Source organism: Choloepus didactylus, chromosome 5 (assembly GCF_015220235.1).
Source record: "Choloepus didactylus isolate mChoDid1 chromosome 5, mChoDid1.pri, whole genome shotgun sequence".
In the NCBI taxonomy this organism is placed as follows: domain Eukaryota; kingdom Metazoa; phylum Chordata; class Mammalia; order Pilosa; family Megalonychidae; genus Choloepus; species Choloepus didactylus.
The window spans coordinates 167,421,393-167,565,571 of NC_051311.1; the positions used below are offsets into that span (position 1 = coordinate 167,421,393).

At 38.9% G+C, this 144,179-nt stretch overlaps 1 protein-coding gene and 1 long non-coding RNA gene across 8 annotated transcripts; one reads left to right on the forward strand and one right to left on the reverse strand.

Annotated features, from left to right (window-relative positions):
* Positions 1-19,480: 19,480 nt before the first annotated feature.
* LOC119534701 lies at positions 19,481-49,747 on the reverse strand. Its single transcript, XR_005217097.1, has 3 exons — positions 49,363-49,747; positions 22,057-22,324; positions 19,481-20,114 (listed from the first exon to the last, which is right to left on the reverse strand). It is a non-coding gene; the product is annotated as an uncharacterized LOC119534701 (long non-coding RNA).
* On the forward strand, positions 49,535-97,836 carry LOC119534687 (zinc finger protein 596-like). 7 transcript variants are annotated; one of them, XM_037837324.1, is made up of 6 exons: positions 49,623-49,651; positions 49,876-49,942; positions 92,161-92,287; positions 94,124-94,219; positions 94,700-94,782; positions 95,225-97,836. In XM_037837324.1, exons 2-6 carry the CDS (start codon positions 49,940-49,942, stop codon positions 96,254-96,256), a joined length of 1,341 nt encoding a protein of 446 aa, XP_037693252.1. In that variant the 5' UTR covers positions 49,623-49,651; positions 49,876-49,939; the 3' UTR covers positions 96,257-97,836. The 7 variants fall into 7 exon arrangements, with proteins under 7 accessions (XP_037693249.1, XP_037693250.1, XP_037693252.1 ...); XM_037837321.1 differs by lacking the exon at positions 49,876-49,942 and having other exon boundaries at positions 49,535-49,655; XM_037837322.1 differs by lacking the exon at positions 49,876-49,942 and having other exon boundaries at positions 49,598-49,651.
* Positions 97,837-144,179: the final 46,343 nt, after the last annotated feature.

The following is a 144,179-nucleotide window of genomic DNA, read 5'->3' on the forward strand; positions in this document are numbered from 1 at the left end:
TATTCAAAGCAAATTCTCTGATCACAATGGAATACAACTAGAAGTCAATAACCATCAAAGACCTAGAACATTCATAAATATCTGGGTTAAACAACACGCTTCTAAGCAAGCAGTGGGTCAAAGAAGAAATTACAAGGGAAATGTCTAAATACCTACAGACAAATGAAAATGAGAACACAACATATCAAAACTTATGGGATGCAGTAAAGGCAGTATTGAGGGGGAATTTATAGCTCTCATTAAAAAGGAAGAACTAAAATCAAAGAACTAATGGAACAATTGGAGAAGCTAGAAAATGAACAGCAAACTGATCCTAAACCAAGTAGAAGAAAAGAAATAACAAGGATTAAAGCAGAAATAAATGATATGGAGAACAAAAAAAAATAGAGATAATAAATAAAATCAAAAGTTGGATCTTTGAGAATACCAACAAAATTGAGAAACCCTTGGGCAGACTGACAGAGTGAGAAAGAGAAGACCCAAATAAGCAAAAAGAAAAAAAAGAGAGAGGTGGGACATTATGGTGGATCCCAAAGAAATAAAAAAAATCATAAGAGGATACTATGAACAACTGTTTGCTAACAAACTAGATAATTTAGAGGAAATGGATAATTTCTTGGAAACAGATAAAGAACACAGACTGACCAGAGATGAAATAGAAGACCTCAACAAACCAATCATAAGCAAAGAGATCCAATCAGTCATCAAAAAGCTTCCTACAAATAAAAGCCCAGGGCCAGATGGCTTCACAGCGGAATTCTATGAAACTTTTTAAAAAGAACTGACACCAATCCTACTTAAACACTTCCAAAAAAACTGATGAAAATGGGACAATATACAACTCATTTTATGAAGCCAACATCACTCTAATACCAAAACCAGATAAAGATGCCATAAGAAAGGAAAACTAGAGGCCACTCTCCCTTATGAATATAGATGCAAAAATTCCCAACAATATTCTTGCAAACTGAATCCACATACACATTTAAAAAATCATACATGATGACCAAGTGGGGTTCATTCCAGGCATGCAAGGATGGTTCAACATAAGAAAATCAATGTAATCAACACATTAACAAATCAAAAGGGGAAAATCAAATGATCATCTCAATAGATGCCAAAAAAAAGCATTCAACAAAATTCAGTATTCTTTTTTGATGAAAACACTTCAAAAGGTAAAATTGAAAGAAACTTCCACAATATGATAAAACCCACAGCCAGCATAGTACTCAATGGTGAGAAACTGAAAGCCTTCACTCTAAGATCAGGAATGAGACAAGGATGCTCAACATTGTGCTGGAAGTTCTAGCCAGAGCAATCTGGCAAGACAAAGAAATAAAAGGCATCCAAAATGGAAAGGAAGAAGTAAAATTGTCATTATTTGCAGATGATATGACCTTATTTTTGGAAAACCCTGAGAAATCAACAGATATTGCAAACCAATGTTCATAGCAGCATTGCTCACAATTACCAACAGATGGAAACAATCCAAATGTCCTTCAACAGACGAGTGGATAAAAATGTGGTATACACACATGATGGAATACTATGCAACAATAAGAAGGAATGAGGTCATGAAATATATGACAGCATGGATGAATACTGACGACATAATGCTGAGTGAAACAAGCCAGACACAATGGGAGAGATATTGTATGTTACTAATAAGGTGAACTCTGTGAAAAATGTAAAATAAGTGTCTTATAATGTAGAGCATAGGGGACCTAGTGATAGTCAGAACCTAGTGAAGGTGGAACAATAATATGTACAGATGTAATAGAGGGTGGTCTTAATGGTGTGGAAATGCTCAGGAGTGACTGTGGTCTGTTAATGTGATAAGTATTGGTGATGCACTGAAGGTGAACATGTTCATAAATGGTTGTTTAAAAGCAAGTAACCCACTTGCACCAAGAATAGCACCACAAACCTAAATAAGTGTTAGAATGGTATACTTATAAGGTATGACATTGCTGCAGAAGGTTAACAACAGAATGGTATGGAAAAACTATCCATTATATATTAATGACTATCCTCAGTAGGAACATCTTACCAACTCTACACTAATACTAGGGATGAATAATTAGCAGCTGATAAGAATTCTGGGAGGTATTATGTTAGGGTAATTGTTTAAAGTTGAGAGTGATAGTGATTGTACAACTAAGTGAAGATAATGTAAGAAAATGAGTGTTTATCTTGGGATAGAATATATATTAAGTCAAGTTAGGAACACACTACTTAATAAATCAAGCCCTTGACTTGAGATTTGCTCTTGTGAAACTTAAAGTTGTAAATAGGAGACTAAGCACTCCTATAAATTATGCTTAAGAGGCACCTCCAGGCAACCTCTTTGTTGCTCAGATGTGGCCTTGCTCTCTTTAAGCCCAAGTTGGCAATAAATTCATTAACCTCACCACTTCACCCCCTGACAAGGGACATGACTCCCAGGGGAATGAACATCCCTAGCAACATGGTATATGATTCCCAGGAATGAGCCTGGCCCTGGCAAAGGGGGATAGAAAATCCCTACTTGACCAAAGGGAGGATGGGAAGAAACACAAGCTGAGGTCACAGAGTCTGAGAGATCCCAAATAGAGTTGAGACGCTATCCTGGAAGTTTCTGTTATGCAGGCTCCAGCTATACATCCCAATTGGCCACAGCAGGCTATGCCTTTACCAAAAGTAGTCTCCATACCTAGGTCCCTACCTGATATTCTATAAAAGATGCACTCAGTAAGTTTTATCTTTCAGAAACTTCAATCCACCAGTGTTCCTATACCAGACAAGTCCTAAAAGCCAGAGGCAATAGCCTCTTTAAGATCAACTATCAGAGACGGCCCCCTTCCCCATACTGTCAACACCCCCTTTTAATATGAACAAGTTAGAGTGCTCACTGCCTAGACACCCTTGAAGATGGAGAAAGAGATTAAGTGAGAGAAAGGAGTAGCAACAAACAAGATAAGATTGAACAAAGGTTTATGAATACTGAAACTTTATATATTTTTGGATGCTCACATGATGGAATGGCTGGCAGGAGGTAAATGACATGGTGGAATTGTAGCCTATTGCATCCCTTGGGATTTGCTCTATAGCTGCTCATTGAATTGTGCCTTGAAGGTCTTCACCTTTCTGTATATACCTTGCATTGCATAATAAGGAAAGAACTGAAATTGTGGAATGGTAACCCATAACAAGTTTTGAAATTTCCTGTATGACTGCTTGTTGAGTTGTAAATCAAGAGATGACACCTTTCTGTATGTTTTATTTTACAATAATGGCAATGGCTGAAGTTGTGGAACTGTGACCCATGACATTCTTTGAGATTTCATCTCTAACTACTTGTGAAACCATACATTCAAAGTTATCACTGTTATGTACATTTGTTAAGGCTCACAATAAAAAATGGAAAAAATAACGTATTAATTCAGGTTCAATTGTGACAAATGTACCACACTAATGCAAGATGCTAATAGGGGAAACTGTGGGGAGAGAGAAGTATATAGAATCTCTATACTTTCTGCTCAATTTTTCTGTAAACCTAAAACTCTAAAAAAAAAATAAAGTCTATTATTTAAAAAAATATTATTGGGAGGCGGGGCAAGATGGCAGACTGGTGAGCTGTATGTTTTAGTTACTCCTCCAGGAAAGTAGGTAAAAAGCCAGGAACTGCGTGGACTGGACACCACAGAGCAATCTGTCTTTGGGCATACTTCATACAACACTCATGAAAACGTGGAACTGCTGAGATCAGCGAAATCTGTAAGTTTTTGCGGCCAGGGGACCCGCGCCCCTCCCTGCCAGGCTCAGTCCCGGGGGAGGAGGGGCTGTCAGCTCCAGGAAGGAGAAGGGAGAATTGCAGTGGCTGCTCTCATCGGAAACTCATTCTACTGATTCAAACTCCAACCATAGATAGACTAAGGCCAGACACCAGAGACTCTGAGAGCAGCCAGCCCAGCAGAGAGGAGACGGGCATAGAAGGAAAACAACACGAGAAGCTCCAAAGTAAAAGCAGAGGATTTTTGGAGTTCTGGTGAACACAGAAAGGGGAAGGGCGGAGATCAGGCCTTGAGGCGCATATGCAAATCCCGAAGCAAGGCTGATCTCTCTGCCCAGGGCACCTTTCCTTAATGGCCCTGGTTGCTTTGTCTATTAGCATTTCAATAACCCATTAGATCTCTGAGGAGGGCCGTTTTTTTTTTTTTTTTTTAAATCCTTTTTGCTTTTTCTAAAACAATTACTCTAAGAAGCTCAATACAGAAAGCTTCAAACAATTGAAATTTGGGCACGTCAAGTCAAGAGCAGAACTAAGAGAGCTCTGAGACAAAAGGCAATAATCCAGTGGCTGAGAAAATTCACTAAACAACACAACTTCCCAAGAAAAGGGGGGTGTCCGCTCACAGCCACCATCCTGGTGGACAGGAAACACTCCTGCCCATCGCCAGCCCCATAGCCCAGAGCTGCCCCAGACAACCCAGTGTGACGGAAGTGCTTCAAATAACAGGCACACACCACAAAACTGGGCGTGGACATTAGCCTTCCCTGCAACCTCAGCTGAATGTCCCAGAGCTGGGAAGGGGGAGCAGTGTGAATTAACAGAGCCCCATTCAGCCATCATTTGAGCAGACTGGGAGCCTCCCAACACAGCCCAGCAGCCCAGAACTGCCCTGGGGGGACGGCACTCACCTGTGACATAGCACAGTCATCCCTCAACAGAGGACCCGGGGTGCACAGCCTGGAAGAGGGGCCCACTTGCAAGTCTCAGGAGCCATACGCCAATACCAAAGACTTGTGGGTCAGTGGCAGAGACAAACTGTGGCAGGACTGAACTGAAGGATTAGACTATTGCAGTAGCTTTAAAACTCTAGGATCATCAGGGAGATTTGATTGTTAGGGCCACCCCCCCTCCCCGACTGCCCAGAAACACGCCCCACATACAGGGCAGGCAACACCAACTACACACGCAAGCTTGGGACACCAATTGGGCCCCACAAGACTCACTCCCCCACTCACCAAAAAGGCTAAGCAGGGGAGATCTGGCTTGTGGAGAACAGGTGGCTCGTGGACGCCACCTGCTGGTTAGTTAGAGAAAGTGTACTCCACGAAGCTGTAGATCTGATAAATTAGAGATAAGGACTTCAACTGGTCTACAAACCCTAAAAGAACCCTATCAAGGACAGCAAATGCCACGAGGCCAAAAACAACAGAAAATTATAAAGCATATGAAAAAACCAGACGATATGGATAACCCAAGCCCAAGCACCCAAATCAAAAGACCAGAAGAGACACACCTAGAGCAGCTACTCAAAGAACTAAAGATGAACAATGAGACCCTAGTACGGGATATGAAGGAAATCAAGAAGACCCTAGAAGAGCATAAAGAAGACATTGCAAGACTAAATAAAAAATGGATGATCTTATGGAAATTAAAGAAACTGTTGACCAAATTAAAAAGATTCTGGACACTCATAGTACAAGACTAGAGGAAGTTGAACAACGAATCAGTGACCTGGAAGATGACAGAATGGAAAATGAAAGCATAAAAGAAAGAATGGGGAAAAAAATTGAAAAACTCGAAATGGACCTCAGGGATATGATAGATAATATGAAACGTCCGAATATAAGACTCATTGGTGTCCCAGAAGGGGAAGAAAGGGTAAAGGTCTACGAAGAGTATTCAAAGAAATTGTTGGGGAAAACTTCCCAAATCTTCTAAACAACATAAATACACAAATCATAAATGCTCAGCGAACTCCAAATAGAATAAATCCAAAAAAACCCACTCCGAGACATATACTGATCACACTGTCAAACATAGAAGAGAAGGAGCAAGTTCTGAAAGCAGCAAGAGAAAAGCAATTCACCACATACAAAGGAAACAGCATAAGACTAAGTACTGACTACTCAGCAGCCACCATGGAGGCGAGAAGGCAATGGCACGATATATTTAAAATTCTGAGAGAGAGGAATTTCCAGCCAAGAATACTTTATCCAGCAAAGCTCTCCTTCAAATTTGAGGGAGAGCTTAAATTTTTCACAGACAAAGAAATGCTGAGAGAATTTGCTAACAAGAGACCTGCCCTACTGGAGATACTAAAGGGAGCCCTACAGACAGAGAAACAAAGACAGGACAGAGAGACTTGGAGAAAGGTTCAGTACTAAAGAGATTCGGTATGGGTACAATAAAGGATATTAATAGAGAGAGGGAAAAATATGGCAAACATAATCCAAAGGATAAGATGGCCGATTCAAGAAATGCCTTCACGGTTTTAACGTTGAATGTAAATGGATTAAACTCCCCAATTAAAAGATATAGATTCGCAGAATGGATCAAAAAAAATGAACCATCAATATGTTGCATACAAGAGACTCATCTTAGACACAGGGACACAAAGAAATTGAAAGTGAAAGGATGGAAAAAAATATTTCATGCAAGCTACAGCCAAAAGAAAGCAGGTGTAGCAATATTAATCTCAGATAAAATAGACTTCAAATGCAGGGATGTTTTGAGAGACAAAGAAGGCCACTACATACTAATAAAAGGGGCAATTCAGCAAGAAGAAATAACAATCGTAAATGTCTACGCACCCAATCAAGGTGCCACAAAATACATGAGAGAAACATTGGCAAAACTAAAGGAAGCAATTGATGTTTCCACAATAATTGTGGGAGACTTCAACACATCACTCTCTCCTATAGATAGATCAACCAGACAGAAGACCAATAAGGAAATTGAAAACCTAAACAATCTGATAAATGAATTAGATTTAACAGACATCTACAGGACATTACATCCCAAATCACCAGGATACACATACTTTTCTAGTGCTCACGGAACTTTCTCCAGAATAGATCATATGGTGGGACATAAAACAAGCCTCAATAAATTTAAAAAGATTGAAATTATTCAAAGCACATTCTCTGACCACAATGGAATACAATTAGAAGTCAATAACCATCAGAGACTTAGAAAATTCACAAATACCTGGAGGTTAAACAACACACTCCTAAACAATCAGTGGGTTAAAGAAGAAATAGCAAGAGAAATTGCTAAATATATAGAGACGAATGAAAATGAGAACACAACATACCAAAACCTATGGGATGCAGCAAAAGCAGTGCTAAGGGGGAAATTTATAGCACTAAACGCATATATTAAAAAGGAAGAAAGAGCCAAAATCAAAGAACTAATGGATCAACTGAAGAAGCTAGAAAATGAACAGCAAACCAATCCTAAACCAAGTAGAAGAAAAGAAATAACAAGGATTAAAGCAGAAATAAATGACATAGAGAACAAAAAAACAATAGAGAGGATAAATATCACCAAAAGTTGGTTCTTTGAGAAGATCAACAAGATTGACAAGCCCCTAGCTAGACTGACAAAATCAAAAAGAGAGAAGACCCATATAAACAAAATAATGAATGAAAAAGGTGACATAACTGCAGATCCTGAAGAAATTAAAAAAATTATAAGAGGATATTATGAACAACTGTATGGCAACAAACTGGATAATGTAGAAGAAATGGACAATTTCCTGGAAACATATGAACAACCTAGACTGACCAGAGAAGAAATAGAAGACCTCAACCAACCCATCACAAGCAAAGAGATCCAATCAGTCATCAAAAATCTTCCCACAAATAAATGCCCAGGGCCAGATGGCTTCACAGGGGAATTCTACCAAACTTTCCAGAAAGAACTGACACCAATCTTACTCAAACTCTTTCAAAACATTGAAAAAAATGGAACACTACCTAACTCATTTTATGAAGCTAACATCAATCTAATACCAAAACCAGGCAAAGATGCTACAAAAAAGGAAAACTACCGGCCAATCTCCCTAATGAATATAGATGCAAAAATCCTCAACAAAATACTTGCAAATCGAATCCAAAGACACATTAAAAAAATCATACACCATGACCAAGTGGGGTTCATTCCAGGCATGCAAGGATGGTTCAACATCAGAAAAACAATCAATGTATTACAACACATTAAAAACTCGAAAGGGAAAAATCAATTGATCATCTCAATAGATGCTGAAAAAGCATTTGACAAAATCCAACATCCCTTTTTGATAAAAACACTTCAAAAGGTAGGAATTGAAGGAAACTTCCTCAACATGATAAAGAGCATATATGAAAAACCCACAGCCAGCATAGTACTCAATGGTGAGAGACTGAAAGCCTTCCCTCTAAGATCAGGAACAAGACAAGGATGCCCGCTGTCACCACTGTTATTCAACATTGTGCTGGAAGTGCTAGCCAGGGCAATCCGGCAAGACAAAGAAATAAAAGGCATCCAAATTGGAAAAGAAGAAGTAAAACTGTCATTGTTTGCAGATGATATGATCTTATATCTAGAAAACCCTGAGAAATCAACGATACACCTACTAGAGCTAATAAACAAATTTAGCAAAGTAGCGGGATACAAGATTAATGCACATAAGTCAGTAATGTTTCTATATGCTAGAAATGAACAAACTGAAGAGACACTCAAGAAAAAGATACCATTTTCAATAGCAACTAAAAAAATCAAGTACCTAGGAATCAACTTAACCAAAGATGTAAAAGACCTATACAAAGAAAACTACATAACTCTACTAAAAGAAATAGAAGGGGACCTTAAAAGATGGAAAAATATTCCATGTTCATGGATAGGAAGGCTAAATGTCATTAAGATGTCAATTCTACCGAAACTCATCTACAGATTCAATGCAATCCCAATCAAAATTCCAACAACCTACTTTGCAGACTTGGAAAAGCTAGTTATCAAATTTATTTGGAAAGGGAAGATGCCTCGAATTGCTAAAGACACTCTAAAAAAGAAAAACGAAGTGGGAGGACTTACACTCCCTGACTTTGAAGCTTATTATAAAGCCACAGTTGCCAAGACAGCATGGTACTGGCACAAAGATAGACATATAGATCAATGGAATCGAATTGAGAATTCAGAGATAGACCCTCAGATCTATGGCCGACTGATCTTTGATAAGGCCCCCAAAGTCACCGAACTGAGCCATAATGGTCTTTTCAACAAATGGGGCTGGGAGAGTTGGATATCCATATCCAAAAGAATGAAAGAGGACCCCTACCTCACCCCCTACACAAAAATTAACTCAAAATGGACCAAAGATCTCAATATAAAAGAAAGTACCATAAAACTCCTAGAAGATAATGTAGGAAAACATCTTCAAGACCTTGTATTAGGAGGCCACTTCCTAGACTTTACACCCAAAGCACAAGCAACAAAAGAGAAAATAGATAAATGGGAACTCCTCAAGCTTAGAAGTTTCTGCACCTCAAAGGAATTTCTCAAAAAGGTAAAGAGGCAGCCAACTCAATGGGAAAAAATTTTTGGAAACCATGTATCTGACAAAAGACTGATATCTTGCATATACAAAGAAATCCTACAACTCAATGACAATAGTACAGACAGCCCAATTATAAAATGGGCAAAAGATATGAAAAGACAGTTCTCTGAAGAGGAAATACAAATGACCAAGAAACACATGAAAAAATGTTCAGCTTCACTAGCTATTAGAGAGATGCAAATTAAGACCACAATGAGATACCATCTAACACCGGTTAGAATGGCTGCCATTAAACAAACAGGAAACTACAAATGCTGGAGGGGATGTGGAGAAATTGGAACTCTTATTCATTGTTGGTGGGACTGTATAATGGTTCAGCCACTCTGGAAGTCAGTCTGGCAGTTCCTTAGAAAACTAGATATAGAGCTACCATTCGATCCAGCGATTGCACTCCTCGGTATATACCCGGAAGATCGGAAAGCAGTGACACGAACAGATATCTGCACGCCAATGTTCATAGCAGCATTATTCACAATTGCCAAGAGATGGAAACAACCCAAATGTCCTTCAACAGATGAGTGGATAAATAAAATGTGGTATATACACACGATGGAATACTACGCGGCAGTAAGAAGGAACGATCTGGTGAAACATATGACAACATGGATGAACCTTGAAGACATAATGCTGAGCGAAATAAGCCAGGCACAAAAAGAGAAATATTATATGCTACCACTAATGTGAACTTTGAAAAATGTAAAACAAATGGTTTATAATGAAGAATGTAGGGGAACTAGCAGTAGAGAGCAATTAAGGAAGGGGGAACAATAATCCAGGAAGAACAGATAAGCTATTTAACGTTCTGGGGATGCCCAGAAATGACTATGGTCTGTTAATTTCTGATGGTTGTAGTAGGAACAAGTTCACTGAAATGTTGCTATATTATGTAACTTTCTTGGGGTAAAGTAGGAACATGTTGGAAGTTAAGCAGTTATCTTAGGTTAGTTGTCTTTTTCTTACTCCCTTGCTATGGTCTCTTTGAAATGCTCTTTTATTGTATGTTTGTTTTCTTTTTAACTTTTTTTTTCATACAGGTGATTTGAAAAAAGAAGGGAAAGTTAAAAAAAAAAAAAAATAAAAAAAGAAAAAAGACAAACAAGGTAAAAAAAAAAAAAAAAAAAAAAAGATGTAGTGCCCCCTTGAGGAGCCTGTGGAGAATGCAGGGGTATTCGCCTACCCCACCTCCATGGTTGCTAACATGACCACAGACATAGGGGACTGGTGGTTTGATGGGTTGAGCCCTCTACCATAAGTTTTACCCTTGGGAAGACGGTTGCTGCAAAGGAGAGGCTAGGCCTCCCTGTATTTGTGCCTAAGAGTCTCCTCCTGAATGCCTCTTTGTTGCTCAGATGTGGCCCTCTCTCTCTGGCTAAGCCAACTTGAAAGGTGAAATCACTGCCCTCCCCCCTACGTGGGATCAGACACCCAGGGAAGTGAATCTCCCTGGCAACGTGGAATATGACTCCCAGGGAGGAATGTAGACCTGGCACCGTGGGACGGAGAACATCTTCTTGACCAAAAGGGGGATGTGAAAGGAAATGAAATAAGCTTCAGTGGCAGAGAGATTCCAAAAGGAGCCGAGAGGTCACTCTGGTGGGCACTCTTATGCACACTTTAGACAACCCTTTTTAGGTTCTAAAGAATTGGGGTAGCTGGTGGTGGATACCTGAAACTATCAAACTATAACCCAGAACCCATGAATCTCGAAGACAGTTGTATAAAAATGTAGCTTATGAGGGGTGACAATGGGATTGGGAAAGCCATAAGGACCAAACACCACTTTGTCTAGTTTATGGATGGATGTGTAGAAAAGTAGGGGAAGGAAACAAACAGACAAAGGTACCCAGTGTTCTTTTTTACTTCAATTGCTCTTTTTCACTCTAATTATTATTCTTGTTATTTTTGTGTGTGTGCTAATGAAGGTGTCAGGGATTGATTTAGGTGATGAATGTACAACTATGTAATGGTACTGTAAACAATCGAAAGTACAATTTGTTTTGTATGACTGCGTGGTATGTGAATATATCTCAATAAAATGATGATTAAAAAAAAAATATTATTGACTGTTTCCATTGAAGCCAAGAAAATAAAATTAGAATAAATTTTATTTTTGGAGTAAATAACATTTACAATTAAGATAATAAAGTGAAATTTAATAGATTTAACCTTTCCACTTTTTAGTTTGAAATACCCAACAAAATTATAGGACAATTACAAAACTAATACAGAATCCATAGGGAGAACTCCTACAATCACCTCCAGATACCCACATCCATTTTTAACACATTTCTCATATCTCTCTCCATCTATCTGTATGTCTATTTATCAATCCATCTTCTGAATACTTGAATGTAGGTTGTATACTTCATTCTCTGGCAACACTTAATACTGTGATGCACATTTCCTAAGGACTAAGATACTCATTTATGTAACTACCTTAAGTGTAGTTAACCAAGTTCAAGAATTGTAGCATTGGTATAAAGCTTATAGTCTATATTCCAATGTTTTCATATGTCCCAATATTATTCCTTTGAGCCTTTTCTCTTCCAGTGCTACATTCCATCCAGGATCACATATTGCATTTCATTATCATTGTCTATTTGCTCTTCCTGTTTTTGAATTTAATTGTGGGAATATATACACAACATAAACCTTCCCATCTCAACCACTCCCTAGCATACCATTGAATGGGATTAATCACATTTGCAACATTGTGACATCCTCACCACCTTCCACTACTACAACTTTCCAATCCCCCCCCAAAAAAACCCTATGCAATTATGCCTTAATTCCCCAACCCCTTGTCTCAAGCCCCTGGCAATGTGTACTACTGTCCCTAGGAGCTTGCATATTCTCCAGTATTTTCTTTGTGGTTACAATGGGGCTTAAATGTAATATCCTATATCCGTAACAATCTTGTTTACTTTGATACCAACTCCAATAATATAAATAAACTGCATTCCTGTAAACTCACACTTCTTTCCACCTTTAGTAGGTCTTGTCACAAATTACATACTTATACATTTTGAGTCCCAAACCACTGGGTTATCATTACATTTTATGTATCTGCCCTTTAGATACTGTAGGAAGTAAAAAGTGGACTGCAGGGTACAATAGTTTCATTTGTGCAAACAAATGCACAAATGGAGGGCATTCTTATGCACTATATGGATATCCCTTTGTAGTTTTAGTGTATTGGAATTGCTAGAAGGAAATACGTGAAACTGTTAAACTGCAACCCAGTAGCCTTTAATCTTGAAGATGATTTCATAGCTATGTAGCTCAAGTGGTTTGACTGTTAATTGTGAAAACCTTGTGGCTCATGCTCCCTTTTTCCAGTGTATGATGACTGGAAAAATAGGAACATGAAATCTAAATGAAAGATGGGGTGGGATAGGGGATGGAAAGCTTTGGATATTCTTTTTTACTTTTATTTTTATTCTTATTTTCATTCTTTTGGGAGTGAGGAAAACATGCAGAAATTGGGGTGGTGAATGCACAATTATATGATGGTACTTTGAACAGTTGTTTGTACACCATGGATGACTGGTATGTGAATATATCTCAATAAAATGGAATTTTAAAAAGAACAGAATAGGAGTCTTTGGTGCATAGCCCATCTCTGGCACAGATTGATAATGCTGGTTGAAACTCAATCTTTTGGCCATACAGAAAAGGGTCTCTGCACAAAGGTCATGAGAAAGTACATCAAGAAAGTTTGTGCACATTACACCTTCCAAGTCTTGTGATGTGCTTTGCTCCTGGAATTGTGCCCTCTTTGTTCTTTTCCTTTATAAACTTCTGTAGAGCCCAGCTTAAGTTGCAGAGTACTGCCTGGGCCAGCCACCCTCCTGGAATATGTCTCCAGTTTATAAGAATCCTTCTCACAATAAATGATTATATGAACTGCCCATGTCTTCTGAAGGAATTCTTTGGACTTCTCAGCAAAGGTGCCAGTACCTTGGGAACTGATGTGGTAGCACTGCAGTTACAGCATGACATGAAGTTACAAACCAAAAATACAATAGTACCCGGAGTTATATTTACCCATGTCATTACTCTCCCCACAGAAGGTAGATGTGACTTTGATCTGTTTTCTACTATCCTTGATTTTTAACCTGCAAACTCTCTTTAGCATCTTTTTAAGGGCCTGTCTGGTGGTGATAAACTCCCTCAACTTTTGCTTATCTGGTAATGCCTTAATCCCCCCTCATTTCTGAAAGAGTTTTTCCAGATAAAGGATTCTTGCCTGGCAGTTTTTTTGCTTTCAGCATTTTAAACATGTCATTCATTGTCTTCTATCCTCCATAGTTTCCAGTGAGAAACCCACATTTACTGTTTTTGAGTCTTGCTTCTCTTTGACAGTTTCTTCCTTTCTGTGGCTTTCAGAATTCTCTATATGTGATATTTGACAGTTTGACTGTAATAGCCTATGATGTCAGTCTATTTGTGATTATCTGTTTGAAGGTTTTTCAGCATCTTGGAGGTGTATATTCATGTCCATCATTACATTTGGGATGTTTCCAACCATTACTTCTTTGAATATTCTCTCAGTCCCTATTTTCTTTCTTCTCTTTCTGGGGCTCCCACAGTGTCTATACTGGTAAGTTTGATGGGGTCTCACAGGTTCCTCAGGCTCTATTCTTCATTCTTTCTTCTTTCTGCTCCTGAAGTTCTCTGACTCTTCTGCCAGCTCCAATCTGCTGAACACCTGTAGGGAATTTGTAATTTCTCTGTGGACTGCAGATACATTTGGATCTTTTTCATAATTTCCTTTTATTGATATTCTCTGTGTTCATCTACCATTTTCCTGATTTCCTTAGATTTGTCCATGTTTTCTTTTAGTTCTTTGAGCATATTTGCTTTGAATTTTTGGCAGTTATTAACAATGCTGCTTAACATTCATGCAAAGGCTTCTGTGCCAACATAAGTTTTCAACTCATTTGTGTAAATACCCAGGAGGAACACTGCTGGATAGCATGGTAAACCTGTGTTTAGCTTTGTAAGAAACTGCCCAGACGTCTCCCAAAGGGCCTGTAATAATGTGCTTTCCCACCAGCAGTGAATGAGAGTTCTTGTTGCTCTACATCTGTACCTGCATCTGGTATTGTCAGTGAGACTGGTTATACCCACTCTAATATGTGTCAGTTGCATCCAGGATTTCTTTATGAGGTGGAGAAAATGTACCAAAATAGACTGTTGTGATAATTGAAGGTATGTAAGAATATACTAAAACTCACTGAATTGTACACTTTACACAGGGTTTCTATGGTATGAGAATTGTATCTCCATAAAACTGTTTAAAAAAAAATGCTTCTAAGATAAAGAGAGGAAAATGTTTTATTTCTATAAAAGAGAAAGAAGTGCTAGAGATGTTATAGATAAACTGGAACTCTCATGCGTTGCTGGTGGGAATGTAAATGGGTGTTGACACTGTGGAGAGCAGTTTGGTGACTGCTGAAAAGTTAAATTTAGAATTGCTATGTGACCAGAAAATCCACTCCTAGGTAAATACACCTCAATGAAGTGAAAACCAACATTCAAACAAATACATTACACGAATGTTCATTGCACCAGTATTCATATATGTACCCATGGTGTAAACAACACCACTGTTTACCAGTGGATAAACTGATAAACCAAGGGTAGCATATCCATTAAAAGGAACACAGGCATTCCTCAGAGATAAATTATTGACTTGATTCCAGAAGACTAAAATAAAGCAAATATCACAATAGTGAATCACAAGAACTTTTTGGTTTCACAGTGCATATACAAAAGTTATGCGTACACTATACTTTATTATGTGAATAGCATTATGAAAAAAAGTGGTATGCATAAACAAATTAAGAAATATTTTGTTGCTAAAAAATGCTAAGTATTTTCTGAGACTTCAGCAAGTTTTAATCTTTTTGCTGGTGGCAGGTGTTACCTTGATGTTGACAGCTGCTGACTGATCAGAATGGTGGTTGCTGAAGTTGGGGTGGCTGTGAAAATTTCTTAAAATAAGACAACGGTGAAAGTTTGCTGCCATCAATTGACTCTTCCTTTTATGAAAGATTTCTCTGTAGCATGTGATGCTGTTTGATAGCATTTTACCCACAGAATTCCTATCAAAACTGGAGTCAATCATCTCAAACCCCACTGTTGCTTTATCAATTATGTTGATGTAGTATTCTAAACCCTTTGTTGTCATTTCAACAATGTACACATCTTCACCAGAAGATTCCATCTCAAGGAAAGTTTCTTTGCTCATCCATACAACTCCTTATCCATTAAAATTTTATCATGAGATTACAGCAATTCAGTCACATCTTCAGGCTCCACTTCAAATTCTAGTCCTCTTGCTGTTTCCACATCTACAGTTACTTCCTCCTCTAAAATCTTGAACTCCTCAGTCATCCTTGAGGGTTGGAATCAACTTCTTCCAAACTCCTGCTGATGCTGATATTTTGATCTCCTCCCATGAATCATGAATGTTCTTAATGGAATCTAGAATGGTGACTCCTTTCTAGAAGGTTCTTAACTTACTTTGCCCATATCCATCAGAGGGATCACCATCTATGGCATCTAGAGCCTTACAAAAATTATTTCTTCAATAATAAGATTCAAAGTTGAAATTGCACTTTCACACATGGGCTGTACAGTGGATATTGTGTTAGCAGGCATGAAACAACATTCATCTCATACATCTCCTCTTGGGTGACCAGATGCATTGTCAATAAACGGTAATATTTTGAAATAAATCTTTTTTCTCAGCAATAGGTATCACCTGTGAGCTTAAAATAAAGAGTAAATCATGGGTAAACAGACGTGCTGTCATGCAGGCTTTGTTGTTCCATTTATAGAGCACAGGCAGAATAGATTTAACATAATTCTTAAGGGACCTATGATTTTCCTAATGGTAATTGAACACTGGCTTCAACTTAATCACCAGCTGAATTAGCCTCTAGCAAGAGAGCCTGTCTTTGAAGCCAGGCTTTGACTACTTCTCTCTAGCTATGAAAGCCCTAGATGGCATCTTCTTCCAATAGAAGGCTGTTTTATTTACATTAAAAATCTTGTTTTATATAGCAACCTTCATCAATTATCTCAGCTAGGTCTTCTGGATAAGTTGCTGCAGTATCTACAGCAGCATTTCCTGCTTAATGTTACACTTTTATATTACGGAGACAGCTTCTTTCCTTAAGCCTCCCAAACCACTCTGTTAGCTTCAAACTTTTCTTCAGCAACTTCCTCACCTTTATCAAGCTTCATAGAATTGGAGAGTTAGGAACTGGTCTGGATTAGGCTTTGGCCTAAGGGAGTATTGTGGCTTGTTTGATCTATCCAGACCTGTCAAACTTTCTCCATGTCAGCAACAATACTCTTTTGCTTTCTTATCATTCATGTGTTCAGTGGAGGAGCACTTTTAATTTTCTTTAGGACTTTTTCCTTTACATTGACAGCTTGGCTGTTTTGGGTAAGAGGCATAGCTTTTCTGCCTATCTTGGCAGTCAATATGCCTCCCTCACTAAGCTTAACTATTTTTAGCTTTTCATTTAAAATGAGAGATGTACAATTTTTACTTTCACTTGAACACCTAGAGGCCACTGTAGGGTTATTGGCCTAATTCCACTATTCTTGTGTCTCATGGGATAGGGGAGCCTGAGGAGAGGGGGAGAGACAGGGGAATGGTCCTTCAATTGAGCAGTCAAAATAGACACATTTATTAAGCACCATTTTATATGGGGATGTTTAATGATGCCCCAAAACAATTACATAAGTAACATCAAAGATCACTGATCACATCACCATGACAGATATAGTAATGAAAAGGTTTGAAATATCGTGAGAATTACCAAAATGTGTCACAAAGACCCAAAGTGAGCACATTTTGTTGGGAAAATAGCAGCAGTAGACTTGCTTCATGCAAGGTTGCCACAGACTTTCAATTTGTAAAAAAACATTATCTGTGAAGTGCAATAAAATGGACAATGAGTTACACCTATATTATGAAGGCACAAAAAGCCATGAAATACAAAATACATAATACAATGGGGAGGTACTTGAAAGTGTTACGGTTAGTAAAAGAAGTCTTATACAATAGGTTGCATATTGTATGATTCTGTTTATATGAAATAGTCCACAGAGGTAATTCCATAGATATAAATAAGCAGATTAGTGGTTGCCCAAGTCTGCGGAAAGGGAGTTTGGTGCCTGAATGCCCAGTGGACAGGTTAACTTTTGGGGTAATGAAAGTATTTTGGATCGAGATAGAAATGATTACTGTATAACATTGTGACTGTACTAAATGTCATTGAATTCTACACTGCAGAATGGATAATTGTATGTTTTATCATTTTACTTTAACAAAAAAATTAAAAAAATTTCCTTTCAAGTAGTAAGTATAAAACATATTTATATTTGACATAAGTACATTTTTCATGAACCATTGATGCTGGTTAATGGGGAAGTTTGTTGTATTGGGGAAACTGAATTTTTACATTTAAACAAATTGCTGGTAGACAGTATATTGTGTTTATCAATTATATGGAGGTGACATTATAGAAATGACAACTGTGCAGGTACTATATGCATTTTTATAGAATATAAGGATTCTGATTTACAACAATCAGAAGGAAATCAATATAAAGTCCCCAATGCATTTCATTTGATTCTCTGGTTATTCTGGCAAGTATTCATGTAGCTTCCTAACACCTCTTTTTACTTTCCAATGAAACATGGTTTAATAAAGAGATAAGTGTTCCATGAGTTAAGTTACCTATTGCTGCTATAACAATTTACCACAAACTTGGTGGATTTCAACAACATGAATTTATTCTGTTAAGAGTTCTCCAGCCCAGAAATCCAAAATCAGCTTCACTCGTCTGAATTGGTTGTGTCAGCAGAGATGTACCCCTCTGCAGGCTCTAAGGGAGAAGATGTTTCCCTGCCTTTTCAGTCTTTAGAGCTGTATTCTTTTCAGCTCCTGGAGCTGATGGCATTCTTTGGCTCTAGGTTCCTTCCTCTATCTTCAGCCAACAACATAACATCTTAAAATTGTCTCTGCTATGGTTGTGACATCACCTTTTGTCTTCTTGTATTTAAATCTATGTCTGACTTCCTCAATAAGGACACCTGTATGGCATTTAAAGTCTACTGGTATAACCCATGATATCTTCATGTCAAGGTCCTTAACTTAATCACATCCGCAAAGACCTTTTTCCTACACTAGATAAACTTCAGAGGTTCCAGGGGCTAAGATTTTGATATCTTTTGGGGTCAGGGGACCATTATTCAGTCCACCACATTCAAAGCACACTCCATTGTGTGGAAACTGGCAGCCAGTTCTGTGTGTCTTACTATCCTGGCTGCCTTGATAAAATCCAAACAATGGGTTGGCCTAAACAACAGGAATTTCTTGGCTCATGGTTTCAATGGCTAGAGGCCTGCTTCCTCCCAGGGTCAGTGAAGTGCTTGCTCAGCAAATATCTTTGGGTCCTTGACATTTCTGCCACATGGCAATGTACTTTCCTTTCTATTTTGAGTTCCAGTGACTTATTCTAGATGCACCACATGGCTTTCTCTTTTATAAGTCCTCCAGTAATAAGATTAAGACACATCATGGTTCAGCTGGTCACAACTTGATTAAAAATAACATCTTCAAAGTGTCTTATTTACAATGGGCTCCCCCCACAAAAGTGGGATTAAGACTAAGAATGTACTTTTTTCCTACAGTACATAATTTAACCTACCGCAATATATACATTTTGGTTTTTGAAGATAAGTAGATCAAGGCAAGGAGACTCAGCTGTAGGCCTGGTTCTGCTGCTGGTTTAGCACTTGGGCCTGTGGAAAATTAAACCATTAAATCTCTCTGTGTATCTGTTTCTTCACCTGACAGGGAAGGAAGAGGATAAGATCACCAGTTTTATACTTTGTTTTAAAAATAAGATCATGTCATACTCCCTTTATCTAGTGTACAGATAGATGAGTAGAAGAATGGGGACAAAAACTAAATGAAAAATAGGGTGGGATGGGGGGATAATTTGAGTGTTCTTTGTTACTTTTATTTTTTATTCTTATTCTGATTCTTTCTGATGTAAGGAAAATGTTCAAAAATAGATTGGGGTGATGAATGCATAACTACAGGATGGTATGTGAACAGTTTATTGTACACCATGGATGACTATGATATGTGAATACATCTCAATAAAACTGAATTTAATTAAAAAAAAAATAAGATCATGGCCTTAAACAATTGAAACCCCATATGAAAACCTGATAATGGCAAAGGAGCTGTGATTATCTTCCTGGGTCCAATTTAATTAGAGCTAGGGTTGGAAACTCAGCTCAGTGGGGACAGAAGAGCGGGTGGGCAGGACTGCTGACTGGCCCTGATTTGCACTTCCACCTTCAGACTCATTGCTGTCAGGTGGGTGTAGAGATTCCAGCTCACGCAGGTCCTCACTGACCACACGGGTGGCAGGAAAGTGGGTGTGCTTACTATTCCCACCTGGAATCATGTTGCTGAGCCCCATGGATGCTGAGTGGAGTGGAGGCTCAGCTCTGCACTCACCCTCCTGGCCCTCCAAGGGCAGGGGAATTTGGGCCCCACCTAGTTCTTCAGGGCAGGGATGGAAGATCAGCACCCACTCAGCCTCTCAGACACTATCACAGCAGATGGTTCTGCCAGGTGGAGAATGGAAGATGAGCTCTTTTTCTGTGTCTGCTGCAGCTGGGTTTGGAGGCTCCTGGATTACCCTGCTGGGAAAAATGGTAGGTATTAAGAAGAGAAAACCAGAGAACTCACCAGTGTGTGGGTCCGCAATCTCCTAGCCATCCTACATTGTTTCCAGCTTTCAGCAACTTTGTATGCTTGCAAGTTGGGTTATTTCCAAAGTTTCAGTTACAAGAGAATCTAGAGGAATTGCCTCTTGGCTGAACCAGAAGTCTGTTCTCAGAAGGGAAACAGGGTTTCCCACATGGCCTAGAATTATTGCTTGACCCAAACAAGTCATGCTGACTCTGATGACCCTTGTTTTCTCCCACATTTCTGCGATTCAGAGTCTCAGAATGAATAAGAAACAAATAGCCTGTTTTCTCACCAAAAGCTTGGATTTGGACAAGATATACACAAATGTCAAGTAAACGGAATATGATCAGAAATGTCATGAACATAGGCCCTAGAACTAGGTAAGAGACATGTTGTGGTCCACTTGGGCAGGCAGGTGCATCAACAGGTGCATATAGTGTTGAGGAGGAAGTCAGTCCAAGAATCTTGTGGGTCCCTCATCAGGAAAATTCCCCAGAATCCCTGGTCAGGATTGAACATCACACCTTTTATTGCTTATTTTTGCATCACTAAGCCGTAAATTCTGTGAAGTTGAGCACTTTGTATATTATACCAGTTAATCCCCAGAAAAATCCAGGTTCTGGAACATTGGAGACCTTCAATAAATATTAGCAACTAACATGCTATTTTACATAATAAAATAAGCTCATTTATAATGAAGATACTTCTCCTATATGGCACATGTATGTTACTGATTCTTGAATATTTTGAGTCATATTCTCCTTGTAGATTACATGGATGCTGTTGACATTCCTCCTAGTTATGAACATATGCAAACAAAAACAGATAAACTAGAGCCACCTCAGGTGCTATGTAAACCCCTTGAATTCTCCAGCTCAATCTATCAGCATTTTACGGACCTCAACTTTATAATGAATTTTGAGGGCAGGAAAGGAAAAACAATTGCTGTGAAGAGGGGCCACAACTTATCCTGCAGCTCCTGCCTTTTTCCTAGCCAGCCTCCAGAAGGTTTAACTTCCAAGCTGGGCATTCTCCATGGGGAGCTATTTGTTTCTTCCAGGTTCTCTATATTAGTACCATTTAATCCAGAGGAAGAGTGAGGATTTGTGGAGAAACTTAAGAAATGTATCACCAAAGGTCAGTGTCACCAGAATTCTTGAATTAGTATAAATACCCCTGGCTATTCCAGGACATTTTGAAAATATAACCCCCTCACATCTACAAGGATCTTCCACCTCATCACCTAGATAGCTCTATATTTTGTGGCTACAGGTGTTTTTTGGATGATGAGTATCTACTTACCATTTGCTTAAGTTTCTTTCCATTGGCCCATCCAACTAGGATTGGTAACCAGACATGCCTTCCTCCTCCCTCAATTTCAGGCTCTTTGAAAGCTGCCCATAAGTACCCCATCTCTGTGGCTTCCAAACTTACCTCTCTTCCTGGCCTCAGAGGAACCTAGAATTTCCTTGTCTTCAGAGTTCTGTTGCTAATCTACACAGTCTTGCCCCAGTCACCCTAATCTAGTATTCTCTTCCTTGGTCCATTTCCTCCACACAGGCCTCTTTCTTTTGTGCTGTTTTTAAGACAGATGCAGGTTGCTCCACTTAATGGCCCTTATACTTTATTCTTTCCTCTTTTCTCATATGATTTTTCCTTAGACATCCACATGATTCTCTTCCTCCCTACGTTGAGGTCTCTAATAAAATATACCATCATCAAACAGGTCTATAGCACCTGTGTAAAGTAGCACCATCTCTATATCCTTCCCCTGCTTTTCTTGAGTATGCTTATCCCCATCCAGATTATATCTCTGATTGTCCTCATCACTACATTTTAAGTTCCATAGGGACAGGAATTTTGTGTTTTCCTCATTGCTGCATCCCATACCTGAAACATAGTAGGACTATCCAGAATGAATGAAAGCTGTGTGCAGAAATTCCACTTTCCCTTTTCTAAGCTGAGAACCAATGTTTCCAATGCATTATTCATTTTCACCACCAGGTGGCGAGGATGGACTGTTTCATCTGCTGAAGCCTGAGAGAACAAGGGAGTGTTGCCATGTACGCTTAGTTTTTCATAGGTTCTGGTCTTAAGATGTGGGCTTCTTTTTCTTAGATGACACCCAGAATCTCCTTTAAATTATTTCTTCTTATTCCTGAAAGAGAAAAAATGGCACTTTACCAAACACATTTTCAGTATATTATTTCACTTAATTTTAACAACCCCCAAATGGGGGAGTATTATCCCCATTTGGCTAAGTGAAAACAGACTCAGGGAGTAAGTCCCCAAAGTTTCACAGAAGTAAGTGGTGGAGCCTAGATAAGGGTAGTGGTTTGGCTGTAAACTCTTGCCCCTCCAGCAGACTTCTTTGATTTTATCCAAGTTAACTGCTCCCTTGAGGCTTTAAGAGAACTGCAAATCTGGAGTTAATTTGCATTTCAGAGATCTCCAGACTGTCTGTCTGCTTCTCTTTTCCAAAGATGTTCCTTTTTATAAATAAGGAAACCCTCTAGGGAATTTTCTTTTCCATATTCTCCCTTGGATCTTTGTCCACATTTAGCACCATTTAAAAAACAACTCATTGTCTTGTATGTCCCAGGTCTGTCTTCCTCTTTGCTGGTTTCTAATGTTTTAATATCCTCCTTTACCTTGGCCATTGCTTCCTTTTTCTTGGTATACTTTGCACTCTTCTGTTGAAACCTGGATATTTTGATATTTTAATCTGTTATTACTGGAATTAGAGTCTGTGAGGACCCAGGGCTTGGGTCCCCACCCGATCCTCCATCACTGACATACACACAGTTGCCTACATGATCAGGCAAGAGGCCCCTCCCTCCAGGGAGGTAAGCACTAAACTTCCCTCTCCTAATCACTGGTAGTAACCAAATTATTACTGGACCAAGCCGTGGATTCTTTTGCCTGATGTACTCAAATGACCAATTCCTGAGACACCAGGGTTTCGAAGAGCAAGAGTTTTATTGCTAGGTGTGAAGTAGGAAAACAGATGGCCTATCATATCAAAAGATGGGCAAGTTTTAAAATAATGAGTACAGTGGCCCCAGGCAATGACTTAATTATTGAACATGCACAGATTGATTACATTTAGTCACAGAATATATGAAGAAAATGGCAGCCTTAATATGATAGGCGTGGTTTTTAGTATTATAATGAGGTATAGGTGACTTGTAGGTTCAACTCTAAGCTGCTGCACATGTCATGCAGGTCCATTTTGGTTAGATCCAGCTTTAGTTATCGAGGTAACTTTGGACTTGGGGTGGGTTAGTTCTGGGCTGACCCATGGCCCTTCATTAATAAACATCAGGGGCTGTCTTTAGTGATCATAAGACTTTAAGATTGAAAAATTGGTTAAATGTGTACAAATGAAGTTTAGTCACAAGGTTTTTACAATCACAAGGGCACAAGAGAAAGGCTATCCAACATTATCAGAGATCAAGACAGCTGGATTACGGTTCAGGTTTCAGGTATTTCCCTGTCTACTGTAATATACAGAAAGTAAAAAGGAATATCTATATAATGATTCAGTAATCATAATCAGTCCTTAAACCCTAACTTCTTGGTTACAAAATCTCATTAGATACTGTTGTAACCAAATCTTGTGAGAGACTCCATTGTCACAAACCTCTATAAAGGATCCCCCTTGGCACTGCTCTCACTGTGCAGAATGGTGACTTCACTGTTCCGGAACCACTGCAATCAGGAAGATTCATCTGCTATGTGTAAGTTCCTAATTAAACCTGGGTAACTGTGCCACGTGAGTTTTTGGTTTGGGGGCTAATCTGAATGACTGCTGTAATGGTCATGAGTACTAGGAAAGCAGGCAGACCAGGGCAAATACTGAGATGACCTGAAACATCCATGTGGGGAGGGGTGGCAGCCCTCCGGGATGAGTGGGGGCCACTTAGGGAGTACAGCAATGCCCAGAACTCTCTGGCTGGATTGCTAGTTCTCCTGCAGCAGGCCTGCAGGAATTAGGATTTCATAATAAAAGGGAGACCCATCAGGCTGCCACAGCTGTTGCATGGCCTCTGTCAGGAGCTGTGCCAATGCAAAGCAGAAAGTGAAAGCTGAGGTTCACCACCTAGAAGAGGAAATTAAGTTAGAAAGAGACATGTGGATAGCCCAAGCAGATTTGAAGGATGCATTAAATGAGGCTGTGCCATGTGGATGAAAGTTTAGGAAAACAGCATGCCAATATGCTAGAGTAAGAAGGCACAATCTGCCCAAAAGACAAGTCAGGTGTATTGTGACTTCCCCTGACTGGGATCACAAAGTGTGGCACCCTGCTGATTTTTCTTCAGACGATGAGCCTCCATCTGCCTGGGAACCCAAAACTGAGGAAAGTAAGCATGTGTGTCCTCTGGTCCAACAAAAGATCAAAATGGAGCAGACACAACACCTTGATCCCCAGGCAGAGGGTACCCATATAAGCCCTTTATCATATTGAGGAAGGTTCCCTCAATTCCTACCTTTCTAGTGTTTTTTGGTTTGTTTTTTATCAATAAGGGATGATGAATTTTGTCAAACGCTTTTTCAGCATCTACTGAGATGATCATCTGGTTTTTCCCTTTCAATTTGTTAATGTGTTGTATTATACTAATTGATTTTCTTATGTTGAACCACCCTTGTATGCCAGGAATGAACCCCACTTGGTTTTCACAGTCACTCCACGTAAGATATATGGTTATACACCATCTTCAAGAATCAAGGCTACCGGGTTGCAGTTTGACAGCTTCAAGTATTTCCCTCTAGCCATTCCAACACACTAAAAACTAAAAAGGGTATCTATATAGCTTATAAGAAATACCCTCCAGAGCGCAGTGTGGTGGTTCCGTGGCAAGCTAAGTATGGGTTGCTATATGATCCTGCAACCCTGTTATAAGTTGTATACTGGGAGAAACTGAGAATGGGGACATGAGTGGTTATTTGCACACTGGTGTTTGTGGTGGCAGTACTCACGATTTTCAATGGATGGAGGTGGCCTAAGGGTTCATCAACTGATAAACTGAATGATGAATTGTGGTGTATACATATAATGGAATACTGAGCAGAAGCAAGAAATAAAGTTGGGGTATGCAACTAGATGAATGGACCTTGAGGATAGGTTGAATGAAATAAGCCAGAAATGAAATGACAAATATTATAACACCTCACTAATATGGAATAACAATAATGGGAAACTCAGAATTGAACTTAGGAGCATGGGTTATCAGGGGAAGGCTTACTGTACAGGTTCCTAGATTGTAAGCTCTTACAGAAGTCACATATATTTATGAGTTGTAATAGTTATTTCTAAATTTTGAGATGCTGAGCTGTTTGTGTGTGACCTGGTCAGTCCCTGAGCTTCGAGCATCTGTGCAGCACCTGGGCCCTGGAGCCAGAGTTTGGGGGCTGTAAGTGTTGGCACTGCACCATGTCGCAACCATTAAAGAGGCTGAAAAGATCAAACTTCAATTGGGGATATGAATGAAATGGACTTGGTTGTGACTGCTTCCCATCAGACGAGGATGATATTAACTGTGTTTTAAAGCTTTGGCTTCTCTGTGGGACCAGAGGAAGAGATGTATATTTGGTGCAAAATCTATATTTTCTGTAGCACACTATATAATTTAACTTATGGTCAGTTTAATCAAACACCATAAGTACATGGAACCTTGAATACGGAATGAGATTTGTTGGTTTCTACAGGTTATTGTGAAGCCCTAATACATTCCAGAGTAATTTGGGCAGAGAAGAAAAAGTATAGGCAATGCCCCCTTGAGGGACTGGGGGAAAATGCGGAAATATTAAACTTCTCCAGCTGCAGAATTCCTGATATTCTCACAAGCATTGGGGACTTCCTGTTTAGTAGGTGAAGCCCTCAATCTGGGGCTTGCCCTTCTGAAGCTTGCTATTGCAAGGGAGAGGTTAAGCCTACTTAAAATTGTGCCTGAGAGTCACCCCAGAGAACCTCTTATGTTGCTCATATGTAGCCTCTCCCTCTAAGCGAACTCGACAGGTAAACTCACTGCCCTCCCCTATACATGGGACATGACTCCCAGGAGTGTAAATCTCCTTGGTAACGTGGGTAACTGGCATCATGGGTTCGAGAAAGTCTTCTTGACCAAAAGGGGGAAGAGAAATGAAACAAAATAAAGTTTCAGTGGCTGAGAGATTTCAAATGGAGTTGAGAGGTAATTCTGGAGGTGACTCTTGTGCATTATACAGATATCCCTTTTTAGTTTTTAGTTTATTAGAACAGCTAGAAGGAAATATCTGAAACTGCTGAACTGCAATTTAGTATCCTTGATTCTTGAAGATGATCGTACAGCTATATAGCTTATATGGTGTGAATGTATAATTGTGAAAATCTTATGGCCCACACTCCCTTTACTCAGTGTATGGACAAATGAATAGAAAAATGTAAATGAATAATAGGTGGGGAAGAGGGGTATGGGATATTTTAGGTTTTTTACTTTTATTTTTATTCTTATTTCTTTTTGGGGGTAATGAAAATCTTCAAAAATTGATTATGGTGATGAATGCACAACCATATGATGATACTGTAAGCAATTGTACACTTTGCATGGTATGTGAACATATTTCAATAAAATTGCATTTAAAAATGCATTGTTTGCCCCCAGAATTTCTACTTCTAGGAAAAAAACATGTGCCAAGATATATGTGAAATATGTTCAATGCAGAATTATTTGTCACGATAAAAATAATAGGAAAGTGGAATGAATACAGAGAGAGAAAGAGAGGGAGCGCCATAGAAGCAAGAAGCTGAAATCAATAAAACCCCAAAGAGAAGGAAACCCTGAAGAGAAGGGAGAGACCAGCAGATGCTGCCATGCACTTTGCCGTGTCACAGAGGAGTCAAGGATCGCTGGCAGCCAGTCTTCAGGAAGAAAGCATCACCTTGATGATGCCTTGATTTGGACATTTTCCCAGCCTCAAAATTAAAAAAGTTACCAACTCCTATTTTAAAGCTGGAATGCTGTGAAGCAGAATGTTTCCCAGAGTGACATCCCTGAAACCATTCCTGCAGGATGCTCAATGGAGAAGAGGGTTCCCTGGTCAAATAAAGGCCCTGTCAAGTCCTAAACATAGCACCTCTTGATGGACTTCACTTTGGAAAATACTAAAGGTGTGGTACCAGATATGCCCAAGTTCTTCGCTGGAGCCAAGACCTCTGACTTGACTGCTACCCATACAACTTTGTAAATCACCACCCTCCAGCACAACCCTCTTTCAAGAATAGCACCTCACTACCTCCCATTCCACTGTGTCTGGAAGAACAGGGCTGCAAACCCTGGCTCATGGCTTTAGGAAGCTGGTTGACCTCCACCGACTGGCCCCTGAGTGACCTCATTAGATGAAGCAGTGACAACCTCTCACCAGCTTTGCTACCATCTCTCTCTGCTTTTCTTAGAGATGAGCAGAAAAATGTTGGAGTCAAAGATTGTGCTTAAAGTGTCAGCTCCAGAAGAGCCAGTCTCCCTGGAGCTAGCAGAGACTAAATTCGGTGAAAATGTATGTGCTCCCTCTCCAGGACACAGAATGGAGCAGATGGCCCATTAGCTGGAAAGGAGTTTCATTAGCACCAGCTAAAACAACTACAAAGCAGCATCTCTGGTTAGAACCATCTGCAGCTTCCAGAGGGACTTAGTTGCTGGAGCCAGATTTAAAACAGTTTCCTGTCTTATGTTTGTCATCCCTGGGTTGGTAAGGTGGAAAGTGAAAGCCACCTTGTCCTGGCTTTGTATTTGAATTGTGTTCCATGTTTATTTTCATCTGCTCCTAGTAGAACATTCTCTTTACTATGCCTTTATCATAGATAAGACCTTTTTCCCCATCCCTTAAGCCTACTATGATTAGAGTTTTCATCTTGTGAGTTGCTTAGTTCATTGAGAAAGGTATCTTCAAAGAGCCAAACATCTGAATAACTGTAAAATGAAGTTCAAACACACAGCACGATGAGACTACACTGAGTGATGGATAGACTCTAAATTTAGAATTAGATCAACCAGGGCATGAATGCTGGGCCACCTACATGTGCTTTTCAGGAAGTGACTTGAGTTTTCTAAATCCTGTGTTCCCATCTGTAAAGTAGGAATGATAATATCTGCCCTGACTCCTTAGGAATGTTCTGAGGATTCCATTGAAAAGGATGAGCTTTTGTCTTGTTTATTCTTGTATCTTCATCATCAAGCCTGTTGCCTGGCATGCCAGAGGTATGCATTAAATGAATGTTGGATAAAAGAAAGAATGAGTGAATGAATACCATTTCTCATGTACTTTTAAATCTAATTTCTAGCATGTGTAGAAGATTGTAGTCATAGATTTCATTTCATCTGTAAAGTTACTTGTTTAGTACTTTGACAATAACTGCTTAACTATAAAATGACATACAAATACAAAAATTTTTTCTTTTAACCTAAATTATCTAGAATCTAGAGATTAAAAGAGAACTTAAAAGGAAAAAAATAATAGGAAAATTACATAAAGGTCCAGAAATAAGGGATTTCTTACAAAAATAAATTATTCTGTATCCCACACTGAAACATTAAGTAGCAATTGAAAGAGATGAGGCTCACTGAATTGAATACTTGAAAGTGGTTAAAATGGGAAATGTTATGTTGTATATATATTACCACAATAAAAATTTTAAAAAAGAAAAAGAAAAAAAGAATACCCTGCAGAGTGACTTCTTGGCTCCATTTGAAATTGGAGTTTCAGCCACTGAAACTTTAGAAATTTCCCTGTAAAGCAATCTAGCCCTGGGCTTTTCTTTCTCAAATGATTTTTGATGACTGATTGGATCTCTTTGCTTGTGATAGGTTTGCTGAGGTCTTCTATTTATTCTTGGGTCAGTCTACATTGTTCATGTGTTTCCAGGAAATTCTCCATTTCCTGTAAATTGTCTAGTTTATTGGCATACAGTTGTTCACAGTATCTTCTTATGATTTTTTTTTATTTCTTTGAGATCCATAGTAATTATCCCCTTATCATTTCTGTTTCTGTTTATTTGGGTCTTCTCAATTTTTTACTTTGTCAGTCGAGCTAAGGGTCTGTGAATCTTGTTGATCTTCCCAAAGAACCAACTTTTGGTTTTATTTATTCTATTTTTGGTTGTTGTTGTTCTCCTGCTCATTTAGTTCTGCTTTAATCTTTGTTATTGCTTTTCTTCCACTTGCATTAGGGTTGGTTTGCTGATCATTCTCTAGCATCTTCAGTTTTTCAGTCTCTGGTTTTAGCTCGTTCTCAATTTTTGATATTTACATTTAAAGCTATAAATTTCCCTCTCAGCACTGCTTTTGCTGCATCCCACAGTTTTTGTAATGTTGTGTTCTTGTTTTTATTCTTCTCTAGATATTTACCTTTTTCTCTTGAAATTTCTTTTCTGACCCACTGGTTGTTTAGCAGTGTGTTGTTTAACCTCCACATATTTGTGAAAGATCTGGTTCTTCGGTGGTTATTGACTTCTAGTTACATTCCGTTATGGTCAGAGAATGTGCTTTGAATAATTTCAATCTTTTTAAATTTATTAAGTTTTGTTTTGTGCACCAACATTCTGGAGAATGTTCCATGGGCACTAGAGAAGAATGTATATCTGGTACTTTGCAATGTAGCAATCTACGTATGTCTGTTAAGTCTAACTAACTCATTTATCATATTGTTTAGGCTCACCATTTACTGGTCATCTATCTAGTTCCATCTATAGAAGAGAGTGGTGTATTGAAGTCTCCCAATATTATTGTAGATTTGTGTATTGCTCCCTTCAGTTTAGCCAATGTTTTTCTCAAGTATTTTGGAGCTCCCTGATTAGATGTATCAACATTACTGATTATTTCTTCTCGAATTGTCACTTTTATTAATATTTGGTATCCTTCTTTGTCTCTTATGACATCTTTGCATTTAAAGTCTATTTTGTCCAATATTAGTATAACTACCCCCAGGTTTCTTTTGGTTGCAGTTTGCATAGAATATTTTTTTCCATCCTTTCACTTCTAGTGTCTCTGTGTTGCAGGGTCTAAGATGAGTCTCCTGTAAAAAGCATATCAATGGGTCATACTTTTTAATCCATTCTACTTGTATGTATTTAGTAATTGGAGAGTTTAATCCATTCACATTCAAAGTTACTACTGTGAAGGGAGTTCTTGAACCAGCCAACTTATCCTTTGGTTTTTAGTTGTTAGATCTATTTTTTCCCTCTCTTTTTTCCCTTGTGTGCCCTTCTCCAGACCTCTCTCTCTTTCCTTTTTCTCTCAGCTGGTAGAGCTCTCTGTAGTATTTCTTCCAGGGCAGGTCTCTTGTTAACAAATTTTCTCAGCATTTGTTTGTCAATATTTTAAACTCTCCTTCAATTTTAAGGAGAGCTTTACTGGATAAAGAATTCTTCACTGGCAATTTTTCTTACAGAATCTTAAATATGCATTACAGCTGCCTTTTCACCTCCATACTGCCTGCTGAGTAGCCAGTACACTTATGCTGTTTCCCTTGTATTTGGTGAATCGATTTTCTCTTGTTTTTTTTTTCAGAAGTTTCTCCTTCTTTTCAACATTTGACAATCTAATCAGTATATGTCTCAGGGTGGGTTTATTTGGAGTTATTCTATTTGGAGTTCATTCAGCATCTTTGATTTGCATTTAGAAGGGTTGGGAAGTTTTCCCCAACTATTTCTTGAAACACTCTTCCTAGCTCTTTGCCCTTCTCTTCCTGGGACACCAAAGATTCTTATATTTGTTCACTTCATGTTGTCCATTGTGCTGGTTTGAATGTATTATGTCCCCCAAAAGGCCATGTTCTTGAATGCAATCTTGTGGGGGCAGAGGTGTTAGTGTTGATTAGGTTGGAATCTTTGGATTAGGTTATTTCCATGGAGATGTGACTCACCCAACTGTGGGTAATACCTCTGGCTAGATTATTTCCTTGGAGGTGTGACCCTGTCCAATTAATCACTGGAGTCCTTTAAAAGCGCTCACAAACAGAAGGACCTCAGAGCAGAGCAGCTCAGAGAGATTTTGAAGATGGCCACTGAAAGATTTTTGCTGACACTTTGGGGATGCTAGCCCAGTGTTTACTCCAGAGAAGCTAAGAGAGGACAAAATGCCCCAAGAGCAACATTTTGAAGAACGTAAAGGAGCTGGAACACAACATGGAATCAGTAGATGCCAGCCACGTGCCTTCCCAGGTTAACAGAGGTTTTCTGGACACCATCAGCCTTCCTCCGGTGAAGGTATACCCGTGTTGGTGCCTTAAATTGGACATTTTCATGGCCTTCAGAAAGTAAATTTGTAACCAAATAAGCACCACTTACAAAAGTCAATCCATTTCCGGTATATTGCATGCCAGCAGCATTAGCAAATGGGAACATCCATCATTTCTCTGAGATCCATTTCAAATTTTCCAATTTTTTTCACTGTTGTTCTTTTGCGCATTTACATTTGATTGCCCTGTCTTCCAGTTCACCTATTCTTTCTTCTGCCTCTTCAAATCTGCTGCTGTCTCTAGTATAAGTTTAATTTGAGCCACAATATCTTTTATTTACATAATATCTGCTATTTTTAATTTACTCTTTCAAATTCTTTTTCATGTGCTTCTGGAGTCTTCTTGATTTCCCTTAGGTCTGTAACCATCTCATTGAAGTTGTTTTGGAGATTTGTTTGTAGTTTTTAAATTGCTCCAAACTTTGTGTCTCTTCTGGCTTTTTAATTTGTTTTGCTTGTCCATATCTTCTAGATTCTTCAAGTGCTTTGTGATTTTCTATTGGCTTCAGGGCGTTTGCTTGTCCTGATAAGGTTATTATGGGAAATGCAGGATTCTTTGAGCACTTAACATATAATCTGGGAGAGCTACAGCTTGCTGGAGTGCAGTTGCCCAATTCTACCAGCAGGTGGCCCCCTTGAGTTACAGCTTGCTGGAGTGCAGTTTCCCTCTCCTTTGCAGGTGGCACCCTCAAGCCAGTCTTTCTTGAAATTCTGTGCACTAGGCAGAGTCCAAACTGGTGGAGAACCAATCAGTGACTGGGGACTGCCTGTCCTGAGGCTGTGATGTGGGTGGGCCCTGAGCAGTTAGGCAGGAAGTCTGCTCAAGGGAACCCTGCAGATCAAACATGCTCCACTCCCTGCTTGCCACGTGTCCGTGAGCCTCTGAGGTGTGGGAGGAGCTCCTGATGCACCCGTATGGAGCTGTCTCCTTTTCTGCTTCTTGCCAGTGCACCCCTGTACTTCCATGGGGGTAGAGTAAATGATGCTTCCTAGGTTCCTGCACAGGAACTCCTGGCTGTATAGATGTGGAGGATTAACTCTCCAGCTAACTGCCAAGGTAGGTGCATTGGAGTGGAGAGTAGCTGCTCAGTCCTTTGCTCAGAGGTTGTCTCACTGCTGCTGGCTTAAAAGTCAGACCCAGTTGGAAAAACCTCACCCCATCCCTCGAGTCACCATCTGTGGGAACCCTGGGAAAAGGACATTCACCAAGGGCCTTGAAGATTGCACACAGCAGCTTGCGTGACCTAGGTCAGTTGAGGTTTAACCTCTTCTTGTAATGTCAGATGCTAACTGTAATCTATACCCAGAACTACCCCCTCCCTGAGATTCCCTGAGATACTGTTATCTCTATAATCCTCTCCTCCTCCCAGTTCACAATCAACCCCTCCCTGCATTGCAGGACCCTGCTCCCTGCCTTATGCTTTCACACCCATTGGAATGTCAAGCCCTTATAAGCAGCTTATTCAGCCCCGCAAAGTGCAGACTATTTCCACATTGTGCTCTGAACTGGCCACCATTCAGAGGAGCTCCTGAATCCATTCAGAGCAGCTCCTGATTTCAGGGCAGCATGGCTCGACTTCCCCACCCGGTAGGTAAGCCCTATAATAAAAGCTCACGTCTCAGAACGTGTCCGGTGCTTTCTTTAGTCCTTTGGCTACAAAAGCCCTCTTGGGCCATGACACCACCTCTTGTGTTTTGTTCATGTCCCCTCCACATACTGTGGGAGACCCTCTAAGGCTGGTCACACCCTGAAACCACAGTCCCAGGCATCCTTCAGCTCCTCTTTCTTTCACAGAGAAGAAGCCCATTCTGCCTCACCTACACCACCATCTTCCTAGAAGTGCCCTTCTAGTATATTTTTAATTCGATCAATAGTATGTTTTATTTCCATAAGATCTTTTATTTTTTATTTACTCTTTCAAATTCTTTATGCTCTTCTAGAATCTTCTTGATGTCTTTGTCTTTAGCCAACTCACTGAAATTGTTTTGGAGGTTTGTGTGTATTTAATTAATTGCTCCAAATTGTATCTCTTCCAGCTTTTTCATTTGTTCATTTGCCTTGTCCATATCTTCTTGGTTCTTCAGGGGCTTTATGATTTTCTGTTGGTTTTGGGGCATTTGCTTATCTTGGTAAGATTATTTGAAATGTAGGATTATTTGAGCATTTATATATAATTTGGCAGAGCTACAGCTTGCTGCAGTGTATTTTCCCTGTCCTACCAGCAGATGGCAGTGTTGAGCCATCTCTTACTCTCAAGCCAGTTTTCCCCCAAATTCACCTGTTCACTAAGAGGGATCCAAAATGGGTGGAAATCCAATCACTGCACCAGTTCTACATTTACACTGAGGACTACAAGCCCTGGGGGTGCAATGAGGGCAGACGGCAGTTCAGCAGGGAATCCACTCAAGGGCACACTCTAGTTCAAATATGCCCCTCTCCCTTCCTGCCATGTACCTGGGCTCCTGGTGCTTCTGTGTGATGACCTCTCCTATCCCCACTTCTTGCACATGCACCCCCTGGACTTCCGTCGGGGGAGAGTAAATGCAGTTAATACTCCTCTTATACCTCCCTGGTTCCCTGACAGGGGCTCCTGACAATATGGCTGTGGAGGATTATCTCCCCAGTTAATTGTTAATGTGGGTGCACAGGAGGGGAGAGCCACTGGACACTCCCTTGCCCGGTGGCTGTCGCACCACTGCCAGCCCTGGGAGGTGGTCCTGGCTGAAAAAACTCACCCCATCCCTTAAGGTGCAGCCTCTCCACCACTCACATGCAAAACTGTGGTCCCAGGCATCATCTGGCCCCTCCTGAGTGGTCACTGCCCTGCTGGCTCTAGATGTGCACAGCGCCTGGGTCTGCCCAGGTGCTGCTATGACATTGGCATGAGTTTGAAAGTCTCTCTCAGAAGGAGCTGAAGCTGCCAGTTGCTCCTGCCCAGCACCACTGTCTTCTCACTAGGCTTTCTAATTAATGGTCACTCCTGGCTGCCCCCACCTGCTCTGGGAAGGTAGGGTGTTTATGCTACATTTTGGGAAGTGGAGGCCTGGCAGATGTGGAGCTCGGGGTTCCTTCCTGGCAGCCTCCCTCTCTATTGTTTTATGGTGGAGGAGTGTGTTCTACCTGTCTTTATTCAGCCATTTTCCTCGAAGTCCTCCAGAGTCTACTTTTTAAAGGATAAGTTTTTTTTTTTTCTAATATCTTCATTTTATTGAGATATATTCACATACCACGCAGTCATACAAAACAAATCGTACATTCAATTGTTCACAGTACCATTACATAGTTGTACGTTCATCACCTAAATCAATCCCTGACACCTTCATTAGCACACACACAAAAATAACAAGAATAATAATTAAAGTGAAAAAGAGCAATTGAAGTAAAAAAGAACACTGGGTACCTTTGTCTGTTTGTTTGTTTCCTTCCCCTATTTTTCTACTCATCCATAAAGGATAAGTTTTAAAGTCTCCTTCCAGTTTGAGCTCATAAATAATTGTTTAGAGAAGGGAGTCAGCACTGAGTTCTGAGACTGGATTGCCTCCTTGCAGGAAATCAGGTCTCCACACCCTCCACCACTGCCAAACCATGTTATTCTCTGACACCTAGGAGCAGGGAGGGAGGGGTCTTCCCCTCGGCTTTTGGTCTTAGCTTTGGAAAGGGGCTGAGCTAGATAGAGCCCCTTAGAAAAACAATTATGCACTGTGTATAATGTCCTGCTGCAAGTTGAAGGGCTAACCCAAAGATATCTTTGCTCACTGCCATCCCCATATAGAGGTGGATAAAATACAAAGCAAGTAAACCACAGTCAGGGAGTGCTTAGTTAAGCACACTGACAAAATGAAAGCCTACCTGCTGCAATGCAGTGTCTTTAACAACAGCCCCTTAAGTGCAGAAATGCAGAAAATTTTTAAGTTAAAGGAAATGGAGCTAACAACTGCCTTAATGAGAATCCAAGGAGATAGCAAGAAGCAAAGTAAAAGGTCAATATACAAAAGTCAACTGATTTCCCTTTCTTAGCAATGAACAAATAAAGTAAAAGTCAAACAAATGCATTTATAATAATAAACACACATAATAAACTCCTTTGGTTTAAACTAAAGAATATACGTGGGGACTTTCAGGAAGATGGCAGATTAGGAGAGACGAGAGCAAAATTACCCTGCATGAAAAACACTAAAGAACAGAAATCAGTTCCAGGGTTCCACTGGCTGGGCAGGGACTTCACCACATAGTGAGTACATAACTGGAGAAGCTGAGAGACTGCATTTAAGACCAGTGAGTGTTCAGCCTGGAATGCTGCTGAATAGGCGGTTGGAGCACTCCACTTTGTATAGTTTATGGATGGATGAGTAGAAAAATAGGGGAAGGAAACAAACAAACAAACAGACAAAGGTACCCAGTGTTCTTTTTTACTTCAATTGCTCTTTTTCAGTTTAATTATTATTCTTGTTATTTTTGGGTGTGTGCTAATGAAGGTGTCAGGGATTGATTTAGGTGATGAATGTACAACTATGTACTGGTACTGTGAACAACTGAATGCACGATTTGTTTTGTAAAAAAAAGAAGGTACATACAGGAAGAAACCTTTCTAATCTGAACAAACCATTCATTTTGTTCTTGTTATAAGTTTAATTATGGAGTTATCCTATTTTGGAACCAACTACTAACTCAAGCTCTCAGATGGCTGTGAGTTTACTAACTTAAGTAATGTTATGTGGGAGTGAGGGCCTAGGGTTTCTATTTTTCAGGAAAAGCCAAAAATCTGGATTTTTTTTTTTAATGTGATGATTCCAATGTTAAATTCTCTGTACCTTTGGCTCAAATGAAAGCTGTTCTAAATTGAATATTAAACTGAAAAACAAAAAAACAAAACAACAACAAAAAAATTGCATTCTGTCCATGAATTGCAAGGCTAAATGTTGTTAAGATGTCAACTCTACACAAATGGATCTACAGATTCAATGCAATCCCAATTGAAATTCCAACAGACTATCTGCAGACATGGAAAAGCTAACTGTCAATTTTATTTGGAAGGGTAAGTAGCCTTGAATAGCAAAAAACATCTTGAAAAAGAAGGAAGTGGGAGGTACCATGCTTCCAGACTCCAAAGCATATTATAAAGCCACAGTGGCCAAAACAGCATGGTACTAGCATAAAGACAGACATATGGATCAATGGAATCATATAGACAGTTCAGAAAGATATCCTCAGATCTATGGTCAACTGATTTTTGACAAGGCTCCAAGGACCACTCAACTGGGACAGAACAAGTTGGGAGAAGTTAATATCCATATCCAATAGAATGAAAGAACACTAGCTCACATCCAATACAAAAACTGGGTCAAAATGGATCAAAGACCCATATAAGAACCAATACCATAAGACTCCTATAAAAAATGTAAGGAAAAATCTTCAGGATCTAGTGATAGGTGGTAGCATCTTAGAACTTATATCGAAAGGACAAGCAACAAAAGAAAAATAGATAAATGGTACTCCTTCAAAATCGAATACTTCTGTGCTTCAACCTACTTTGCCAAAAGGGTGAAAAGGCAGCTGACTCAATGTGAGAAAGTAATTGGAAACCACATAACTGATAAGTGATTGATACCAAGAAAATATAAGGAAATCCTATAACTCAACAATAAAGACAAATAACCTGATTAAAAAATGGGCAAAAGACATGGACAGATATTTTTCTGAAGAGGAAATACACATGGCTCAAAAACATATGAAAAAATGCTAAACTTCACCAGCTATTAGGGAAATGCAAATCAACACCACAATGAGATATCATCTCACACCTACTAGAATGGCCATTATCAATGAAACAGAAAATTACAAGTTCTGGAGAGGATGTGGAGAATGAGGCACACTTATTCACTGTTGGTGAGAAAACAGAATGGTGCAGCCACTCTGGAAGACAGTAAGGCAGTTCCTTGGGAAGCTAACTATAGAACTGCCATATGATCCAGCAATTCCATTACTAGTTAAATACTCGGAGGAACTGAAAGCTAAAACATGAAAGGACATATGCAAACCGACGTTTAAAGTGGCATTATTCAAGAGACGGAAACAGCCCAAATGTCCATCAATGGAGGAGTGGATAAAGAAACTGTGGTATATACACATGATGGAACATTATGCAGCTTCAAGACAGAACAAAGACACAGAACATACAATAATGTGGATGAACCTTGCAGACGTTACATTGAGTGAAGTTAGCCAGAAACAAAAGGACAAATACTGTATGGTCTCACGTATATGAACTAACATTAATGAGCAAATGTTGAGAGTTAAAAGCTGAGAACACAGGTTATCAGGAGATAGAAAGAAGGTAAAGATTGGGCATTTGATGCTGAAGGACTGCAGAATGTTCAACAGGATTGATTGTATAGATCCAGAAACGGATAGCATAATACTGTGTGATGGTAGCACAAACTGCAAACACACTGAACAAAGATGTCTGTGAGTAAAGCTGAAAGAGAAGGCCCAGGGGTGTGTATGACACCAGAAGGAAAGATACAAGATAAAGTCTGGGACTGTATAACTTAGTGAAACCAAGAGCAGTCAAGAGTTGTGACTAAATGTACAAATATAAAAATTTTTTTTCATGTGGGAGGACAAATGAATGTGCAAAGTGTTGAAATGGGATGGTACTGAAAAAAATATAATCAAAGCAAACTGGAGTCTATAGTTAACAGTAACATAATAATATGCTTCCATTAAATGTAACAAAGGTAATATGCCAAAGCTAAATGTTTACGATAGGGGGATACAAGGGAGGGGTATGGGATTCTTGGTAGTGTTGTTGTCTGATATTATTATATTGTTTTGTATGGTATTTTAATTTTTTTAACCTTTTTTATTATTCTTTAAATTTTTTGGAGTAATGATTATGTTCAAGTGCTGACTGTGGTGATGAATATACAAATACATGATGATACTGTGAACAACTGATTGTACACTGTATACGATTGTATGATTTGTGAATATATATAAATGTATCTATAAAATTGCAAGGAAAAATACAAACAGGGATACAAGTTCTGGAGAAGACATGGAGAGAGGGATGTACAATTTTACTGTTGGTGGGCAAGTATAATGGTGTAACCTATCTGGAGGACAGTGTGGTGGCTCCACAAGAAGCTAAGTATGTGGCTGCCATATGGTCCTGCAACCTCATTATGTAGTATACACTTAGAATATCTGAGAGAAGGCACACGAATGGACATTGGCACACTAGTGTTTATGGTGGCTGTATTCATGATTTGCAATGGATGGAGCTAGCCTAAAGGTATATCATCGTGAACTGTAGCGCATGCATACAGTAGAATATTGAGCAGCTTCAAGAAGGAATGAAGCTGTGAGAAACGCAATGAGGTGAATGGATCTTCGGGACAGCATTTTGAGTGAAGTACGCCAGGAACAAAAAGATAAACATTATAATCATTATAATGCCTCACTAATATGGACTAACTACAATGTGTAAACTCTGAGAATTGAATCTTATAGCACAGCTTACCAGGGTAATGCTTATTGTAATGGTCCCTAGGTTGTAAGCTCTTAACAACAGTTACATCTATTCTTGAGTTGTAATAGTTATCTCCATATTCTGAGATATTGAGCTCTTTGTGCATAATCTGGTCAGTCTCTGGAACTTTGAGTATCTGTATGACACCTGAAACTCACAGCAAGAGCTCAGCAGGTATAAATGTCTGTATTGCCTCATACAGCAACTGTTAAAAAAAAAAGCTGAAAAAGAGTTCAGACTTCATTTAGAGTTATGAATAAAGAGGATCTGGTTAGGACTAAAGCATATCAGGCCAAACGGTAAAGGACAATACTGATGCCCACTGGCTCCACTGTTATTCAATATAGTGCTAGAAGTTTTAATTAGAGAAATTAAGCAAGAAAAAGAAATAAAAGGCATGGAAATCTGAAAGAAATGAGTAAAACTTTTACTATTTGCAGATGACAAGATCCTGTAACTCCCAAACGAGTTAATCACCACAAGGCCTGACCTACAAGCAGTGCTGAAAGGAAAGGACACTAAATAGTAGTTCAAAAGAGCACACACAAAAATAAAAGCATTATTGCTATAGATTCATGATTTCAATTTAGCATGCTGGAAATCACAGAGAAAATTTATGATAAATACATACAGAAATAAATGAGAAGGGGCTCCAAATGCTGCAAAACAAAAATCAAACAAATATGAAAGAAGACATTAAGGAAATAACTGAGGGAAAAATATATGACTTACAAACAGCAAATAGCAAAATGGCAGTTTAAAGTTCTGCATTATTGGTGGTTACTTTCAGTGTAAATGGATTAAACTCACTAGTCAAAAGGCAGATATTGGTGGAATGAATGAAAAAGCATGACTGAACTAAATGCGGTTTAGAAGACACTAACCTTAAATTAAAAGACAAAAGTTGGCTGAAGGTGAAAGGAGTGAAAAAAAATATAACATGCAAACAGGATCCAAAAGAGAGATGGAGTAGCTATACTATTATCAGATTAAAACTGTTATGAAGAAAAAAGAACATTACTATATACAATAAAGGGGTACATTCAACAAGAAAACTTAACAATCATGCATACATATACACTAAATGGCAGAGCCCCAAAATATATGAAGCAAATGAGATATTTGAAGAGAGACATAGTTTCACATTAATACATAATACACATTCTTCTCTAGTGCTCGCAGGTCATCCTCCCCAATAGTCCATATGCTTAATCAAAAATCGTGTTAATAAATTCAAAAATACAGAAGTCATTTTATACAATGTACGTTCCCCAACCACAATGTAATGAAGCTAGAAATCAATCACAGAGATAGAACTGGAAAATTCACAAATATATAGAATAAAATACCAAACTTTTAAATAAACAATGAGTCAAATAAGAAATCACAGACATTTGGAATATCTAACTGGAGCCTATTTAAGAGTAACTTCCAGGATAGCCTCTTGACTCTATTTGAAATCTCTTAGCCACTGAAACCTTATTTTGTTACCTTTCTTTTCCCCCTTTTGGTCAAGAAGGTATTCTCAATACCCTGATGCCCAGGCTAGGCTCATTCCTGGGAATCATGTCCCATGTCACCAGGGAAGCTTACACCCCTGGGAGTCATGTGCCACATAGGGAGGAGAGTGGTGAATTTATTTCAATTGCAGAGGTTTTAGTATTTCACGCTCAATAACTGATAACAACTAGAGAAAAATTCAGCAAGGATACAGAAGAGATGAACAACACTATTAACCAACTTGATTAACAGACATTTATAGAACACTCCACTGAGTGGAAGGCACTTGTTATTTTTAAATACACATGGTAAACTATTCAAGACAGACAATATGCTAAGCAATGAAATGTTCTTAATAAATTTTAAAATACTTGAGTATATTTTCCAAATACAATGGAATCAAATTATAAATAAAAAACAGATAGGAATTAGGAAAGTCCCCAAATATTTAGAAATTAAACAACACACATCTATATAACCTATGAGTCAAAAAAGAAATCACAGGGAAAATCAGAAATTATTTTGAACTGAGTGAGAACAAAAGCAAAACAAAAAAGCTGATGAAATGCAGCTAAAGTAGTGTTGTGAGGGAAATGTGTAGCTTTAAACACCTGTATTAGAAAAATCTCATGAGAATAATCTAAGATTTCACCTTAAGAAATAGAAAATAATAGCAAATTAACCCCAAACCAGCTGAAGGAAAGAATTGATAATAAGTAGAACTGTGTCAGTAACATATAAAACAGAAAGATAATAGAGAAAATCAATGAAATCAAAAGTGCTCTTTGAAAAGATTGAAGAAATTGTTAGGTTAGATGGTCCAAGGGAAAAAACAAGAAAGAAGACAAAATTTAGAAAAATCAGGAATGAGAGGGGGGAATATGACTAATAACCCCAGGGAAATTAAAAGGATGATAAGGTAATACTATGGATAACATGCCAAAAAAAATTCCTAGAAAAAATTCCTAGAAAGACATAAATGTCCAAGAGCATCTTAAGAAGAAAGACAAACAAGTAAAGGTGTTGAATTTGCAATTAAAAATATTCCCACACAAAAAGCCTAAGGCCAGATAATTTTGTTGGTGAATTTTATCAAACATTTAAACAATAATAGCTATCTTACACAAACACTTTCAGAGGGAACACAGTACTATCCTGCAAACAAAGCCAGGAAAAAACATCAGAAGAAAAAAAAATTAAGAACCAATATGCCCCACGAACACAGGGACAAGAAAGTCTTTAAGAAAATACTAGGAAACCGAATTCGGTAACACATAACGAGGTTGACAAAACATGACTGACTGGGATTTATTTCAGGAATGCAAGATTGATTTAATATTAGAAAATAAATTAATGTAATACACCATATTAACAAACCAAGGAAGAAAAATCCTAAGGTCATCTCAACAGATGGTGAAAAGGCATTTGAGAAATTCAACATCCTTTTGTGAGAATAAACAACAGCGATGACAGAGCAGTAAGCATGTATTGACTACTCACCCCATGCTATCCTGTGCAAGAGGTTTTTATTTAGGTAAACTGCCTGAAAATCCCACATGTAAAAAATGGCAAATACGACTTGAACCTAGACCTGTCTGACACGACAGACCATGATTTTAAATGACACATTTTGCTGAAACAGCAAGGTGTTTTCAGAGTGTAGGTCTTTTAAGTCCCCAGAATTCACTGCTGATAGATACAATTCACAATTAGAAAGACTTTATCCATAGTTTCTTAGAAAGACTTTATCCATAGTTTCCAGCTTCTACCAAAATGAGTGTTGATAAGAACATGGATGAGAAAGTAGAAATACACGTACTGAGAAATTGTCCTAACAGAAAAGGTTACCCAGAAAATACTTCTCAAGAACAGGACAGCCTTAACACACTTCCTTCATCAATATTACAGAATTCTACAAGTATTAAACTTACAGCTAAAGTATTTCTAATTTGGAAGTAACTGTATCTGCAGTACTTTTATGGCCCTAGTACAACATTAGGAAATGACAGTGGCCACTTTAATCTGAGTCCATTCCTTAACTGGCTTGTCATCATCCAGGGAGGAGGCAGATTCCATAAACCTGGGACTGGGCTCTTTCACTTTCTTTCCCACTCACTTACATCCTGGCTGACTCAATTGCCTTTTAAGCTCTCTTCTTAACAGTTACTGCTAGAAGCTTTCTGTGGACTGCTGTAGCACTTGTACTTTAGTTTTATCATAGCATTCATTGTATTGTACCGTCATTACTAGGACTTTTTCCCATCTCCCACTAGACCACTCCTTGTTCAGCTTTGTATTTCCAGCATGCATTCCACTGCCAAAGACAGAGGAGGTGGGTCCTTGGATAAATAAATAAATGTCCCTGGATAAATAAATAAACGGATGAGTAAATAAATGCATTTTAGACTAAAGTTTTATATTCTTAAGAATGTCTCTACAGGTACAGATAACCCCTATAATAGCCCAGATAAATTCAGCTTTATGAAGCAAAACAATTCCCTTGTTCATAAGAAAATTTACGCAAATGTCCAATATATAAGAGACTAAAGTAAAGTTGCTCTGGAGGGGAGGCTAGCTGGGAAGGGGTGCTTGAGAGGAGTAGATGGGCCCCAGGAAGAGCCTTTGGAAATCCCAGGACTTCACAGAACCCAGTTTCAAAACCACAGCTTTAAACTATTACAGAAAGAAGAAATACAGCTAATAAAAATGAAGACAGGAAAGATATGTTGCTTATTTTATACTTTCCATGTTTGTTGCTTGATTTTATAATTAAGTCTTTGACAGCTTCCTGACACAGGATGCATTGATTAAAAAACTAAAATAAAATAGGATAACCACCATGGGTAGGAAGAATCCGTAAAATTATAAACAAGAATTCTTCTCATTTTATATTCTCTTCTACTCACCTTCCAAGGGGCAAAAAAAAGTCTTCTCTAAATAAGACCAACTTGGATTAAATTGGAAAATACTGAAGCCCTTTTGAAATCCTAGTGTTTAAAAAGCCTTTCAAATAAAACTTTAATGAGAAATTACCAGAAATCTGGAAAATATTAAAAAAGAGAAAGAGCAGGACTATAGTCGGATGATACACATTTTAAGAGGCTCTGAAAAGGGTGTCTTCATCTATTACAAACACGGATTAAAGAAGCCAGAGGAAAGGGTCTGTACAGACTTAAAATGTGTGCTCAAATGTCTAAAGTTCTCTTGCTTTAAAGTTTTAAAATCTTTGTGATATATAAAAATCAATAAAATAGAATTGTGTCAAGAAATTCGATTTGGAGAATACAGACTTAAAACAGTCACATTTACTATATTTTACAGTAAATAGTTAAAATAATATTTTATTTTATTTTCATCCTGGAATGAAAATAAAATATTTTCATCCTGGAATTTGGTTTAAACATTAGCACTTTAATAATGCAAATATTTCATTATTAGCTTGTTTCTTATAAGTCACTGAAGTATAACAAAAAAATGCATATCATCAGCAAAAGTTTTAGATGCCAAATATTTGAATACAGAAGTTACAAATAACCAGAATATCCATGGATAACCTACAGAAGAAAATTAAAAAAACAAAACAAACAAAAATAATTTGTTATTTCCTATTGCCATTCTATAGACATAGCCTAGAATGGAAAAAAAAAAAAATGCTTTCATCAAGCAAGTGAAAAACCTTTATATCCAGAGAAAATGTATAAATGTACCTTAAAGCAATATGGAGATAACTGCTTAAAAATTAAGAGGCAGTAACTAAAAATAAAACTATACACATTCAATATCATTGTCAAATTAATAGATTTTGTAGGAGATTTATACAGCAATTGCACTTAAATTCTCCTTTCATTAACAGATTTTTTTCCCTGCATGCACAGCCCCGAAACATGGGTAAAAAGAAATTAAACTGAATTCTTTAACTACCCACCCAATATTAACCTTCCCTTGCTGCATGAAAAGGACAATTTGACATATAAAAATTGAGCCTTAATATGTTTGAAACCTGTTAGACCCACTGTATTACACAGATCACATCTTTAAAAGTAAAATATAAAACCACTGGTATATTTTAGGGAAGAAAAATTTAGGTATGTGGCATCACCATATGATCATTTCCATGTTAACTGATTTTAAAAAACAGCCCTATTATACCCTAAGTAGATTAGGACAGTTAGGAGTTTTTGAAAAGTTGAAAACAGAATCACTGTACATAAATTCCTATGACTAATTTTACATATTTGATTTCCCCAAGATCCAAGAATTACATGATAATTTCAGACTTATATACGGCCATCATGTAGGCGTAAGTTTTACCTTAGGATAACAATTATAAACCCTTAAAATAAAACTGCAAAAGAGATTTTAATACAGCAAGAAAATACTTCTCTGTCAACTCTTAAGTCTCTCTAGGTACACAGATGCCCAAAGAGTGAAATATAAGGATTCAAAGCTACTTATCAAAAATATGGTAAGTGATTAAATATTAATACTAAAACTCAAACAAAATTTTTTCAGATGTTTGTGAACAACTGAGAACACAAAATATGATAATATCCTGGTTTCAAAGTCATAAATATAAATATGCAAATGTGTCTTCACACTTAAATATGCATAAACATGCTATATTCTGTAAATATTGACATCCTTCATTTTTACAAAGCAAAATAAATGAAATATCCATAAACATTCTTAGTTCATATTTAAGAAACACCTAGGTGGCAGGAGTCGAGTAGCAGAAGTGTGCCTTACACACTACACATGCTCAGTTCAACCGAAGACAAATTTCCTACAAAATATACTTAGAAGAGATTTCATTCATATGGAACATTCAATTCAATGGCTTCCCTGTACACAGCTATTAAAAGCCTTGTACTTTCTTCTGTGTAAGAGCAGTGTTTCCCCAATCAGGCATATAAAATACAGACTGAATATATTTTCACATTTCTCAGTTCAGAACAGAGTACAGTGATTTCAAAAACTTTATGTATGAATTCCAAAGCACAGAAGACAGCAAATGATTTTTTTTTTTGGTGGGGGAGGGGGTGTTGAAAACACGGTATGACCCCATGGTGTTCATTTCTGTAACTAAATGTACTCAAATCACACAATCAAAGGAGGATACTGTCCCAGAATGCAAAGAGGAAAGATGCTCAATAAAAATTACAATCCTAGGGAATGGTAGCCACATTTCTACTGCAGTCAGAAGTGAGACTCTGTAAAGAGAATAAAACAACTATTGTATATAAAACTTTCTTAACAGATTCTCTCCGAAGGAAAAAAAAAAAAAAAAAAAACCCTTTCAAAATGATGCTTACTTTCTAAATGTCTGTTGAAACTGTCAGATCAAGTCATATCTTAGAAAACAATACTCACCCGATTTTGGATTTATTATCTAATTTTAGTAAACTTTCAGATTTTATAACAAAATAAAAGGTGGTAACAAACCTAATTGGATTATACTCTCTGGAAACATCATTTTAATATCACTTTCATCTTCTAGAAATATCATAGCAAATCTGAGACAAGCACAATTTCTCCTTTGGCGAAAATGGCAATGAGAACACTAAATATCTTCACAGTGGGCATATTCCTTGGAATTGGGTTATTGACTAAAGATTATTTGTAAAATGGGACAAAGAGATAGGATGTTCCAAATTTACTAATGGGGTTCTAGAAATCAAGAAAGTAAAAATGATCTGAGTAACTTAAATGATCAGTCAAGAAGGAGACTACCTGTGATTAAGACAATATGAAATGCTTTTGTCTTCAGGAAAATGGCCTTTACTAAAGCAAATGCACATTTCATATTCTACCAAACTTTCAGGGAATACTACTAATCTTACATAAAATCTAACACAGAACAGAAAAGGTAGGAACACTCTCCAATTAAATCTATGTGGTAAGAATTAATCTGATACGATAATGAGCAAGTAGAAGAAAGGATAACTAGTGTCCCATTCATGAACATAGAAAAAAATTTCCTAACAAAATAATATCAAATAGCATTCAGCAATGTATAAAAATTGCATTAGCCCAGAAAAGTAAGTTTTCCTACTGTTAAAAAAATCAATTAATTGATATAATTCTCCACAGAAACAGACTGAAGGGAGAAACATCCCAAGATCATCTATACAGATGGCAAAAAGCATTTGATGAAAGTTAGCAGTTATAAATTTCTTTTTAAAACCTCAAAGCATGATAAGGACATGTTAAAAGGAAAGAGAAACCAGCTTGAAGTATCTGGCCAAATTTGGAACAACTTAAGCATCAAAAGAAACAATAGGAATAATACTGAAATAAAATGTAATAAAAGACATGAGTCCATACAGATTAATATATAAATGAGGGACAGAATATTTGATGAGGAATGGGATATTTACATAGTCTCAATGTATCCCCCCCCCCTAAAAAAATCATTAAACCCAGCAACTGCACCATGGAGAGCCCTAGTTGACACCACTTCAAATGAAGTGACTAAAGATATAATCAGTAAAGGAACAAACAGAAACCACATTCCAATCGATAGAAGGCAATGAAAAGATTTCGAATCACTTTTGGGATATCTGTGCCAAAGATGTATAACTTCAATCTGATCATGTAGAAGTGTCAAAACACAATGTGAGGGACATTCTACAAAATAAATGGCCTATGATCTTCAAAAATGTCAAGGTTTTGAAAGTCAAGGAAAGTGCTTCCCAACAAAAAGACAAAGACACAAAAAGAAAGATGAAAGCAAGAAAACCTGATTCTGAACTGGTTCCTTTTGCTAAAATGGGAATTTTTGAGCTAATGAGTGAAATTTGAAGGTTTGAGGACTAGAAGGTAGTATTGTACTGACGTTAATTTCCTGGTTTTGATGGCTGCATTACAGTTATGTAGGAGAATATCATTGTTTACAGGAAATATAAACTGTTTAGGAGTGAGGATACAACAGATCAGTCACTTAAAACGCTTCGGGGAAAAAAAGCTCTTTGTACTCTATTTGCAAATTTGCTACAAATTTAATATATTTTTTCAAGAAAAAAGAAAAGAAACAGAAAATAAACTCTTCATGAACTAGGAATAAAAGGGACTCTTCTTGAACAATGATCTGCGAAAATATCTATAGCAACACTAGAAGCATTCTCTTTAAAAGCACAATGCTCATTACCACTATTTATAAACAATCCTTTCTACAGTTCTTAGCCAAGACATTAACTTGACCAGGGAAAGTTGTATAAGTATTGGGAGGAAACAAAATTACCATCATGCAGAGATTAATTTGATGTCTAGAACCAGAGAATATACAGATAAATTTTTGTAATAAGAGAGTTTAACAAGATTGCTGGAAATTAGTCAAGTATACAAAAAGGAGGCGCTTCATAAAGCTTAATATATTCATATAAGTAACTTCTCTTCATCAAAACACACTGTAAATAAAGTAAAAAGCAAGTCTCAAACTGGGATATTTATAATACACACTGACAAAACATGTAGAATATGTGAAGAATAAGAACTCATTTTTTAAAAGACAGTACAGGAGAAATATAGGAAGAAGACATGAAAAGGCATATCACAAAAAAGGAAACATGAAGGGCCCATAAATGGACAAAATGTGCACAGATTTACTGAGAAACAGAGAAATGTAAATTAAGGTTCACCAGATACCATTTTACCAGATTGACAATATGAAAATAAAATAAAATCGCTGTTTGAAGTGGTTCTATCATTTTGGAAAAACAATTTGGAACTAAATTATGATCAATGTAGAATTCATTACCCAGCAACTGTATTACTAGAAAAATACCTAAGAAAAACTCTTAATATATAAGCCCAGAAGATTTGTGTAAGAAAAATATGTGTTCCTTCTGAGTCCCGCTTCCTCTGTTATTTTCCCCTCTACTCAGGTGTCTGCAGACCCTAGGATTTTCAGACAGAAGACAAATGAGAAGCTCCTAGTGCTTGGGGCTGCTGAGCTGTGAGGCCAGGACTGGGTGGGCCACTCTGCTAGGGTACAGCTAATTACCAGTCTTTTCTTTTGAGCTTGGAGCTGCTGCAGAAAGGAGACCTCCTTTCCAAGGAGCCTCAGAACAGGGCTCTGACCCTGTCGCCTGCGCTTCTGAGCTCCTCTCCTGGAGCTCATTTCCCAGTCACTGCTGGGGCAGGAAGCCATGTCTGCCAGTGGAACTCGCAGGGAGAGAAGTCTGGGGTCTCTACCTTTTCTAGCTGCATTCTCATGCACGATGTCTCAGGCACTAGACTCCACGCCCCAGTCTTCTAAGGCAGCGACCACTGTCCATCTAGCTCCAGCTCCACAATATTCCCACCATTTTGCCTTTGTAAGATTCCTTTCTTATCTTAGAGGAGTCTCTGGAGGAAGAGGAGGTAAATCTGCCATGTTTAACAAGAGGATTCCTATAACGAATTCTAAACTTGCCCAACTTGGTACACACTTGCTTGAGGTTTACTGGGCCAACAATCTCGGGTGCCTGAGCTTACAGAGCTGGTTTCTCCCAGCTCGAGAAACCGAATTTCACGCTTAGGACTGGATCCACCAGACGGCAAGTGCCAGAGCAGCTTTTCCAAAACCACGGATGAACACGCTGAGCCTTTTAAAGACAGTTCAGGGACTAAATGGGGACTCTGCCTGCATATCCTTCGAGACGGATTGGTTTCACACGCTCCATCAATTTGGTTGAAGTTCTACCTACTATGTTTCACCGAATCTACGATGCCATCAGTTCTAAGATGCTGTATTATTTCCTGAGTCACTAGGGAAGAGAAAATGCTGCCAATTCATCAATAACACACCATTCATTGTGAGGCACATCCTGACGTTTTAGGGATGTTAAAATACAAAAACTATGCATCTCAAAATCGATGAAATATCGCGGTTCTTTCGCCATTTTTCTTACCTTGATAGTTTAGAGAAATGCGCTTTGGTGGCTGAGTACGCTGTTTCAGACCCCAGAAGGGTCGGCGTTCTTCTCCCGGCCTCACCGGTCAGAACGAGGCAAGGACACCAGAAGCGCCTTCCCTCCTCGTTCCACTTCCGGAGAAGAGAGGCGTATCACCGCGAAAGTTCCGTACTCCCGGGAGCTTCCTCCAGCGCCCAGTACGCGTGAGACCGCAGACCTAGCAGCGGCGTGGGGCCCGTAAGGCGGACGCAATGGGCGCAAGATGGCATCGGCGACCAAAGGTTTTGTACGTGAGTCCACAGTTCCCCCGGCGGTCCTCTCAGCTGGCGGGAAAGGGTTGCTGGTCCGACTTGGGGCGCGGAAGGTCCCCAGAGGTGCAGCGGCCGCCACCCGTCTCGCCTTTACCCATGAGCCCTTCATGGTGGGCGGGGATTGCGGAGGACTGGAGTTCGCTGGCGGCACCCGCTCGCGGATACTAGGATAAGTTTTTAATTGTTATTTTGTTTTCAGTCACTGAAAATCAACCTGTACAAATGTTGCCTTTCTCATAATAGTGCACTGAGATTTCAAAAAAATGGTATGTATTAAGAAAATTGTGAGCAATCTCACGTATTCTAGGTGATTGAAGGTGCTTCTGTTGCTCTGTTGAATTGCTAGTTCATTTCTTCTTTATGGCTCCTATCGATTTGCATACCTTTTTCTAATTTGATAACAATTTCGCAAAGGGGAGTTGACATTTATTTTGAAAGCATAGAAGGATTATTAGTTCATAATAAATTTTATTTGAATTCTTGATATACATCAGACAAAATTGTATGTACTTTGAATGTACTAACTCATTATTTCTCACAAGATCTTACATAGGAGGTAGTTATAATTATTGTTCACATTGACAGATGAGAAATCTTGGGCAAAAAGAGGATAAGCAACAGGACAAATTCTGACAATTAAAGTTGCCACTCAGTCATCCTTAAGGAGTCTCAGATGATCAGCTGTTATAAGCTTGAGTAACAGATGGGTCCTCTTTTTGTTGCCACTTCACAGAGTGGAAAATGAGAGCATAGAAAGGCCAGGTCACCCCAAAACTCTCACCTATGCATTAAACCCTCAACTTTCCAACAGATTATCCTGCTTTCAGAGTTACTACACAAACGCTGTCTGTTCTTTTAACCCTTGGGACTTCATTACATTAGCCAGTTCCCATTTTGAAAGATAGTAACATCCTGGTTCTATGAGACATGGGCCTCATCCTTTGTTTGAGATCAGGTATGATGATGCCTGAGATCGGGGCTCTCCAGAGCACCTACACTGTTCTATGTTCCCACCAGGGGTGAATAAGTGTACCTGTTTCTCCACATCGTTTCCAGCACTTCTAAGTGTCTTTTTTTTTTTTGTTTTGCTTTGTTTTGATAAAGCCCATTGTATTAGGTGTGAAATGTTATTTCATTGTGATTTTGATTTGCATTTCCCTGACGGGTAGTGAAGTTGAGCATCTTTTCCTATGTTTTTCGGCCGTTTGAATTTCCTCTTTGGAAAAGTGTCTATCCTGTCTTTTACCCATATTTTAATTGGGTTGTTTGTCCTTTTGTTCTTGAGTTGTAGGATTTTTTTTATATGTTCTGGATATTAAACCCTTATCAGGTATGTGGTTTCCTAATATTTTCTCCTATTGAGTAGTCTGCCATTTTACTTTCTTGACAAAATCATTTGATGCACAAAAGCATTCAATTTTGAGGAAATCCCATTTGTCTATTTCTTTTATTACTTAATGCTTTGTATGTAAGATCCAGGAAACCACCTCCTACCATAAGATCTTTAAGATATTTCCCCACATTTTCTTCTGAGAGTTTTATGGTCTTAGCTCTAACGTTTTATGTCTTTTATCCATTTTGAGACATTGCTAATTTTATTTAACTAATATCAAAGTCCTCTTTGCAAAGGTTTATCTAAATTATGGCAACTTTAATTTTCATCAAAACATTTGTATTTGTTTCTATGAATACTCTTTTTTTTCATGTGAAATATTAGAAGTTTGGTTTCCTTTATTTCTTGTACTGTAGGAGTATTAATTTTTATATTAGTCCTTATTTATCTTTAAGTTAGTTTGAATAGAGCTCCTTTAAATAGTTTTATAAGTTAATTTGGCAATACTGTTCAGAGGTAGGAAAAAGCATGCAACAAACCTACCAACAGACTCAAATAGGGAATTTACAAGCTTCCATTAAAATTTTTCTGCTGTTAGACATAAAGACATAAATGTCATGAGTTTTTCTTAATGCAGGTTTGTTAAGATACATTCACACACCATAGAAACCATCCGAAGTATACAGTCATTGGCCCGCATCATCACTTCGTTGTGCATACATCCCCATAATCAAATTGAGAATATTTTCATTACTCCTGAAAGAAATAAAAATAAAAAAGGAAACCCTATTCCTCCCATACTCCTTATCACCCCATGTTATTGACTAGTAGTATTGGTGTGGTATATTTGCTACTGTTGGTGAAAGAGTATTAAAATATTGCTGGTACTGTTAACATGCTACCATCAGCTTTATCCATTTCCGTTGTATGATCTCACTGATATGAACTAGTTATAATATGTAAACTCATAGACATAAAACATAGAATATAGGTTACCAGGGTATCGATGGGGGCTAAAGAAGGGGGAGGGTTGCTTAATGTGTCATGAGGTTTTAATTTCTCATTTGCCTTTTGCAAAGAATCATTTAACAAAACTATTTTAGAATATTGCAATTTCTTAATATAATCTGAGTACTGATGAAAACAGGCATTCTATTTGACTTGTTTGGGAGCTCTTTTTCTGGAGTGCATTTCTGAGATGAGTAATTTTGTCTATTTGGAATATTTCCTGTAATAGGCATTGAAATACTAGGTTGTCTTTGGTGAGATGTTGCCATTTTGTTAGATAGGTACAGTTTCTAATCCCCAATTTTTGATCATGTAAATACCACCATGCCATATGGTTGGAGAATCACATTTTTTAAAGTTCAAGAATTCCATCTGTATCATTTCATTTGTTGCCTTTTGCACAGTTTAAGCAACTAGCAATATCAAAAATGAAACTGTGGACTGCTAGTCCACCAAAAGGCTAGGGACTTAGACTCGAAATTTGATCTTTCTCCTCAATAACATTGACCTTTGGAGTGGGAGCTATTGAGATCAGAGATCTCAGATACAAAAGGTGTGGAGCTCTCAATTTCTTTAAAGGGTCCTTTGATAAAACAAAGGGTCCTTTTGATAAAAACAAGTTTTTAATTTTTAAGAAGTTCAATTTATCTATGTTTTTGGTTCCAGTGCTTTTAATGTCATATCTAATCATTAATTGCTAAATCCAAGTCATGAAGATTTACCTCTATATTTCCTTGTGTTAGTTTTTCTCTTACATTTAGCTTTCTAAATTACTTAACTTTTTGTAACTACTGTAAGGTAGGGATTAAACTTCATGCTTTGTATATGAATATACACTTGTCTCATCAGGATTTGGTGAAGGCACTATCTTTCCAGAGTGCAGTATCTTGGTGCCATATTTAAAATTAATGGACCATAGAGGCATGGGTTTATTTCTGGACTATCAATTGTTTTTTAGTCCATATATTTACCCTCATGTCAATATTATACCATTTTGATTACTGTATTTTTGTAGTATACTTTGAAATAGAGAATTGTGTATCCTCCAATTTTGCTCTTTTGCAATATCATTGTATCTATTCAAGGTCTTCTATTTCCATATGATTTTAAGGGTCACTTTTACATTATAGTAAAAGAAACTGGCCTTGGGATTTTTATAGGTATTGCCGTGTATCTCTAAAACATTTGGGGGAGTATTGCCACCAGAACTGTATTAAATCTGCCAGTTCAGGAAATGGGATGTCTTTCTATTTATTTATGTCCTCTTTAATTCTTTCAGCCAGATTTTATAGATATCAGTATACAGTTGCATCCCTTTGTTAAATTTATTCCTAGGAATTTTACTCTTTTTGATGCCACTGTAAATTAATTTTTCCCCCTAATTTTCTTTTTGGATTCCTAATAATTTGTATGCATAAATACAACTGATTTATGCATATTAATCATCTAACCTGCAACTTTACTGCTTTCATTTATTAGTTCTAATAGGGTGTTTGCGTGTGTATAAATGTGAATGTGTGTATATTGTCTTCTATAGGATTCTCTATAAGATTATGTCATCTCACAACACAGATAATTTTACTTCTTTTTCAATTTGCATGTGTTTTATTAGACAAATTGCTGTGACAGGAATATCCAGTACAATGTTTAATAGCAAAAAATAAAAACAAGAATTCTTGTCTTATTCCTGATATTAGGAGGAAAGCTTTCAGGCTTACACCATTGTTTATGATGCTAGGTGTGCATTTTTCATGAATCCCCTTTATCACACTAAGGAAGTTCCTTTCCAGTCGTAGTGTGTAGATTGTTTTTATCATAAAAAGTGTTGGTTTTTATCAAATGTTGTTTTCCTGCATCAAACTACATGGTCTTATTTTTATTCAGTCTATTAATACGGAGTATTACATTGGTTGATTTCTGTATAATGACACATCCCTTGCATTCACGTTGTCATGATGTGTAGTCCTGTTAACCTTCTGATGGACTTGGTTTGATGGTATTTGTTGAGGATTTCAGCATCTGTATTCTTGAAGGATAATTGTAGTTTTAATGCCTTTGTCTGGAGTTCATAAGAGCATAATGCTGGACTCAGAATTAGTTAGGAAGTATTCCCTATCTTCTATTCTTTCAAAGAGTTTGAGAAGGATTGCTGCTAATTCTTCGTTAAGTGTTTCATAGAATTCAATAGTGAAGGCATCTTTTCCTGGACTTTTCTTTGGAGGTTTTCAATTTCTGACTCACTCTTTTGGCTTGGTATGGGTCTCCTATGATATTCTATTTCTTCTTGAGGCAGATTTCGTGTATTGTGTTTCCTGGAATGTTTTCATTTCATCTGAGTTATTGAATTTGTTGGTGTTGAGTAGTTCTTAGTATCATCTTTCAATATTTTAATTTCTTTAGTCAGTTGTAATGTCCACAGTTTCATTTTTTACTGTATTCATTTTTTTCTCTCTTGTTTCCTTGTCATTCTAGCTAAAAGCTTGGAAATTGTACTGAACTTTTCAAAGTACCACTTTTTGGATTTGTGATTTTCTCTATTGCTTTACCTCTTCCCTATTCCATCTGTGTCCACTCTAATCTTTATTATTTCTTTCCTTTGCATTCATTTGGGTTTAGTTTGCTCTTTCTTTTATAGTTCTTAATATGTAGAGTTCGGTTTTAAGTTGTCGAATTTAAGGTTTTTCTTCTTTAAAAAAGTGGACGTTTTCACTTTTAAATTTCTCTGAGCACTCCGATTATTGTAACCCCTAGGTTTTGGTATGTTGTTTATGATTTTTATTCATCTTGAAGTATTTTCTAATCTCCTTTGTGATTTATTTTTGACTCACTGGTTGTTTAAAAATGTATTGTTTATTTTCCACATACTTGTGAATTTTCCAACTTGCCTTTTGTAATTGATTTTTCATTTCATTGCATTATGGTTGAAGAAGATAATTTGTTTGACTTTAATCTTTTAAAAGTTTTTGAACTTGTTTAATGATCAGACATGTGGCCTACCCTGGAGAATAATCCATGTGCATACGAGAAGAATATATATTCTGCTTTTGTGCAGAGTGTCTTATGTATGTCTGCTAGGTATGAACTGTTTGTTGTGTTTTTCAATCACATTGCCTTAGGATGTTTGATGCAAATGGGAGATTCCAACCTTAAAAGTGCATTAATGACTTGCCCATGTGGTCTCCTATTCTTGGAGCACCTTGCAGCCATACCCAGCATGGCCTTTTTTCAGATACTGGCCTAGGTATCAATAATTTGGAAGACTTCACTGACGATTCAGTTCTAATGTTGGTGCCTAGCCAAAGCCTGCCAATACGTCTGTTTTTTTTTTTTTTTTTTAACAAAGTATTTGCTACTAATAATACATTTTTCTTGCCTGCCTCCTCTCGCAGACACGCTACTGCAAAAGGTCAGATATCAGGTCTTTCTCACCTTTGAACACCAGAGTTTGGCATATGAACCAGCTTAGGAACTTCATAGGCAGAAGGACAGATTGTCTTGGTATTTGTTATTTACTGAAGCCCAAGTTTCAGGATTAACATTTAAGGAAACCACTCCTGGGGGAGGTATTTGAAGAGCTAAAAGGAGTCAGTGCCCAACCAAAGAATGCTGGAGATTAATTTGGGTGTATATGGGGACTACCTGAGTCAGTTTCAAAGATAATTAAATAAAAGCCATTGATGTTCACTGATCCAAACCCTTTTAATAAAACCTGAGCTGAGATCACTGACAATGGGACAAAAAAAGAGAACATGTAGTCCAAACTGTTTAAATTCAGGAATACTTGCATGTTTTGATTTTAGTTTCAAAAGCATTTTAAACATAACAGTAATGACAATCAGTTTTCATCAGGAAGTCATTTTTGGTAGGTAAACATACAAATTATATTTTTGTCCCATGCTCTTTAGGGGCCCATTAGATGATTTCAAAGATTTCCCTTTTCTATTTTATCAAAATTGTTTTCATGCCTCATGTCTAATTAAGATTATTTGTTGGATGATAATTTAAATCATAGCATCTATTTAGTATCCCTTTTAGCTATTTTAATAACAAATTCAGTTTTCTGATATTGAAGATGAAATTTTCTCTCAGGTTTTTGATCTTGTTAAAATGATTCCTTCCAGGAATAAATAATTGACTTAGAGATGTTTGATAATATTTAGAAAATTTGAAAAATTGTGACAATGTCCAAACCGTCTTTAAGGATTGGTCTATTGCCTATGATTGTTACATTTTAATCACTATTCAAATATTCCTATAAAATGCTGTTCAATGTACATGTGTATTTTTCTAAATTGACAACATATCTTAGGGCTCAGACTTCATAGTTCTTAAAGGCAGGGCATGACTGGGCACATCTTGGGCTCAGAAAGAGCTTCTGGAATGGAAAACTTAATAATAATAATAAATAACTTAGTTATTAACTATAACTAACAATGCTGAATATTTACCAAGCTTCCTTCAAAGTACTCTACATGTACCAGATTACTTTTTTGAGAATATATGAGTTGATTAACATATCAACCAATTTTACAGAGGGAAAAATAAAGACATAGAAAGAAGATAACATTCCCTCATGTTGGGAATTGAATCATGCTCCCCATGAAAGGCATGTTCAGGTCCCAATCCTGGTCCTGCGGGTATGAACCCATTTGTAAATATAAACCCTAAGATTTTATTAGTAGGATGTGACCAAACCAAATGAGGGTGGACCTTTATCCAATATAGCTGAATTTCTTGAAAGCAAAGGAAATTGGCACAGGAGGAGAAGCCATGGGAGCATTCACAAGCTGGACCCCAGAATAGACTCCAGAAGAAAAAGAAGACACCATGTCTATTGCCATGTGACAGGAACTCCAAGGAACCCCAGAGATTGTGAGCCAGCCAGAAGTTAACCTCTGGAAGAAGCATGTCTTCTAGCTTCAAAATCATGAGTCAATAAATTTCCATTTTTTAATCCATCCCATTGTGTGATATTTTAGAAGCAGGAATACTAAAACACCTGGGGTGCGTAGATCATTTATAAGTAGTGCTTGGATTTATCCTGGGGCTCTGCAAATATCAGGATCATTTGGCATCGGGGGTCATTATATCCAACCCCAGCCTTCAGGCCCAGTGAACCTTGAACTTCATTTGGTCTCTGGAAGCATGGCAATTTCTGGTATGTGTAACAGTTAGCTATCCTCCTTGTCCCAGCTACTTATTATTGTGGATTCCAAAATGCAATATTGAAGGTTTCTAAGCTTGAGTTCTCTATGTTAAGGCCCCACAGAAACCATTGTTCCTACAGAGATAGATCCCACTGGGTTAAAATATTTGGTTCCCAGTAGGAAACAATTCTGCCAGGGTACATAATAATTATTGCACTGGAGCTCAGGCTATAACACCAGGCTATTAGGGGCATTTATCAAAAAGTTCAGGGAATCGTAGTAAGTCTTGCAGATCAATTCTATCTCTTTTGCTTGATAAATATTATGTTAAACCTTTGCCTTGACCTTTGAATCACTAATCTTGCCTTTCCTCTCACCTTAATCAGATGGTTTGAAACTGTTTCACAAATGAAATAGATAACCTTGAGATAGATAATTTTGATCATTAAAATTGAAAGTATTTCTAGACTGGCATCTGTTGTTTATGTCATCTCTCCCATAAGAGGCAAGGCATTATCTTTAATCCCAGCTTTGTTGTTCATCTATAAATTTGTGTCTAGTTGCATAATTTCCCACAGTATCAGTAATTGTGTTATTATGAATAAATTGTAGAGTATATAATAAATTACTCCCTGTCATCAATCTGATCCATCATCTTAGAATTTAAACATATTCTAGTGTCTGCCATCCTGAAATTTGCGTAAAAATTTAAAACAGTTTTGAGGGTCATCAAGGTGGTGGAATAAGCTTTTCCAGGGGTCTGGTCTCCCCAAATAAATTTTATACAACAAATAAGAGCTGGCAGAACCATCTTTCTCAAAGCTCCATAGAAGACTTAAATGGTTAACACAATCAAGGAAAAGGCAACTTTAAAATGGTAAGATCTCATGGAGCCTTGGCTGGCCCCTCCCAAATCCCCTCATTGGCTTGGAAAGTAGCCAGCCAATGCACCCAGTAGGGATCCGCTGTCCCATTTCAGAGGTAGCAGAGTAGCTGCTGGGCATATACTGGGAATATGTATATGTGTTTCAGTCTTTCAAGTAACAATCTGAAAGTCTCAACACACACATACACACTAATCAAAGGCTTGTAGTCTCAGAACTTCTCCTGCATGTAATAGCAGCTTACAGGGCCCTCTGACAGGAAACTAGAATAGCTGTCAAATTGCAGCCAGGCCAAAGATTTGGGGACTGTGGGACATACAGTGTGGTGCCTGGTATGGAAGAAACAGTTTCCTAAGGAAAGGGTAACTTCAGATCTGTGTAAGCAGAGGCATCCCAAGGCCTTGCACCCAGAACAAGGCACTTGTGCAGAGAAGACCTGAGAGGTCACTATTCATTTGCCTTAGGCTCTTCTCTAAAATTATTTTTAAAAGCTAAGCTTTGATCTAGGGGCAAGATGGCGGCATGGAGAGGAGTGGAAGCTAAGTAGTCCCCCTGGAACAACTACAAAAAACCAGAAACAACTAGTAAATAATCCAGAATAACTGCGGGGGGACAAACGAGACCATCCACTCATCATACACCAACCTGAATTGGGAGGAATGCCTGAGAACACAGCATAAAATCTGTAAGTAAAACCTGCGGATCCAAGTTGCGAGACCCCCTCCCCCATAGCCTGAGCTGCAAAGCCTCGTGGTGCCAGAGAGAAACTCTCTCCCAGCAAGCGAATATAGCTCAGCTGAGCTCCAACTGGGGTTTTAAGTAGCAAGCTCACTACAGGTACGAATCCCCAAAAAACAGACAGAGGCTTTGGGTGACGACTGACCTTGGAGAGCCAGAGGGTCACCTTGGACTGGGTCTAAAGGGGACTATCTGTTTCTTTTTTGGCTCAGTGGAGAAAGCCCCAGCCATTTTCAGTTTCCAGGGCTGTGACTCGGGGAAGGGTGGAGACTGCACAAGCAGAGAGCGAGACCATTGATATGCTAATGACCTCCATCTGGGGGGTCTGTCTTCTCTAGGAGGAAAGGGGTGGGGCCCTTTCCATTTAGAACCAGACCCCAGAGCCTGGGGGAACACGGCCATACCTCCTCACACCAGTCAAGAATTATAGGCTAACAGGCATTACCTGCTGGGCAGAAAAGCACAGTGACCTGAGGCATCACAAGGTGGAGCAATTTTCTAAGACACACCCGCAGGGAAACCAGATACTGAATATTTCTTCCCTCTGGGACCTGAGCCTGTTCTGGTCTGGGAAAACCTGATTTGGGTAACCAAGGAAACCATGCCTAGACAACAGAAAATTACAACCTACACTAAGAAAAACAAAGTTATGGCCCAGTCAAAGGAACAAACGTACACTTCAGCTGAGATACAGGAATTTAAACAACTAATGCTAAATCAATTCAAAAAGTTTAGAGAAGACATTGCAAAAGAGATAGAGGCTGCAAAGGAAACACTGGGCATATATAAGGCAGAAATCGAAAGTTCAAAAAAACAACTAGTAGAATCTACGGAAATGAAAGGCACAACACAAGAGATGAAGGACACAATGGAAACATATAACAGCAGATCTCAAGAGGCAGAAGAAAACACTCAGGAACTGGAGAACAAAACACCTGAAAGCCTACATGCAAAGGAGCAGATGGAGAAAAGAATGAAAAAATATGAACAACGTCTCCGGGAACTCAAGGATGAAACAAAGTACAATAATGTACGCATCATTGGTGTCCCAGAAGGAGAAGAGAAGGGAAAGGGGGCAGAAGCAATAATAGAGGAAATAATTAATAAAAATTTCCCATCTCTTATGAAAGACATAAAATTACAGATCCAAGAAGCACAGCGTACTCCAAACAGAAGAGATATGAATAGGCCTACACCAAGACACTTAATAATCAGATTATCAAATGTCAAAGACAAAGAGAGAATCCTGAAAGCAGCAAGAGAAAAGCGATCCATTACATACAAAGGAAGCTTCATAAGACTATGTGCGGATCTCTCAGCAGAAACCATGGAGGCAAGAAGGAAGTGGTGTGATGTATTTAAGACACTGAAAGAGAAAAACTGCCAACCAAGAATCCTATATCCAGCAAAGCTGTCCTTCAAATATGAGGGAGAGCTCAAAATATTTTCTGACAAACAGACAATGAGAGACTTTGTGAACAAGACACCCGCCCTACAGGAAATACTAACAAGACACCCGCCCTACAGGAAATACTAAAGGGAACACTACAGAGTGATAGAAGACAGGAGTGCGTGGTTTGGAACACAATTTTGAGAGATGGTAGCACAACAATGTAAATACACTGAACAAAGATAACTATGAATATGGTTGAGAGAGGAAGGTGGGGAGCATGTGAGACACAACAAGAAAGGAGGAAAGATAAAGACTGGGGCTGTGTAAGTTGGTGAAATCTAGAGTATTCAACAATTGTGATAAAACGTACAAATATGTTCTTTTTACAAGGGAGAAAAAGCAAATGTGAACCTTGCAAGGTGTTAAAAATGGGGAGGCATTGGAGGAGGGATGCAATCAGCATAAACTAGAGACTGTAACTAACAGAATCATTGTATTATGCTTCCTTTAATGTAACAAAGGTGATATACCAAGGTAAATGCAGATAAGGGGGGGGATAGGGGAGGCATGGTAGACACTTGACATTGGTGGTATTGTCTGATTCTTTATTCTACTTTGAGTTAAGATTATTTTTCCTTTTGCTGCTTCCTAGCTGTCATTTATTTTTTCCTCTTTCTTTGGCCTCTCTACCGTCTTTGACTCTCCCTCCTGCCTTGTGGAAGAAATGTAGATGCCCTTATATAGATCGTGGTGAAGGTGGTGAACACATAAATGTATGATCATGCAGAGAACCATCGATTATTTACTTGGGATGGAATGTACGGTGAGTGAACAAAACCATATTTAAAAAAAAAATGGGTTGATGACAAAACCTTGAGGCGCAATATACTGAGTGAAATAAGCCAGACACATAAGGACAATTATTGCAGGGTCTCACTGATAGAAACTAATTATAATATGTAAACTCATAGACATGAAATATAAGGTACCAAGATATAAGACAAGGCTTAAGAATGGGGAGTGGTTGCTTAGTATGAGCAGAATGTTCAATTAGGATGAACTTAAATGTTTGGAAATGAACAACCCTGTGTTGGTAGCAAGATGTGAGAATAACTAACAGCGCCAAATGGTGTGTAAATGAGGTGGAAAGGGGAAGCTCAGAGTCATATATGTCACCAAAAGGAAAGTTGGGGGTCAAAAGATGGGAATGTATAAAACTGAATCCTATGGTGGGCAATGTCCATGATCAGCCGTACAAATACTAGAAATCGCTTCCATGAGCCAGAACAAATGTATGACAATACAATTAGAAGTTAATAATAGAGGGGCATATAGGGAAGAAATATATACCTATTGCAAACTATGTACTACAGTTAATAGTATTTCAACATTTTTTCATAAACAGTAACAAATGTATTATACCAATACTACGAGTCAACAATTGAGGGGGGTTGGTTAGGGATGGGGAGGATTAGAGTTTCCTTTTCTTTTTTTCTTTTTTCATCTTTCACTTTATTTCTTGTCTCGAGTAATGAAATGTTTCTAAAAATTGAACAAAAATTAAGCGTGGTGATGGATGCACAGCTGTATGAGGGTACCCGGGGCAAATGATTGTACACTTTGGATCTTTGGATAATTTTATGGTATCCGAACAATCTAAATAAAAATGAAAAAAAAAAAAAAAAAGCTAAGCTTTGAAGGACAGCACATGCCAAGACTGATCTACAAAGATAGAGAAAGGGGGCTTTTATTTTCCTTTTCTTCGTCATAACACAAACTGGATAAAAGCTTAAAAAATGCACACTTCATTGTCTAAATTTTATTGATAATACATTAAACTATCAAAATATCTGGCTTGCAGCAAAAGATTACAAAACACAATGAAATAGGAAGTGATGTTCCAGGTAAAGGAAATACAACCCTTACCTCAAAGAGTATACAAAATGAGTTGAGATGGACCTTAAACTTTAATGTATAAACTAACCCTATAAAGCTTCTAGAAAAAAAAAAGAATATGTTCATGACAGTGAGATCATAAAAGGTTTCTTTAACAGGACACAACAGCCTTAACCATAAAGGAAGAGACTGATATGTCAGGCTTTTAAAAGGATGAACTGTTAAGAAAGTCATCATAAATATGCACAAATTAAGTGTTTTATATCTAATATTTGTGTACTTTATATGTTATACTTCAATTTAAAAAAATATAAAAAGTGTAAGAGATGGAAGGTTTCCTGCTTAGCAAGTTAGTCAGGGAGGCCACTTCTTAAAAGTTGAAGAGAGAGGCGGGGCAAGATGGCAGACTGGTGAGCTGTATGTTTTAGTTACTCCTCCAGGAAAGTAGGTAGAAAGCCAGGAACTGCGTGGACTGGACACCACAGAGCAATCTGTCTTTGGGCATACTTCATACAACACTCATGAAAATGTCGAACTGCTGAGATCAGCGAAATCTGTAAGTTTTTGCGGCCAGGGGACCCGCGCCCCTCCCTGCCAGGCTCAGTCCCGTGGGAGGAGGGGCTGTCAGCTCCGGGAAGGAGAAGGGAGAACTGCAGTGGCAGCCCTTATCGGAAACTCACTCTAATGATCCAAACTCCAACCATAGATAGACTAAGCCCAGACACCAGAGAATCTGAGAGCAGCCAGCCCAGCAGAGAGGAGACAGGCATAGAGAAAAAAAACAACACGAAAAACTCCAAAATAAAAGCGGAGGATTTTTGGAGTTCTGGTGAACACAGAAAGGGGAAGGGCGGAGCTCAGGCCTTGAGGCGCATATGCAAATCCCCGAAGAAAAGCTGATCTCTCTGCCCTGTGGACCTTTCCTTAATGGCCCTGGTTGCTTTGTCTATTAGCATTTCAATAACCCATTAGATCTGTGAGGAGGGCCCTTTTTTTTTTTTTTTTTAAATCCTTTTTTCTTTTTCTAAAACAATTACTCTAAGAAGCCCAATACAGAAAGCTTCAAAGACTTTCAATTTGGGCACGTCAAGTCAAGAGCAGAACTAAGAGAGCTCTGAGACAAAAGGCAGTAATCCAGTGGCTGAGAAAATTCACTAAACACCACAACTTCCCAAGAAAAGGGGGGTGTCCGCTCACAGCCACCATCCTGGTGGACAGGAAACACTCCTGCCCATCGCCAGCCCCATAGCCCAGAGCTGCCCCAGACAACCCAGTGTGACGGAAGTGCTTCAAATAACAGGCACACACCACAAAACTGGGCGTGGACATTAGCCTTCCCTGCAACCTCAGCTGATTGTCCCAGAGTTGGGAAGGTGGAGCAGTGTGAATTAACAAAGCCCCACTCAGCCATCATTTGAGCAGACTGGGAGCCTCCCTACACAGCCCAGCAGCCCAGAACTGCCCTGGGGGAACGGCACTCACCTGTGACATAGCACAGTCATCCCTCAACAGAGGACCCGGGGTGCACGGCCTGGAAGAGGGGCCCACTTGCAAGTCTCAGGAGCCATACGCCAATACCAAGGACTTGTGGGTCAGTGGCAGAGACAAACTGTGGCAGGACTGAACTGAAGGATTAGACTATTGCAGCAGCTTTAAAACTCTAGGATCACCAGGGAGATTTGATTGTTAGGGCCCCCCCCCTTCCCTGACCGCCCAGAAACACGCCCCACATACAGGGCAGGCAACACCAACTACACACGCAAGCTTGGTACACCAATTGGGCCCCACAAGACTCACTCCCCCACTCACCAAAAAGGCTAAGCAGGGGAGAACTGGCTTGTGGAGAACAGGTGGCTCGTGGACGCCACCTGCTGGTTAGTTAGAGAAAGTGTACTCCACGAAGCTGTAGATCTGATAAATTAGAGGTAAGGACTTCAATTGGTCTACAAATCCTAAAAGAACCCTATCAAGTTCAGCAAATGCCACGAGGCCAAAAACAACAGAAAATTATAAAGCATATGAAAAAAACAGACGATATGGTAACCCAAGCCCAAGCACCCAAATCAAAAGACCAGAAGAGACACAGCACCTAGAGCAGCTACTCAAAGAACTAAAGATGAACAATGAGACCATAGTACGGGATACAAAGGAAATCAAGAAGACTCTAGAAGAGCATAAAGAAGACATTGCAAGACTAAATAAAAAAATGGATGATCTTATGGAAATTAAAGAAACTGTTGACCAAATTAAAAAGGCTCTGGACACTCATAGTACAAGACTAGAGGAAGTTGAACAACGAATCAGTGACCTGGAAGATGACAGAATGGAAAATGAAAGCATAAAAGAAAGAATGGGGAAAAAAATTGAAAAAATCGAAATGGACCTCAGGGATATGATAGATAATATGAAACGTCCAAATATAAGACTCATTGGTGTCCCAGAAGGGGAAGAAAAGGGTAAAGGTCTAGGAAGAGTATTCAAAGAAATTGTTGGGGAAAACTTCCCAAATCTTCTAAACAACATAAATACACAAATCATAAATGCTCAGCGAACTCCAAATAGAATAAATCCAAATAAACCCACTCCGAGACATATACTGATCACACTGTCAAACACAGAAGAGAAGGAGCAAGTTCTGAAAGCAGCAAGAGAAAAGCAATTCACCACATACAAAGGAAACAGCATAAGACTAAGTAGTGACTACTCAGCAGCCACCATGGAGGCAAGAAGTCAGTGGCACGATATATTTAAAATTCTGAGTGAGAAAAATTTCCAGCCAAGAATACTTTATCCAGCAAAGCTCTCCTTCAAATTCGAGGGAGAGCTTAAATTTTTCACAGACAAACAAATGCTGAGAGAATTTGCTAACAAGAGACCTGCCCTACTGGAGATACTCAAGGGAGCCCTACAGACAGAGAAACAAAGACAGGACAGAGAGACTTGGAGAAAGGTTCAGTACTAAAGAGATTCGGTATGGGTACAATAAAGGATATTAATAGAAAGAGGGAAAAATATGGCAAACATAAACCAAAGGATAAGATGGCCGATTCAAGAAATGCCTTCACGGTTATAACGTTGAATGTAAATGGATTAAACTCCCCAATTAAAAGATATAGATTCGCAGAATGGATCAAAAAAAATGAACCATCAATATGTTGCATACAAGAGACTCATCTTAGACACAGGGACACAAAGAAACTGAAAGTGAAAGGATGGAAAAAAATATTTCATGCAAGCTACAGCCAAAAGAAAGCAGGTGTAGCAATATTAATCTCAGATAAAATAGACTTCAAATGCAGGGATGTTTTGAGAGACAAAGAAGGCCACTACATACTAATAAAAGGGGCAATTCAGCAAGAAGAAATAACAATCGTAAATGTCTATGCACCCAATCAAGGTGCCACAAAATACATGAGAGAAACACTGGCAAAACTAAAGGAAGCAATTGATGTTTCCACAATAATTGTGGGAGACTTCAACACATCACTCTCTCCTATAGATAGATCAACCAGACAGAAGACCAATAAGGAAATTGAAAACCTAAACAATCTGATAAATGAATTAGATTTAACAGACATATACAGGACATTACATCCCAAATCACCAGGATACACATACTTTTCTAGTGCTCATGGAACTTTCTCCAGAATAGATCATACGCTGGGACATAAAACAAGCCTCAATAAATTTAAAAAGATTGAAATTATTCAAAGCACATTCTCTGACCATAATGGAATACAATTAGAAGTCAATAACCATCAGAGACTTAGAAAATTCACAAATACCTGGAGGTTAAACAACACACTCCTAAACAATCAGTGGGTTAAAGACGAAATAGCAAGAGAAATTGCTAAATATATAGAGACGAATGAAAATGAGAACACAACATACCAAAACCTATGGGATGCAGCAAAAGCAGTGCTAAGGGGGAAATTTATAGCACTAAACGCATATATTAAAAAGGAAGAAAGAGCGAAAATCAAAGAACTAATGGATAAACTGAAGAAGCTAGAAAATGAACAGCAAACCAATCCTAAACCAACTAGAAGAAAAGAAATAACAAGGATTAAAGCAGAAATAAATGACATAGAGAACAAAAAAACAATAGAGAGGATAAATATCACCAAAAGTTGGTTCTTTGAGAAGATCAACAAGATTGACAAGCCCCTAGCTAGACTGACAAAATCAAAAAGAGAGAAGACCCATATAAACAAAATAATGAATGAAAAAGGTGACATAACTGCAGATCCTGAAGAAATTAAAAAAATTATAAGAGGATATTATGAACAACTGTATGGCAACAAACTGGACAATGTAGAAGAAATGGACAATTTCCTGGAAACATATGAACAACCTAGACTGACCAGAGAAGAAATAGAAGACCTCACCCAACCCATCACAAGCAAAGAGATCCAATCAGTCATCAAAAATCTTCCCACAAATAAATGCCCAGGGCCAGATGGCTTCACAGGGGAATTCTACCAAACTTTCCAGAAAGAACTGACACCAGTCTTACTCAAGCTCTTTCAAAATATTGAAGAAAAGGGAACACTACCTAACTCATTTTTATGAAGCTAACATCAATCTAATACCAAAACCAGGCAAAGATGCTACAAAAAAGGAAAACTACCGGCCAATCTCCCTAATGAATATAGATGCAAAAATCCTCAACAAAATACTTGCAAATCGAATCCAAAGACACATTAAAAAAAATCATACACCATGACCAAGTGGGGTTTATTCCAGGCATGCAAGGATGGTTCAACATAAGAAAAACAATCAATGTATTACAACACATTAAAAACTCGAAAGGGAAAAATCAATTGATCATCTCAATAGATGTTGAAAAAGCATTTGACAAAATCCAACATCCCTTTTTGATAAAAACACTTCAAAAGGTAGGAATTGAAGGAAACTTCCTCAACATGATAAAGAGCATATATGAAAAACCCACAGCCAGCATAGTACTCAATGGTGAGAGACTGAAAGCCTTCCCTCTAAGATCAGGAACAAGACAAGGATGCCCGCTGTCACCACTGTTATTCAACATTGTGCTGGAAGTGCTAGCCAGGGCAATCTGGCAAGACAAAGAAATAAAAGGCATCCAAATTGGAAAAGAAGAAGTAAAACTGTCATTGTTTGCAGATGATATGATCTTATATCTAGAAAACCCTGAGAAATCGACGATACAGCTACTAGAGCTAATAAACAAATTTAGCAAAGTAGCGGGATACAAGATTAATGCACATAAGTCAGTAATGTTTCTATATGCTAGAATGAACAAACTGAAGAGACACTCAAGAAAAAGATACCATTTTCAATAGCAACTAAAAAAATCAAGTACCTAGGAATAAACTTAACCAAAGATGTAAAAGACCTATACAAAGAAAACTACATAACTCTACTAAAAGAAATAGAAGGGGACCTTAAAAGATGGAAAAATATTCCATGTTCATGGATAGGAAGGCTAAATGTCATTAAGATGTCAATTCTACCCAAACTCATCTACAGATTCAATGCAATCCCAATCAAAATTCCAACAACCTACTTTGCAGACTTGGAAAAGCTAGTTATCAAATTTATTTGGAAAGGGAAGATGCCTCGAATTGCTAAAGACACTCTAAAAAAGAAAAACGAAGTGGGAGGACTTACACTCCCTGACTTTGAAGCTTATTATAAAGCCACAGTTGCCAAAACAGCATGGTACTGGCACAAAGATAGACATATAGATCAATGGAATCGAATTGAGAATTCAGACATAGACCCTCAGATCTATGGCCGACTGATCTTTGATAAGGCCCCCAAAGTCACTGAATTGAGCCATAATGGTCTTTTCAACAAATGGGGCTGGGAGAGTTGGATATCCATATCCAAAAGAATGAAAGAGGACCCCTACCTCACCCCCTACACAAAAATTAACTCAAAGTGGACCAAAGATCTCAATATAAAAGAAAGTACCATAAAACTCCTAGAAGATAATGTAGGAAAACATCTTCAAGACCTTGTATTAGGCGGCCACTTCCTAGACTTTACACCCAAAGCACAAGCAACAAAAGAGAAAATAGATAAATGGGAACTCCTCAAGCTTAGAAGTTTCTGCACCTCAAAGGAATTTCTCAAAAAGGTAAAGAGGCAGCCAACTCAATGGGAAAAAATTTTTGGAAACCATGTATCTGACAAAAGACTGATATCTTGCATGTACAAAGAAATCCTACAACTCAATGACAATAGTACAGACAGCCCAATTATAAAATGGGCAAAAGATATGAAAAGACAGTTCTCTGAAGAGGAAATACAAATGGCCAAGAAACACATGAAAAAATGTTCAGCTTCACTAGCTATTAGAGAGATGCAAATTAAGACCACAATGAGATACCATCTAACACCGGTTAGAATGGCTGCCATTAAACAAACAGGAAACTAGAAATGCTGGAGGGGATGTGGAGAAATTGGAACTCTTATTCATTGTTGGTGGGACTTTATAATGGTTCAGCCACTCTGGAAGTCAGTCTGGCAGTTCGTTAGAATACTAGATATAGAGTTACCATTCGATCCAGCAATTGCACTTCTCGGTATATACCCGGAAGATCGGAAAGCAGTGACACGAACAGATATCTGCACGCCAATGTTCATAGCAGCATTATTCACAATTGCCAAGAGATGGAAACAACCCAAATGTCCTTCAACAGATGAGTGGATAAATAAAATGTGGTATATACACACGATGGAATACTACGTGGCAGTAAGAAGGAACGATCTCGTGAAACATATGACAACATGGATGAACCTTGAAGACATAATGCTGAGCGAAATAAGCCAGGCACAAAAAGAGAAATATTATATGCTACCACTAATGTGAACTTTGAAAAATGTAAAACAAATGGTTTATAATGTAGAATGTAGGGGAACTAGCAATAGAGAGCAATTAAGGAAGGGGGAACAATAATCCAAGAAGAACAGATAAACTATTTAATGTTCTGGGGATGCCCAGGAATGACTATGGTCTGTTAATTTCTGATGGATATAGTAGGAGCAAGTTCACAGAAATGTTGCTATATTATGTAACTTTCTTGGGGTAAAGTAGGAACATGTTGGAAGTTAAGCAGTTATCTTAGGTTAGTTGTCTTTTTCTTACTCCCTTGTTATGGTCTCTTTGAAATGTTCTTTTATTGTATGTTTGTTTTCTTTTTAACTTTTTTTTTCATACAGTTGATTTAAAAAAGAAGGGAAAGTTAAAAAAAAAAAAAGAAAGAAAAACAAGGAAAAAAAAAAAAGATGTAGTGCCCCCTTGAGGAGCTTGTGGAGAGTGCAGGGGTATTCGCCTAACCCACCTCCATGGTTGCTAACATGACCACAGACATAGGGGACTGGTGGTTTGATGGGTTGAGCCCTCTACCATAAGTTTTAACCTTGGGAAGACGGTTGCTGCAAAGGAGAGGCTAGGCCTCCCTTTATTTGTGCCTAAGAGTCTCCTCCTGAATGCCTCTTTGTTGCTCAGATGTGGCCCTCTCTCTCTGGCTAAGCCAACTTGAAAGGTGAAATCACTGCCCTCCCCCCTACGTGGTATCAGACACCCAGGGGAGTGAATCTCCCTGGTAACGTAGAATATGACTCCCGGGGAGGAATGTAGACCCGGCATTGTGGGACGGAGAACATCTTCTTGACCAAAAGGGGGATGTGAAAGGAAATGAAATAAGCTTCAGTAGCAGAGAGATTCCAAAACGAGCCGAGAGGTCACTCTGGAGGGCACTCTTACGCACACTTTAGACAACCCTTTTAGGTTCTAAAGAATTGGGGTAGCTGGTGGTGGATACCTGAAACTATCAAACTACAACCCAGAACCCATGAATCTTGAAGACAGTTGTATAAAAATGTAGCTTATGAGGGGTGACAATGGGATCGGGAAAGCCATAAGGACCACACTCCACTTTGTCTAGTTTATGGATGGATGAGTAGAAAAATAGGGGAAGGAAACAAACAGACAAAGGTACCCAGTGTTCTTTTTTACTTCAATTGCTCTTTTTCACTCTAATTATTATTCTTGTTATTTTTGTGTGTGTGCTAATGAAGGTGTCAGGGATTGATTTAGGTGATGAATGTACAACTATGTAATGGTACTGTAAACAATCGAAAGTACGATTTGTTTTGTATGACTGCGTGGTATGTGAATATATCTCAATAAAATGATGATTAAAAAAAAAGTGTAAGAGATGAAGAAAATTAAAGTCTCCTATAATTAAGGTACAGCCATTAATTTCTCCCTTCAAATCTGACAGTATTGGTCTCATATATTTAAGGGATCTCCTGTTAGGTGCATATGTGTTCATAATTATTACGTCTTCACACTGAGTTGACACTTCTGTCAGTATGTAATGAACATCTTTGTCCCTTGTAACTGTTTTTTTTTAAATTCAGTTTTATTGAGACATACTCACAAACTGTACAGTCATCCATAATGTGTAATTAGTTGCCCACAGTACCATTATATAGTTGTGCATTCATCACAATTTTTTTACATATTCATTCCCACACACAAAAAAAGAATAAGAATGAAAATTAAAGTAAAAAAGAACATCCAAAACATCCCATACCCACATCCCTCCCTATTATTCATTTACTTTTTATCCTCATTTTTCTACTCATCTGGCCATACATTAGATAAAGGGAGTGGGAGCCACAAGGTTTTCACAATCACATGGTCACACAGTGTAAGCTATATAATTATAGAATTGTCTTCAGGAATTAAGACTACCGGGTTGCAGTTCAGCAGTTTCAGGTATTTCCTTCTAGCTGTTCCAACACACTAGAAACTAAAAAGGTTTATCTATGTAATGCGTAAGAATAACCTCTAGAATGACCTGTTGACTCTATTTGAAATCACTCAGCCACTGAAACTTCATTTTATTTCTCTTCCCCCTTTTGGTCCGAGAAGGCTTTCTCAGTCCCACAATGCCAGGGCCAATCTCATCCCCGTGAGTCATGTCCCACATTGCCAGGGAGATTTATACCCCTTGGGATCATGTTGCACATAACGGGGAGGGCAGTTAGTTTACCTGCAAAGTTAGCTTAGAGATAGAGGCCACATCTGAGCAACAAAAGAGGTTGTCTGGGGTGACTCTTAGGCACAATTTTAAGGAGGTTTAGTCTCTCCTTTGTAGTATCAAACTTCATAAGTACAAACCCCAAGATTGAGGGCTCAGCCTTCTAAATTGGTAGTCCCCAGTACTTGTGAAAATATCATTAATTCCCAAGGTGGGGAAGTTTAATATTTAACGTTTTCCCCCAGTCCCTAAAGGGGGCTTTGCAAATATATTTTTATTCTCTGTCCAGATTGCCCTGGGATGTATCAGTGTTTCACAGTAACTTGTACAAACAAACCAGATTTCACTCCCCGTTCAGATTTCTGTGTAATTATAGTGTTTGCATAAACTGACCCAACAAGTTAAATTATATAGTGTGTTACAAAAAGTATATATTTTGCACCAAATAAACATCTCTTCCTGTGGTCTTACACAGAAGTTGAAGTTTTAAAACACCGTCAGTCTCATCCTTTACTCTTCAGTCTGATTTACCTAAATCTTAACCAACTCCATTTTGTTCATATCTCTAATTGAAATCTGATCTCTTTTTTTCAGACACTTTAACAGTTGCTATATGGGGTCACGCTGACATTCATAGCTGCCAGACTCTGGCTGAGTCTCAGGTGTCACACAGATACCCAAAGTTCCAGGGACTGACCAGGTTATACACAAAGAGCTCAGCATCTCTGAATTTAGAAATAGCCATCACAACTCAGGAATAGATGTAAATGCTATAAGAGCTTACAATCTAGGAACCTTTACAATTAGCCTTTCCTTGATAACTTTTGCTCTCAGATTGAATTCTCAGAGTTTGCACATTACAGTTAGTCCATGTTAGTGAGGCATTATAATGCTTTTCTTTTTATTTTTGGTTTATTCCATTCAACATACTGTCCTCAATGTCCATTCACCTCACAATGCCATTCCTTTTTGTAGCAGCTCAGTATTCCATTGTATATATATACCACAGTTTGCCGTTCCATTCATCAGTCAGTGTACCCTTAGGCCAACACCATCCACTGTGAATTGTGAATACTGCTATGATAAACCCTCCTGTGCAAATGTCCATTCATGTCCTTTTCAGTTCTTCCAAGTATATAACCAGTAACAGGGTTGCAGGATTATATGGTAACTCCATCCTTAGTTTCCTGTGGAATCACCATACTGTCCTCCAGATGGGCTGCACCATTCTACTTCCCCACCAATGGTGATTAGGTGCATCCCTTTCTCTACATTTTATCTAGCACTTGTATCCCATTTTTTTTTGTTTTTTGTTTTGTTTGTTTTGCTTGTTTTTCCATAAAGTGGACCACACTCCACATTTCTGCTGCCCTGTTGACACTTTTTTTTTGGGGGGGGGGGGTTGGCTCTGTGACATCTAACATTCTGCAGAACAATTTTTGTACCCCTTGTTTAAAAGTTACTTGCACAAGTTTTGAATGCATGCTAGTGTTTTTGTTGTTTTGAGATTGTTGACTTTGATGATTCTCTTAAAGTAGGGGACAATTTAGTCTGTAGGTCATCAACAGAAAGAATCCATGTGTAAATGTGCCCAGATATGGCAAAGAGGGTTGAGGTTTTCCATTTAAATGAATATATAGCCTGGGAATTTATAGCCTTGAAGGTCAAGAAGTTGCATAAGCATGTGTTCTGGTTTGCTAATGCTGCTGTTTTGCAAAACACCAGAAATGGATTGGCTTTTATAAAGGGGGCTTGTATGGTTACGAAGTTACAGTCTTAAGGCCATGAAGTGTCCAAGGTAAGGCATCAAAAACAGGGTACCTTCACTGGAAAAAGACCGTTGACATCCAGAAAACCTCTGTGATCTGGGAAGGCACGTGGCTGGTGTCCGCTTGCTCCCAGGTTTCGTTTCGAAATGGCGTTCTCCAAAATGTCAGTGTCAGCTTTCAACTGCCATCTTCAAAATGTGTTCCTCAGCTGCAGCAAGCATCTGGGCCTGTGTGGCTGTTTTTAAAGTACTCTAGTAACCCATCAAGATCCACGCTGATGGGTGGGACCACACTTCCATGGAAATAATCGAAACAAAGGTATTAGCCTCAGTTGGGTGGGTTATGTCTCTGTGGAAACAACTTAATCCAAATGTTTCAACTTAACACTAATATGTCTACTGCCCCCCCCACTCTCCCCCCCACCAAGATTGCATTAAATAACATGGCTTTTTCTGGGGGGACATAATATATCCAAACTGGCACAGCATGTAATGAAAATATGTAAATTATTGTCAAGTACAACACCTTGCCAAGTTTTTTCTGCATCTTTTTCTCAAAATTTAAAAAATCGGACTTCAGTCCTTGCCCTCAGGAAGACTTCAGTCTGGCATGAGCTCTTGTACTAATTTATCTTTTTAATGCAATTTTATTGAGATATGTATCCCTCTGTTAATTTTTAAGACTTTTTCATTCACACACCATACATACTATCCTAAGTAAACAGTCATCGGTTCCCTGTATAATCACATAGTTCTGCATTCACCGCCACTATCTATATGAGCATATTTCCATTTTTTCCTCAAAGAAAGAAGAAGGGGTAAAGGAAGAAAAAAGAAAAAGAAAAAAATGACAACTAAAATACAACAATAGAAAGAATAAAATAAAAATAAAATACAATGAAAAAGACAAACAACACCAGCACCAAGAATCCCAAACCCCTCCCTTATATCCCCCTCTTATAGACATTTAGCTTTGGTATATTACCTTTGTTACAATTAATGGAAGCATATTACAATGTTACTGTTAACTATAGACTCTAGTTTGCAGTGATTGTATTTTTTCCTGAATACCATCTCATTTTTAACATCTTTCAAAGTTGGCATTCATTTTTTCTCCCTTATGTAAAATCATTATTATATTTGTACATTTAATCACAATCATTGACTATGCTAGATTTCACTAAGTTATACCAACCCAGTCTTTATCGTCTATCTTTCCTTCAGGTGTCCTACATGCCCCTAACCTTCCTCTTTCAAACTTTTACTTGTAGTCATCTTTCTTCAGTATACTTAACAGTATTGTGCTACAATCACCCAAGATTGTGCTATCCATTTCTGGATCTATACAATGGATCCTTTTGAACATTCTGTACTCCTTCAGCAGCAAGTGCCCAATCTTTACCCTTTTTCTGTCTCCTGGAATTTTCATTTCTACATTCTTCTCCAAACCTCTCTCTCCTGTATTTTCCTGTTTGTAGCATTCTCTTTAGTGTTTCTTGTAGGCGAGGTCTCCTGTTCACAAACTCTCTCAGTGTCTGTTTACCTGTAAATATTTAAACACTCCCTCATTTTTGAAGGACAGCTTGGCCAGAAAAAGGATTCTTGGTTGGCAGTTTTTCTCTTTCAGTATCTAGAATATACCATACCTTCTAGCTTCTATGATTTCTACTGAGAAATCCACACTTAGTCTTATTGAGCTTCCCTTGTATGCAATGAATTACTTTTCTCTTGCTGCTTTCAGAATTCTTTCACATTTGACAAATCTGATTAGCAAGTGTCTTGGAGTAGGTCTATTTGGATCAATTCTGTTTCGGGATCGCTGCACTTTTGGACATGTAATTTTATGTTGTTCGTAAGAGTTGAGAAATTTTCATTCATTATTTCCTCTGTTATGCTTTCTGCCCCTTTTCCCTTCTCTCCTCCTTGTGGGAAACCTATAACATGTATATTCATGCACTTCATGTTGTCATTCAGTTCCCTAAGCTCCTCCTCATATTTTTCCATTCTTTTCCCTATGTGTTCCTTTGTGTTTGTTATTTCAGCCATCTTGTCCTCTAGTTCAGTAGTCCTTTCTTCTTCCTCTCCAAGTCTGCTCTTCCATGTCTCCGTTGTGTTTTTCATCTCTTCTGTTGTGCCTTTCATTCTGATAAGTTCTGCCATTTGTTTTTTCAAGCTTATGATTTCTTCCTCATGATCACCCAGTGTCATCTTTATATCCTTCATCTCTTTTGTCACATTTTCTTTCAACTCATTGATTTGTTTTTGATTTGTTTGAACATTGTAAATTAGTTTTTTCAATTCTTCCATTAATGCCTACATTTATATTTATTTGTTATTTTGTTTGTGTGTGTGTGTGTGCCAAGCCATATTAAGTGCCTTCTCATTTCTATCTGGATCTATTTCTAATAGTTTCCTTATGGCTTTCATGGGGTTAAAAATTAACATTGTATGTATGTAACAATCATTTGTTTTGATACCGATTTGTACTCAATAACATACTCATTTACTTTTCCTCTACCCCTCTGTGCATCCGACTTTTTAAATACTTGTTACCAATTATATCTTTGGACATTACATGTACACATGCAGAGATTTATCATTCCTTTTTATTCATCTTCATTTTAGCACCTGTTGGAAGTAAAAAGTGGACTTCCATACCAAGCAATGAACTATAATAGCATTAGCATTTCTAATTAACTGAATGGTTACCTTTACTGGAGGTCTTCATTTCTTTTTGCTACTTTGAGCCACTGTCTAGTGGTCTCTCCTTTTAGTCTGAAGAACTCCCTTCAGTATTGCTTTTATGGCAGGTTTAGTGGGGTTGAAGTCCCACAATGCTTGTCTTCTGTTAGGTATAGGAAGTTCTCTGTCATTTTTTGTCTATATATTTTGCCTATTTTTCTCCTTCTGGGACTCCCAAGATACATATCTTTGTACTTCTTGGTGATTCAGAGGTTTTCTAAGCTATTTTCACTTTTTATACTTCTTTTATCTTTCTTTTCCATGGCTGATTTATTTCAAGTGTCTTTTCTTTGAGTTCACTGATTCTTTCTTCTGCCAGTCCCAATCTGCTCTTGAAACTGTCCTTGAAATTTTTCATTTCAGTTATTGTGGTTTTCAACTTCTGTATTTTTTGGTTCCTTTTTAAAATTTCCGTATCTTTACTAAGATACTCATTGCTTATGCATTGTTTTCCTGAAATATTTTAGTCCTTTCTTTGGATTCCCTTCATCTCCTTGAACATTTTTATGATCATTTTTTGCAAGTCTTTGGTATGTCCACATTCTTGTCTTATTCTTTGATGTTTTCTGGATTTTTATCCTCTTCCTGTAGATAGGCCATCATTTGCTCTTTATCTTATACTGTTGTTCACACTGTATATTTTTAATATTTAAAATTTTTAACTCTGGGATTTATTCCCATGAGGTGTCTTTTCTTGATTTTGTAACCAGCTTTTTTTATGCAATTTTATTGATACATAATCATATAGCATACAATCATTTAAAGTGTACAATCAGTTCACAGTATTGTCATATAGTTGTGCTTTCATCACCACAATCAAACTTGGAACATTTTCATTACTCCAAAGAATAAAATAAAAATTAAAGTAAAAAAAGAACTTCCAAAACATCCCATTCCCCTCCCCCATTGTTCTTTTTTTTTTTTAAATAAGATTTGTTCACATAGCATACAATCATCCAAAATATACAATCAATTGATCACATTACCATCATATAGTTGATCGTTGATCACCATGTTCTATTTTTTAACATTTTCCTTGTACCAGAAAAAGTGATAAAAATAAAAAAGATAGTGAAAAAAGAACACCTGAATCGACCCCACCTCCCACCCTTTTTTTCCTTTAATTTTTTGCCCCCATTTTTCTACTCATCCATCCATAAACTGGATAAAAAGAGTGTGATCCACAAGGTTTTTGAAATCACCTTGTCACCTCTTGTAAGCTACATTCTCATACAATCATCTTCAAGAATCAAGGCCACCACTAGGTTGGGGTTTGATAGTTTCATGTATTTACTTCTAGATATTCTAATATATTAACACCTAAAAAGTGTTTTCTATATAGTTTGTAAGAATGTCCACCAGAGTGACCTCTTGACTCCATTTGAATTCTCTCAGTTGCTGTCACTTTATTTCATTTCATTTTACTTTCCCTTTTGGTCAAGAAGATGCTCTCAATCCCATAATGCTGGGTCCAGATTCATCCCCAGGAGTCATATCTTGTGTTGCCAGGGAGATTTACACCCCTGAGAGTCAGGTCCCACGTAGGGGGCAGGTCAGTGAGATCACCTGCAGGGGCAGCTTAGAGAGAGAGGGTCACATCTGAGCAACCAAGAGGGATTCAGGGGGAGACTCTTAGGCACAATTATAAGCAGGCCTAGCTTCTCCTTTGCAGTAACAGACTTCTTAAGCGAAAGTCCCGTGATAGAGGGTTCGGCACATCAACCCACCAGTCCTCAATGTTTGTGAGAACATCAGCAACCATCCAGGTGAGGAAGCCCAACACCTCTGCATTTCCCCCCAGCTCCTCAGGGGGGCTCTGCATATTTTTTTTCATTGTTTCTTTTTTTAAATTAACTTTCTCAAAAAAATTAAAAAAACAATAAAAAAACCATTTCAAACAAAGCCAAAACAAAAGAATAAGAGAAAACAAATATCCTAGAATACCAAATATCTAGAATTACAAAACCAAAACAAAGGAATAAGAAAAAACAAATATCCTAGGATAATAAATATCCTAGAATTACTTCCCAACATGTTCCTATTCTGCCCCAAGAAAATACACAGACTATAACCAGAAAAGGCCTAATGGATAACCTAAGATAACTGCATTTCTGTGAACTTATTCCTACCATACCCACCAGAAATTAACAAATCATGGTCATTCCTACGCGTTCCCAGAATGTTAAATTTACCTGCTGTAACCAGCTTATAGTAAGACAGAGATTCCCTTGAGCTTCTGCCCTCCTATCATGAAGGTCTACCCAAGGCATATCCTTGTTGTTTTGGATTTTCCCTGTTTACAGGATTTTGAATGCCCCCTCTATTTTCCAGAAGACAGACTTCCCTCTCACAGGTGTTAAAAGAAGGCAAGCCTTTGCCCAAGTCCACTTCTGTAGTTGCTCAGACTCTTCATTGCCTCAAGCTGCTTTTCCTGGAGGGCAATTGGTGGGGCAGGGGGGAGGGCATGCCCAAGAGATGTTTCCCCAGGCTTTTCCAGCTGAAACAGGGTCAGGGACCCATGGAGGGGAGCCAGTCTGTGTCCAGAGTTCCCTGAGAAGGGCACGGGAATGGCACCACATTTCCCCAGATATGATCTTTTTTGACCTGCCCAGCAAATGCAGCCCTTAAGATTTTCCCCTACAGCCCTAAGGACGCATTGCATCTTTAAGTCTCCTCCACTGCCACCTTTGTCTGGGATGGGTTGGAACAATGGCTACCCTCTGAGCTGGATCCACTGGCATCTGAATTTCCTAATCAAAGGCCATGATCAGCAAATGGCCATGCCCACCCCTAGTCTTGGGTGAAAGGATTTCATGTTCCTTTCATTCACCAATGAAGTATCTGGGGGCCAAATTCCTGGCAGCCTGCCACAAGAGTGGGGTTTGTCCACTGGAGAGAGCAGTTTTTCCTGTACTTTACCAGCCTCTTGCTCCTACCCTTTGCTGGATCTTGTAGAGGATTTCACTGTCCTCCAGAATGTCAACCATTTTGTTTCAGACAGTTCCTGCCTGTTTAATAGTTTTTCTCATAAAAGGACTGAATCCTGTAGCTCCCTACTCCATAATCTTGCTACAATGTCCCCTTCATTTTTAGACAGTTTTGCTGGATATAGAATTCTTAGTTGGAAATATTTTGCTTTCAGAAAAACCTCCATGGTTTTCTGTGCAAAAACAGCACTTAGTCTTACTGAGGCTCCTTTGTACAAGGCATGTTGCCTCTCCTGTGCCTTTCAGAATTCTTTCATTATCTTTGGTATTTGACACTTTGATTATATATGCCTTATTGTAGGTTTACTCGAATTTATCCTGTTAGGAGTTTGTTGAACATTGTGGTTGTGTATATAGATGACTTTTGTTTAAATTTGGGAAGTTTTCAGCCATTATTTCTTGGAATGTTTTTTCTGCCCCTTTCTTTTCCTTTTTGGACTTACACAAGGTGTATACTGGCATGCTTGCTGGTGTCCCACAGGTCTTTCAGGCTCTCTTCCCTCATTATTTTTTTCTTTCTGTTCTTCACACTGAATGAATTTCATTTTCCTATCTTCAAGTTCACTGATCATTTTTTTGCCAGCTCTAGTCTGTTGGTGAATTCTTCTCAGTAATTTTTAATTTCTGTTACTGGATTTTAAACTGCTCTTTGGCTTTTTCATGATTTTTATATTTTTATTGACATTCTCTTTATGTTCATCTACCATTTTCCTGATTTGCTTTATTTTTTGTCCACATTTTCTTTCAGCTCTTTGAGCCTATTAGCACCATTTTTAATGCAGTGTTTTTGAGATGTATTCACACAGCATAGAAACCATCTGAAGTATACAATCACTGGTTCACAGTACCATCACATGATAGTGCCTATAGCCCCATGACAAAATTTATAACATTTTCATTACTGTAGAAAAGAAATAAAAATAAGAGGAAAACCCTAATCCCCCCTTGCCCCTTATTATTCCGTATTGTTGATCCATAATGTTGATGTTATACATTTGCTACTGTTAGTGATGAGCATTAAAATGTTAATATTAACTGTAGTCCATAGATTGTAATAGGTACATTTTCCCCATGTACCCTTCTGTTATTATCTCCTAACAGTGTTGAACATCTGCTGTAGTTCATAAGGAACCTTTTTATATTTGTATCGTTAATCCACCACAAGATTTGCTGTTACATATTCCCTTCTTTTAATCTCCAACTTTCCTTCTGGTGACATACATGTTAGGTTTTTTTGACCAGGAAGGGAAGAGACCAAAGCTTGATCAGAGAAAGTTTTATTTATGCGCAGGTGGGCTAAAGCCAAAAGATGGTGACAGCCACAAAGGTAGGAGTACAATTTTATAGCTTTTGGAAGGGAGTTGGGGTAGTGTTCTAGTTTGCTAATGCTGCCAGAATGCAAAACACCGGAGATGGATTGGCTTTTATAAAAGGGGTATATTTGGCTACACAGTTACAGTCTCAAGGCCACAAAGTGTCCAAGGTAACACATCAGTAATTGGGTACCTTCACTGGAGGATGGCCAATGGCATCCAGAAAACTTCTGTTAGCTGGGAAGGCATGTGGCTGGCGTCTGCTCCAAAGTTCTGGTTTCAAAATGGCTTTCTCCCAGGATGTTCCTCTCTAGCAAGCTTGCTCCTCTTCAAAACGTCACTCACAGCTGCACTCTGTGTTACTTCTCTTTGAGTCAGCTCATTTATATGGCTCCACTGATCAAGGCCCACCCTGAATGGGTGGGGCCATGCCTCCATGGAAATATCCCATCAGTTATCATCTACAGTTGGGTGGGGCGCATCTCCATGCAAACAACCTAATCCAAACGTTCCAACTTAATCCCCACTATTATGTCTGCCCCACAAGATTGCATCAAAGGATATGGCTTTTTCTGGGGGACATAATACATTCAAACCGGCACAGGTAAGATAGAGAAGTAGGGAGAAATTGGTTTGCTTAGGGCGGGTAAGATAAGAGGTTGACATCAGGATTGTTCAGGATAAGATAAGGAGTTGACATCAGGGAGGTTATTACATTATGGAAAATCTTTTTCTTGCTCAAACTGTCACATCAACTGTGGGTGAGCTCCATGCAAATAGTCACATTCATTGTGGGTGGGAAGTTCTGCCCAACATTCCTGGCTTTATCTTTGATTTTCTAGGGGTGCTGAGGCATGCAGATCTGTTCTTCTGTATCTGCTTCTGGCTGATGAGGGGTGTAGAGTTGTGCCTATGACTGTTGCAGGGTAGTTGCTGGTAAAGGTGTGTTTGTTGGAGGAGTAGCATGTCACTGACTGCCTGGTTTTTTACAGCTTTAACAGTTCTGTGAATAAACCTGGTTAGAAGTTGTAAGAAATAAGGTTCCAGAATGAGGAGTAGAATGATTATAATTAAATCCACAGTAATGAGGTATTATGGTGATAAGGATTTCTGGACTTAAAGGAAAGTCCAGAAGAGAGACTGAGGTGGTTTGAGTGGATTCTGGGTAAATTTAGCAGTTGGTTCGGTTACTTGATTGGGCAATGTATGAGATAGTAGGAATTAGAGGGTGGTGGGGTAGGATTTGTGTTAGCATGATGATGAGATTTATTATTTGTACACGTTTTATGATGTTACCCAATCAGTAACTTGCTTTCAGGTAAAATTTATTAAGTTTCCCTGTAGGTATGCTTCCCAGAGGAAGGTGAGGAGGTCTGAGATATGTGGGAAAGGAGAGAGGAAGTTAAAGAGGATTTTAGGGCATGAATGAGGATTATGTGTAGGTGTAGGAAGTGGAAGGAGAGTGGCAGGGTTGATATTAGAGCAGCAGGAGACAGTTACATGAGCTTGCAGTAAGGTGAGGAATGTTTACGTTTTGTGAATTATTAGGCATATACACACAGTATTCTGAGGTTTAATTGTTAAGCAGTGATACCATCAGTTTTTACCATTTTCCAACTTTTACCACAGAAATTTCCCTTTCTGCAACTTTCTGTATCCATTCAGGTTTTGTACTACATTTTTCATTTTTCCTTCCTTTTGAAACAGTCATTTAGAACAAAACTACTTTCTTTTCCCTCTTAATAATTAAAAAAAGTTCTTTATACCTTTTACTCTATTTTCTAACTTTGAACACAGAAATAAATTTCCTTTTTTGCAAAGCTTCTGCATCTTTCTGTATTCATTCAGGTTTTCTCACACATTTTCTCTTTTTCTTTAAACAACCAATCATTTAGGACCAAACTACTTTCTTTTTCCTTTTAATGAAAGACATTCTTTATACCTTTATACTTAAGTTACTAAAATAATTCTGGAAAGTGTTTTTAAGCAAACGCTTTATAACTTACAATTACCGTTAAGATTAAACTTGTTGGAATAATGCTGAATATTTAAAACACTTTAGTTAATGCATTATGGAAACAGTAACTAGCAGATATGTCCTGTTGAGCCTTTTAATTGGTAAAAATGGGAGTGTTGTAAGGAGAATTTTTGTGTTTTATACTTTAAGGTTAACTAGAGAGGGAGGAAAGGGAAAGAAGGTGGATTGGTAGGTTTTGTTGAAGAGTTTCTATTTACTAAAGAGAGAAGGAAGATGCCTGATGCAGTTTAAGGAGAGAGAATGAGTATTTAAGCTTTTAGTCCAGCTAGGATGTTTTTTTCCCAGGATTGCTGTGGGGCAGCATGGGAAGATAAGGAATGAGTGGGTAAATATATGTTTGTAAAGTGTGCAGGGTAGGAGTGGGGTAGCTAAAGGCTGTGAAACTATTGTATTAACTCCAACTGTTGAGACTAAAGATTTGTTTGTTGGCCCTTTATATTCAGGGAGAGCAGAGTGAGTGGCCCCTGTGTCTATAAGAAATGAAATTGGCTTACCTGCTACTGAGTTGCCCAAGATTTCATGTGAGAGATCATTGTGGGGCCTTGTGTGCTTCCTGGGCACCTTCAGTTCTCTGCTGCTAGTTCCAGGAGCTCTGGGAGGCTAAACCCAGGGGTTTCAGTCAGGTGCATAACCAATGTCTCCATGCCTTGAGAGGCCTGGGGGCAGTTGGACTTCCAGTGACCTTACTGCTTGCAGAGTGGGTACAGCCCTGGGTGGGGTCAGGGATTTGGGTATTGCTTGGTCCAGTGCCTAGACTGTCCACATTTAAAGCAGGCTCCCCATGGTGTTTTTCTTTTGGGTTTTAGTAGAGCTTCAGGTTTCTTTCAGTGCTGAAGCAAGAAGCTGGTAAGCTTGAGTACAAGATTTGGTTTTGGTTTCCACTTTTAAGTTTTTCCTACTGGGCTTTTTAAATATTTCTATTGTTAAAGACCTTAAAGGTTTTGAAGTTTTTGGTGGATGTTAGGGGCTGTGTAAAATGGAGGGGGAGGAGAAATGAGGAGAAGATTCTCAAAGGGATTGAAGGAAGAGTTGGGAGGAGGAGAAGAGGGGGTGCTGGGTTTGGAGAAGATAGGCTATTTTGGGAGAGGGGAATAAGTTTCAGAGAGGGGCGCCTGCACAAGTTGAAGAGAGCTTGAACATATGGGACTTCAGTCCACTTGCTGAGATGCTGACGGTAATTGTTCAGGTTTAGAAGAATTTGTGGGTTGAGGGTTTTGTATTTTGGCCAGATGGATTTATTGTTTAATTTGTTGGTATTGCAATGTTAGAATGAAGTTGGATAGGGGAGGAGAAATTCTAGCTTTCAAGCTTAGGAACAATCAAGGGGGCGTCCCACCTTGAGAGTTCCAAGCCCCAAAGCAGAGGTGGAGGAGTGGATGGAGGCACTGTCTCACTTGCTCCTAGGGTCCTGGACCCAGCAGAAGCAGCTCTTATCTAGCACTAGGATTTTGGTGAATGTTGTCCCAGACAACAGAGAGTGCAGGAGGGGAAAGAGAGGGCACTTTCTCCTTACCCAAAGGCGATTTGCCAGTGTTGGTGCTGAAGTCAGGCAAGTGGGTTCTGACCTTTCTAATGGAGATTTTGTCTCCTTTCCTGGTCCTGGGTTTCAGCACCAAAACGTTAGTTTGTTTTGACCAGGAAGAGAAGAGACCAAAGATCGATCAGAGAAAGTTTTATTTATATGCAGGTGGGCTGAAGCCAAAAGATGGCAACTGCCCCAAACAAAGGTGGGAGTGCAATTTTATAGCTTTTGGGAGGGAGTGGGGGTAAGAAAGAGAAGTAAGGAGTTGACATCAGGGGATTGGTTTGCTTAGGAAGGGAAAGATAAGGAGTTGACATCAGGGGATTGGTTTGTTCAGGATGAGATAAGGAGTTGAGGTCAGGGAGGTTATTACATTACGGAAAATCTTTGTTTTTGTTCTTGCTCAAACTGTCACATCAGCTATGGGTGGGCTCCATGTAAACAGTCACATTCATTGTGGGTGGGGAGTTTTGCCTAGCAATGTATGATCTGAACTTCCCACTTCCACCATATTCGCACACCATTCAGCACTGTTATATATTCTCATAATAAAGTGCTACCATCACCTCTGTCCACTTCCGAACATTTATGTTCACCCGATTTAGACATTCTGCACATATTAAACAATTGCTTCCCATTCTTTATCTCAGTCTAAATCCTGGTAAGCTGTAGTCTATACTTTATGCCTATGACTTTACTTATTATAATTCCTTTCAGTGAGATCATACAATATTTGTACTTTTGTTTTTAACTTATTTCACTTAACACAACTTCCTCAAAGTTCATCCATGTTGTCACATGCTGAATACTATTCCATTGTATGTACTGAGGAAAAATTTAACCAGAGATATAAAGGACTTTGTGCCAGTTGGCATATATTATGTCCCCCAGAAAAAAACCATGTTCTTTGATGCAGTCTTGTGGGGGCAGATGTATTAGTGTTGATTAAGGTGTGACCTTTTTATTGGAAGTTTCCATGGAGATGTGACTGAATCAACTGTGGGTGAGACCTTTGATTAGATAATTTGCATGGAAGTGTTACCCCACCCATTCAGGGTGGGTCTTAATTGAATCACTGGAGTCCTATAACTGCTTACAAAAGGAGATGCTGCAACTGAGACAGACAATTTAAAGATGGCTGTTGAAAGCTGACATTTTGGAGAATGCCTGGGAAGAAGCAGATGCCAGCCACATGCCTTCCCAGCTAACAGAGGCTTTCTGGATGCCATTGGCCATCTTTCAGTGAAGGTACCCTATTGATGCCTTATCTTGGATGCTTTATGACCTTAAGACAGTAACTTTGTAACCAGATAAACCCCCTTTATAAAAGCCAATCCATTTCTGATATTTTGCAAAATGGCAGCATTAGCAAACTAGAACAGATTTTGGTACCAGAGGAGTGGGGTGCCGCTGAGCTTGCAAATACCAATCATGTTGGAATGGCTTTTAAAATGGATAAGGGGAAGATTCTGGAAGAATTGTGATGAGCTTGATAGAGAAGTCCTAAATTGCTTTGAAGAGACTGTTGGTAGAAATATGGACTCTAAAGATAGCTCTGATGAGGCTTTGGACAGAAATGAGGAATATGTTGTTGGAAACTGGAAGAAAGGCAATCCTTGTTTTAAAGTAGCAGAGAATTTGGCAAAATTGTGTCCTGGTGTTGGATGGGAGGCAGAATTTGAAAGCGATGAGCTGGGACACTTAGCTGAGGAGACCTGCAGACTACATGTGCCAATTAATAACCTGGCTTCTATTTGCAGCTTATAGTAAAATGCAAGTGAAGAGGGATAAGCTGAGGAACAAACTATTGGATTCAAAGAAACCAGAAACTAATTAGTTTGGAAAATTCTGGGTTTCCAAAAAGTGACCCCAGAAGCCTCAGCCCCACGTGAAGATTTAACCAAACATGGAACCCAGCTGCCATTTCAGTACAAGCCAGGATTGGAGATGGGGTTATCCAAGAGGATTTGTGGAAAGTCCTATTCTTTGGTGGTTATGACCCCTGTAAACTCCATGCTAACCCTACAAAATTTTTGTGAAATCTGTATAAGCAGAACTACTGGTCTGAACTGGAGGGGATGCAGAAGGGACAAATTGAAGGATAAACTTCTACAAAGACACAGCCTTGGAGGTGGAGGTCTTGAATCAAGAAATTTTGGACAGGGAGAGCAGAGTGGCCCATGCATGTGGAAAGGGTGAGTTTGCCCCAGAGGCAGGGTGCTGGCCTTCTGCATCGATGCTTAGGAAGAGCTCTGCCACCCCAGGCCCCAGAGAGGGTAGAGCACAATCTACAGGGAATTGGGGAAAGCCTGGCCACCACCCCACTGTTTGGAGAAGGGAGAGCCATTGCCCCAGAGAGGCTGAGTCAGTGGCACCCAGATGTTTGAGGAGAGTGGGTCTGAGAAGAAGGTGGTCTCCCCAGTGCATGGATGTGTTGGAGCACTCACCCCAGTGTTTGGAGGAAAAAGGGCTGCCACAAAGGCCCTCAGAAAGGGCTTGACTCCAACTCTCTCAAGCCCCAAGGATACAATGTTGTTCTGAAAATTACTCTCAGACTTTGAAATCCAATGGAGTTTGCCATGCAGATTTTAGAAACTGTGTTGGTCCCTTGAACCCTGTTTTCCTTTCAGTTTATCCTTATGGCAGTGGGAATGTTTATCCTGTGACTGTCCCTCCTTTGTATATTGGAAGCAGATAACGGGTCCACAGCTGGAGGGGAATTTTGCATTAGGACAGACCATGCCTGTAACTGATTTTGAAGAGATCTTGTACTTACCTATTATTACTGAAATGATTTAAGTTTTTGTGATACTGTGATGGGATGAATGTATTTTGTATAAGGAAAGATAATATTTTTCTGGGTCCAGGGGGTGGAATGTGCCAATTTGGATATATTATGTCCCCCAGAAAAATCCATGTTCTTTGATGCATCCTTGTTGGGTCAGATGTATTAGTGCTGATTAGAGTGTGACCTTTTGATTGGATGTTTCCATGGAGATGTGACTCAATCAACTATTGGTGAGACCTTTGATTAGATAAGGAGGTGTTACCTCACCCATACAGGGTCAGTCTTAATTGAATCACTGGAGTCCTATAGAAGTGTTTACAGACAGAAGGAGCTGCTGCAGCTGAGACAGACACTTTGAAGATGGCCGTTGAAAGCTGACATTTTGGAATGCCATTTTGAAATGCAGCCTGGAAGCAAGCAGATGCCAACCACGTGCCTTCCCAGCTAACAGAGGCTTTCTGGATGCCATTTTCCATCCTTCAGTGAAGGTACCCTATGGTTGATGGCTTGCCTTGGACACTTTATGGCATTATGACTATAACTTTGTAACCAAATAAACCCCCTTTATAAAAGGCTCCATTTCTGGTACTGTGCAAAACGGCAGGATTAAACTGAAACAGAGTTGTTCAAGACTACAGAACATTGCAGAAAGAATTTTAAAAGAACTAAATAGACATCCCGTGTTCATGGGTTGGAGAACCTAATATTGTTAAGATGCCAATACCACCCAAAATAATTTACAGATTTATTGCTATCACAATAACAATAAAATTCCAACCAACTTCTTTGCATAATTTTAAAAACCAATTATCAAATTTATATGAAAAAGCAAATGGTTTTGTATAGCAAAACCTGTTTTGTAAAACAAGAACCAAGTTGGAGGACTCACATTTCTTGATTTCAAATTTTGTTTCCAAGCTACAGCAATCAAACCAGAAGTTGATGGTTTGGAAAATTCTGAGTTTCTCGATAATGAGTCTCCAGAGAACAGTGCTCCATGTGAGGGTTTCACTGAACACAGTACCAGTCAGCCAGTTCAGTGCAAGCTGGGATTGGAGGTGAAGTTTCTTGGAAGGAGCTATGGAAAGCCCTACTGTCTGATGGTTTGTAAACCTGTGTACTACATGCAAAGTCAACCTGGTTTTTCAAGATCTATATGAACAGAACCACTGTCATCCTGGATTAAAAGTGACAGAAAAGGGACAGACTGAAGGAAAAATACTCAACATCACTAGCCATTAAGGGTATGTAAATCAAAACCACAGTGACTTACTATTCCACATCCATTAGAAAGGCTGCTATTATAAAATTGGAAAATTACAAGTGTTGGAGAAATAGGAATACTCAGTGCCATCTGGAATGTAAAATGGTGAGAAGCTTTGAAAGTTTGACAGTTCCTCAGGAAGTGGAATGTAGAATTACCACATGACCCAATAATCCCACTTCTACCTATATATCTAAAAGATATATGTAAAAGATATGAAAGATTCAAACAGATCTTATAACAGCGATATTCTTAGTGATATTATTTACCATTTCCAAAAGATGGAAGCACCCCAATGATCTATCAGCCAATAAGTGGGTAAGCAAAATGTGATATACACAGTTAAATATTTTTCAATCATGAAAAAGAATGATGTTCTTATACATATGATAACATGGATGAACTTTGAAGACCTCATGTTCAGTGAAATAAGCCAGACACAAAACGACACATATTATGTGATCTCACTGGTGTGTTATGCAATGGATGAAATGTTTAGAATAACAAACTCACAGAGTCACAGTCTAGGATATAGGTTACAGTGGGTGTGGAGAATGGGTTGTTAATGCTTAAAATGTAGAGCCTTTATTTGGGATGATGGAAATGATTTGGTAAAGAATGGTGTTGATGATAGGGCATCACTGTGAATGTAATTGCCAGCACTTATCTGTATATTTTAATGTGGTTAAAATGATGAATTTTGCATTCTATATGTGGTAATAGAATAAGAATGAATCCATGGAACTGTACAACACAAACACTGGGCCCTGAATTAAATCATATACTATAGTTAGTCGAATTATAAAAATGTGCTTTCATCAATTGTAACAAATGTACCATGCGTACGCATGAATGTGGACACATAAGTGAATATTCTTGTTATTAAATACAAATGGAAATACTAAGTGTAAAAGAAGCTTGATGTATATGACTTCTCAAATGTTGAGAGGACCATAGAAAGATATAGATAGTAAGGTAAATACATATATAGAAAGAAGGAATGGCAGGGAAAATGTGGAAAGACTTTAAAAGTTGGTGGATCTTATCTGGTTGGATGGTAAGTTGGGACAGTCTCTTCATATGTCCCAAAGTGTCTTCTGGGGCATTTTCTCCAGTATTACTAAATCCAGTCCAGGATCATGTATTCCTTTTATTCTTGTCTCTTTAATCTCCCTCTCAGTGATGTCTCTCTGTTTCTCTTCACCTTTTTTTTTTTTTTTGAGAAAATAGGCAAGATCAACTTTCATATCTCAACCACTCTAAAACTTACAATTCAGTGGGATTAATCACACTCAAAATGCCATGCTTCCCTCACCACCATGTGTTGCCCATTTCCTCTCACTTCAAAAACTCTGTACCCATGAATTAATTCTCCATTCTCCCTTCTCCCATAACCCAGGATCTACACTCTACTTTCTGCCTTTATGAATTTTCACACTATATTTCATATGAGCTGAATCATGCAGTATCTGTTCCTGTGTGTCTTCAGGGTTCATTCTTGAGTCAGCATGCATCATAAACTCACTCCTTTCTAGTGAGGTGTAGTGAACAGTATTCCAATGAATGTATATACCACTTACAGTTTATGCATTCATACGCTGTGGACCTTTGGGTTGTGTCCACCCCCTGGCAAGAATAAATACCCCCTGACTACTACTACTTTGGCCTTTCTTATAGAGTTGGTGTTCTTGTGGTAAACTCCCTGGGCTTTTACTGTCAGCAGGTCTTAATTCCCTTTCACTTTTTTGTCTATTAAATTCTTTTAAAAATTAATGTTTGTTTAGAGAACAGTCATTCTTAAAATGTAGGAATCCCATACACCTCTGGGACAGAAATGAATTGTGAACCAGTCAGAACATCCAATGTCTTGATGCTGGGAGAGAGGTCCTCCTGTTTCTCTTTGAGCTCACTTCATGTTCCTGTTGATTGGACTGGGTTTCCTCCTAGGTAAAGGGTTTGGGATTCATGACAGGTGATTCTGTGGGTTGTGGTCAAGACTTACCTCTGGAGGCTTTTATCTCCTTTCTCAGCTTTCCTCACCTACTGCTTGTCTGATTGTGATGAAAATCCAAAGGAACCTGGTTGTCAGCTGAGCTATTGACAATGCAAGCAAAGCTGAGTAGGAAATTCTCCTTTAACTGAAGTTACACCACACTTGCCAGCAGATGGAGAGGTTTGCAATTTTGAAGTACTCAAAACAAGAAAACTAAAATTTTCCTTACAGCTGTTATTCCCAACTGCACTACTTCAATTTTTGTAAGTCAAGCTTATTCACATTTAATCAATTGATGCAATATATAGGAAGTATCATTCCCATAATTAAAATAAAATTTATGGTACTGGAAATTTTTGAGAGAGACCAGAAGCAACAAAACATTTTAATCTTCAACAAACAGCTGAGCTGCAGATATAAGAACAATGAAAACTGGCATTGTAGTCCCCATGAAATGTTGAGAGTGGGAGGTCTCCTACCATAATAATGGTCATACTAGGGCCATCTTTGAGTACAACCATCTGAAGGGTCCCTGCCAAGTGATCCTGAACCAGCTGGACTTAACATTATAATGAACAACTGAGTTATATAGAATTGAGGGAGGCAGCACTGACTCAGTTCTCCAGAATTCTACATGTTCCTTCAAAGTTTGCTGCCATTTTAATGATTAATAGACCAGTGAATTGAATTTAGAGAGAAAGCACTTCATTCATCTCATTGGATCTGTTCAGTAACATAACATAAAAACAGTTTTGGAAATGAGAGGAAATTGAGGTCATCCCTATATGGGAATAATCTAAGTATAGTCCTTTTTAAAAAGTGGTATATCTTCCATTATTCTTCCTGCCCCTTTTCCCTTCTCTTCTCCTTCTGGGACACCTATGACATGTATATTCATGTGCTTCATGTTGTCATTCAGTTCTGAGACCATGCTCATAATGTCCTTTCCACCAGTCCATGGATCCTTTCTTTTGCCTCTTCTAATCTGCTATTGTATGTCTCCATTGTGTTTCTCGTCTCTTCTATTGTGCTTTTCATGCCCATGAGTTCTCCTGATCGTTTTTCCAAACTTTTGAGTTCTTCCTTGTCTGCCCAATGACTTCTTTATATCTGTTCTAGTTTGCAGATGCTGCCGGAATGCAAAACACCAGAAATGGATCGGCCTTTATAAAAGGGGGTTTATTTGGTTACAGAGTTACAGTCTCAAGGCCATAAAGTGTCCAAGGTAACACATCAGCGATCGGGTACGTTCACTGGAGGATGGCCAATAGTGTCTGGAAAACGTCTGTTAGCTGGGAAGGCACATGGCTGGCGTCTGCTCCAAAGTTCTGGTTTCAAAATGGCTTTCTCCCAGGACGTTCCTCTCTAGGCTGCAGTTCCTCAAAATGTCACTCTTAGTTGCTCTTGGGGTGTTTGTCCTCTCTCAGCTTCTCTGGAGCAAGAGTATGCTTTCAGCGGCCATTTTCAAACTGTCTCTCATCCGCAGCTCCTGTGCTTTCTTCAAAGTGTCCCTCTTGGCTGTGGCTCCTATTCAAAATGTCACTGGCAACTGCACTGGGTTCCCTCTGCCCTTTGGCTCATTTATATGGCTCCACTGATCAAGGCCCACCCTGAATGGGTGGGGCCACGCCTCCATGGAAATTATCTCATCAGAGTTATCACCTACAGTTGGGTGGGGCACATCTCCATGGAAACACTCAAAGAATTCCAGTCTAATCAGCACTAAAATGTCTGCCCCACAAGATTGCATCAAAGAATATGGCTTTTTCTGGGGGACATAATACATTCAAACCGGCACAATATCCTTCATCTCTTTTGCCATATCTTCCCTCAACTCATTGATTTGATTTTTGAGTTGATTTATAGGTTTAATTATTAGTTTCAAGTCCTGTATCTCAACTGAAGGGTAAATTTGTTGATCGTATACCTATACAACTTATACTGTGTGATTATGAAAACCTTGTGGTTCACACTCCCTTTATCCAGTGTATGGACAAATGAGTAGAAAAAAGGGGGACAAAAAGTAAATGAATAATGGGGGAGGAATATGAGATGTTTTGGGTGTTCTTTTATTTTTGTTTTTCTTTTTCATTTGAATAATGAAAATGTTCCAAAAAATTGATTGTGGTGATAAATGCAAAACTATATCATGATACTTTGAACAATTAATTGTACACTTTGGATGATTGTATGGTATGTGAATATATCTCAATAAAATTGCTTAAAAATTTTAAACTGCAAAAAATGACATTATGGATATCGCTATTCTTATGTTTGTGTAGCTTTACTTAAAATTGGTGGAAAAATATTTTAGGTATGGTTGCTCTAGAGTATTCAAATCAGTATCGGGATATCATAATTAGAAGTGTATTAGGAAATTTCCAGGAGTATATCACACCATGCCATGCGATATTCCTTTACATGGAGTTGTATGTATTCGAAATGTCTGTGTCTTTGACTGCACCTGAAAAGCAGGTGGCATTTCAGCATTTAGAGTGATCTTACTTGAACTCCAAACAGATTTCTGGCATTATAAACCCAGTCTCTGCTTCATCAGTGCTGTCATTTTGAGCATCAGGACTTTGGTAAGGGTGGCCCTGTGTGAACCTAAATTTCTGTGATGTTTTAGGAGTTAATGACCTACAAAGATGTAGCTGTAGACTTCACCCAGGAAGAATGGGCATTATTAGACACAACCCAAAGAAAGCTATTCAGAGAAGTGATGCTTGAGAACATAAATCATCTGGTTTCACTGGGTGAGTCTCTGAAATTTTTTCTGTCACTAATACGTAACTGTCAACTGTCTAATGTATGTGTCTACCATCTACTTAGTTACTGATCATATCTATCATATATCTTTATTTTGAGTAAGTCAGCTTCTCAATATTGTTCTATAACCTTTCTGTATTCTATTTATATTTTATATTTTGAGCCCATTTAAATTATTTGGTAACCCATACAACCACTCAAATGAAATGTTTTCTAAGCTTTTTCTTACAACTTCACCCTCATACAATTTAATCTTCTTGACCACCACATAATGTCTTTCTTGAATTTCAATCTCCAACACTCAGAGCAGTGCTGGAAAGTCAGTGAATAATTTTTGAATGGATAAATAAGTGACTAGCTATATTAGGTAACTTTCTTGGGGTAAAGTAGGAACATGTTGGAAGTTAAGCAGTTATCTTAGGTTAGTTGTCTTTTTCTTACTCCCTTGTTATGGTCTCTTTGAAATGTTCTTTTATTGTATGTTTGTTTTCTTTTTAACTTTTTTTTCATACAGTTGATTTAAAAAAGAAGGGAAAGTTAAAAAAAAAAAAAAAGAAAAACAAGGGAAAAAAAAGATGTAGTGCCCCCTTGAGGAGCCTGTGGAGAATGCAGGGATATTCGCCTACCCCACCTCGATGGTTGCTAAGACGACCACAGACATAGGGGACTGGTGGTTTGATGGGTTGAGCCCTCTACCATAAGTTTTACCCTTGGGAAGACGGTTGCTGCAAAGGAGAGGCTAGGCCTCCCTATGGTTGTGCCTAAGAGCCTCCTCCCGAATGCCTCTTTGTTGCTCAGATGTGGCCCTCTCTCTCTGGCTAAGCCAACTTGAAAGGTGAAATCACTGCCCTCCCCCCTACGTGGGATCAGACACCCAGGGGAGTGAATCTCCCTGGCAACGTGGAATATGACTCCCAGGGAGGAATGTAGACCCGGCATCGTGGGACGGAGAACATCTTCTTGACCAAAAGGGGGGTGTGAAAGGAAATGAAATAAGCTTCAGTGGCAGAGAGATTCCAAAACGAGCCGAGAGGTCACTCTGGTGGGCACTCTTATGCACACTTTAGACAACCCTTTTTAGGTTCCAAAGAATTGGGGTAGCTGGTGGTGGATACCTGAAACTATCAAACTACAACCCAGAACCCATGAATCTCAAAGACAGTTGTATAAAAATGTAGCTTATGAGGGGTGACAATGGGATTGGGAAAGCCATAAGGACCACACTCCACTTTGTCTAGTTTATGGATGGATGAGTAGAAAAATAGGGGAAGGAAACAAACAGACAAAGGTACCCAGTGTTCTTTTTTACTTCAATTGCTCTTTTTCACTCTAATTATTATTCTTGTTATTTTTGTGTGTGTGCTAATGAAGGTGTCAGGGATTGATTTAGGTGATGAATGTACAACTATGTAATGGTACTGTAAACAATCGAAAGTACGATTTGTTTTGTATGACTGTGTGGTATGTGAATATATCTCAATAAAATGAAGATAAAAAAATAAAATAAAATAAAATGTATAAAGCTATGAAAAAAAAAATAAGTGACTAAACAATTTGAAATATTTATTCTGCTCTAAGAGCTATCCTGAGGATTTGGAACACAATAGTAAATACATGATAAATATTAATTTCCACATAGAATTTAGATTGTTTAGCTACAGTTTACGCTTATACAATTATTTGTTGTCATTGTTCTGTGTTCAAAGTGCTTTTGTCTTGCTGACTTCATTTCACACGTTTTTCTTTGGTAGCCTCCTGTGGACTTCATAATGCACTGCTAACACTTAACTCAGATTCCAGGTTTTTTTTTTTCATACAAATAGGATGTCCAGTCTGCAAATCAGATGTCCTTTCCCAGATGATACAAGGAAAGGAGGTGTGGAGAGAAGGAATAGGATTTCTTCAAAACTGGAGTCCAGGTGAGCTTCAGAAACCTGTGCATCAGTAGTGGAAAGACCCCTTCACTTAATGAGTAGGTCCATGGAAATATCAGTCTCAGATTTCCTTAAGTTATGATTTCTCAAATGTAGGCGAGGATATTGGGTAAGTTTTCTTCATATGTGGTGGTTAGTTTTTTACATTTACCAAGTTCTATTCAGGTTCCTTTGACTTTGGGAAAGGGATGTGGATGTATTACTGGAATTATATGTGATCAGAATGAAAATTATCCAGGTATTACTCTTGAAATATTTTCCCTCTTTTTACCTCCATGACTTTCTGCTTGTTAATGTCCTATAATGTTTCCTTCTGCCTGGAGTATTACTTAATTTGATGTTCTCTCCCAGCCAAGTGTCTACCCTTGAAACATACTGAGAGAGGGATATTTGGGACTTTTCAGTGTTTTCATTTCTGTTATGCTTCCCTAACAATATACTGTGTTTCTTACCCAATAATTATAGCCAGGAAAAGTGCCAGTAAAATGCAAGAAGTAGTATTGCCGCAACTTACATACGGAAAGGAAAATTCTAACGTCATATCATTGGTAAGCTTCATTGGTGTTAATCTTAGTTTTCCAAGTAGATTTCTGGGGATTGAGTAAAGTATAAATTCAGCAGAATCACTTAGCTGTAATTAATGTTGTGGTTAAGTGCTACTCCAGCAAAAATCTGTGATACTTTGAATTTAGAGAAAAATGAAACAGAACACAAAACTCTAAGCTGAGTTCTTATGAAAACTTGATGGCATAAACAGGATTCACATACCTGAATTTTAAAAATCATAAAATTCAAAATTGATCAGGTAACTGTGCAATTAGGGTATTAGAAAAATCTCCATGCATGAAGTTGAATAATGTGTATATGACACTAACATGGGAAAGATTTTAATTGGAGATGATCACTGAAGGATTAGTTGAGAATTCATATGGCAGGAGATGAGGAAGTTTATGTGTATGAACAAATGTTTTACTGTCAATCTCCCCACAGCAGATATCACACGTTCAAAAGAATCCCTTTCAATGCAATTATTTGCAAGAAGATTCCACTCTCAGATCCACAGTGACTCACCATGCATTATTTCCCATGAGAAGGAAACCATATTTAAGCACACCACTTGGAAAACTCCTTGGTGACCACTCATGTTTTAATCAACATGAGCACATTCCAACTGAAAGTAAATCATATGAGAGTCATTGGAGTGTTAAAGACATTACTAAAAGCTCTGGCCACAGGAAATCCAATGGAACTCAAACTGGAGATAAACTATATGAATGCCTTATATGTGGGAAAAGTTGCAGTAGATTTTTTCATCTTAAACAACATGAGAAAACACACACTGCAGAAAAACCCTATGAATGTGATTTATGTGGGAAAGCCTTCAGTGTATATTCTTATCTTAGGAAACATGAGAAAAGACACACTGGAGAGAAACCCCATGAATGCCATTTATGTGGGAAAGCCTTCAGTCAATACTCTTATCTTATGAAACATGAGAGGATACACAATAGAGAGAAACCCCGTGAAAGCCATCTGTGTGGGAAAACCTTCAGTCAGTATTATCTTAGACATGAAAAAAACCACAGTGGAGAGAAACCTCATGAATGCCATGTATGTGGGAAGGCCTTCACTAGATCTTGGAATCTTAGACAACATGAGATAACACACACTGGAGAGAAACCCTATGAATGCCATACATGTGGGAAAGCCTTCATGCGTTGTTTTAACCTCATACGACATGAGAAAACTCACACTGGAGAGAAACCCTATGAATGCCATACCTGTGGGAAAGCCTTCACTCATTGCTCTACTCTCAAATATCATGAGAAAACTCACACTGGAGAGAAACCATATGAATGTGATACATGTGGAAAAGCCTTCATTGAATGCTCTGCTCTCAGAAAACACGAGAGAACTCACACTGGAGAGAAACCCCATGAATGTCATCTGTGTGGAAAAGCTTTCTTTCAGAGTTATGGTCTTAGGAGACATGAGATAATGCACAGTGGGCAGAAGCCATAAGAATGCCATCCATATGGAAAATCTTAATTTTTCTATTCTTTGTCAACATGAAATTATGAATGTCATTAGTCTTGGAAAGTGTTCAGTCAATATTCTGACCTTAGATGGAGAGAGAGAACATAACATTTTTAGCATGGAAGGGACTTCACCCATAGCCTTGTAATTTAAAAATAGAGAACTCATATACTGAAGAAACACCCTATAATCAATGTGGTAGGGCCTTTAGCCATTATACTATTTTATTTGATAAACAGAAATTCATATAGGGGAGAGTCTGCATGAATGTCATCCAAAAAAGTCCTTAGTAGATGGCCTGATGAGAAATTGTATGAGAACTCATGATATAAAATAATGAAAGAAAGCCCTTCCACTCTAAGCAAGGCAGAGAAATTAACACATGAGGAATTCTGTGTATGCAATGTTGGAATGCCTTAATTTGTAGTTTATTTAAGGTTAATGAGTGAACTCCATAGGAATGAGACACTAGGTCTGTAATTACTGTGCACTACTATCATTCAGTGATACCCAAGCCTTGGTGTGCTAAAAACTAATTAGAAATAAATACAAAAAAATTAAATAAGATGAAAAAGTCATGAAAACATGAAATAAGAGAAAAGCCTTTATTTACAGGATGAAATCCCTTGAGGGATATCCAGAAATTTCATGATGGAGAATGTACTCATTGTAAAATCTAGGGAAGTCACTTATTTAGAATTTGGGGAAGATATATGCATGTGTTATTGTAACTCTGAGGTATAGTGTTGGAGGGGATTGGGCAAATTATAGGATGTTTGGCGGTGCTGTGATGGAAGTGGTATATGTGTGGGGATAGGAATGTGTGAAGCCTGTGATTTGGGGTAAATGAATATGCTTCTGTGGTTACTTCTAAAGGATCAATGGACAGTTTGGGTCGGTAACTAAATATCTGCAGAATAGGAATAGATATGTTTGTTTTTCATCTTACAAGGAACAACTTCATCTTGATAACTACAATATCAGTGGGTGAGAGGATCCTGCAAACAGTAGTTCACTAAGCCAATCAGAGGTCCAGATATTTCCCATTTCCCCTTACTAGTGGCTCATTAGGGAATATCAGAACCTGCTGAAGCAATCATCTCAGTGAAAAAAGAGGTAATAAATTTCAAAATCTACAGGGCCCAAAGGCAATGCCATCATGATGGTCCAGATGTGGGAATACAGTCCTTGACAATTTTTGTAAAGATTATTTTCCAGAGCATGGGTATATGAAAATTTTGACTAATTTTAGAATTTATAAATTGCTGAATTTTACCAGTAAGTTTGGGTACACAAGTAGTATTTCTCTTCAGCATAACCTTATATTTTTGAAATACTGAGACATTGTTTTACCTTAAATAGAGAACAAGAAAAATTTATCTTTCACAACTTCCATGTTATATAGACATAATGGTAGATTTATATAGTGTAATAAGTTAAAGAGTGGAAAGAAAAAAGAACAGGAGAAAAAATGAAAGTTTTCATTTGCAGTTGACATTTGGTTTTATAGAAACCACTATTAAATTTGCAAAAGGATGTTAGAGACCATTAATTTTAGGAGTGTCACTGGGTGTGAAGTAAAAATAAAATATATTTTCTATATGTTAGAAATTTATTGGGAGAGATAATCCAAGTACCTGGGCCCAGAATGTCATGGTGTCAGAATTTTCATGCCCAGTTAGGTGACAGATCCACCAAGCAGCAGAAGTAGTCATGGGAAATTGAACTGTTTCATTGATGCCATTGAGCTTAAGTCCATTGTCCTCATTTTCCAGGAAGGGATCATCCCAAGTTTGTGTCCCACCAGTTTCTCAAGCCTCATTGGGTGTGAAAAACAGTTTGGTGTTTTTCTCATTGGGTCATTCCAAAGATATTTATAATAGGACCCTTGCCATATGCATAAACATAGCATAAATGGTTCCTTCCCAGACCACAAGTTGTTTCCAAATCTCCCTTCACTACACTGGAGAATATTTGGTTCTCCAGTCACATTTTGTCCATGAACCTGACAAGACTGCTAACCCATTGGTAAGTTTCCCCCAAGAGGCAAGAAATAGGTACATGGGGACTGAGGTCCAAGTGTTCCAGGATTATTAGCACCACTCACAGTTCAACCTATTGGGGACTTTTTCTAGTGTCACAGGTGGTATATTGTCTACCTGAGGCAAGGGAAACTTGCTGATTCCCAGTGCTTTCAGCTTGGGTGACTCACCAGTGAACCAGCCTGGGCATCTGGTGGGATGTCCATGTGTCAAGTTCTCTGGCTTCCAATGCATGGATGGATCCAGCAGAGAATCATGGTAACTTGTTAGGTACATGGTTGGTCAGCATGGCAATTCCATTTGTGTTCTGCTTCAAATGGTCTTTTTTTTTTTTTTTTTTTTTTAAATCATCATTTTATTGAGATATATTCACATACCACGCAGTCATACAAAACAAATTGTACTTTCGATTGTTTACAGTACCATTACATAGTTGTACATTCATCACCTAAATCAATCCCTGACACCTTCATTAGCACACACACAAAAATAACAAGAATAATAATTAGAGTGAAAAAGAGCAAATGAAGTAAAAAAGAACACTGGGTACCTTTGTCTGTCTGTTTCCCTCCCCTACTTTTCTACACATCCATCCATAAACTAGACAAAGTGGTGTTTGGTCCTTATGGCTTTCCCAATCCCATTGTCACCCCTCATAAGCTACATTTTTATACAACTGTCTTCGAGATTCATGGGTTCTGGGTTGTAGTTTGATAGTTTCAGGTATCCACCACCAGCTACCCCAATTCTTTAGAACCTAAAAAGGGTTGTCTAAAGTGTGCATAAGAGTGCCCACCAGAGTGACCTCTCGGCTCCTTTTGGAATCTCTCTGCCATTGAAGCTTATTTCATTTCCTTTCACATCCCCCTTTTGGTCAAGAAGATGTTCTCCGTCCCACGGTGCCAGGTCTACATTCCTCCCTGGGAGTCATATTCCACGTTGCCAGGGAGATTCACTTCCCTGGGTGTCTGATCCCACGTAGGGGGGAGGGCAGTGATTTCACCTTTCAAGTTGGCTTAGCCAGAGAGAGAGGGCCACATCTGAGCAACAAAGAGGCATTCAGGAGGAGACTCTTAGGCACAAATACAGGGAGGCCTAGCCTCTCCTTTGCAGCAACCGTCTTCCCAAGGGTAAAACTTATGGTAGAGGGCTCAACCCATCAAACCACCAGTCCCCTATGTCTGTGGTCATGTTAGCAACCATGGAGGTGGGGTAGGCGAATACCCCTGCATTCTCCACAGGCTCCTCAAGGGGGCACTACATCTTTTTTTTTTTTTTTTTCCCCTTGTTTGTCTTTTTTCTTTTTTTTTTTTTTTTTTTTTTTTTTTTAACTTTCCCTTCTTTTTTCAAATCACCTGTATGAAAAAAAAAGTTAAAAAGAAAACAAACATACAATAAAAGAGCATTTCAAAGAGACCATAGCAAGGGAGTAAGAAAAAGACAACTAACCTAAGATAACTGCTTAACTTCCAACATGTTCCTACTTTACCCCAAGAAAGTTACATAATATAGCAACATTTCAGTGAACTTGTTCCTACTACAACCATCAGAAATTAACAGACCATAGTCATTTCTGGGCATCCCCAGAACGTTAAATAGCTTATCTGTTCTTCCTGGATTATTGTTCCCCCTTCCTTAATTGCTCTCTACTGCTAGTTCCCCTACATTCTACATTATAAACCATTTGTTTTACATTTTTCAAAGTTCACATTAGTGGTAGCATATAATATTTCTCTTTTTGTGCCTGGCTTATTTCGCTCAGCATTATGTCTTCAAGGTTCATCCATGTTGTCATATGTTTCACCAGATCGTTCCTTCTTACTGCCGCGTAGTATTCCATCGTGTGTATATACCACATTTTATTTATCCACTCATCTGTTGAAGGACATTTGGGTTGTTTCCATCTCTTGGCAATTGTGAATAATGCTGCTATGAACATTGGCGTGCATATATCTGTTCGTGTCACTGCTTTCCGATCTTCCGGGTATATACCGAGGAGTGCAATCGCTGGATCGAATGGTAGCTCTATATCTAGTTTTCTAAGGAACTGCCAGACTGACTTCCAGAGTGGCTGAACCATTATACAGTCCCACCAACAATGAATAAGAGTTCCAATTTCTCCACATCCCCTCCAGCATTTGTAGTTTCCTGTTTGTTTAATGGCAGCCATTCTAACCGGTGTTAGATGGTATCTCATTGTGGTCTTAATTTGCATCTCTCTAATAGCTAGTGAAGCTGAACATTTTTTCATGTGTTTCTTGGTCATTTGTATTTCCTCTTCAGAGAACTGTCTTTTCATATCTTTTGCCCATTTTATAATTGGGCTGTCTGTACTATTGTCATTGAGTTGTAGGATTTCTTTGTATATGCAAGATATCAGTCTTTTGTCAGATACATGGTTTCCAAAAATTTTTTCCCATTGAGTTGGCTGCCTCTTTACCTTTTTGAGAAATTCCTTTGAGGTGCAGAAACTTCTAAGCTTGAGGAGTTCCCATTTATCTATTTTCTCTTTTGTTGCTTGTGCTTTGGGTGTAAAGTCTAGGAAGTGGCCTCCTAATACAAGGTCTTGAAGATGTTTTCCTACATTATCTTCTAGGAGTTTTATGGTACTTTCTTTTATATTGAGATCTTTGGTCCATTTTGAGTTAATTTTTGTGTAGGGGGTGAGGTAGGGGTCCTCTTTCATTCTTTTGGATATGGATATCCAACTCTCCCAGCCCCATTTGTTGAAAAGACCATTATGGCTCAGTTCGGTGACTTTGGGGGCCTTATCAAAGATCAGTCGGCCATAGATCTGAGGGTCTATCTCTGAATTCTCAATTCGATTCCATTGATCTATATGTCTATCTTTGTGCCAGTACCATGCTGTCTTGGCTACTGTGGCTTTATAATAAGCTTCAAAGTCAGGGAGTGTAAGTCCTCCCACTTCGTTTTTCTTTTTTAGAGTGTCTTTAGCAATTCGAGGCATCTTCCCTTTCCAAATAAATTTGATAACTAGCTTTTCCAAGTCTGCAAAGTAGGTTGTTGGAATTTTGATTGGGATTGCATTGAATCTGTAGATGAGTTTGGGTAGAATTGACATCTTAATGACATTTAGCCTTCCTATCCATGAACATGGAATATTTTTCCATCTTTTAAGGTCCCCTTCTATTTCTTTTAGTAGAGTTATGTAGTTTTCTTTGTATAGGTCTTTTACATCTTTGGTTAAGTTGATTCCTAGGTACTTGATTTTTTTAATTGCTATTGAAAATGGTATCTTTTTCTTGAGTGTCTCTTCAGTTTGTTCATTTCTAGCATATAGAAACATTACTGACTTATGTGCATTAATCTTGTATCCCGCTACTTTGCTAAATTTGTTTATTAGCTCTAGTAGGTGTATCGTTGATTTCTCAGGGTTTTCTAGATATAAGATCATATCATCTGCAAACAATGACAGTTTTACTTCTTCTTTTCCAATTTGGATGCCTTTTATTTCTTTGTCTTGCCGGATTGCCCTGGCTAGCACTTCCAGCACAATGTTGAATAACAGTGGTGACAGCGGGCATCCTTGTCTTGTTCCTGATCTTAGAGGGAAGGCTTTCAGTCTCTCACCATTGAGTACTATGCTGGCTGTGGGTTTTTCATATATGCTCTTTATCATGTTGAGGAAGTTTCCTTCAATTCCTACCTTTTGAAGTGTTTTTATCAAAAAGGGATGTTGGATTTTGTCAAATGCTTTTTCAGCATCTATTGAGATGATCAATTGATTTTTCCCTTTCGAGTTTTTAATGTGTTGTAATACATTGATTGTTTTTCTGATGTTGAACCATCCTTGCATGCCTGGAATGAACCCCACTTGGTCATGGTGTATGATTTTTTTAATGTGTCTTTGGATTCGATTTGCAAGTATTTTGTTGAGGATTTTTGCATCTATATTCATTAGGGAGATTGGCCGGTAGTTTTCCTTTTTTGTAGCATCTTTGCCTGGTTTTGGTATTAGATTGATGTTAGCTTCATAAAATGAGTTAGGTAGTGTTCCATTTTTTTCAATGTTTTGAAAGAGTTTGAGTAAGATTGGTGTCAGTTCTTTCTGGAAAGTTTGGTAGAATTCCCCTGTGAAGCCATCTGGCCCTGGGCATTTATTTGTGGGAAGATTTTTGATGACTGATTGGATCTCTTTGCTTGTGATGGGTTGGTTGAGGTCTTCTATTTCTTCTCTGGTCAGTCTAGGTTGTTCATATGTTTCCAGGAAATTGTCCATTTCTTCTACATTATCCAGTTTGTTGCCATACAGTTGTTCATAATATCCTCTTATAATTTTTTTAATTTCTTCAGGATCTGCAGTTATGTCACCTTTTTCATTCATTATTTTGTTTATATGGGTCTTCTCTCTTTTTGATTTTGTCAGTCTAGCTAGGGGCTTGTCAATCTTGTTGATCTTCTCAAAGAACCAACTTTTGGTGATATTTATCCTTTCTATTGTTTTTTTGTTCTCTATGTCATTTATTTCTGCTTTAATCCTTGTTATTTCTTTTCTTCTACTTGGTTTAGGATTGGTTTTCTGTTCATTTTCTAGCTTCTTCAGTTGATCCATTAGTTCTTTGATTTTGGCTCTTTCTTCCTTTTTAATATATGCGTTTAGTGCTATAAATTTCCCCCTTAGCACTGCTTTTGCTGCATCCCATAGGTTTTGGTATGTTGTGTTCTCATTTTCATTCGTCTCTATATATTTAGCAATTTCTCTTGCTATTTCTTCTTTAACCCACTGATTGTTTAGGAGTGTGTTGTTTAACCTCCAGGTATTTGTGAATTTTCTAAGTCTCTGATGGTTATTGACTTCTAATTGTATTCCATTGTGGTCAGAGAATGTGCTTTGAATGATTTCAATCTTTTTAAATTTATTGAGGCTTGTTTTATGTCCCAGCATATGATCTATTCTGGAGAAAGTTCCGTGAGCACTAGAAAAGTATGTGTATCCTGGTGATTTGGGATGTAATGTCCTGTAGATGTCTGTTAAATCTAATTCATTTATCAGATTGTTTAGGTTTTCAATTTCCTTATTGGTCTTCTGTCTGGTTGATCTATCTATAGGAGAGAGTGATGTGTTGAAGTCTCCCACAATTATTGTGGAAACATCAATTGCTTCCTTTAGTTTTGCCAATGTTTCTCTCATGTATTTTGTGGCACCTTGATTGGGTGCATAGACATTTACGATTGTTATTTCTTCTTGCTGAATTGCCCCTTTTATTAGTATGTAGTGGCCTTCTTTGTCTCTCAAAACATCCCTGCATTTGAAGTCTATTTTATCTGAGATTAATATTGCTACACCTGCTTTCTTTTGGCTGTAGCTTGCATGAAATATTTTTTTCCATCCTTTCACTTTCAATTTCTTTGTGTCCCTGTGTCTAAGATGAGTCTCTTGTATGCAACATATTGATGGTTCATTTTTTTTGATCCATTCTGCGAATCTATATCTTTTAATTGGGGAGTTTAATCCATTACATTCAACGTTAAAACCGTGAAGGCATTTCTTGAATCGGCCATCTTATCCTTTGGATTATGTTTGCCATATTTTTCCCTCTCTCTATTAATATCCTTTATTGTACCCATACAGAATCTCTTTAGTACTGAGCCTTTCTCCAAGTCTCTCTGTCCTGTCTTTGTTTCTCTGTCTGTAGGGCTCCCTTTAGTATCTCCAGTAGGGCAGGTCTCTTGTTAGCAAATTCTCTCAGCATTTCTTTGTCTGTGAAAAATTTAAGCTCTCCCTCAAATTTGAAGGAGAGCTTTGCTGGATAAAGTATTCTTGGCTGGAAATTCCTCTCTCTCAGAATTTTAAATATATCGTGCCATTGCCTTCTCGCCTCCATGGTGGCTGCTGAGTAGTCACTACTTAGTCTTATGCTGTTTCCTTTGTATGTGGTGAATTGCTTTTCTCTTGCTGCTTTCAGAACTTGCTCCTTCTCTTCTATGTTTGACAGTGTGATCAGTATATGTCTCGGAGTGGGTTTTTTTGGATTTATTCTATTTGGAGTTCGCTGAGCATTTATGATTTGTGTATTTATGTTGTTTAGAAGATTTGGGAAGTTTTCCCCAACAATTTCTTTGAATACTCTTCCTAGACCTTTACCCTTTTCTTCCCCTTCTGGGACACCAATGAGTCTTATATTCGGACGCTTCATATTATCTATCATATCCCTGAGGTCCATTTCGAGTTTTTCAATTTTTTTCCCCATTCTTTCTTTTATGCTTTCATTTTCCATTCTGTCATCTTCCAGGTCACTGATTCGTTGTTCAACTTCCTCTAGTCTTGTACTATGAGTGTCCAGAATCTTTTTAATTTGGTCAACAGTTTCTTTAATTTCCATAAGATCATCCATTTTTTTATTTAGTCTTGCAATGTCTTCTTTATGCTCTTCTAGGGTCTTCTTGATTTCCTTCATATCCCGTACTAGGGTCTCATTGTTCATCTTTAGTTCTTTGAGTAGCTGCTCTAGGTGTGTCTCTTCTGGTCTTTTGATTTGGGTGCTTGGGCTTGGGTTATCCATATCGTCTGGTTTTTTCATATGCTTTATAATTTTCTGTTGTTTTTGGCCTCGTGGCATTTGCTGTCCTTGATAGGGTTCTTTTAGGGTTTGTAGACCAGTTGAAGTCCTTATCTCTAATTTATCAGATCTACAGCTTCGTGGAGTACACTTTCTCTAACTAACCAGCAGGTGGCGTCCACGAGCCACCTGTTCTCCACAAGCCAGATCTCCCCTGCTTAGCCTTTTTGGTGAGTGGAGGAGTGAGTCTTGTGGGGCCCAATTGGTGTCCCAAGCTTGCGTGTGTAGTTGGTGTTGCCTGCCCTGTATGTGGGGCGTGTTTCTGGGCAGTCGGGGAGGGGGGGTGGCCCTAACAATCAAATCTCCCTGATGATCCTAGAGTTTTAAAGCTACTGCAATAGTCTAATCCTTCAGTTCAGTCCTGCCACAGTTTGTCTCTGCCACTGACCCACAAGTCTTTGGTATTGGCGTATGGCTCCTGAGATTTGCAAGTGGGCCACTCTTCCAGGCTGTGCACCCCGGGTCCTCTGTTGAGGGATGACTGTGCTATGTCACAGGTGAGTGCCGTCCCCCCAGGGCAGTTCTGGGCTGCTGGGCTGTGTTGGGAGGCTCCCAGTCTGCTCAAATGATGGCTGAATGGGGCTCTGTTAATTCACACTGCTCCCCCTTCCCAGCTCTGGGACATTCAGCTGAGGTTGCAGGGAAGGCTAATGTCCACGCCCAGTTTTGTGGTGTGTGCCTGTTATTTGAAGCACTTCCGTCACACTGGGTTGTCTGGGGCAGCTCTGGGCTATGGGGCTGGCGATGGGCAGGAGTGTTTCCTGTCCACCAGGATGGTGGCTGTGAGCGGACACCCCCCTTTTCTTGGGAAGTTGTGTTGTTTAGTGAATTTTCTCAGCCACTGGATTATTGCCTTTTGTCTCAGAGCTCTCTTAGTTCTGCTCTTGACTTGACGTGCCCAAATTTCAATTCTTTGAAGCTTTCTGTATTGAGCTTCTTAGAGTAATTGTTTTAGGAAAAGCAAAAAGGATTTAAAAAAAAAAAAAAAAAAAAAAAAAAAACGGCCCTCCTCAGAGATCTAATGGGTTATTGAAATGCTAATAGACAAAACAACCAGGGCCATTAAGGAAAGGTGCCCTGGGCAGAGAGATCAGCCTTGCTTCGGGATTTGCATATGCGCCTCAAGGCCTGATCTCCGCCCTTCCCCTTTCTGTGTTCACCAGAACTCCAAAAATCCTCTGCTTTTACTTTGGAGCTTCTTGTGTTGTTTTCCTTCTATGCCCGTCTCCTCTCTGCTGGGCTGGCTGCTCTCAGAGTCTCTGGTGTCTGGCCTCAGTCTATCTATGGTTGGAGTTTGAATCAGTAGAATGAGTTTCCGATGAGAGCAGCCACTGCAATTCTCCCTTCTCCTTCCTGGAGCTGACAGCCCCTCCTCCCCCGGGACTGAGCCTGGCAGGGAGGGGCGCGGGTCCCCTGGCCGCAAAAACTTACAGATTTCGGTGATCTCAGCAGTTCCACGTTTTCATGAGTGTTGTATGAAGTATGCCCAAAGACAGATTGCTCTGTGGTGTCCAGTCCACGCAGTTCCTGGCTTTTTACCTACTTTCCTGGAGGAGTAACTAAAACATACAGCTCACCAGTCTGCCATCTTGCCCCGCCTCCTCAAATGGTCTTTTGCAATTAGTGTCAACAGTGGAGGCAAATTGATCTCTTCCCCACCTCACAAGTTGTTGCTATAACACCTCTGTATGCATGGAGGCTTTCCTGATTATACAATCATTGATTTGCTGGTCACTGGACAGTTGGTTTGAAAGAGCCAATGAATCTATAAATATTTAGCCATATATTGTTCAAGTACCCTAAACTACCATCACCAGCACATGGAGTTCAACACATTGTACAAAACACCCTCATCCAGTCTCAATGAAAAGGTCATTCTTGGAACAGATGGCCAAGTGGCCCTATAGACTATCAGCTATGAGGCTGATCTGTGAACCAAGCCATACCAACAGATGGGCTATCCCTTTTAGACAAGGGAGGAACAGGGCCATCGTCTGTGGGCTGTTCAGCCCTATTCAGTGAAGTAGAATATTTTCATGGAGTTGACTAACTCCTTTGAGGTCCTGCTGAGTCTTGCTATTGATGTACCATTTCCATTTACTGAGTAAGTATTGTTGAACCTGTCCTAGTTTATTAGTAGGATTAGTGAGTACCCATGTACTGATGAGCAGTTCTGGCCTTAAAGTCACAGAAGTACCCAAGTGGTTAATGCCTCAGGCTCCACTGAGATCCAATAACAAGCTAAAAGCTGCAATGTGAAGAGGGGTCTATTAGAATTCTCAAGGGAAACAGCACCAACAAGAGATATATAAATATAAGATTTTATAAAAATATCTCATGCAACTTTTGGGATGCATGAGTCTAAATTCCATAGGGCAGGCAGCAAACTGGCAACTGTCATGAATGTGTTCGATGAACTCCTCAGGAAATGCTTCACTGGCTAGCTGAAGAAGAAAGGGTCATCTGTCTTGCTTAAAAGTCTTCAACTGATTGGATTAAATCCAGCTGATTGAATTCTCTCATTGTGGAAGACACTTCATTGAAGTAATCAGTCACAGCTGCAGTAAATTGACTGATTTAATAAACCAGACTTTTGGATTAACCAGCTACAAATGTCCTTGCAGTAACGGTTAGGCCAGTGCTTGCTTGACCAGACACCTGAACACCATCACCTGGCCAATTTGACACATGAACCTAACCATCACAGTCCACCCACTGTCAACTTGGCAGTTATATACATCACTTTAAACCATACTTTATTTCTTAATAGAGAACAATAACACATATATTTTGCCTAGCAATAGTCCGCTGTCCTGTGTACAACCAAAAATGCACTAAATGTCTCCAGAATAGGATATAAGTCATTGGGTGACATTAACTCTCTTAAAATTGATTTCCTTTAACTTAAATACTGCAAAATGAACAATACAGCTTATATCATTTGATGAGGGGATAAGATAGAGAAGAAAAGATACTTGCTTTACAGATAAATACAAACATTCTTATAACAAAATGAGGAAATATTCATGCCATCATAGTCCTTTTCTGTAACTGATCACAAGGTCATGGTTCATATTTATCACTACCTTCTTCCACTACCCATTCCATGTTCCCTTTACCCTCAGCAAGCACTTTAGCTGGCCATGTTTCTTCACCTGGTGGGGGTGACCCAAATCTTCATTCCTGAAGTTTCTTCGCCACTGGTAGTCCAGTCTGGATTGGGTTGTTGCAGTTTTCCATTGATTTTAATCACAGGACATGGTAGTACTGAGACGCGCCAAGGGATCTCCTCTATTCCAGGAAAACTCTTTTCTTCCATTGTGTAGTTGCAGTGCTATTTCCCCTTGATAGGATCAGTCACCCCAGCAAGCACAGTAATCACCTTCTTTGCCTATTGATTCATAGGCATAAGAAGCCCAAAGTGGCCAGGTGGCAGTCTTAACTTCCAGTTCAATCATGGAAGTGCTCCTTTCAGAACTAAGACTTGTTGACCAGCAGAGCTTTAGCTTGCAGGGACAGGAAGCAAAAATTTTCCTAGTGGATCACAAGGAGTGATTGTGACTGTTGCCACTCCTGTTTCCACCCATTGATTCCTGGACCCGTGAATCCTCTATATGGGAGAAACAGCACCATGGAGTGGATGTTGATTCATAGCATACACAGCCTCCTGGAAACCAACCCTGCAAGGAATTGTCACCTAATCATAGCAGGCTGATCACCTCAGGGAATGGTGCCATATCAGGGACAGTGTCAGTCTCTACTGCTGGCAGAATGGGCACTCAGCAGTGGTTGTGGCCAGGTCAGCCTTGGCGAGTGGAAGTCCATGTTGCTGAGCCCATGCATAACCTCCATTCCTAACACCATGACCCCTTTGTTCTTGAGCCCATTGGGCAGTGACAGGAGTGGCTGGGGAAAGAGGCTGATTGGTATCCACCAGTCATCCACTTGATTATTAAAATCTTCCTCTGCTGAAGTCACCCTCTGGTGAGCATTCACATGGGACACAAATGTCTTCATGTGTTTTGCCACTCAGAAAGTTCTGTCCACATACCCCTTCCCCAGACTTCCTTGTCACCAATTTTCCAATCATGTTCCTTCCAAATCACTGACATCAAGTGAACCATTAGCAACAGCCCATGAGTCAGTACACAAATGCACCTCTGGTTCGCAAAGTGAACAACCAGGTGCACTGCTCAAAGTGCCACCCACTGAGAGGATTTCCCCTCACCACTCTCCTTCATGGACATCCCAGAAAGGGGCTGCAGTGCTGCAGCTGTCCACTTTTGGGTGGTGCCTGCATATCATGCAGAACCATCTGTAAACCAGGCCAAGGTTTTCTCTTAGTCAACTGATTGTAAGGAACTCCCCAAGACACCATAGCTTTGGGCTGGGAAAGAGAAGGTAAGGTAGAAGGAGTGGGGGCCATGGGCATTTGGGCCACTTCCTCAGGTAACTTACTGCGCCTTCAGGACCCACTCAAACTATATCTTGTACATACCATTTCCATTTTTTTTATCTGCATTTTATTGAGATATATTCACATACCACGCAGTCATACAAAACAAATCGTACTTTCGATTGTTTACAGTACCATTACATAGTGGTACATTCATCACCCAAATCAATCCCTGACACCTTCATTAGCACACACACAAAAATAACAAGAATAATAATTACAGTGAAAAAGAGCAATTGAAGTAAAAAAGAAAACTGGGTACCTTTGTCTGTCTGTTTCCTTCCCCTATTTTTCTACTCATCCATCCATAAACTAGACCAAGTGGAGTGTGGTCCTTATGGCTTTCCCAATCCCATTGTCACCCCTCATAAGCTACATTTTTATACAACTGTCTTCGAGATTCATGGGTTCTGGGTTGTAGTTTGATAGTTTCAGGTATCCACCACCAGCTACCCCAATTCTTTAGAACCTAAAAAGGGTTGTCTAAGGTGTGCATAAGAGTGCCCACCAGAGTGACCTCTTGGCTCCTTTTGGAATCTCTCTGCCACTGAAGCTTATTTCATTTCCTTTCACATCCCCCTTTTGGTCAAGAAGATGTTCTCCGTCCCACGATGCCGGGTCTACATTCCTCCCCGGGAGTCATATTCCACGTTGCCAGGGAGATTCACTCCCCTGGGTGTCTGATCCCACGTAGGGGGGAGGGCAGTGATTTCACCTTTCAAGTTGGCTTAGCCAGAGAGAGAGGGCCACATCTGAGCAACAAAGAGGCATTTGGGAGGAGGCTCTTAGGCACAACCATAGGGAGGCCTAGCCTCTCCTTTGCAGCAACCGTCTTCCCAAGGGTAAAACCTGTGGTAGAGGGCTCAACCCATCAAACCACCAGTCCCCTATGTCTGTGGTCATGTTAGCAACCATGGAGGTGGGGTAGGCCAATACCCCTGCATTCTCCACAGGCTCCTCAAGGGGGCACTACATCTTTTTTTTTTCCTTGTTTTTCTTTTTTTCTTTTTTTTTTTTAACTTTCCCTTCTTTTTTAAATCAACTGTATGAAAAAAAAGTTAAAAAGAAAACAAACATACAATAAAAGAACATTTCAAAGAGACCATAACAAGGGAGTAAGAAAAAGACAACTAACCTAAGATAACTGCTTAACTTCCAACATGTTCCTACTTTACCCCAACCCATTTCCATTTAATGATGGAGTGCTCCTGTGCATGCCCAACTTTATGGCTTAGCAGGTCAGAAAGCACCCAGCTCATGATAGGTTACTCAGGTCTCATGGTAACTTGGTGGCTTATAGTTAAAAATTATCTCTACTACAGTGCAATAGCAGGCCAAAAGCTGTTTCTCAAATGGAGAGTAGTTATCTGCAGAGGATGGCAAGGCTTTACTCCAAAATCCTAAGGGGCCCGCACTGTGATTCTCCTATATAGGAGCCTGCCAAAGTCTCCAAAAACCATCTCTATTTGCCAATGACACTTCCAGCCCCACTGAATCAGCTGAATCGTATGGTCCAAGCAGCAGAGCAGCTTGCACAGCAGCCTGGACCTGTCATGGAGCCTCATCTTATACTGATCCCCAATCAAAGCTAGAAGCTTTTCTGGTCTCTCAGTAAATGGGCCAGAGTAGCACACCTAAATGAGGAATATGTTGTCTCCAAAATCCGAAGAGGCCAACTAAGCATAGTGTCTCTTTTTGGTCATAGGCGGGGCCAGATGCAACACCTTATCCTTCACTTTAGAAGGGATATCTTGACATGCCCCACACCACTGGGCACCTAGAAATTTTACTGAGGTGGAAGGCCCCTGTATTTTTGTTGGATTTATCTCCCATCCTCTGACACACAAATACCTTACCAACAAATCTAGAGTAGTGGCTACTTCCTGCTCACTAGGTCCAGTCAACATATCATCAATATAATGGACCACTGTGATGTCTTATGGGAGGGAGAAATGAACAAGTACCTGCAGACAATGTTATGACATAGGGCTGGAAAGTTGATATACCCCTGAGGTAGTACAGTGAATGTAAACTGCTGGTCTTGCCAGCTGAATGCAAGTGGTTTCTGGTGATCCTTACAGCTATTGAGAAAAAGCATTTGCAAATCAATAGCTGCCTACCAGGTACCAGGGCATGTGTTGATTTGCTCAAGCAATGATACCACATCTGGAACAGCAGCTGCAATTAGAGTCACCACCTGGTTAAGCTTACGATAATCCACAGTCATTCTCCAATACCTGTCTGTTTTCTGCACAGCCCAAATAGGAGAGTTGAATGGGGATGTGGGAATCACCACTCCTGCATCTTTCAAGTCCTTAAGAGTGGCATTAATCTTTGCAATCCCTCCAGAAATCTGGTATTGCTTCTGGTTTACTAATTTGGTAGGCAGGGGCAGTTCTAGTGGCTTCCACTTGGCTGTTCCCACCATATTAACCCTCACTCGATGAGTCCGGGAACCAAGTGAGGATTCTGCCAATTGGTGAGTACATCTATTCAAATTGTACATTCTGGAACTGAGGAAATAACCACAGAATGAGTCTAGGAAGCCACTGGACCCACTGTAAGATAAACCTGAGCTAAAACTCCATTGATCCCCTGACTTCCATAAGCCCCAATTCTGGTGGACCAGAGTGACGTTTGGGCCTCCTGGAATTATTGTCACTTCTGAACCAGTGTCTAATAATCCCTCAAATATCTGATCATTTCCCTTTCCGCAGTGCACAGTTACTGCGGTAAAAGGCCGTAGGTCCCCCTGGGGAAGCCTGGGAATAAGATTAACAGTATTGTTGACTGTGTAACAGGGTCCTTCCCCAAGGGTACCTGGCCTTCCCCTTAATCAAGGGGCTCTGGATCTGTAAACTCTTTCAAGTCTGGGAATTAAGGGGCCATGATTCTGTTTTTGTAACTCAAGGTAGACTTTTGTTCACTTGACCTGGAATTCTGCTTATACAGCTCAAACAAGAATTTGGTAGACTGCGTATCTATTTTACTGCTAGGTACTCCATGATCTACTAGCCAATGCCATAAGTCTCTGTGAGTCAGATTATTTTGTTGCTTGGAGCCTGTTTTCCATTTTGGTAGCCACACCCACATTGTCTTTTGTGATTAACTGCTCCTGTGTGGTTTCTGCCAACTCAGGATCCAATTATCCTTATTGTGTTTAAGGATTCCAGCTCCGTGGCAGCAGTTCCCCAACTAATATCTGACCTACAGGGAAGGGCAACTACAGAGCTCTTCAGGAATGGTGGAACTAGTCTCACAAATTTATTCCTCACAGTCCTCATGAAAGGTGTGTCCTATGGACTTTCCAGGAGTGTGTGAGCAGGTCTTCCTTGATAAATCCACTCTAACATTCCAATCTCTCTAAGCCTTTGAATTCCCTCCTCTGCATTACACCAGGGCATTTCTGGCATTTTGACCTCAGGTAATGTCCACATTTTGGTCCATTTTTCAGCCAACCACTCAGTTAATGCCCTTTCTGACACCTCAAGCTACAACATTGAATGCAGGATCTCTGCTTAGTGGGCCCATATCCATAAATTCAGCCTGATCCAACTTTATATTCCTTCCACCATTATCCCACACCCTTAATATCCATTCCCACACATATTCCCCTGATTTCTGTCTGTATACATTTGAAAATTCATGCAGTTCTTTTGGAGTATAGTGTAGTTCCTCATGGGTAATACTTGGTACCTCACCCTTTGGGGCCTGTTGGGATTTTAGTCTAGTTGTAGGTCTTGAAGCAAAGACTGGTGGTGGGATTGTGTCATGAAAGACATTAGAAGTATCCCTCAAGCAATTTACCTCAGGACATTCCATGGTAGTTTCATCTCATGTAACAGGACTAATCTCTCCAGATAGAGGAGTGAGGGCTGTTTCTTTGGGGGGGGGGTGATTACAGGTTTAGCAGGCACTGAAAGGTTAATCTTTTTAGGAGAAGGTTGGATAACAGGCACCTCAGGGCATACTGGAGGTCAGGAATCTCCTCAAAGCAGGCTGGAGGTTGGGTAGCTATCTCAGGACAGACTGGAGGTGGGAGGGGTGGCTGACTCCTCAGGACAGACCACTACAGGTATATCTAACAAAGACAGCAGAATCCAGGGTTCCAATGTCCTCACTGCCATTATTATCCATTCATATGTCCCCATCCCAAGTTCCAGGATCCCATTCTTTTCCAATCAGTGCCTTTACTTTAACAGTAGACACACTGCAAGTTTGAGATTTCAGCTTATGTTGTCAGTATGCTACTTGCACAATGAGACTCTGGGTCTGGTTTCAGAAATCTCAAGTCTGCAGCCACAGGAAATAAGATTTTCTTTCAGGGCACACATAGAGACCTTTACATTTGTCATATGGTGCGTAAGTTTTATATTTGAAGTCTTTAGCTTGTCCTTTTCTCTTATTACTTTATCCAGTGAGTTGAAGAGCAACCAGCCAACATTATTATACCTCTTAACTCTGCAAAACTCTGTTAAGGTGTCAAAAACAGTCACCCAGAGCCTTACTTCATACAAGAGTATGATTAGGAGAATCAAACAGTGATATTTTGTGTATCTCCATTGCCAACTCACACGATGGGCTGTCAGTGACATCTTGATTATTGGAAATGGAGTCAGTGCATAAGAACCTAATCAAAGTAGAAAACCAATTGTAAATGCGCATTTTAAGATTCTGTTTATCAAGAACCACTCCCAGTACCAAGTTGTATTAAGGTTCTCAAGGGAAACAGAATCAACAAGAGATATTTAAATATAGGATTTTATAAAAGTATCTCACACAACTTTGGGGATGCCTGAGTCCAAATTTTGTAGGGCAGGCAGCAAACTGGCAATTCCAATGAAGGTGTTCAATGAACTCCTCAGGCAGCAAACTGGCAACTCCGATGAATGTGTTCAATGAACTCCTCAGGAAATGCTTCACTGGGTAGCCAAAGAAGAAGTGAAGGTCCTCTATCTAGCTAGCTTAAAAGTCTCCAACTGATTGGATTGAATCCAGCTGATTGAATTCCCTCATTGTGGAAGACAACCTTCATTGATGTAGTCAGTCACAGCTGCAGCCAATTGACTGATGATTTAAGTGATCAGCCTTCTAGTTTATTAACCAGCCACAAATGTCCTTGCAGTAATAGTCCAGTTCTTGGTTGACCAGACACTTGAACATCATCACTGGCCAAGTCGATACATGAACCTAACCATCACAAGTGGGGTGGAATTCAGTGGTGGCCTTGGATAGGGATTAATGCAGTATAGGCAAGCTGAATCCTCACTATCTGTCTCATTATGCTCACACTTGGAATTGTCATCCCCACTGTCTCAGTAGGGGCACAGGGAGACTTAGCAACCCATGCATCCCTATAAGTACTCAGTACTCAGGGGCAAATATGCAATATTCTAAACATTTTCATTCCTGTCAGTCCTCTTCCTCCTGCTTTTTTCTGGCTCCTTTGATGGTCTCAACCACTAACTTAGAGGGACCCACCTTCCTCCCAATTGTGTTGGCATTAGTGGTGTTCTTCTGGGGGACTCAGCAGATTCTGTAACATCTGTTATGGTAACCAAAGCCACAGTGCCCTGAAGGTTGGCTTCATCCCATATGTCTTTACCTGGTATTTCTGTATCTTCCCTGCATGGCCCTTTACTGCATCTTCTTGTTGCATAGCTTCCATCTGTCCAGGACTCCTGTGCTGCTGCTTCCACCCCAAGCTGGGAAGTGATAGTAGATTTTTCCATGATTTTCCCCACCATCATTCCCACAGAGAGCAAAAGGGGCAGAGCTGTTTTCCACTGGAGAGCCCTTTTTTCTCATGAATTCTTCCAGTGCTTTTTCAGGCAAGATTGTCTCATCCATATCCTGTCCAGGAGTGGAATCATATAGCTATGTCTATCACCTTTACCTAAAGGGCAGTTATGGTCTCTTCTACTTTGCTAATGCTGCCAGAATGCAAAACACCAAAAATGGATCAGCTTTTATAAAGGGGGTTTTTTTGGTTACAATGTTATTCTTAAGGCCATAAAGTGTCCAAGGTGACACATCAACAATCAGGTACCTTCACTGGAGAATGACCAATGGCATTTGGAAAACCTGTTAGCTGGGAAGGCACATGGCCAGCATCTGCTCTAAGTTCTGGTTTCAAAATGGCTTTCTCCCAGGATGTTCCTCTCTAGGCTGCAGTTCCTCAAAAATGTCACTCTTAGTTGCTCTTGGTGTGTTTCCTCTCAGCATCTCCAGAGCAAGAGTCTGCTTTCAACAGCCATCTTCAAACTGTCTCTCATCTGCAGCTACTCTCTCTGCTTCTGTGTATTCCTCAAAGTGTCCCTCTTGGCTGTAGTTCCTCTTCAAAATGTCACTCTTAGCTGCACTGAGTTCTTTCTGTTTGTCAGCTCATTTATATGGCTCCAGTGATTTAATTTAGACCCGCCCTGAATGGGTGGGGTAACACCTCCATGGAAATTATCCAGAGTCATAACCCACAGTTGGGTGGGGCACATCTCCACAGAAACACTCAATGAATTACAATCTAATCAACACTGATACATCTGCCCACACAAGATTACATCAAATATAATGGTGTTTGGGGGGACATAATACATTCAAACCAACACATGGTCTCATGAACAGTTTTCCATAGTATTTTTTGTGGAGAAATTCCCCCCCAGTTGGGGGGCTTGCCATTATGTTCCAAAGTACCCAGAATAAACATTACTTGGGTGTGTGTCTCTATCCTGTTGTTTGAGGGCAGAAATATGTTTTACCAATGGATCAGTAGGTATTTTCCCCAGGCTGTGCCATTTATTTCAAGAAATCTGAGTGCAACTGTCCCTAATTGAACAGATGCAGTAAGCAAGCCAAGTTATAGTCCCTTGGCATTTGTGCATACATGGCTTTTAACTTCTGTATTTCACTGGTTGGAAAACATTTCATTTTAATTCCATTTTCAGCATCAGTGGTTACGTGTTGAGTGAAATCTGATCTAACATGGGAACTATAAGCAATCTGAACTGGATGGAGCTACCTGCATGAGAACCTCAAATTCCTCTTGGGAGACATTTGAGATCCTTGAGTCACCGTGGTGGTTGGTAGTGTGCAAGAGGGAGCCAGGGTAAAGTTTCCCTCCTCTTCTTGGATCCACTTCTCACATATCCATTCTCAGCCATCACACAAGTTTATCTTTTTTAACAGGAAGGTTTCTGACATCCCAGTTGCCTCATGCAGTGAAAGGGAGGCAAGTCACTCAGCCTGTCATCTCCCAGGGTGCCAAATCCACTCAAGGATTACTGAACTGAAGAACCCTTATGCCTCCACCATGCCATTTGTTGGTGATCCTGCTCCCTGCATGAAATCTTTTGGGGAAGATACCTATTTTCAACTCCAGGTTAGGAGTCCTATGGAAAAGATAACTCATTCCATACAGATGTTGAATTTGTCAACAAAAGACATGACTTAGGCAGTGGATAGTGCACTGCTTAATCACATACAGACAAAGCATGATCATCTCACCAGTGGGCATCAGTTCCTCATGGCCAAAGGACCCTCTAATGCCACAGGGAGATGCTCTACATATAGAAACCTTTTCTGTATTTTGTAGGTAAGAGACCTCTCTCCCTCCTTCCTGGAAACATATATGGCAATGGGGATGGGCCATGTGCAATAAAACGCACATACATAGCCAAGGAGTCTCCCATGAATGTATACATATTCTCTGAGCAAAGGTGGAAGGAATGAGCTAGCAGGCCACTCATTTTCAACATTTTACCATTTATAACATCAAAGAAGGAAGCACCAAGAAAGAACTTGCAGTTATGAAGAACAAGATAAATAGCCCTGGCATTCACTGGAGTATGTGTGTAACTGAAAAACAGCAACAGAACTAGAGATGAAGTTCAAAGCTTCAATCCTTAGGCCATCCAACACTCAGCAGTACTGAGTAGCATAGACTATGTCCCAGTAGCTTGCATTCTCTCAATGTATAGATGATCCTCAATTAAATTGTGGCTTAGGGATTGTTTTCTTCAATGACATAGTTCAGAATTCCACTTAATACATGTGGACTCTATATGGTATCAAGTAAAACTGATGGTGATTAAATTCGTGGAGTTTGTCTCTGTTGGGTGGGAAAACATTTTACATGTTATGTCATAGAACATCACAACCAGCTGCATTGCCTATGACTGTTTCCCATGGGAGCCCTGGCCCACATGCAGGTACATTGAATGCACTTTTACTTAATGTATTTTATTTCATTTATTTACCTATTTTTATAATTGTAATGTATGTAACATAAAATTTGCTATTTAACCATCTTTAAGTGTACAATAAAGTGGCTTTTATTACTTTTTGTTATGGATACATTTTAATGCAATTTTATTGAGATATATTCACACACCAGATAATCCATCCAAAGTGTACCATCAGTTGCTCAGTTACATCCTATAGTTGTGTTTTCATCACCACAATTTTTGAACATTTTCATTACTTCAAAAATGAAAGTAAGAATAAAAATAAAGGTAAAAAAAAAAAAACCCAAAATATTTGTTCTGGTTTGCTAATGCTGCCAGAACGCAAAATACCAGAAACAGATTGGCTTTTATAAAGGGGATATATTTGGTTACAAAGTTACTGACTTAAGGGCATAAAAGTGTCCCAGCTAAGGCATCAAATATAGGGTACCTTCACAGAAGAATGGCCAATGGCACCCAGAAAACCTCTGTTAGTTCAGAAGGCATGTGGCTGGCGTCTCCTTGCTCCCAGGTTGCATTTCAAAATGGCATTCTCCAAAATGATGCTCTTGGGGTGTTTTGTCCTCTCTTAGCTGCAGCTCCTCTTCGAAATGTCATTCTCAGTTGCTCTGATCCTTCTGTCTGTGAATTCATTTATATGACTCCAGTGATCCAATTAACACCTGAAGGGTGGTGTAACATGTGGAAATTATCCAATCAAACATTTCACTAACAGTTGATTGAGTCACATCTTCATGGAAACACTCAAAGGATTCCAATCTAGTCCTAATGTATCTGCCCCCACAAAATTGCATCAAAGAATATGGCTTTTGGTGGGATATAATATATCCAAAGTAGCACATCCCACCCCCTGGACCCCAAAAGACATGTTCTTTCCAAATACAAAATACATTCATCCCATCACAATATCACAGAAACTTAAGTCATTTCAGTCCTAAAGTAAAATTCCCTTCTGGCTCTGTACCTCTGAAACTTAGAACAAATTATCTGCTTCCAATATAAAAAGGAGGGATAGTCATAGTTTAAACATTCGCATTGCCATAAGGAGAAAGTGAAAGGAAAACAGGGTTTAAGGGATCAAAACAATTCCTAAAACCCACAGGGTAAATTCAATTAGATTTCAAAGTCTAAGAGTCATTCACAGAATGACATTTTGTCCTTGGGGCTTGAGAGAGTGGCAGTCCCACACTTTTCAAAGGCTTATGCAGCAGCCCTTTTCTCTCCAAATGCTGAGGTGAGTGCTCCAACATATCCACACATTGGGAGATCATCTTGGCCCCTCCCTCCTCAGACCAGGCAAAGGCTCTCCCCTCTACAAAGAGTGGGGTGGCAGCGAGGCTTTCCCCAATCTCTGGGGAATGTGCTCCATCCTCTTGGGCCTGGGGTGGCAGCACTCTTCCTAAGCACTGAGGCAGAAGGCCCATGCCCTGCCTCTGGGCCTTTCCATGTGCATGGGCTGCTGCACTCTCCCAGCCCAAGACCTCTTGACTCCAGACCTCAATCTCCATGGCTCTGTCTTTGAAGAAATATTTCCTTCAATTTGTCCCTTCTCCAGTTCAGACCAGTAGTGTCTACATCTACATAGATCTCTCAAAAATCTTGTTGGCTTTGCATGAAGTACACAGGAGTCAAAACCATCAGACAATAGAACTTCCCACAAATCCTTTCTGGTTAACTCCATTTCCAGTCCTGGCTTGTACTGAAATGGTGGTCATGTTCCATGTATGGTCAAATCCTCACATGGGGCTGTAATCTCTGGGGTCTCACTTTCTGGAAGACTGGAATTTTCTAAACTATCTGGTTTCTTTGTACCCAAGAGTTCATTTCTCAGCTTATATCTGTCCTGTCACATTTTACTATAAGCTGCAAGGAGAAGCCATGCTATATATTCAAATTTTAGTTTTGAAATCTCACCAGCCAAGTATCCCAGCTTGTTGCTCTCAAATTCTTCCTTCCATATGACACCAAGACTCAATTTTGCCAAATTCTCTGCCACTTTAAAACAAGGATCACCTTTCTTCCAGTTGGCAATGACACATTCATCATTTCTGCTCAAGGCCTCATCAGAAGTATCCATATTTCTACCAACAGTCTCTTCAAAGCAGTTGAGGCCTTTTCTATCAAGCTCCTCACCATTCTTCCAGAATCTTCCCCTTATCCATTTAAAAAGTCATTTCAACATGTTTGGTATTTGCAAACTCAGCAGCACCCCTCTTCTGGTACCAAAATCTGTTCTGGTTTGCTAATGCTGTCAGAATGCAAAATACCAAAAACAGATTGACTTTTAAAAAGGAGGTTTATTTGGTTACAAAGTTACAGTCTTAAGGCCATAAAAGTGTCCAATCTAAGGTGTCAACCATAGGGTACCTTCACAGAAGAATGGCCAGTGGTGTCAAAAAACCTCTATTAGTTCAGAAGGCATGTGGCTGGTGTCTGCTTGCTCCCAGGTTATGTTTCAGAATGGCATTTTCCAGAATGTTGCTTTTGGGTTGTTTTGTCCTCTCTTAGCTGAAGTTCCTCTTCAAAATGTCACTCTCAGTTGCTCTGATCCTTCTGTCTGTGAATTCCTTTGTATGACTCCAGTGATCCAATTAGCACCCACCCTGAATGCAAACTATCCAATCAAACATTTCACTAACAGTTGATTGAGTCACATCTCCATGGAAATATTCAAAGGATTCCAATCTAATTCTAATGCATCTGACCCAACAAGATTGCATCAAAGAATATGGCTTTTGGTGGGACATAATACATTCAAACTGGTACATTCCATAACCCTCCTCCTCCCTATTATTCATTTACATTTTGTCCCTATTTTGCTAGTCATTTGTCCATACGCTGTGTAAAGGGAGTGTGAGCCATAAGGTTTTCATAGTCACTTGGTCCCACCATATAAGCTATATATTATATGATCATCTTCAAGAATCAAGGATACTGGATTGGAGTTCAACATTAAGACATTTCCTTCAGTCTATTCTAATAAACTAAAATCTAAAAAGAGATGTCTATATAATACATAAGTATAACCTCCACAATAATCTCATGACTCCATTTGAAATCTCCCCATCACTGAAATTTTGTTTCATTTGTCTTCCCCCTTTTGTTCCAGAAGGCCTTCTCAACCCCATGACACAGTGTCCAGGCCATTCCTGGGAGTCACATCCCACATTGCCAGGAAGATATGCAACCCTGGGATTCATGTCCCATGTAGGGGGGAGGGTGGTGAGTTTATCTGCCAAGTAGGCTTAGAGAAAAAGGCCACATCTGAGCAACAAAAGAGGTTCTCTGGGGATGAACCTCAGGCACACTTATAAGTCAGTTTAGCATCTCCTTTGCAGTACCAAGCTTCATAAGGGCAACCCAAAGATTGAGGCCTACTAAACTGGGAATCACGAATGTTTGTGAGAATATCAGGAATTCCCCAACTTGGGAAGTTTAATATTTCCACATTTTCCCCTAGTTCCTTAAGGAGGCTTTGCAAATACTTTTTATTCTCTGCCCAAATTACTCTGGGTTGTATCAGGGCTTCATGCTAACCTGTACAAACCATGCAGATCTCACTCCATGTTATATGTTCCATGTAATTATGGTGTTTGGGTAAACTGACCATACAAGTTGAATCATATGGTGTGCTACAAAACATAGACTTTGCAAAAATAGTAATAAACTTCTCTTCCTTTGGTACCACATAGAAGCTGAAATTTTAAAATATACTTAATAGGGGGCAGGGCAAGATGACAGAGTGGTGAGCTGTGGAATTTAGTCTCTCCTCCAGGGCAGCTGGTATTACCCAGGAACTGTATGAAACAGGGTTTTCTAGGTCTCCAGTGACCAGTTGCATGTCATACACAAGTTTGGAGCAGGTGGAAAAGTTGAGATCAGTGAAGTTTATAAGTTCCCCTGATCAGGGTTCTGATACCCCACCCTCCCCAGACCCCATGGCCTTTCTTGCAGCTGGCTCCCTGAAAGGAAAAAAAAAAACTATCTGCTAGGAGCAAGAAGGGAGCTCAATCCACCCTCAACTGCAGAATTAATTAACAAATGAATTAATTAACTTTTGGAGCTGGGGGTGCTAGAGAAAGGCTGGGCTCCAGGAAGCGGGGGCACATAAAAGGAGACACTCCTTCCCTGGCTCCAAAAATGCTTGTTTTTTTGTTTGTTTGTTTTTTCTACATTGTGTCCTTTCTCCTTTCGCACTGACTCCTTATCTTTTTACGCTTCAATATCCCCCAGCAGGTTGGAATTAAAACCGTTGGAGAGTAATTATCCAGATAATAGACAAAGCTCATCTTTAAATACTCTATTCTGATACTGACAAAACTTCCAGGCTGAGGAAAGGCTTTAAAAAGGGACTTTTTTTTTTCTTTTTTTTTTTCTTTTTTATTTTAAAGTAACATATGTAGTTATTTTCTATCAGACATCCCAAGTTGAAGGTCTAAGCTAGTCTTGGGGGGAGACAGAGTACCCAGAATTTCTTTGAATTCCAGATTCACTTCTGAAGAAAGTCTTCACCCCAGTCTTTCATTGTCAACTCAGGCTAACCAAGGAATTAAACTGGAGTTGCCCCAAAGAGGAGAGGGGAGAAGGGAATAGTGCCCCTGAGAGACAGCTGGATTTGCTAGGATTGGGAGAGTGGGAGGAAGTCCAGCTCAATCTGCAGCCCTCCTTCTGGGAACGCTGACCCCAGGGGCCAAAATTCAAAAACCAGCTTCAGTCAGCCATGCCCCCAACAGGATCAGAATCACCAGGAGAACTAAAGGCACTGCACCTCCTTACACTGGTGGGGGAGCTGCAGGCTGGCAAGTGCCACCTACTGGACAAGACAGGAAAAGCACAGAGTCTAGAGGCCTAACAGGAGTGTCCCATTCTCAGGGAAACTCCATAGCCTCCTCCTGAGACCTGGGCCTCTCTAGACTGGGAAAATCTGATTGGGGTGGACCATATCTGAGGAGGCCGTCTGACAAAATGGCTACATAGAGGCAGGGCAAGAAGCAGAAAAACAAGAGGTGAAAAATTCTGATCAACTAAATAGAACCTAAGTCAGAGGTATAGAACAAGTTGAAATGAACACCAAAGGTTAGAGAACAAAGACAATCAACAAAGCCCTAGGTAAAAGAGTGAAAATGAGCTCCAGAATAAATTAATCAAGAAAATCAGATGTCTAGACAACTTGAGATAATGAACCATACCAGGAAACTAAAAAATATGTACCAGCAAAGTGAAGAAACTAATAGTTCAACCAAGATACAGGAGTTGAGGCAACAAATGCTAAATCAGTTCAATGGATTCAGGGAAGAACTGATTAAAGATGTCCAAATAAATCTCCTAAATCAATTCAATGAGTGGAGGGAAGATGTGGCAAACGAGATGAAGGATATAAAGAAGACACTGGATGACCATCAAGAAGAATTCATAAACTTGAAAAAACAAATGGCAGAACTTACAGGAATGAAGGGCACAATGGAAGAGATGAAAAAGACAATGGAGGGATACAACAGTAGATTTGAAGAGGCAAAAGAAAGGATCAGTGAACTGGAGGACAAGATATTTGAATTCATACACACAAAAGAACAGACCATGAAGATGGCAGTTAGGAGACACAAGGCAAAAAAAAAGTCCACAGGGACCATGCACTTGGTGAAACTGGGAGTCTACATTCTGAAACAAGTGAGTAAGCCTGCTGAATGTCTGGGACCCATGCTGCAGTGTGGGGAAACCATGGGTTGGTGTTTGGAGTCAGACTAGTTCTTTTTAAAAAATACAAAGGTGGCTGTGTATACAGCAGTGAGAACCACACAGTGAAGTGGGGCAGGAATGGGCTGTGGGTATGCCTCAATATCTGGCATGGACTGTAGCCTTCATGCACCTGCTGCTAATTGTCTCAGAGTGAGGAAGGCAGAGGTAAGTCAAAAGGGCAAAATAAACATGCCTCTTACAGTCATCTTCCCAGTGGGCTGGGAACACTCCTGCCTGGCACCAGTGCCACAGCCCAAAGGCATGACAAAAAACCCAGTGTGATGGGATGTGTTTCCAGAAGCACATGCACATGCCATAATATTGGGCATGGACAATAGCCTTTTGCACACTCACAGCTAATTGTCCTGGAGCTAGGAAAGCTGACCTGTGCAAAAGGGGGGAAAATAACATGCCCCAAACAGCCATTCTTTCAGCAGGCTGGGAACACCCCTACATGGACCAGTGACCCAGAACTTCCCTTGAGGGATGGTGCACACTTGTGATGTAGCACAGCATTCCCTCAGCAGAGGCCTTAGGAGGGCAGAGCTTGGAAGATGGACCCACTTGGAAATCCCAGGGACCATAACCAATACCAAGGGCTTGTGGATTAACAGCCAAGACAATCTGTGGTGAGACTGAACTGAAGGTTTAGACCCTTGCAACAGCCTTAAATCTCCAGGAACACCTGGGAGTTTTGATTATAAAAACTGCCCTCCCTCCCTAACTGCACAGACAAATGCCCCACATTCAAGATGGACAGCACCAACAACACACCCAAACTTGGTGCACCAATTGGACCCCCACAAGAATCAGATGCCCACGCACCACAAAGACAAAGTTGGAGAACTGGCTTGAAGGGAATAGGTGGCCTGTGGAGGCAACCTGCTGGATAGAGAAAATGTACGCCACCAAGCTGTAGATCTGACAAATTAGAGATTAGTCTTTGAATTAGCCTGCATATACTAAAAGAACCCTATCAAGTTAAGCAAATGCCAAAAAGCCAAAAAAAAAAAAAAAAAAAAAAAAACAGAAAATTTTAAAGTCTATGAAAAAAACAGATGATACGGATAGTCCAAACCCAAACACCCAAACCAAAAGATCTGAGGAGATGCAGTACTTGGAGCAACTAAACAAAGAACTAGAGACAAACAATGAGAGCATGGCACAGGATGTAAATGACATGAAGAAGACCCTAGAAGAGCATAAAGAAGAAATTGCAAGAGTAAATAAAAAAATAGATGAACTTATGGAAATAAAAGAAACTGTCAACCAAGTTAAAAAGATTCTGGATACTCACAGTACAAGACTAGAGGAAGCTGAACCATGAATCAGTAACCTGACCTGGTGAATGACAAAATGGAAAATGAAAGAACAAAAGAAAGAATGGGGAAAAGATCAAAACAATCAAAATGGACATCAGGGATATGGTAGATAAAATGTCCAAATATAAGACTTATTGGTGTCCCAGAAGAGGAAGAGATGGGTAAAGGTCTAGAAAGAGTATTGAAAGAAGTTGTTGGGGAAAACTTCCCAAACCTCCTACATAACAGAAATACATAAAGAAAAGCATAAATGCCCAGCAAACTCCAAATAGAATAGATCCAAATAAATCCACTCCAAGACATATTCTGATCAGACTGTCAAATACTGAAGAGAAGGAGCAAGTTCTGAAAGCAGCAAGAGAAAAGCAATTCACCACATAAAAAGGAAACAACATAAGACTAAGTAGTGACTACTCAGCAGCCACCATGGAGGTGAGAACGCGATGGCACAATATACTTAAAATTCTGAGAGAGAAAAACTGCCAACCAAGAATTCTTTATTCAGCAAAGCTATACTTCAAATTTGAGGGAGAGCTTAAATTATTCACAGACAAATAAATGCTGAGATATTTTGCTAATAAAAGACCTACCCTTCTTGAGATACTAAAGGGAGCCCTACCAACAGAGAAACAAAGAAAGGAGAGAGAGACATGCAGAATGGTTCAGTACTAAAGAGATTCAATATTGCTTCATTAAAGGACAATAAGAGAGAGAAAAAAATATATACCAGACAAACATAAACCAAAGGATAGAATGGCTGATCAAGAAATGCCTTCACAGTAATAAGTTGAATGTAAATGGATTAAACTATCTAATTAAAAGATATAGATTGGCAGAATGGATAAAAAATATGAACCATCAATAGATTGCATACAAGACATTCATCTTAGACACAGGGTCACAAAGAAATTGATAGTGAAAGGATGGAAAAAATATTTCATGCAAGCTACAGCCAAAAGAAAGCAGAAGTAGCAATATTAATCTCAGATAAAATAGACTTTAAATGCAAGGAAGTGATTCAGCCATCATTTCAGCAGACTGGGAGCCTCCCTACACAGCCCAGCAGCCCAGAATCACCCTGGGGGGACAGCACTCACCTGTGACATAGCACAGTCATCCCTCAACAGAGGACCAGGGGGTGCACGGCCTGGAAGAGGGACCCACTTGCAAGTCTCAGGAGCCATACGCCAATACCAAGGACTTGTGGGTCAATGGAAGAGACAAACTGTGGCAGGACTGAACTGAAGGATTAGACTATTGCAGCAGCTTTAAAACTCCAGGATCACCAGGGAGATTTGATTGTTAGAGCCACCCCCCCTCCCTGACTGCCCAGAAACACGCCCCATATACAGGGCAGGCAACACCAACTACACACGCAAGTTTGGTACACCAATTGGACCCCACAAGACTTACTCCCCCACTCACCACAAAGGCACAGCAGGGGAGAACTGGCTTGTGGAGAACAGGTGGCTCGTGGACGCCACCTGCTGGTTAGTTAGAGAAAGTGTACTCCACGAAGCTGTAGAGCTGATAAATTAGAGATAAGGACTTCAATTGGTCTACACATCCTAAAAGAACCCTATCAAGTTCAGCAAATGCCAAGAGGCTAAAAACACCAGAAAATTATAAAGCATATGAAAAAACCAGATGATATGGATAACCCAAGCCCAAGCACCCAAATCAAAAGATAAGAAGAGACACAGCACCTAGAGCAGCTACTCAAAGAACTAAAGATGAACAATGAGACCATAGTACAGAATACAAAGGATATCAAGCAGACCCTAGAAGAGCATAAAGAAAACAATGCAAGACTAAATAAAAAAATAGACGATCTTATGGAAATTAAAGAAACTGTTGACCAAATTAAAAAGATTCTGGATGCTCATAGTACAAGACTAGAGGAAGTTGAACAACCAATCAGTGACCTGGAAGATGACAGAATGGAAAATGAAAGCATAAAAGAAAGAATGGGGAAAAAATTGAAAAAATCGAAATGGACCTCAGGGATATGATAGATAATATAAAACTTCCTAATATAAGACTCATTGGGGTTCCAGAAGGGGAAGAAAAGGGTGAAGGTCTAGGAAGAGAATTCAAAGAAATTGTTGAGGAAAACTTCCCAAATCTTCTAAACAACATAAATACACAAATCATAAATGCTCAGCGAACTCCAAATAGAATAAATCCAAATAAACCCACTCCGAGACATATTCTGATCACACTGTCAAACACGGAAGAGAAGGAGCAAGTTCTGAAAGCAGCAAGAGAAAAGCATTTCACCACATACAAAGGAAACAGCATAAGACTAAGTAGTGACTACTCAGCAGCCACCATGGAGGCAAGAAGGCAGTGGCACGATATATTTAAAATTCTGAGTGAGAAAAATTTCCAACCAAGAATACTTTATCCAGGATGGAATAAAATATTTCATGCAAGCTACAGCCAAAAGAAAGCAGGTGTAGCAATATTAATCTTAGATAAAATAGACTTTAAATACAGGGATATTTTGAGAGACAAAGAAGGCCACTACATACTAATAAAAAGGGCAATTCAACAAGAAGAAATAACAATCATAAATGTTTATGCACCCAATCAAGGTGCCACAAAATACATGAGAGAAACACTGGCAAAACTAAAGGAAGCAATTGATGTTTCCACAATAATTGTGAGAGACTTCAACACATCACTCCCTCCTATAGATAGATCAACCAGACAGAAGACCAATAAGGAAATTGAAAACCTAAACAATCTGATAAATGAATTAGATTTAACAGACATATACAGAACATTACATCCCAAATCACCAGGATACACATACTTTTCTAGTGCTCACGGAACTTTCTCCAGAATAGATCATATGCTGGGACATAAAACAAGCCTCAATAAATTTAAAAAGATTGAAATTATTCAAAGCACATTCTCTGACCACAATGGAATACAATTAGAAGTCAATAACCATCAGAGACTTAGAAAATTCACAAATACCTGGAGGTTAAACAACACACTCCTAAACAATCAGTGGGTTAAAGAAGAAATAGCAAGAGAAATTGCTAAATATGTAGAGACAAATAAAAATGAGAACACAACATACCAAAACCTATGGGATGCAGCAAAAGCAGTGCTGAGGGGGAAATTTATAGCACTAAACGCATGTATTAAAAAGGAAGAAAGAGCCAAAATCAAAGAACTAATGGATCAACTGAAGAAGCTAGAAAATGAACAGCAAACCAATCCTAAACCAAGTACAAGAAAAGAAATAACAAGGATTAAAGCAGAAATAAATGACATAGAGAACAAAAAAACAATAGAGAGGATAACTGTCACCAAAAGTTGGTTCCTTGAGAAGATCAACAAGATTGACAAGCCCCTAGCTAGACTGACAAAATCAAAAAGAGAGAAGACCCGGATAAACAAAATAATGAATGAAAAAGGTGACATAACTGCAGATCCTGAAGAAATTAAAAAAATTATAAGAGGATACTATGAACAACTGTATGGCAACAAACTGGATAATGTAGAGGAAATAAACGATTTCCTGGAAACATATGAACAACCTAGACTGACCAGAGAAGAAATAGAAGACCTCAATCAACCCATCCCAAGCAAAGAGATCCAATCAGTCATCAAAAATCTTCCCACAAATAAATGCCCAGGGCCAGATGGCTTCACAGGGGAATTCTACCAAACTTTCCAGAAAGAACTGACACCAATCTTACTCAAACTCTTTCAAAACATTGAAGAAAATGGAACACTACCTAACTCCTTTTATGAAGCTAACATCAATCTAATACCAAAACCAGGCAAAGATGCTACAAAAAAGGAAAACTACCAGCCAATCTCCCTAATGAATATAGATGCAAAAATCCTCAACAAAATACTTGCAAATCGAATCCAAAGACACAATAAAAAAATCATACACCATGACCAAGTGGGGTTCATTCCAGGCATGCAAGGATGGTTCAACATAAGAAAATCAATCAATGTATTACAACACATTAAAAATTCAAAAGGGAAAAATCAAATGATCATCTCAATAGATGCTGAAAAAGCATTTGACAAAATCCAACATCCGTTTTTGATAAAAACACTTCAAAAGGTAGGAATTGAAGGAAACTTCCTCAACATGATAAAGAGCATATATGACAAACCCACAGCCAGCATAGTACTCAATGGTGAGAGACTGAAAGCCTTCCCTCTAAGATCAGGAACAAGACAAGGATGCCGGCTGTCACCACTGTTATTCAACATTGTGCTGGAAGTGCTAGCCAGGGCAATCTGGCAAGACAAAGACATAAAAGGCATCCAAATTGGAAAAGAAGAAGTAAAACTGTCATTGTTTGCAGATGATATGATCTTATATCTGGAAAACCCTGAGAAATCGACAATACAGCTACTAGAGCTAATAAACAAATTTAGCAAAGTAGCGGGATACAAGATTAATGCACATAAGTCAGTAATGTTTCTATATGCTAGAAATGAACAAACTGAAGAGACACTCAAGAAAAAGATACCATTTTCAATACCAACTAAAAAAATCAAGTACCTAGGAATAAACTTAACCAAAGATGTAAAAGACCTATACAAAGGAAACTATGTAACTCTACTAAAAGAAATAGAAAGGGACCTTAAAAGATGGAAAAATATTCCATGTTCATGGATAGGAAGGCTAAATGTCATTAAGATGTCAATTCTACCCAAACTCATCTACAGATTCAATGCAATCCCAATCAAAATTCCAACAACCTACTTTGCAGACTTGGAAAAGCTAGTTATCAAATTTATTTGGAAAGGGAAGATGCCTCGAATTGCTAAAGACACTCTAAAAAAGAAAAACGAAGTGGGAGGACTTACACTCCCTGACTTTGAAGCTTATTATAAAGCCACAGTTGTCAAAACAGCATGGTACTGGCACAAAGATAGACATATAGATCAATGGAATCGAAGTGAGAATTCAGAGATAGACCCTCAGATCTATGGCCGACTGATCTTTGATAAGGCCCCCAAAGTCACTGAACTGAGTCATAATGGTCTATTCAACAAATGGGGCTGGGAGAGTTAGCTATCCATATCCAAAAGAATGAAAGAGGACCCCTACCTCACACCCTACACAAAAATTAACTCAAAATGGATGAAAGATCTCAATATAAAAGAAAGTACCATAAAACTCCTAGAAGATAATGTAGGAAAACATCTTCAAGACCTTGTATTAGGCGGCCACTTCCTAGACTTTACACCCAAAGCACAAGCAACAAAAGGAAAAATAGATAAATGGGAACTCCTCAAGCTTAGAAGTTTCTGCACCTCAAAGGAATTTCTCAAAAAGGTAAAGAGGCAGCCAACTCAATAGGAAAAAATTTTTGGAAACCATGTATCTGACAAAAGACTGATATCTTGCATAAATAAAGAAATCCTACAACTGATTGACAATAGTACAGACAGCCCAATTATAAAATGGGCAAAGGATATGAAAAGACAGTTCTCTGAAGAGGAAATACAAATGGCCAAGAAACACATGAAAAAATGTTCAGCTTCACTAGCTATTAGAGAGATGCAAATTAAGACCACAATGAGATACCATCTAGCACCTATTAGAGTGGCTGCCATTAAACAAACAGGAAACTACAAATGCTGGAGGGGATGTGGAGAAATTGGAATTCTTATTCATTGTTGGTGGGACTGTATAATGGTTCAGCCACTCTGGAAGTCAGTCTGGCAGTTCCTTAGAAAACTAGAAATAGAGTTACCATTCGATCCAGCGATTGCACTTCTCAGTATATACCCGGAAGATCGGAAAGCAGTGACACGAACAGATATCTGCACGCCAATGTTCATAGCAGCATTATTCACAATTGCCAAGACATGGAAACAACCCAAATGTCCTTCAACAGATGAGTGGATAAATAAAATGTGGTATATACACACGATGGAATACTACACGGCAGTAAGAAGGAACAACCTCGTGAAACATATGACAACATGGATGAACCTTGAAGACATAATGCTGAGTGAAATAAGCCAGACACAGAAAGAGAAATATTATATGCTACCACTAATATGAACTTTGAAAAATGTAAAATGAATGGTTTATAATGTTGAATGTAGGGGAACTAGCAATAGAGACAAATTTAGGAAGGGGGAACAGTAATCCAAGAAGAACAGATATGCTATTTAACATTCTGGGGATTCCCAGGAATGACTATGGTCTGTTAATTTCTGATGGATATAGTAGGAGCAAGTTCACAGAAATGTTGCTATATTATGTAACTTTCTTGGGGTAAAGTAGGAACAGGTTGGAAGTAAAGCAGTTATCTTAGGTTAGTTGTCTTTTTCTTACTCCCTTGTTACGGTCTCTTTGAAATGTTCTTTTATTGTATGTTTTCTTTTTTCTTTTTTTTTTTTTTAATTTTTTTTTCCATACAGTTGATTTAAAAAGGAAACAAAGGTTAAAAAAAAAGGAAAAAAAGATGTAGTGCCCCCTTGAGGAGCCTGTGGAGAATGCAGGGGTATTGGCCTACCCCACCTCGATGGTTGCTAACATGACCACAGACATAGTGAACTGGTGGTTTGATGGGTTGAGCCCTCTACCGTAGGTTTTACCCTTGGGAAGACGGTTGCTGCAAAGGAGAGGCTAGGCCTCCCTATAATTGTGCCTAAGAGCCTCCTCCCGAATGCCTCTTTGTTGCTCAGATGTGGCCCTCTCTCTCTAGCTAAGCCAACTTGAAAGGTGAAATCACTGCCCTCCCCACTACGTGGGATCAGACACCCAGGGGAGTGAATCTCCCTGGCAACGTGGAATATGACTCCCGGGGAGGAATGTAGAGCTGGGATCGTGGGATGGAGAACATCTTCTTGACCAAAAGGGGGATGTGAAAGGAAATGAAATAAGCTTCAGTGGCAGAGAGATTCCAAAAGGAGCCGAGAGGTCACTCTGGTGGGCACTCTTACGCACAATTTAGACAACCCTCTTTAGGTTCTAAAGAATTGGGGTAGCTGGTGGATACCTGAAACTATCAAACTACAACCCAGTTCCCATGAATCTCGAAGACAATTGTGTAAAAATGTAGCTTATGAGGGGTGACAATGGAATTGGGAAAACCATAAGGACCACACTCCACTTTGTCTAGTTTATGGATGGATGAGTAGAAAAATAGGGGAAGGATAGAAACAAACAAACATACAAAGGTACCCAGTGTTCTTTTTTACTTCAATTGCTCTTTTTCACTTTATTTATTATTCTTATTATTTTTGTGTGTGTGCTAATGAAGGTGTCAGGGATTGATTTAGGTGATGAATGTACAACTATGTAATGGTACTGTGAACAATCAAATGTACGATTTGTTTTGTATGACTGAGTGGTATGTGAATATATCTCAATAAAATGAAGATAAAAAAGTATAAATATAAAAGCTAAAACATTAAAATAAATAAATAAATAAATGCAAGGACGTTATGAGACACAAAAAGGCCACTACATGCTAAAAAAAAAACAAAAAGTGGCAATTCAACAAGAAGAAATAAACATAAATGTTTATGTACGCAATCATGTTGCCACAAAATACATAAGACAAACACTGGCAAAACTGAAGGAAGCAATTGATGTTTCCACATCATTCTCTCCTATACATAGATCAATCAGACAGAAGACAAGGAAGTTGAAACCTAAATAATCTAATAAATGAATTTGACTTAACAGATATATAGAGAACATTATTTCCCAAATCACCAGGGTACACATTCTTCTCTAGTGCTCACAGAACTTTCTCCAGAATAGACCATATGCTGGGATAAAAAGCAAGCCTCAATAATTTTAAAAAGAATTGAAATTATACAAAGCCCATTCACTGACCACAATGGAATACAATTAGAAGTCAATAATCAGCAGAGACTTAGAAAATTCACAAATACCTGGAGGTTAAACAACACACTCCTAAACAATCAGTGGGCTAAAGAAAAATAGCAAGCAAATTTGCTAAATATATAGAAATGAATGAAAATAAGAGTGCAATATATCAAAATCTATGAGATGCAGCAAAAGCGGTACTGAGGGGGAAGATTATACCACTAAATGCATACATGGAAAAGGAAGAAAGAGCTAAAATCAATGAACTAATTGAGCAACTGAAGAAGCTAGAAAATGAACAGCAAACCAATCCTAAACCAAGTAGAAGAAAAGAAATAACAAGGATTAAAGCATAAATAAATGACATAGAGAACAAAAACACAATAGAGAGAATAAATAACACTATGAGTTGGTTCTTTGAGAAGATGAACAAGATTGACAAACCCCTAGCTAGACTGACAAAATCAAAAAGAGAGAAGACCCAAATAAACAAAATAATGAGTGAGAAAGGTGACATTACTGCAGATCCTGAAGAAATTAAAAAATTTATAAGAGGATACTATGAACAACTGTATGCCAAAAAACTTGATAAGGTAGAGGAAATAAACAATTTCCTGGAAACATATGAACAACCTAGACTGACCAGAGAAGAAACAGAAGACTTCAACCAACCAATCACAAGCAAAGAGATCCAATCAGTCATCAAAAATCTTCCCAAAAATAAATGCTCAGGGCCAGATGGCTTCACAGCAGAATTCTACCAAACTTTCCAAAAAGTACTGATGCCAATCTTACTTAGACTATTTCAAAACATTGAAGACAATGGAACACTACCTAACACATTTTATTAAGCTAACATCAATCTAGAACCAAGACAAGGTAAAGATGCCACAAAAAAGGAAAACTACAGGCCAATCTCCCTAATGAATTCACACGCAAAAATTCTCAACAAAATATTTGCAAATCCAATCCAAAGACCCATTAAAAAAATCATACAACATTACCAAGTGGGGTTCATTCCAGGCATGCAAGGATGGTTCAACATAAGAAAATCAATCAATGAAATACAACACATTAACAAATCAAAAGAGAAAAATCAAATGATAATCTCAAAAGGTGCTGAAAAAGCATTTGACAAAATCCAACATTGCTTTTTGATAAAAACACTTCAAAAGGTAGGAATTGAAGGAAACTTCATCAATATGATAAAGAGCATATATGAAAAACCCACAGCCAGCACAGTACTCAATGGTGAGAGAATGAAAGCCTTCCCTCTAATATCAGGAATGAGACAAGGATGCCCACTGTCACCACTGTTATTCAACATTGTGCTAGAAGTGCTAGCCAGTGCAATCCAGCAAGACAAGGAAATAAAAGGCATCCAAATTGGAAAGGAAGGAGTAAAACTGTCATTATTTGCAGGTGATATGATCTTATATCTGGAAAACCCTGAGAAATCAATGATACAGTTACTGGGGCTAATAAACAAATTTAGCAAAGTAGCAGGATACAAGATTAATGCACATAAGTCAGTAATGTTTCTACATGCTAGAAATGAACAAAGTGAAGAGACACCCAAGAAAAAGATGCCATTTTCAATAGCAGCTAAAAAAAATCAATACGAAGAAAACAACATAGCTCTACTAAAAGAAATAGAAAGGGACCTTAAAAGATGGGAAAATATTCCATGTTCAGGGATAGGAAGGCTAAATATCATTAAGATGTCAATTCTACCCTAACTCATCTACAGATTCAATGGAATCCCAATCAAAATTCCAACAACCTACTTTGCAGACTTGGAAAAACTAGTTACTAACTTTATTTGGAAAGGGAAGATGGCTTGAATTGCTAAAAGCATTCTAAAAAAGAAAAACGAAGTGGGAGGACTTACACTCCCTGAATTTGAAGCTTATTATAGAGCCACAGTAGTCAAAACAGCATGGTATTGGCACAAAGATAGATATATCAATCAATGGAATTGAATTGAGAATTTGAAGATAGATTCCCAGATCTACATCTGACTGATCTTTGATAAGGTCCCCAAAGCCACTGAACTGGGACATAACTGTCTTTTCAACAAATTGGGCTAGGAGAGTTGGCTATCCATATCCAAAAAAAGAAAGAAAACCCCTACCTCACACACTACACAAAAATTAATGCAAAGTCAATCAATGACCTCAATATAAAAGAGAGTACCATAAGACTCCTAGAAGATAAAGTAGGGAGACATCTTCAAGACCTTATATTAGAAGGTCACATCCTAGACCTTACACCCAAAGGACAAGCCAAAGGAAAAAATAGATAAATGGAAACTCCTAAGCTTATAAGTTTCTCTACCTCAAAGAAACTTGTCAGAAAGATGAAGAGGCAGCCTAGTCAATGGAAAACATTTTGGAAACCATGTATCTGACAAAAGACTGATATCTTGCATATATAAAGAAATCCTACAACTCAATGACAGTAGTACAGAGAGCCCAATTATAAAATGGGCAAAAGATATGAAGAGACAGTTCTCTGAAGGGGAAATACAAGTGGCCAAGAAACACTTGACAAAATGCTCAGCTTCACTAGCTATTAGAGAGATGCAAATTAAGACTACAATGAGATGCCATCTCACACCAATTAGAATGGCTGCCATTAAAGAAATAGGAAACTACAAATGCTGGAGAGGATGTTGAGAAATTGGAACTCTTTTGCATTGTTGGTGGGACTGTATAATGGTTCAGCCACTCTGGAAGACAGTCTGGCAGTTCCTTAGAAAACTAGATATAGAGTTACTCTTTGATCCAGCAATTGCACTTGTCAGTATATACCCAGAATATCTGAAAGCAGTGATGCAAATAGATATCTGCATGCCAATGTTCATAGCAGTGTTATTCACAATTGCAAGAGATGGAAACAACACAAATGTCCTTCAACAGATGAGAGAATAAATAAATGTGGTATATACACATGATGGAATACTATGTGGCAGTAAGAAGGAATGATGTTGTGAAACATGACAACATGGATGAACCTTGAAGACATAATGCTGAGTGAAATAAGTGAGGCAGAAAAAGAGAAATATATGCTACCACTAATGTGAACATTGCTGGGGGGAGAGTCCAGGGGTGTTGGACTTCCCCGCATTGATGGTTACGCATCTGCTCATAGACATTGGGGACTGGTGGTTTGATGGGCTAAGCCCTCAATCACAGGACTTGTCCTTGAAAAGACTGTTACTGCAAAGCAAAAGCTAGGCCTGCTTATAATTGTGCCTAAGTGTCTCCTCCTGAATGCCTCTTTGTTGCTCAGATGTGGCCGTCTCTCTCAAGCTAAGCCAACTTGACAGATGAAATCACTGCCTTCCCCCCTACATGGGATCTGACACCCAGGGATGTAAATACCCCTGGAAAAATGTGGAATATGATTCCCGGGGAGGAATCTCGACCTGGCATCATGTGATGGAGAACATCTTCTTGACCAAAATGGGGATGTGAAATGAAATGAAATAAGTTTCAGTACCTGAGAGATTCCAAAAGGAGCCAAGAGGTCACTCTGGTGGGCACTCTTATGCACAATGTGTATAACCCTTTTTAGGTTCTAATGAATTGGAATAGCTAGCAGTAAATACCTGAAACTATCAAACTACAACCCAGAACCCTTGAATCTTGAAGACAATTGTATAAAAATGTAGCTTATGAGGAGTGACAATGTGATTGGGAAAGCCATGTGGATCACACTCCTCTTTGTCCAGTGTATGGATGGATGAATAGAGAAATGGGGACAAAAAAAAAAACACCCAGTGTTCTTTTTTACTTTAATTGTTCTTTTTCACTTTAATTTTTATTCTTATTACTTTTGTGTGTGTGGTAATGAAAATGTTCGAAAATTAATTTTGACATTGGACACACAACTATATGGTGGTACTATGAACAATTGATTGTACACTTTGTATGACTGCATGTTATGTGAATATATCTCAATAAAATTGAATTATTAAAAAAAGAATAGATGGTGAAAAGAATGGAAAAATATGAACTGGGTCTTATGGAACTGAGTGACAACATGAAGAGCATGAATATACATGTTATGGGTATCCCAGAAGGAGAAGAGAGGGCAAAAGGGGCAGAAAGTATAATAGAAGAAATATTCACTGAAAATTTCCCATCTCTTATTAAAGACAGAAAAGGAAAGACTCAAGAAGTACAGGATACCCCAAACAGAATAGATACCAATAGACCTACTTCAAGACACTTACTGATAAGATTTTTAAATGTCAAAGAAAAAGAATTCTGAAAGCAGCAAGAGAAAAGCAATCCATCACATACAAGGGAAGCTCGATAAGACTATATACAGATTTCTCCACAGAAACCATGGAGGCAAGAAGACAGTGGTATGATATATTTAAAACACTGAAAGAGAAAAACTTCCAAGAATTCTACATCCAGCAAAACTGTCCTTCAAAATGAGGGAGAGATTAAAATATTTTCAGACAAACAGACACTGAGAGAGTTTGTGAATAAGAGACCAATGTTACTAAGAAATACTAAAGGGAGTGCTACAGGCTGATGGAAAAGACCGGAGAGAGAGTTTTGGAAAAGAGTGTAGAAATGAAGATTATCAGGAAGCAAAAAGGAGAGAGAGGTAAAAATAAGACATGAAAAGCTGATAACATAGGATATCAGGAGATAGAAAGATGGTAGAGATCAGAAATTTGATGCTGAAGAACTACAGAATGTTCAGCATGATTGTATCAATCCAGAAATAGATAGCATAATACTGTGTGATGGTAGCACAATACTGTAAGTACACTGAACAAAGATCTCTGTGAGTAAAGTTGAAAGAGATGGGATAGGGGAATGTATGACACCAGAGGTGAAGATACATGATAAAGACTTGGACTGTATAACTTGGCAAAAACTGGACTGGCCAATGACTGTTACTAAATGTACAAATATAAAAATGTTTTTACATGTGGGAGAATGTATTAGTTAGGGTTCTCTAGGGAAACAGAATCAATGAGAGGTGTCCCTGATTATCAAGTTGTAAAAGTGACTCACGCAACTGTGGGTATGCACGAGTCCAAATTCTGTAGAGCCGTCAACAAACTGTCAACTCCAAAGAAGATGTCTGATGAACTCTTTGGGAAATGAACTGGCAACTTTGACTAACTCCTCAGGAAATGAACTGGGATCTTCGACAAACGTGTTCGATGAACTCCTCAGGAAATGAACCGGCAACTTCAACGAACTCCTCAGGAAATGCTTCACTGGGCAGCCGAAGAAGAAGGGAAGGTCTTGCTTATAAGTCTTCAACTGATTAATTGGATTAAATCCAGCCAATTGCATTCTCTCATTGTGGAAGGCATGCCCTTTGGTGAGTCATCAGTCACAGCTGCAGTCAATTGACTGATGATTTAATAAACCAGCCTGTTGGTTTATTAACCAGCCTCAAATGTCCTCACAGCAATTGTTAGGCCAGTGTTTGCTTGACCAGACAGCTGGGTCACCTGGCCAATTTGACACATGAACCCAAACATCACAGAGAGCAAATGAATGTCAACCATGTAGAGTGTTGAAAAAGGGATGGTATTGGGAAAAAAACATAACCAAAGCAAACTGGAGTCTATGGTCAACAGTAACACTGTAATGCTTCCATTAAATATAACAAAGGCAATATACCAAAGCTAAATGTGTATGAGAGGGGGATATAAGGGAGGGGTATGGGATTCTTGGTAATGGTGTTGTCTGTCCTTACTATTATATTGAATACTATGATATTTTATTTTTGTTTTCATTATCTTTTTTATTTTTGGCTAAAGAAAACACTTTTTCATAGTAATCAATATGTTCAAGTGCTGACTGTGGTGATAAATGTACAACTATATGATAATACCATGAACAACTGATTTTACACTGTGGATAATTCCGTGGTATGTGAATGTATTTATATAAAATTGCAGGAAAAATATAAACAGGGATAAAAGTGCTGGAGAAAATATGGAGAGAGGGATATACCTAATTACTGTTGGTGAGGAGGAAGAATGATGTAGCCTTTCTGGGGGTCAGTGTGATGTTTCCATAAGAAGCTAAGTGTGTGAGAGCCATAAGGTCCTGGAACCTCATTATGTGGTATGCACTTGGAAGGTCTGAGAGCAGAGAAATGAATGGACAGTTGCACACTGGTGTTTATGGAGGCAGTATTCATGATTTGCAATGGGAGGAGGTGGCCTAAGGTCCATTGACTGAAGAACAGAATGGTAAACTGTGGTGTATGCATACAAAGGAATATTGAGCAATGGAAGGAGTGAAGCTATGAGACACCTACGAGGTTAATGGATCTTGTAGACAGCATTTTGAGTGCAGAATGCAAGGTACAAAGTCAAATGCTATACTACCTCACCAATATGGACTAACTACAATGTGTAAACTCAGAATTGAATCTTAGAGCACAGCCTATCAGGGGAATGGTTGTAATGATCCCTAGATTGTAAGCTCTTACAGCAGTCACATCTATTCCTGTATTGCAATGGCTATCCCCAAACTCTGAGATACTTATCCGTTTGTGTATAACCTAACTGGCCTCTGGAATGTTGGGTTTCTGTGTGACACCTGAAACTCAGATATGAATATCATTATTAGTGCATACAGCAACTGTTAAAAACAAGAGCTGAAAAAGAGTTCAAACTTCAATTAGAGATATGAATGAAGCAGATATGGTTAAGACTAGGGCAAATTGGGCCAAAGGGTAAAGATCAAAACTGTGTTTTAAAACTTCAACTTCCATGTGAGATCAAGGGAAGAGATATTTATTTGATTCAGTACCTATATTTCCTAAACAACTTAACTTGTACAGTATGTTCAAATACCACAATTAATGGAACTTTGAATAGGAAGTGAGATATGGTAGGTTTCTATAGGTTAAAGTTAAATAGCAACACATCCCAAAGTAATTTGGGTGGAGAATAAAAATATATATGCAGGGCTGCCCTGAGGAGCTGGGGGAAAATGCGGAAGTGTTGGACTTCCTCACCTGGATGGTTGCTGATGTTCTCACAATGTTGAGGACTGATGGCTTGGTATGCAGAGCGCTCTGTCTTGGGGCTTGCCCTCATGAAGCTTGTCACTGCAAAGGAAAAGCTAAACCTGCTTATAATTGTGCCTGCATCTTCCCTTGAGTGCCTCTTTGTTGCTCAGATGGTGCTGTGAACAGTTGATTGTACACCATAGATGATTGTATGGTATGTGAATATATCTCAATAAAAGTGAATTTAATTTTAAAAAGTAAATCAACATAGATTGTGGTGACGAACGCATAACTATGTTATCATACTGTGGACAGTGGATTGTATATCATGGATGATTGCATGGTGTGTGAATATATTTCAATAAAACTGAATTTAATAAAAAAAAGAAAAAAAGAAAGGAAAAAAAAATAAATCAACAAATGGGGGAAGGAGGGGAATGGAATGTTTTGGATGTTCTTTTTTATTTTATTTTTTGGAGTAATGAAAATGTTCAAAGATTGGTTGTGATGAATGCACATCTATATGATGATACTATGAACAGCTGATTGTACACTTTGAAGGATTGTATGTTATGTGAATATATCTCAAAACATTGAATTAAAAAAAAACTGCAGCTGCTGTACGTGTTAATACTGACATTCATATCTGCCTAGCTCTAGCTCTGAGTTTCAGGTGTCACACAGATGCCCAAAGTTTCAGGGATCAATCAGGTTACCACACAAAGGGATCAAAATCTCAGAATCTGGAGACAGCCATTACAATTCAGGAGTAGATGTGACTGCTGTAAGAACTTACAGTCTAGGGACCATTACAATAAGTGTTCCCCTGATAAGCTGTGCTCTAAGATTCAATTCTGAGTTTACACATTGTCATTAGTCCATATTGGTGAGGCATTATAATGTTTGTTTTTGTTTCTGGTACACTTCACTCAAAATACTGTCTACAAGATCCATTCACCTCGTGGCATGTCTCACAGCTTCAATCCTTCTCTCAGTTGCTCAGTATTCACTTGTACGCATACACCACCATTCACCATTCTGTTCCTCAGTCAATGTACTCTTAGGCCACCTCCATCCATTGTAAATCATGAATACTACCTCCATAAATGTTATTGTGCAAATGTCTATACATGTCCCTGTTCTCAGATCTCTCAAGTATATACCCTATAATCAGGTTGCAGGACCTTATGGCACCCACATACATAGCTTCCTGTGGAACCACAACACTGTCTTCCAATTAGGCTACACCATACTGCCTCCTCACCAACAATAAAGAGTTACATCCCTCTATCCATGCTTTCTCCGGCACTATTATCCCTATTTATGATTTTTCCTACAATTTTATAGAGATATATTCACATAGCATACAATTATCCACAGTGTACAGTCTATTGTTCATGGTATCATCATATAGTTGTGCATTTATCACCACAGTCAGCACATGAAAATATTGATTACTCTAAAAAAGGATTTTATTTTTAAAGAATAATAAAAAACATAATAAAAAGAAAAATAAAATATACAATAGTAAGGTCATACCACAACACCATTACCAAGAATCTCATATCCCTCCCTTATATCCCTCTCTCATACACATTTAGCTTTGGAATATTGCCTTTATTACATTTAGTGGAGGCACAGTACAATGTTACTGTTGACCATAGACTCCAGTTTTCTTTGATTATATTTTTCCCCACTACCATCCCTTTTTCAACACTTTGCATGGTTGACGTTCATTTGTTCTCCCACGTGTTAAAACATTTTTATATTTGTACATTTAGTCACATCATTGACCCAATCCAGTTTTTGCTAGGTTATACAGTCCCAGTCTTTATCATTGGTCTTTACCTCTGGTGTCATGCAGGCCGCTAGTCCTCCTCTTTCAGCTTTATTAACAGACATCTTTTTCAGTGTACTCACAATATCATGTGATCATCACCCAGTATTATGCTATCTCTTTTGGGGTCTATACAATCAATCATGCTGAACATTTTCTAGTCCTTCAGCATCAAAGGCCCAATTTTCTACTCTCTAACTCCTGATAGCCTATCAGCTTTTAACTCTCAAAGTTTTGTCATTAATCTTAGTTCATATTAGTGAGACCATACAGTATTTGTCCTTCTGTTTCTGGATAACATCACTCAACATAACCTCCTCAAGGTTCATCCACGTTATTATATCTTCCATGACTTTGTTCTGTATTAGAGCTGCATAGAATTCCATTGTATTTATATACCACAGTTTGTTTATCCACTCATCCATTGATGGATAGTTGGGCTTTCTCCATCTTTTGGCAATCATGAATGATGCTGCTATAAACATCAGTTTACAAATGTCCAATCATGTCCACTGAGTATATACCTAACAGTGGAATACCTAGGTCATATGGAAAATCTATACTTAGCATCCTGAGGAACCCCCACATTATCTTCCAGAATGGTTGCACCATTCTACATTCCCACCAACAAGGAATAAGTGTGCCTGTTTCTCCACATTCTCTCCAGCACTTGTAATTTTCTGTTTTTTTGAATCATGGCCATTCTAGTAGGTGTGAGATGATATCTCATTGTTGTTTTAATTTGCATTTCCATAATAGCCAGTGAAGTGGAGCATTTTTCACATTTTTGAGCCATTTGTATTTCCTCTTCATAAAAGTGTCTGTCCATGTCTTTTGCCCATTTTTAATTGTGTTTTTGTCTTCTATCGTTGAGTTGTAGAATCCTTTATATACTTGGGATATTATACCTGTATCTGATATGTGGTTGCCAAATATTATCTCCCATTGCATAGGCTTCCTTTTTACTTTTCTGGCAAAGTCCTTTGATGTACAAAGTGTTTAATTTTGAAGAGATACCATTTGTCTGTTTCTTTTTTGATTGCTCACACTTCAGGTGTGAGGTCTAGGAAACCACCTCCTATCACAAGATATTTAAGATATTGCCCTACATTTTCTTCTAAGAGTCTTATGGTCTTTGCACTAATGTTTAAGTCTTTGATCCATTTCTAGTTACTTTTTCTATAAGGTATGAGATAGGATTTCTCTTTTATTCTTTTGGAAATGGATATCCAGTTCCACAAACTCAATTTATTGAAGAGGCTACTCTGTCCCAGTTGCATTGGTTTGACTGCCTTATCAAAGCTCAATTGTCCATAGATCTTAGGGTCTATTTCTGAACACTCTATTCAATTCTATTGGTCAGTTTACCTCTCCTTATGCCAGTATCATGCTGTTTTGACAACTGTAGCTTTTGTAATATGTTTCAAAGTCAGGTAGTGTGAGACTTCCCATTTTGTTCCTCTTTCTCAAGATATTTTTAGCTATTCAGGACACATTTTCCTTCCAAATAGATTTGGTTATTGGTTTTTCTATTTCTGCATAGTAAGTTGTTAGAATTTGAATTGGCATTGCATTCAATCTATAAATTAGTTTAGGTAGAATTGATATAACTATATTTAGTCTTCCAATCCATGAACATGGTATGTTCTTCCATTTTTTAAGGTCCTGTTTTATTTCTTTTAACAGTTTCTTGTAGTTTTCTCTGTATAGTTCTTGGTTACATTTTTAAGTTTATTCCTAAATAATTGATTATTTTGGTTTCTATTGTAAATGGAATTAATTTCTTGATTTCCTCCTCTTGTTGCACATTACTTGTGTATAGGAACACTACAGATTTTTGCATGTTGATCTTGTAGTCTGCCACTTTGATGTATTCATTGATTAGTTATAGTAGCTTTGCTGTAGATTTTTCTGGATTTTCTACATATAGAATCATGTCATCTGCAAACAGTGAAAATTTTGCTTCTTCCTATCCAATTTGGATGCTTTTTATTTCTTTTTCTTGCCTAATTGCTCTAGCTAGAACTTCCAGCACAATGTTGCATAATAATGGTGACATTGGGAATCCCTGTCTTGTTCCTGATCTTAGAGGGAAAGTTTTCAGCCATTCCCCATTAAGTATGATGTTCACTGTGGGTTTTTCATATTTTGCCTTTCTCATATTGAGAAAGTCCCCTTTTATTCCTATCCTTTGAAGCATTTCCATCAAAAAAGGATGTTGAATTTTGTCAAATGCTTTTTCTGCAGTGATCAATATTTTCATGTGGTTTTTCTGCTTTGATTTATGGATGTGGTGTATTACATTAATTGATTTTCTTGTGTTGAACCAGCCTTGCATACCTGGAGTAAATACCACCTGGTTGTGGTGCAGAATTCTTTTGATGTGCTGCTGGATTCAATTTGCAAGTATTTTGTTGAGGATTTTTGCATCTATATTCATTAAAGAGATGGGTCTATAATTTTATTTGTAGTATCTTTGTCTGACTTTGGTATAAGGGTGATGTTGACTTCATAGAATGAGTTATTTAGCTTTCCTACCTCTACAATTTTTTTGAAGAGTTTGAACAGTATTGGTACTAATTCTTGAATGCTTTGTAGAATTCACATGTGAAGCCATCTGGTCCTGGGCTTTTCTCTTTTGGGAGCTTTTGATGACTGACTCTATCTCTTTATTTGGGATTGATTTATTGAGGTTGTCTATTTCTTCTCGAGTGAATGTTGGTTGTTTCTGCTTTTCTAGGAAGTTGTCCATTTCATCTAATTTGTCTAATTTATTAGCATATAGTTGCTCATAGTATCTTTTTATTATCTCCTTTATTTCTGAAGGATCAGTAGTTATGACTCCT

Bases quoted from the DNA above. Each gene is read 5' to 3' on its own strand.
- LOC119534687 (XM_037837319.1), top strand. From the start codon at position 60,955: ATGATCATGCAGAGAACCATCGATTATTTACTTGGGATGGAATGTACG. The intron at 61,003-92,160 runs GTGAGTGAACAA...GTGATGTTTTAG, and splicing joins TACTTGGGATGGAATGTACG to GAGTTAATGACCTACAAAGA. The intron at 92,288-94,123 runs GTGAGTCTCTGA...TCATACAAATAG, and splicing joins AAATCATCTGGTTTCACTGG to GATGTCCAGTCTGCAAATCA.